General features: G+C 37.1%; 8 protein-coding genes across 8 annotated transcripts in view; 2 read left to right on the top strand and 6 right to left on the bottom strand.

Annotated features, from left to right (window-relative positions):
- LOC113239759 overlaps positions 1-10,340 on the bottom strand; it is a 32,827-nt gene extending 22,487 nt beyond the window's left edge. Inside the window, exons 1-8 of the mRNA XM_026476861.1 lie at positions 10,191-10,340; positions 9,534-9,729; positions 8,262-8,334; positions 5,358-5,485; positions 4,030-4,101; positions 2,716-2,799; positions 1,391-1,436; positions 1,072-1,241 (exon numbers count right to left, since the gene is read on the bottom strand). Of these exons, the coding sequence (XP_026332646.1) occupies positions 1,072-1,241; positions 1,391-1,436; positions 2,716-2,799; positions 4,030-4,101; positions 5,358-5,485; positions 8,262-8,334; positions 9,534-9,729; positions 10,191-10,340 (919 nt within the window). The remainder of the gene's footprint in view (positions 1-1,071; positions 1,242-1,390; positions 1,437-2,715; positions 2,800-4,029; positions 4,102-5,357; positions 5,486-8,261; positions 8,335-9,533; positions 9,730-10,190) is intronic.
- Positions 10,341-15,522: 5,182 nt separating this feature from the next.
- LOC113239801 (mitogen-activated protein kinase 15) lies at positions 15,523-25,132 on the bottom strand. The gene is made up of 8 exons (XM_026476939.1): positions 25,043-25,132; positions 21,935-22,141; positions 20,797-21,003; positions 19,867-20,007; positions 18,367-18,506; positions 17,945-18,146; positions 16,625-16,786; positions 15,523-16,541 (listed from the first exon to the last, which is right to left on the bottom strand). The coding sequence occupies exons 1-8, from the start codon at positions 25,072-25,074 to the stop codon at positions 16,046-16,048; spliced, it is 1,587 nt and encodes a 528-aa protein (XP_026332724.1). The 5' UTR covers positions 25,075-25,132; the 3' UTR covers positions 15,523-16,045.
- Positions 25,133-26,165: 1,033 nt separating this feature from the next.
- LOC113239839 (plasminogen receptor (KT)-like) lies at positions 26,166-29,776 on the bottom strand. The gene is made up of 4 exons (XM_026476982.1): positions 29,595-29,776; positions 29,368-29,498; positions 28,684-28,793; positions 26,166-27,260 (listed from the first exon to the last, which is right to left on the bottom strand). The coding sequence occupies exons 1-4, from the start codon at positions 29,673-29,675 to the stop codon at positions 27,127-27,129; spliced, it is 456 nt and encodes a 151-aa protein (XP_026332767.1). The 5' UTR covers positions 29,676-29,776; the 3' UTR covers positions 26,166-27,126.
- Positions 29,777-31,274: 1,498 nt separating this feature from the next.
- LOC113239869 (plasminogen receptor (KT)-like) lies at positions 31,275-34,190 on the bottom strand. Its single transcript, XM_026477029.1, has 4 exons — positions 34,081-34,190; positions 33,830-33,960; positions 33,148-33,257; positions 31,275-31,975 (listed from the first exon to the last, which is right to left on the bottom strand). Exons 1-4 carry the CDS (start codon positions 34,126-34,128, stop codon positions 31,842-31,844), a joined length of 423 nt encoding a protein of 140 aa, XP_026332814.1. The 5' UTR covers positions 34,129-34,190; the 3' UTR covers positions 31,275-31,841.
- Positions 34,191-34,455: 265 nt separating this feature from the next.
- Positions 34,456-62,109, top strand: LOC113239788 (flap endonuclease 1). Its single transcript, XM_026476919.1, has 8 exons — positions 34,456-34,653; positions 34,724-34,789; positions 38,345-38,548; positions 39,727-39,872; positions 42,398-42,565; positions 49,310-49,528; positions 60,595-60,744; positions 61,625-62,109. The coding sequence occupies exons 1-8, from the start codon at positions 34,572-34,574 to the stop codon at positions 61,727-61,729; spliced, it is 1,140 nt and encodes a 379-aa protein (XP_026332704.1). The 5' UTR covers positions 34,456-34,571; the 3' UTR covers positions 61,730-62,109.
- A 3,666-nt stretch (positions 62,110-65,775) lies between these two features.
- LOC113239805 (glucose-6-phosphate isomerase) lies at positions 65,776-93,568 on the bottom strand. Its single transcript, XM_026476942.1, has 12 exons — positions 93,397-93,568; positions 85,097-85,236; positions 84,491-84,659; positions 82,666-82,774; positions 78,985-79,149; positions 76,570-76,682; positions 75,273-75,399; positions 73,126-73,220; positions 72,338-72,496; positions 70,083-70,215; positions 69,105-69,246; positions 65,776-67,023 (listed from the first exon to the last, which is right to left on the bottom strand). The coding sequence occupies exons 1-12, from the start codon at positions 93,525-93,527 to the stop codon at positions 66,836-66,838; spliced, it is 1,671 nt and encodes a 556-aa protein (XP_026332727.1). The 5' UTR covers positions 93,528-93,568; the 3' UTR covers positions 65,776-66,835.
- Positions 93,569-94,798: 1,230 nt separating this feature from the next.
- On the top strand, positions 94,799-118,141 carry LOC113239818 (heparan-alpha-glucosaminide N-acetyltransferase-like). Its single transcript, XM_026476959.1, has 9 exons — positions 94,799-95,089; positions 102,890-103,109; positions 103,586-103,709; positions 105,193-105,369; positions 107,228-107,399; positions 109,015-109,222; positions 109,865-110,032; positions 111,304-111,527; positions 116,532-118,141. The coding sequence occupies exons 1-9, from the start codon at positions 94,831-94,833 to the stop codon at positions 116,708-116,710; spliced, it is 1,731 nt and encodes a 576-aa protein (XP_026332744.1). The 5' UTR covers positions 94,799-94,830; the 3' UTR covers positions 116,711-118,141.
- A 1,592-nt stretch (positions 118,142-119,733) lies between these two features.
- Positions 119,734-126,668, bottom strand: LOC113239816. The gene is made up of 4 exons (XM_026476957.1): positions 126,444-126,668; positions 125,265-125,384; positions 122,050-122,122; positions 119,734-121,043 (listed from the first exon to the last, which is right to left on the bottom strand). The coding sequence occupies exons 1-4, from the start codon at positions 126,581-126,583 to the stop codon at positions 120,816-120,818; spliced, it is 561 nt and encodes a 186-aa protein (XP_026332742.1). The 5' UTR covers positions 126,584-126,668; the 3' UTR covers positions 119,734-120,815.
- Positions 126,669-130,327: the final 3,659 nt, after the last annotated feature.

The following is a 130,327-nucleotide window of genomic DNA, read 5'->3' as shown; positions in this document are numbered from 1 at the left end:
GTTCTGCGCACTTGGATGACAAAGTAGTGATTCGTTTAGCTCGTGCAAGTTGTCTCTTTATAATAAATACATACATACATATTTCCTCCAATTCCTACTCTCCTGACAAACCTCCTTAGCCTCCTCCATCAATCTCTTCATACATGCCCGGTTATCCTTAGTCTTTTAACACGGTCATTTTTAAAGACGTCCCCAATCTGATTGAGGTATGTTCGCCGAGGTCTACCACTTCTCACGCTTGCATCCACATTCGTTCTAATAATTTGTGCTGTCAATCTTGAAATAAATATTGTAAATAATGTGTACAAATATAGAGAGCCGAGTGTTGGCTGTTAGAAGCAATATGTTAGCTCGCAAATTTGCATGATGTACAGCACCTGGTAAAGTGATACTTTTAAACCATTCTGCCAAACCTTCTAGACAGAAATAATTTAAGAAAATTAACGCCCTGCGCAATCAGCAACAACGCGTTTAGGGTGTTGCCGGGGTTGCCACGGTACTGCAGCAGGATGGCTTTCATGCTATTCTTAGAAAAAGAGTTGCCTCGCTGCTAAGTCGTATCCGTGACATCTCAAATGACATTATTCGCGTTGTGAGTGGTTGAGTTGACTGCCCGATCATGCTTCATTGCATTAGACAGCATTCGCCTTTAGTTTGAAGATTATGTTTTTATTCTTTGTTTTTCATATTGGCAGATCCTGGTGGGACTCCATACTTGGGTAACTAATAAGATTATGGACTCTGCCTCCGTAGCCGAACGGTTACCATGCCGGACTGTCACGCAGAGGTCCCAGGTTCGATTCCCGGGCCAGAAGAAATAGTTGTATGGCCTACAATTATTTCTCTCGTGAGCTTGCGTGTAATTTGTGGTTGTCTATGTATGTGTCCAAGGCACCCGCGACACAGGGTTTTCCTAGTGCGGGGCTATGTTGAGTGTGTGCGTTATTTATTTAATTACATATTCCCTATATCCATATCTAATTATTGACATCTACCCTTAAAATACCCAGACGTAATCATTTTTCGCACAAATGTAATATTTCATATGAGTGGGAAGTCTGAAATACTAACGCTGATAAGAACTACACCGTCCACAGCAATTGCATTGTTCCTTATCCGGCAAGAAGGCTCCAAGAGAGCACTGTCTCTCATTCACTAGCCCTCCGAAGCATTCGTAACCCCGACAGGATACGGGACATTCTCTGCCACCTGTTGTAGGCTCGTAGCGGAAACTGCGACGCCTTCGAAAAGAAGTTTCAGTCTATATGAAGTTAAGTTTTGTTCTACTAATCATCATTATTAAAAATATAGAATGAAAATAAACAAGAAACTCCTCTTTTTTTTCGAATTTAGGATGGATACATAACTTTTACAAGTACAACACACTTACACATGTAGAGTTTCATTTGGTAAAGGAGGAATAGTAACAGGAACGCCTAAAATAGAAAAAGAACAATATAGATTTTTTTTTTAAATAACAAAGAGAGCAGTATGCGCAGAAGCCGTGTTTTCGGAGGCGGCTTCGCAATTGAGAATGAGCTGTTAGCTCGTGACATCTCGGATAACACACCACGGCGAACTCGAGCTTATCGGCGCAAGGCGACAGAGCCACGATTAATACCTTTTTTAAATTACCTATTTTTAATTTTTAATAAAAAAAAAATAAAATAAAATAAAAAAAATAAAAAAAGTATTTATTTCAGACAACCGTGATCCATAAATTGTTAGTACAAACTTAGTGAGTATGTTAGTATTTTATTTCTAAAAGTGACCTCGTCCTTCTCAGCAAGTGGCCGATCAGTGGACAGTCCCCACTGTCAGCCATCTCCCTCAGCACGCTGTGGCTGCTGCCACGCACTCTGTATAATATTGATGCGCTTTTTTTGCGCATGATAGCTTCAAAGCTGTCTACGCCCGCCCACGCAAACATCGCAGAAGCGCTACAAAAGCGCGGCAGCCGCAACAGCGCCCTGAAGGCGTTATTATATTGGACACGCAGGGCACTGTAGGCCTTTTTGGTATAGTTGGTCCATAAGCTGCACGCGTAGAATGATGTACAGTTGCTTTAAAAAGTGTAATTTTAACTGTATCCGTGCAGCTACTAAACCTATGTGCCAACATATTCGCCCTAACCGACAGTGCCCTACGTTCCCTATCAATGTCTTCATCGTCCCTAAGGCTGTCAGTAACAATATGTCCAAGGTATTTAAATTTATAAACTCTTTCTAAAGGTTCGTTATAGAGACTTGTAGGGGGTACAATGTTAGGACATTTATTACCAGCCTTAAAGACCATGAACTGTGACTTATCGGTATTGTACAATAAGCCATGTGAGGCAGCGAAACTTTCACAGACTCCGAGAAGCGCTCTTAACGCACTGACCGAGGGTGCCAGTAGGACCATATCGTCCGCATAACTGATATTTTATGCCTTCACTTTTTTATATAGGTGTACGACTTGTTTGTACTGTCACAGTTGCAGTACCACTCAGAGGTTTACATCGCAAAGATCTTAAGGGTACTGCCATTGCGCTCGTCACCAAAAGACAAGTTGACAAGTCCATGTGCCTGTAATTTCACCAGTACCCTAACCCTCCCAAATCGGAACGCAGTAATGCTCACATTACTGCTTGGCGGCAGAAATAGGTAATTTTATATGTATAGGTTGCGCGAAAATTGTATAACCCCATAAATTATTTAAAAGTAAGGAACTAACATCTTCTTAAAACCTTATCACATCGGAGAGCACGGAATTCTTGCTCGGGATGTCCCCAGTAAGGATTACAGCCAGCTCTGAAATCTAACGATAACACAAGGGTAAAACCAATGAAACCTATCACCAGTTATGCAAAACTCATTGTCTGTATGACCATCATATAAAACGAAATTTATGTAATCTATAGCTTGATTTTTCTTGAGCGTACATACTTTTTGTTTTTAAGATGGAGGCGTATATACTTATATCTTTTACAGTTACAATTTTTAATTAAAAAAAACGAAATTATAAAATATAACTTTTGCAGCAAAAATTTAACTTTTCAGGTAATGAAATGTCATTTTCGACTCAAGGGCCCTGGCAACACTGGTCACTTAGATGATAAAGTCATCAACCATACTTATATGTAACATTAATATAAACTGTCCCATTTCGACCTATAACTTAGGAAAGTTATTAATTCAAACACCTTACTTTCATTTACCATCTAAATCAGCCGTGACTATATGGAAGCTGTAAAGTGCCCGAAACGTGTATTTGTTTGCAAAAACACATAAGCTGTTTATATCCGAAAAATTAGTTTCATTTCCATTGAAAGAAGATATTCAAATCAATCTTGTACCTACTTGAGCTGGATTTAATCATACATACATATCGCTGCTTTTCAACAGCAATATCTCAAAACAAAAGCAGTTAATCTTTAGAACACAACTGACATTTGAAATGTGTTAAATTTTGTGTATAGCGAGCTTTTTATTGGTTAAAATAATTTATTTGAAAATATTCGTCGGCTTTGGTCATTGACTTAAATTATATGGACGTCGGGTCCGCGCTAAAAAGTGTCCGAACTTACAGGGCGTTAAAATCGTATACAGAGCGTCATTCACGCTTTAGTCTTCGTTTGTTCGACTGACAGCGAAGCAAGCAAAATTAGACAGTACTGCGATGACATTACAATTCAACGTTTTAGCTTTTTCATATTCCTTTACATGTCACTACGTTTAAATAGGTTGACTTAGGACATTTTTTTCGTAGTTTTTGTATTAGACCCGTCTACCATTTATTTGTAAGTCAATGGCTTTGGTCGTTAAATATTTTTAATGTTGTTTTTAAACCATTGTTCTAAAAAGCTATCGTCAATATTGAACAAACTATAAACAATATTGTATTTTGCACGAGTAATGCTCATAACTAATGCAATAAAGTATATAGTAAGTGCCCATAATTTGCGTTGGCAGTAGATGCTGTGCCAACACACGTGATAATTAACTTATAAATATACCAAAGAGTCTAAAATATGTTATTCTAATTTACCAATCGAAGTAACAGGTAGGAACTCCTCAGCGTCAAAACTGTAGTCGTCCTGAACACAAGACTGGTCCAGTTCTGAAAGTCAAACGAATTCTAATGTGTCAAATCACACTCGTCATATACTGCCCTCAACATTATCGAGTATAGAAATAGAGACGAAATGTCATTTAATTTGTTTGAAAACTATTCAGCCAAATCATTACTCTGACAACTACGCTCCGATAGGCCCGCCCGAATTCGAAACAATTGACGGGTGTCGTCAATTGTTCCGAATTTTTATTTTTCTTGTTTTAGACCAGGCCGCGTAGTTTTTAAAAGAAAAATCATTCGTGGTGGGTGGTCGGAAGACTATGATCTAAAGAATTAGATGCGTAAAAAGTAGGACGCCACATACATAGATCGGCAAGTAAATAGTTAGCAGTAGTAGGTACGCGTTATGTCATTAAAAAGACGGGCAAAGGTGAAAATAAAGAGTCTGTCAGTTCATTGAAATATTTAGGTGAAAAAAAATTGATATCATCAGATGGGCTAAATAGGAAATCGAGCTCGTAAAGTACATTAAATATATGGAGACGAGGATGGATATCAACTTGTCATAAAAAACAATATCGCCCGCCCTTAGGTGCCTGTGAGATATAAATTAATTAGGATTATTTGTTCTTGAAGTTCCGTAACTGTTGTTTCATATACCTAGATTACATAAGTGAGGACTTTGTTAAGTCTAAAAAGTTGTTGTTTTCATTTGTTTCTACCAAAAATTTTCCTAAATAGAGGCTAGGTGATCCGCTGGATCATCTTGCCCATACCCTTAGGATCATCTTGGACACCCCTGTGGCCAAGACGATTCTTTATTAAGGTTTTAAAAATATTCAAATATAATAATGAAAGATCAAACAATAAAACGTTTTTAGTAAGACAACATGTAAATAGATAGATTTTCTATCATTCAACGCTTTTATATCTGCTTTAAGCTGAGTATCTTTTAAACTACCACCATAGGTCAGTTGTTGGCGCTCTATTTCAGTTTTCTAATTTGTGATTTCAGCGCAAACGAGAACAATAAATTCCCTTAAATCAATTTAATTTGGTTGCCACGACATGTACGCGGGTTTGATTTGGCCAGAAAATTACCAAAATGGAAAGTCATAATCAAATGCTAGTTAGTAGTTAGTAATGCGTAATTGCACTATCCCCGACAATAGTCCCACCCTGGGCCAATGCGGATTGGGGACCTGGTGACACGTTTTCGAGTGTGGTGAATTAAGGTTTCCTCACAAGTATCTAATTTCAAATCTACCAAAGGTTTACTACAATAGCAAGGAAGTGGTTACCTCTATAGAAAACACACTCGTCACAACATCGGCACTGCGAGTAGTCAGCGGGGATGAACATGGTGCGCCATTTACCATATTTACGGTCACAGTAAATGCGCTGTTCGTCTGGCGTTACTCTTTTTTCTCTGAAATGATACGTACGCTTGGTGTCATAAATCAGCGTCGTACTTTGCAATGAGACGACACCAAGCCGGGGGGATGTCGTTGTCGGATTCCGTAACAGCACAACTGGCACACTTAAAGCTTATCACTTGATTATTTTTATTGTTATAGTTATATAAAGGTATATATTCGCTTGTTTGTATATTTTTGTGTGTGCGTCATCTAATCGTTTTTTTTTTAAATTTCTTTTTCCTTTTTTTCGTGTTATAATTTCAAATACATAATTATGTCAATCCACAACGTCGGCTTCGCCAGAAAGACACGAATATAAATCAGCTTCCTCACATAAAAATTAATAATGCAATTCGCCATTTTTATCCAACTATTACAATGAAAAAGGACCGCTCTGAATCTTAGCTGGTTCAAACGTCCCCATAACACTGGCAGCATTACCGCGCTGAATGGCCAACGAAACTTGTTGCACCAAGTAAAAAGTAACATAAGGGAAATTCATGGGAAATTGAATCGAAAAATGAGCCCAAAGCTCCCCAGCAAAGAAGAGACTAAACATCACTACAAAATAGTTTGAAGATGACAGCGAAGAAGAAAATTTTCCGTGTAATCCTCAAGTTAACGAAGAGGAATGTCCTTGCATATATGCAATATACAGGGTGATTGGTAACGTATTGCAACGATCTTGTTTCTCGATATAAGCCCGGAAAAGACTGGTTACGATTGAAATTGTTCGCATTGGGCTCACGCTTCTTGTCCTGATGTTCCTAGAAGAACAAAGCGTTTTTTGTCAATAATTGAATAGTTTACACGTGTTTGTCATTTTGTTCATTGTATATGAACAAAATGGTGTAACCCCTTCATGGACAGTACTGAAATAATACCGCACACCAAAATTCACTACTTTTCTTTATGCCGTAGTTACCATATTAATTCAACATAATTATTACGCTTTATCACTGACGGCTGATCCCGTCAACATTCATAGCAGCACTGCAAACTGTTCTTGCAAATGTTTCTTGTGCTTAAGTAAGTACGGCTATGACAGTAGTAGTGATTTTATTTAATTTATTTCAGCAAAAAATATCTAAATCTATACTATAAAATAGCGTACACCATAAAATAGCGTAACCATTGTAGAATAAGAAGACAAATAAAAGTTATTATGTACTAACAATTTCAAAGGAAACAATTACTAATTAGATTATATTTAAGCAGTGATGAAGGTTAGATTGAGGGATTTTTTAGAGTCAGAAAGTTCCAGCGCGAAAACCAACTACATAATCACAAAAGGCAGTCGCTGGCGACGCACTGACATGTACGGTTTTACATCACCTCATAAAAACACGTCAGTATTCACCGTACTGTCTTGGTGTGCACATATTAAATATGTGCGTGTAACATCCACAAATGTATCTCAAATAATTCATTCAATGTTGTCAGTACATTGTTGATACTTCTCTATGGAGAAGCAGTAGGCAGCAACTACAAAGAAAGCACTTGGAATACGCACGGTAAAGCTCGTAGTAGTTTTTATAAGATCCATATATCGAAACGGGATAGCCCGTACTGTCCATATTCGAATTTTTCCTTTTACGTTTACCGTAAAAGGAAAAATTACTGTCCATGAAAGGGTTACTTGAACACAATTAAACTACGAATTATTTATTTTTTCTGTTGTTTTATTCCAAAGACTATTGGGAGTGTAGAATATGACTGTGCTATGTATTACCATTAAAGAATTATGACTAAAAAATAAAACCCTATGTCATTTTATACGTATTTCCCCTATGTAAAATTGAATTTCACGTTATGAGATATATTGCAACAAAATAAGTCTTACTCAAGGCCACGTTATGCCTGATATGCACTTAGCTGTACATATTGTGTCCCACATTGTTTCTGAGTCACTACCATATCGTAATATAGATAAAACCCATGCAGCGCGTGCGCCGTCTAGCGCGTGTTCTGATAATGAATATTTTCATGAAATATCGTAAATTACTATTGTGATGAAATTGTGTTAAGTATCAAACGTTTTTTATTAACAATTTATTTGGGTTACATCTATTACTTTGAAACATACTAACTGACAATAAATCCGGGCTGCTTACAAAATTTAATTAAGTATTCTTGGCAAAGCTAGGTAGGTAGTCTTCCGTCAAAAGTGCTTTTAACACATGAGTCACAAAAATAATACGAACCACACGAAATGAATTATGTGTTTTTTTGACATTTATTTACTCTCCTATATAAAGCACAAAAATTTTCATTCGTAGAACCTTTAAGCCTCTCACCGGAAAAGTAATCATTTTGCAGATATGGCCTTATCTTATTTTTATTTCAATTCAATACAGAAATACTCGAGTCGCGGAGCTAGTATTGATTATTTTTTAAGTCCACAACACGGAGCATCTAATTTGGACTTACGATGTCAGATGACTAATTAATAATTTTCTTGATGGATGTCAGATGATGTCACTCTTTTCCTTAGAGGATGAAAAAAAATAAATAGTCGCTCTTTCCCTATATAACATGACTAAATTGCAACCACAGGACACAATTGCAAAACAGAGAAATGAGAACGCAACAGGCGACCTTTGTCTGTGATGTAATTTATGTACCTATACTTCCTCCTACCAGGTAGGCCATGCTATGGGTATGGGTGATGAGTCTTTTCTAACAGAAGTGAACTAGGATTTAGTTTTCTAAGCTGGGAGTTGCGGATTTACGAACTTCACTTGTTTTCGTCCTTCCTAACTAAGAAAACAGGAATGAAAGGATAACCTGCAAGAATCCCTGAAGAGCTCGCACTCAGTGAAATTACTGAAATGAGCACACTGAGGACAGAGCTGGTAATCTGAAAATAAATAATATTAAGATGTGAGTTCTTAGTTTTCGCGATTGTTAGACATTGGAACTGAAACTAGGCCACGGATCTATAATGCAAAGATAGTCTGTGTTCGAGCTGTTATTGACGAACAGCATACTGTACTTTGTAATGACGTAATTATGAAACAATATAAAAATGTTAAAAACAAGTAAGTGCGCAGTGGTCCGTCCGGTTCCGGAGTACTGGCGTGCGAGGAGGTGTCCACTGCGCGTGTCTCACTCCTAAAGCCTCACCCCTTAGGAAGTGGTTCTATTGCAGCAGCGTTAACTCTCTGTATACCAAAAACAGCCAAAAACATTTTTTTATTCTCTTTGATTTGTTCAGATCACGATTTAACCTAGACTTATGAGGTTGTGCAAAATTTTATACAGATTGCGAATGAGCTCAAGTACCGCCACGTAAGATACTGTGCCGCCTTCATCAAACGGTTACCTGCAGACTTCATAAGGTTGTCGTTTTTAAATACCCCTCTACAAGTTTCTACCGTAGTTCCGTAGTAGGTTTCTGTTATAAAATTACAGAATACCGAAGACACGAAAACCTTAATAGATTGATTTTTTCTTTTTTTATGTAAAGCAGGAGGCAAACGAGCAGACGACAACAAATAACAAATTAACAATAAAGTACAATTGTTATCTATATTTTGTATTCCTTGATTATGTAAATCTTCTACGGCAATAAACATCTTTTCTTTCTTCTTTGCTTAGTGGTACATTTCCTCTTCTTAAAGCAAAGACAAGCGTGTTTATGTATGTAAGTTCTATTTTTAATTTTGTAAATCTGCTGTTGAAAGTCGTCACAGTCACATATTACATGATATCTGTGGATTTCTGTGTGCAAAAATCTTTATGAGGCTTTTTACAAAGTTGATACATATTTTTTAACATGTTAGCTACATGCTGTTGTTTTCGGAATAACACAATTTGGGTTATTTTATGAACCTAAGACAATTTTTTATCATTTTTATGATTCATGACTATCAACGGTTCCCACAGGGTTCAGGAATTGGGCCGACTTTGTTTCTTATCGTTGCGTTACATAACCTTGAAAGTACAAGTAATTAATGACATTTGCAACAAAGGTATTATTTAAAAACATCTATAAAATATTCTTTTATAATCCCTATATTACCTAATTAAGATTTTAAGATAGGGTAAGGAGCATACCAATTCGACTCTTGCAAATAGGTCTAACGGTGCGTCGCGAAGGGAACTTGACGATAGTGTTCATGGGCAATGTCTGTTCACAACGGTCATAGTCTATATCCAGTTCATTGTCTCTCACGAGGGAGAGGATCTCAGTCTCTCGCCAGTACTCGCTCGTGTCCTTGCTCTTGTCGATTAGCATTATGAATGGTAGGTACTAAAATCATGTAACGAAGTACATAAATGTTTCAAACGACATACTACTAATATTATTATTTCCTTTAGAGAAATAACAGAAACGAATATTTATAACTTTCTGACTTATTATGCAATTGTAGACAACGTATTACACAATGTGCTAAATTTTGTTGCGAATGAAACACCAGGTTTTCCATTAGTAAAAATAATCACATAACAACATTGGACTGCTATACATATGTACGATTCATAGGATTTGCGCGTCCGATACGCCATAGCTGTTTTAAATAATCTATCTGATGAATCTAGTGCTTTTGACAAGTGCTTCACACTGGCAGGTGGTCACAAAGAAGCACGAAAAAACAATTTGAAACACGTTTTTGAATAAGCACAACTGAACCAGCTCGTTACGGGAGCTTCAAATTTAGTCTTATTGCAGGCATTCTCAACTTAGACATACCTATGTATAAACGTACCTACCTGCAAATTCTCCGTCTGCGACTTATTACCAGGCGTCCTCTTTTTTAGATCCAGGGTGAGAACAGGCACCACGCTTTTTCCCATAATGTAGCTGATTCTACTCAGTACCACCAGGATCTCAAACACCAGTAGGATAGAGAATTGCCTCATGATTTTACAATTTTTTTATTTTAATTATGTTAAATTGTAAAGTGTATCGAAAAGCTATGACACATCTTTGACGAATTGATCGAAGTAAGTGTTTTAGAGTTGGTGGCCAGTATTTTATTTTAAAAAAGAAAAACTTTTTTGTACTTTGTTCTGGGGGGCAGAGATTTTTTTTCCTGAAATCATAATATTTTATCGTATGTTTCATAACATACTTACGAATAAGAGTATATGTAATGATCTTATACACATATAAGCCTTAAATACTGGCAATTTTCTCGCACACTGTGTATGTAAAAACCTGTCTATTGTTCCAAGCTGTTGTACTGAATTGCAAAGTTTATTGAAAAAAAATCCATCAGTGTAACGTAAGGCTCAATTCACATTGCGGCGGAACGAAATAGAAGCGAATTTTTGTAACGATAATTAACGTAGCATTGTGAACTTTAGGGTCAATTGTGCAACGTACAAACTAGATACGAGAACTTGTACACAATAGACTATAAAGGTCATTATGCTATGTACATTATCGTTACAAAAACTCGCTTCCATTCCGTTCCACCGTAATATGAACTGAGCCTAATATACATAGTATACTACAATACACAAAAGTAAAAAATAAAGACACAATTGAGTAAAATCGTTTATTCGACATTAAAATTCACCATACAAAAGTGTAAGTCTAACCGAAATTCACAAATTCATTTGATATGTTCTGTAAATTCATTGTTTTTTTTTGTTGATACACACGTTTTTGAACTCTATACTAGTACGATTACAATTTCATCACAGACAGGAAGAAACTTCCAACCCGACAAAATAATTTAAAAGTATATGTAACTGTTTAGTACAGGGTAAGGAGCTCGTCAAGTTTGACACTAAAGATTTAAAACTCTAGGCCGTCTACGATAAGAACGGTCCAAAGTACAAAGTGTCAAGCTTGACGTGCTCTTGACTGTACCTATTCATTTTTTAGCCTCTGTAATCATTACATTTTTAACCAACTTGAAAAAAAGGAGGTTCTCAATTCGAGTTTTTTTTCCCGGCGATTTATAAACCAATTTTGATGATATTATTTGCTGGAAAGAGGGTACCTCAGACGGTGTCCCATAAAATCTAAGGGTGGCAAACTTGGGGATGAATCCGGTCTTTCTGGTAACCAATTTCAATAAAACTTTGCAAATAGATATAATTCCACGCACTTTTAAGGTCGGTTTTTTTTTAGTTGACTTTAGCCTGTAGAAAAAATTACATTTTTATCAAAGTTCCCAAAAAAACTTAAGAGGTTCGACAAGTTCTGTTGAACTCTGATATGGCACCTATTCACTTTTTTTAGCCTTTAGAAGATATTAATTTACATTTAAAGCTAATGCAAATGTGTTGAACTATGCCACCCTACCTACCCACCTACCTTTGGCGTATTCCACTAGTCTATACCAGCGGTCCGCCCACCCGTCACTGGTTGGGATAAGTGGAAATTCATACGTGCACAGCCCTAGAATTTTTTTAAAACAATTCGATTAAGTTAGCTAGTTCATAGAACATTCATTCATCAACAGTTTATGTTTTTTAAAAATCATGGTGTGTCTTAAGAGATTCTCTCTTAAAAAGAAATTAAATCACTTGTCTGCGGAGTCATCACCAAACATCTCTGTTCAGCGCCGTAACTTTGAGTACTTGATACGACATATTATACACTATATAACCAAAACTAGAGACAAAATAAGGGCCATCCATCCCTGGCAACTCGTCAGGCAAATGGGCCTCACTCACTATCACTTTCACACAATCACTTTAAAATATCAACACTCGTGTGCGCTGAAATCACAAGTTAAAAAACTGAAATAGTACAGCGCCAACAGTTGACCTGGGTTCTCCGTATATTCCAAAAATATTATGTATTTATTGTAATAAAGATAATATCTCTAACAATGGGGGCTGTTCGCTCGTGTGGGACAAACAGCAAAACATCTAATTACAAAACAAATTGAATCACATTTCATCGGTAATTAAGTATTAAACATGTATTTTTAATTATCGTCCTTTAATAGCACAGCTCAAGTTAAACTGGTCTTATTAAAGTGAAAAAATTGACAACACCCGTCTATTGTTTCGAATTCGGGCTGGCCAATCAGAGCGCTTTTGTCACGGTAAAGATTTGGCAGAATAATTTTCAAACAAATTAAATGACATTTCGTCTCTATTTCTTGTTATAAACTCGATGACACTTCGTCTAGGTTTTGCCCTGTCTCTCTTTTTAACGAGCATTTTATAATACCCAAACAAATTTCCCCGTGGTGTGTATCAACCCTAAAATTCATTTTGATCCCACTCGACTTACGATTTATAAAGTGAATAAAAATCATTTTCATAAATGTACCTACGTACATGGTTATTATATAAAAGACCTCGTATGAGATGTTTTCAAGTGCTTGTAAAGAACAAAACATTAAAATTACGCCACATAAACTTTTCAGTGCACAGTAACAGTATAAACTGTTAACACTTCCGATGCCATTCAACTGTTATGGTACACAAAAATAAACGTACAATGCTTAAATTCTTCGATTGTAAAGACTAAAATATGGCAACTATGAGTTATATACACGGTATAATCATCAAATGTACCCAGGCGATTATTTCGTAAATATAAGAGCTAATAAAAACCTTTAAGCTGATAACGAAAGTACGTTACCTGATAAGTAAAACCACATCAATAATATTTTAAAAATAAAACTAGAATTGTCCAAACAATTAAATATTAAACGTTACCATATATTTAATATGACATTCGTAGAGAGGGTTTAGTTGACCTACTTTAAGATGTAAAAATATGTAAGTACAAAATTTTGTATTCAAAGCAATTGTTAGAAACTAAAACCACTCTACTATGAATGTCATAGTAATTGTATGAGAGCGTTTAATGATTTAAGAAATTTTGGATATTTCTAGTTTTATTTTTAAAAAGCTACAAATAAAGTAATAAAACTATCTTTTAATTAAATTATTTTTATACAAAATGAATAAAATTGAGGTTTTTTTTATTGCTGATAGACTCAGCTTCTTGTAAAAATTATTTTGTGGTATTGAACGAAAAAAATTGGGACAGCAGTAGTTGATTAAATTTAATAAAATGTTATTCATTTTGTACGAACAAAACTATTTATCAAATTTGACCAACACCTGCTATCCCATTTTTTTCGTCCAGTACTATGAAATTATCCTTACATGAATCTGAGTCGATTAGCACTAAAAAATTTGGTCAGTTTTAATCTTTTTTATGGACAAGTCACACTTGACCAAATAATTGACTATGCCACATATTTTTATGCAATTAAAAGTTTTATTACTTTATTTGTAGCTGTTTTGTTATCTGTAACTTATTGTTACCTCTTAAAGTAGGTCAACTAAAGCCTATCAACGAAAGTCATATTAAATGTACGGGAGCGTTAGTATTTATTTATTATTTAAAAAAGTTATTGATGTCGATTTACTCATTAGGTAACGTACTTTCCATATCGTGTAAAGCTTTTTGATATTTCTTATATTTATGGAATATTTTCCTGGGCACACTTAACGATTACACCCTGTATATGGAGCGGTTGATGTGTTGTGGCAAATAAAATTTAGAAAAATTGTTAAACTTTTGCACCAATGATAATACCATATTGCACGTAATTAATTGTATCGTAATGTGCACCAGTGCGGCGCATAATACGATGATGATGAAAAATGTTATATACAAATTATTAATTGCCATTTAAGTAGCAAAAGTATGAAAATAGGAAAATCATAAGATAACAATTATCATAAATGTGCCAAAAATTGATTTTCGAAATATCTCCGGTCTCCGTTCCATAATTTAAATTTTTTTTTCGGTTTTTTTTAAATTTATTTATCTACTCAGATATATTATAGTGGTTATATTGTAATAGACCCGTTTTGACTAGCTAAGAATGTAACTTTGAATGAAATCAACGATAATTATAGACCTCTTATGTTTTAAAAATAAAACATGTTTTTTATTGACTGGATACATTTCAAGTATTACTTTCGCGCCAATTCCAAAATATAATGCAATATTGGATTACTACGAAACGTCTCAAAAATAGTATATGATCAATATATTTTTTTTAATAGTGTTGTATCTGGAGCGTAAAACCAATGAACATAAAAATAATCTCAACGGTTGTAAACCTTTAAAATTTTAAATCGATATCTGGTGACAATCGGATAATCTGGTTAATGATTTGTTTCATTCCCATTCACAGACAGATGTCAAAACGGGCCTAATAACCATCTATTATATTGTGATAACTTACAAGTATTTAGAAGATTACTAACTTTATGGCAGTGATTATGTGGAACAGTTTATTAATTAGTAAAAATCAGACAAGTTAATTAGTTATCGTCTTCAAAATTGTGTGTATGACGCCAGTTTACTAAGTAGAACATGTTACTTATTTAAAATACTACAGTACTGCACTAACTGGCCCATTATTCTCGTCGTTGTGTTTTAAAGTGTATTCATCTATTTACTATATTTTTCTGTCATACCCATTTTTATACAGTAATAATAAAATTTGCAAAAACGTGTATAATACCTATTTATAATAATTTATAATAATTAGTCATTTACCTATAGTGATGTCGTACTTTAAATTTACTATGTTAAAAATATTGTCAACAAGGACGGGCTTTTAAAAAACATATTCAATTTTAAAAAGATAATCCGGAAATAAAAAACGTGATTTTTTAAACAATCAATAGAATTTTTCTAAGAATCTTAAAGTTTGTAAGTACAGCCGAAAGTTTTAAAACAAAACCTTTACGTCTACTAAAATTTATTATTTATTATTTATTAAGTTTTAATATTAAGAAAATCATCCCTAGCGCTAAACGCTTTAAAATTTTACAATTTTAAAATAAAATCCTTAAAAAATGATATCCTGTAAATACTTATAACGTTGTGTTATATTTCGATACCCCCTATGAACATTACGCCACTTACGTTACTTTATTCTTTGGTAATTTTCTATTATTTTTATAAACAGGAATATTTATTTACTAATATCATGTGCCCCGAATTTTGTGGAAAAAATTAAGAAACAAAATTGGAAAAAAATACAAAAAAACTAATTTTGTGAAAAATAAAAAAACAAAAAAAAATAATTCAGAACAGGTTCAAAAATTAAGTTGGCATAGTGTTCATTCGAGGTATCTGTTTTCAGCATTTACTCACATCATTACACCAGAAAATAAAACACACAATGGCAGATTCATTTCAAACTATACACAAAACCATTAATCAATCCTGAAATGAATTCCATTTTTCCATAATTCAAAATTTAATATTTCACACTAATCTGAAACCTTTGCATTTTTCCCATTAAACCGAGTTTTCACACATTGAAACAACAAAAGCCTCAATTTCGAATTCGAAACCAAAAACAAACATTTAATGGGATTACTTTAATATCATATTTACCAGTGTAACCGTATTTTGGGATCTAGGGACATTCGTCTAAGAATTTTTGTTATTTTTGTGACATTCGTGTAAGAATCCTAACATTTTTGTAAGTCCCAGCCCCCAAGAGTTTGTTACACCTTTGAAACTCTAGTCAAATAAACATAATAAACCTTTAAACTTCAAAATGCATATAAAAAACCTTATGGCGTACGAAAATTCGAGATTACAACTCCAAAATTCATCTCATACTCGTCCTGAGATCCATCAGGGCACTTGCTGTAATCACCCCATGTCTTTGACCAGACCTAGTCACCCCGATATAGTCAGCATCACCTCCTATGGTAATGGTAGAGAAAGAAGTAGAATTTCTTCGTTGCTGCAGAGTTTGCTTACCTCCAGACATGAAACTCACTCTAGAGGGACTCTGCCTGGTGACTGGTTGGAAATAATCACCGTGACAATTGGACCAATCGTGCCTATCAAAGTCCCTGGACTTCACGGGTTCATAGTCAAAAGCCTTCATTGGTTTCCCGAGAGAACCTGACCGATCTATTGTTTGTTCACTACGATACTCTTTAATCGGTCTTTCAACAGATTTCAGTTCTGAACGTTTAGGACGAGATTTCGGGTCAGCAGAGACGCTGATTTTAGGTTTTGTGTAGGTTTTAGCGTCAGGTTCGTGAAAACTCTTACTACTCTTGGTCATTGTTGATGGTAAGGGATGGGTTTTGCTACTGCAAAAGTCGGAAACACAAAAGATTATAATCTAATTAAGTTCTCAAACAAGTCCGTCCAAAAATAAATAACTCAAACTTACGTAGTGTGAATCTTCTTGGAATAAGCATTATGTCCCTGAGATCCTTTAGCCATGATACTATAAAGTTTGTTTCTGTAGTCATCTACAGACATTTGCTTGTCATCTCTTAATGGTAGTAACACATCTGACGGTAAAGCTGGCTCATCGCGTTCCTGGTGAAATCTGCAGGATAGTATGAGAATTTAATAATGAGATCACGGAAAGGTGCGATGGAATTACTCGATTTAATTCCGCCTTCCCCTTTCCATCATCCAGGGACTAGGAGTAGGCTTGGATTCCACCCCTATGTTGTGGATATTCCAAAGATTCGCACGAAGCGTTACGCTTCCACATTTATATGGCGAACGGCTATGGAGTGGAATTCCCTGCCTGCAGACTTGTTCCCTGAACGTTATAACTTGGACCTTTTCAAGGCGAGAGTGAATAGACATTATTTAGGTGTGCATGCTCCATCGGCGACCACATCGTCACTTTCCGTCAGGTGAGATGGAGGTCACTTGTACACTTACATTGAATGTAAAAAATGAGGTAAATATGTCAAAAAACCCTGTTGGAGACTAATGTTTGACCTACCCGTCTCTCAAGCAGAGGTCGTGGGTTCGAATTCGGGCTCACACCACCGAGTTTCTCGGAATTTATGTGCGAAATCTAATTTAAAATTTCCGATGAGAATTGAAACTATTTTTCCGGATTTAAATCGCGTATATTTGTTTTTTCAAACAAACCGACGTTTCGGGCCCTATACAGGTCCCATGGTCACGGTTGACTGAGGTGGTACAGTCTTCAACCAGTTAAGTTAAGACCTGTAAAGGGCCCGAAACGTCGGTTTGTTTAAAAAAACAAATATACGCGATTTAAATCCGGAAAAATAGTTTCATTCCCTATGTGTATCAATAGCGAAAACCTAAGAACTCGATATCCCATGAACTTTTCGGTAAAAGAAAACATAGTGAAGAAACCTGCACATTGATGTTTACAATCCTCTGAAAACGTGCGAAGTTCTCAGCGCGCATTGGGCCAGCGTGGCGGACTATGGCCTAAACCCTCGCCCGAGAGTGATAAACACAAATGGGTTGATGATGATAATGATGATATAATATATACCTTCGTTTCAAATGCAGATAACACGTTGCCAGAGAGAGAATGTTTCAAACTTTTACCATTCAGCAGTTGCAGCTAGCAGTAGTGCAATAGTGAATAACAGTTATCACTAAATTTGTGGGCATGATCTTCGTCCAAAGGTGCATAAATTTGGTACACCTACAAAATGAAGACCTAACAACTTATATCAATGTCAATAAAAACATTGACAACACTTACTTTCCTACATATTCATGATCCAAAGCTATTTCAGCAGACAGTCTCTTAGCAGGATTGAACACTAACAGTCTTTGTACCAAGTCAGCAGCATCTCTTGGAGCGCAAGACAGAAGAGACGTTAGAGTTGCCCCTCCACTCCCTCCTGTGTTTGCTTGTTCTCGGATCAGTGAGGAACCATAACCGCTGCACACTGCAGCTATATCTGGTTTATAAAATTTGGAGATGATAACGCTAATTATCTGGTTTCAAACTCAAAACTTTCTAGGGAAACGAAATCAAGATTCGAACAAATGGTCACATTTTAGTTTTCCCATTAATTACCGGTTTTAATACCAAAGAACCAATTTATTATAAGTAATTCGTGGTATGTTGCCGCTTTACCAAGTCCAGTAAAAAAACCATCGAAAATTAATCTAAATTACCTTCAGGCGAAGGTTTTGGTAGGGCACACATGATCCTCTCCACTTGGTTAACAGTTGATGTGCCGGGAAACAATGGTTTGCCTGTGAGCATTTCTCCAAGAATGCAACCCAATGACCACATGTCGATTCCCTTGGTGTAACTGTTAACAAATGTAATGTTTTAATTTTGCTGAATTTCGTGAATAAACATATAGACTTGAAAGAGTTGTAACCCAAAGGGGCCGTGACCAGGTTCACGGCAGTAAGACTGAAAATTTCCGGTCCACAAATTTATTTGAAGTCGGGTTAAGAAGGAATGATAACAAAGAAGTAGGGAGTAAGGTATACATAGAAAAACAGATACATTAATATAAAACACTCCCTAACTTGATGGATTCTAAGAGTTATTAAGTAGACACTTACCCCTAAAAGGGCTGAGTTATACTGAATTACAGATACGTATCCATAGGTACATGATAAGGCTGTAGACTGTTATACACTTATTAGAATTGAGACATGATTTAGATTATACTATAATGATTATAACTTAGTAAAAGAATCAAAATTAGACGCGATAGAATTTAAACAGCTACGTCCGCTGTCGCGGTCAAGCAGAGAGTGACGATGGAACGAAACAAAATCAGAATGTGAGGCACAAGGATGGAACAATTCAAAATTTGAATTTAAATACGAGTGGCCAGGAACCGGAGAAAGGCGATAAAAAGGTGTGATGATGATGCAAGTAGGTCACACCGTCACAGACTTAGCTATCTATGTTGCTTGTCTCAAGGGACTGCTACTTTTCCTTCAAGCCAGGTGATGACGCTACATAGTACATTTTTTATTTAAACTTCGATAGCTAGCTTTAGTTTTAATAGCAGTAGAGTTCCTTGTGAAAGAGTTCGTCCAAGGAAGTACTGCCACCTTATCTGTTTTTTCCGCCAAGCAGTAATGTGAGCATTACCGCGTTTCGGTTTTGAAGGGTAAGAGAGCTGGTGAAATTACAGGCACATGGGACTTGTCAACTTATCGTCTACATCTATAGGGTGACGGGCACAATAGCAGTGCCCTCAGATCTATGCGATTTAAAGCTCTGAGTGGCTCTGTAACTGTTACGGAGCGGCGCGTAGCTTACTATCAGACGCACGCCTTGTTCGTCCCGTCACTTGATATTATATAAAAAAAGTTCCAAGTTCGATGTTCACACTATTTCACATTTTACACAATTACTTGCTACTACAACTTGCGGCCATAACGTCACCACGATTTGCGGTTCACAGCTTAAATCCGAACGAAGGCGTGGATAGTTGAGAAAAATAAAAGCGAACACAACTTTTTTAGTTCAAACGTAACGTAATGTCACTATCTTTGCGTCAGGAATGGGATTTCTTATCAGGAAAAGGAATTGCAAGCTCAGTCATAAACAAACCCGATGAAGTGAAAACCACCAGCACCAAACGTACCTAGTAAAAATTTGACACAAATACAATGAGCTAAATTCTGCAAAAATATTCCACTTACTTCTTACTAGCGATGAGTATCTCAGGTGCCCTGTACCAGCGTGTAGCCACATAGTCAGTTAAACATGGATCTGCCCCTTCTTCACCTCCTGAGTAGATACTGGACACGGAGCGTGCAAGGCCAAAGTCTGCTAGCTTTACCCTATTCAAAATCATTTGACGAAATTTTTATTTAAAAACAGTGTTAAATAATTTTATCACCTAATTTAAAAGTCGATTGATTTAAGCTGGAAATTCTTAATTCATAATATGTTTTAGGCCCATTACCTACTTTTGGACAACTAAACGCCTTTAGGAAGACGTGTTGGTAAACAGTATAAATTATACATATATTATATACGTAATTATGTGTGTTTGGCAACAGTGAAAATTTAGTTTGTGGATTGATTTATCGGACTATACTTTTTTTTTAGCATTAGACAAAAAGAGATTTTAGATGTTTCATGTAGTACTCGCTTAATCTCAAATGAAAAGATTCTATTTATACTGTAAAAACTTGCAATATAAAAAAACTTAAAGTAACAGAGGTTACTCACATTAAACGGTATTTTTTTAGAAAAAAATAAAAATAATGACGCACACACCCCTAGTGCGGAGCTATCTCCGGAGCTATCCCGCACTAGGGGTGTGTGCGTGAAACCCTGTGTATCGCGCGTGCCATGGACACACACAGACAACCAGAAATTACACCCAAACTCACGATAGAAATAAATGTAGGCCATACATATATTTCTCCCGGCCCGGGAATCTAACCCATTAATACAAACATTTTATGATCACTGGTTCTTTGTTTGCTATTCTTCTAATTTTTTTTTAAAGTGTAGTGGTAAGCGAATTAATTGCTTTCGCGATTAGGTGTATTAACATTTGCCAATAGATGATATATTTTCTAAGGACTGTAAATATACATAAAGCCACAGAAACCACTTACCTACAAGCACTATCAATTAGTACATTACTAGGTTTCTGATCCCTATGTATAACGTTTCCCGAGTGTATATATTTTGTAGCTTTTAGCATTTGGTACATAATGTACCGCTTATGTATATCTTTCAGGATATTTCCACGCTTTATAACGTTGTGCAAGTCTGTTTCCATATATTCGAAACCGAGGTAGATGTCTCTATTATTTAGAGCTCTGAAAAGTAGTAGGTACATAATTAGTGATGACCAGAGTAACCTAAATTACAGGAAGTAATACACATAGAGTGAGATAAAATGGCCGAATTATTGTGTTGTATTTTAGTAGTAGTAGTAGTAATCATTTTACTACGGTAGCGTATTTAGTAGAAAACTTTTGTAATTGTAAGAAAAAAATATAATTCTTTTATTCAGTTTTTTCCTTTTATTTTTAATCATACCAGAATTTCAAAGGAAAGTATATCCAGTCTATATTTGTCAATTCCAGATTCTGAAATCTTTCAGTCGAAAACTTTAATGTTTCTGTTAACAGTTTCAGGCACACACTCTCACCGCATTTCACCTTCAAATTAGATGCCTGTTAATATTTAGTTTGACAAAAAGCTGTTAATTTTTAGTTTAATAATTACGATTGGAAAAGTGGTGCGCGAGTATCACGACAGTGTCACCGCAACTGCGCTTCTAAATATTGTACGAAAAGTAGTAGTGGCGCGGCTACAGCAATACAGTGGTGCCACTCCAGTGCTTACATAAGCGTCTAATTTGAAGGCGCCCTTATCGCCTAAAATGATATTTTCATGTAACAAAATTGTAAAAATAAAAAGAATATGAACATTTATAAATTGTTTTTTTTCTCCCTCGTCACGTAAAATTTGTAGTTTGGCATTTACGCCCTTTATTCCATGAAGTATCGATATGCAACTTCAAAAATAATTAGAAATGATCCGCCGCGCTTGGAAGGCACACTGTTCCTCCTGAATATATACGATGGTTCTACGACCTCTACGGAAAGGTCCTATTGGTAATTGGCAATTACACAACAAAATAGAGTCAGCATTAGTTGCAAATTTTTCGATCGATTCCATCCATGTAACTCACGATGTTAATCGCATAATTATGCGTAATTGGCAATGAAACTGTTAACTTACCTATGAATGCTATGTAGCTTCACAATGTTAGGATGGTTCCTAAAAGACTGCAGGAATATGATCTCACGAAACGTGCGTTGCGCATCAGTCTGGTTACGAAATGCGTCGAAGATTTTTTTGATAGCGACAACGTCTTTTGTCTTTTTATCGACAGCTTTCCAAACTATACCATATGCGCCTTTGCCAAGCCGTTTCTTCACATCAAATCTAAAAATCAGGCAATTAAAAACAAAGTTCCGTTAACATTTCATGTAAGTGCAGTACAACAGTTCTGTAAATGATTGCTATATTAGAAACATGTCCATCTCGCACGCTTCGTGACGAAAACTCGTACACGATTATAGTAAGCAATAATCGCCACAAGATTATCGTATCGTAATGTTTACATTCAGGCAAGAACTAAAATCTCGCTTACGATTATGTCAGACGGGATTCGCAAGCAACTTAAATCGCCTCCTCGACTGTTCACACAGAGAAATATGTAGTAACTAGATTCTTGCTTACGAGTTTTCGACTTGATTAAACACGATCTCGTATGACATTTTTTCAAGTTCATACGATTATCGTACAAATCGGTTCGAACCGTTTTGAGTGCGAGAATTGCCTTTCGAGTTCAGTGATTACTGCGGTATTGACTAATTGGCTATGAATATATCAGAATGACGCAAAAATCATTCAAATTTGAAACTGCTGATAATATTAAGGTCATTTTGCACTGTATAGAAATATAATTGTGTTTATAATTTTTGTAAAAAATTTATTACTACTGACACAAACAAAAACTGACAATTATGATAAATTTATAGGGCGAGTGAGTGCGTGAGTGAGTGGTGAGTGCGTGCGTGCGTGCGTGCGTGCGTGCGTGCGTGTGTGTGTGCTTGAGTGAGTGAGGTGAGCGAGTTAGTGGGGAATTAGTGGGGAGTTAATGGGGAGTGAGTGGGAAGTGAGTGAGGAGTGTGTATTGAAAAGTGCATTTACTTGAAAAATCGTGTCCGCCCTTGAATTTAGAAATAAATAAATGCTATATTCGTAATGAGCACCCCCAAATACCTCAAAAACGATACCCAAATTGCCATTATTTGAAAAGTCGTGCCCGCCATCTTGGATTTAGAAAGGAGTGCAATATTCGTTACGAGAGCTCTCCAAATACTATATTGCCCAAGCTATATTCGACCACAGAGGCACTCACTCCCCATTATTTGAAAAATTTTTTTCGCTCTCGTTCCATTAATTCTTGTCTTAGAAAAGCAGTGATAATCAAAACACCCTCGCGCACTGCACGCATGGCAGAAACGGCTGGCACAAAAACTCGAAATACGATTTTTGCTTTCAAGTTCTGTTTACACGGAGACGTTCAACATGCAAAGGCGAGGCGATTAAAGCTCACGTGGAAGGACGATAATCGCGAATGTTTAGACGAGGAAAGTTTCTTTATATTCTTTCGATAATCGCATCTTCGAGACGAGAAACTCTCTCCATAGAAATGGGACTTAAGATGACGGCGAATGGCGGCATTGTAGAAAAACCTTGAGCATATTATGTGCACACTAGGAATTAATATCAAAAAAATATTAGTTTCTTGACTTGCAATTGCACTACTACTAATAATAATAATAAATAATAATAATTTAGTAACAATAGAGCTCCATCCTTGTGAATGAGTTCGTCCAGAGAAGTACTGCCACCTTACCTATTTCTGCCTTGGCGGCATTACTGTGAGCATTACCGCGTTTCGGTTTTAAAAGGTAAGCTTAAAGAAATCAAAACATTCGTACACCAGTGTCACAATGCATTCATGAGAATATAGTTTATGTTAAGAATAGTAATTTTTTTTATGAATAACTTTTTTATAAAAAAGCGACCTCAAACAAGTTTTCAAAGTTTTCCAAGTTTTATTGAAATCGGTTACCCGAAACGGATTCATCCCCTAGTTTGCCACCCTGAGAGGTGGAATATTTCCTTCAAATTTAAGTGAAACCAATACTGAGGTACCCTCTTTTTAACAACAAGAGAAACTTCAAAACCGGTTTACAAATGCCGGAGTAATCGCGTAACATACATACAAAAAAAATACAGTCAAATTGACTAAACCTCTACCTTTTTTTTAAGTCGCTTTAAAATAGTTGTAAACATAATATTACATTACGAAGAATAAAAACAAACAGCTATTCTCAACAGTCGTCTTCACAAATAAATGTAAGAGGCAATATACATATACGCTTCTATATTAACATTGCAGTTGATATTAATTTTCCATTAACAGAAATTTAAAACTATAGCGCATAGGTTCCCAAATTTTTTGGCTCTCCGCTCACTTGATAAGATAAAAAAATCTCAACGCCCACCACCACAAAAAGCAAGTGAAAACACGTTATTAATTTAACACAAAAATTACAAGGAAAAGAATTCCATGTACAGGTATGTAGCGTAGTTAATATAATAATAATAACGCACACACTCATAGCCCCGCTCCAGGGAAACCCTGTATCGCGTGTGCCAAGGATACACACAACCACAAATTACACCCAAACTCACGAGATAAATAAATATAGGTTATACAAATATTTCTCCCGGCCCGGGAGTCGAACCTGGGACCTCTGCGTGGCAGTCCAACATGGTAACATTGGGAACCGTTCGGCCAAGGTGGCAGTTAAATAGAAAATTCAGGTTTTTTTTTGCAAATGCGATGGCACCCCCTGGACAGCATCAACGCCCCCTAATTGCTTCCGAGGCCCCTAGGACACTTCAGCCTCTATTGAAACTTAGGGACACTATGCTATAACGAAACAAAAACTTTACACGCAAGAGACGACAAAAATCCATGCTAGCGACCCGTTTTTATCACTTGCAGATTGTCTCGATGATATTTGAAGTTAATAATGTAAATATGTTTTGTGTTGACGAATAAAGTCTTTTTATTTTTTTTAATGATAAATATGTACGTAAATGTTTATTAACTTAGACTTTCTTACTCATTCTTCTTGGAGGAATTTGCCTTACGAATGAGTATAGATAGATAGAGTTTAATCAATATGACGATTTCTAGTGTAGTTCGCTCCCCTATGAAATAAATATTATTTGAATTTTGAGTTCAAACGTAAAAAATACCTTTTGAGAATATGCTCATCAATCTCCGACATATTCTTCTCTGGGCTTTTTTTCTGTGCCGGTGGTTTCTGGAGCTCCTTCTTTCTCTGATCATCTTTTCTGGCATTCTGCTGACTCGGATTCATTTCACACAGCAAGTAATTAACAATTGCCAATCACACTTCTACAACATGTCCTTTTTGTTATAACAGTAATTTTTTTTAAAGATTCGTAATATGGAACAATAGATGTTATTTGATTTACTTATTTTCTCACTATTAAAAAATACTAAAAAGTATTATTTAAATGTACTTTTCATATACAAATGTAATTTTTAGGCCACGCACTAGTGTTACGCGTAAAATCCTTAACGCCATATTGATCTTATGTAAATTTGTAAATAAATATATTATTTATTCACTTTCGTGCGATAAACTTGACGACCATCGTTTTTAAGTTACATTGATTTCAAACAACACACTAAGCAACCGGAAAAATCAATATAATTCAAGGAATCCTTATGTATGTCACAAGAATTAAACAGGTAATCGAGTAGCGTACTTTGGCTGTACCTCCATTAAAGTTATAAGATAAATAGAAATATACGTTACTTACTTAAAAAACAGCAAGAATATATCACAAATTCCATTATTTGTAACTTATTTCATAATTTAAACTGTTTTCATCAGATTATTGCGAAATGTTGACAGATTTGAAGACTGCCAGTCGAATTTCAATTGTTTACAGCGCCTAAACAAGACTCCGTTGCTATGGCAACCAATTTTCAACTCTAGTAATAAACTCATGTGTGTAATCGATAAATCGATAAACTTAAAATCCAATAAAAAGTGACGTAAGACTGATCGAAAAACAAAATGGCAACTCAAAACGACAAAAGAAACTTCTTTTGTCGTTTTGAGTTTCTTAATTTTTTATATCTTTTTAATCCAATACTAAAAAAAATTATAATAATAAAGTCACTTTTCTGCCATTTATATAATGGATTGAAATTTTTAGCCTTTAGTTCAATATTGTTCAATAAAACAAAAAAAATTGTTTAGGTCATTTATTGTAATATATTAAGGTACAATTAAATTTATACACATAAAACAATTATTTGTCAAGTAATACTTTATTTAATATGAATGCTACTAGTGAACACCATCTTTTTATTATAACATTTATTCTATTCAAATCACGCTACTTAAACCTTCTTTATTGAAAAATAACTTATAATATTATTATCATTACACAACAAACAAAGAGGTATCAAAAATAAATAATAATTTTATTCTGATAACATAAAATTCAGTCAGTAAAAAAAGTGAATTTCCTACAAACTTAATTAAATATCACTTCATTAAAAAAAGATATTTTTAATCAGTGGCGTCTTGTCGGCTGCCTAAAATATCACATCAATGTGCATTAATTATATACTAGCAGGTACATACGCGTTAAAATTTGAATGAAATACTACATTTCAGGCAAAACTTATTTTCTATGTATTATATTAAACGTTTAAGCGTTGTAAAATGTTTGATTGAATGTCACTATAAATTTTGTAACTAAATTTATAAATACCGCAATTTAACAATGATTACTCTAAAATTTTCACATTTACGAACGACACTATTGACCTACCAACAATGAAGGACACAAATGTATTACGAAGTAACAAATGTACACACGCCAGCACATCAATCTATACATTGACGTATCTTGTTCTGTTGCACTGGAGGCGATTTTCGAACAAAAACGTATAGTCTGATGTGTCGTTGTCCGTACATACTAGATTTAAAAAGACAACTGGAATGATTTAATTTTTTTTTGGAATTGGAAAAATCTGAATAATTTTATTTTGAAACACACAGATATTCCAATATTGGAATGAAATAATTCAATCATCTAACTTTACTAATCACTCGCCATTATATAAAATGACTTTTTGTGGCATATAATATTATTGTTCTATGCGCCATACGCAAGCCATGAATCCTAAAATATTAACAAGGATCTAGCCATTTATAAATATTTCTCCACTTATTGCTCAGCATTTTATACAATAGGCTAGTGAAGGCACAATCCTCATATGACATTTTTTAAACTTAAAGCATTGGTGGGTGAATTTTCTTCTTCTCTTCATCTTCTAAACGGCCAAGGTCAATGGACGATGGAGATGGTAAGCCGCATGGCCACTCTAGCATGTCAGCTTCGTGAGTCATAATGTGTTCTGCCTCCACTAAAAATATTAAAAAAAAAACCGAAAGATAAAAAACAGGATTTTCGCTTTTGTATATATTTGCATTTTGTATATTTTTATATATTTGCAATAGTCTGATCCACACATGAGAGAGAGCCTTGTTACTGTCGACAGTGGTCAAGCAGTAGAACTACTGCATTATGGGTGTCAAAAAAAACAACCAAATTGTTGATAGTAGTTACAACATTTAAAAATACATTACAACAACAACATTAGTTATAACCATGAAAAGTTATAAAGTGGTGAGAAATCTGTAAAGAGTCTGATGATGATAATCTTTGAGTTTGAGCTTTGAGTGAATAATCAGTCTTAAAATGTATAAAACAAATTGTTATTGTTGCTGCCACAAAAATGAGTGATATCTAAGTCACAAGTCCGAATTGTAACTATCCTTAATACTTCAACACACTACCCTACTTATTTAGAGAAGTGTCAACAAGATGAAGTCATTACCTAAAGAGACAATGTAATGGCCTTTATTTATGTGTTCATAGATAACAGCCAAATTTTAAGAGAAAAATTAACAATAATTAACTTTGCCTACAAATTGATTAGTGGTCAAGTAAACATATTCATCATTATGAAAGTAAATAAATGAAGTACCCAATGTGATCCAGCCCTTGTCCAGAGTTCAATGAAATCCTTTTAGTGAGATTGAACAAAACATTTCCATTGCAACCTTCACACAATGGGCAATATTGTTTTCAAAACATATTTTCAACAAATAATGACAGTAAAAAATATTAAAAATATTATAATAATATATTGCATTAAAGATTGATTACAATTAGCAAGTTAAAAAACAGGATTTTCATTTTCAATTTAATTTTTCATTTTCACCTACCTCCATGGTCGAACAGTTACCATGCCGGACTGCCACACAGAGGTGCCAGGTTCGATCCCGGGCCGGGAGAAATATTTGTATGGTCTACATTTATTTCTCTCGTGAGTTTGGGTGTAATTTGTGCTTATTTATGTGTGTGTCCATGGCATCCGCGACACGGAGTTTCCCTAGTGGGGGTCTATGTTGAGTGTGTGCATTATTGTTACTATTATTATAGTATACTACTCGTAAACCTGCCCAGAGTAATCATGTTCATTATTATTTACCAGCAGACTGTAAGTGATATGTGAGAAAGTTGGAAGCCAGGCAACTTTTTCGCTATTTGCTCGTATACTTATGTATTTGTTAGCTAGTACACAAGCCATGTGTCAATATAATTGCTAGTGTACTAATTGCAGTTATCTCAGTAGTTCTTGGTTTCAAACTCTTCAAATATTGATGGAGCTGGTAATAGATTCATAGCTACTTCGCTGCTACGCAAATATAACATTTTGAGTGTCATCATCTCTCAACATAAGCTTTTAGTGAGATTTATAAGCTACAAATAGGCCAACTTACTTCTAATTCGATGCATTTTGTTTCCATATGCAAGATCCCAAAAATAAAGGGTCACAAACGTTAGTGGAACTAATGGCATCAACAAATACTGTCTCTTTGTTCTTCTGAAACTTTAAAAAAACAATTTTATATGCACAAATGTCATGAGGTCCAGTCTATTTTTAATGCAAGTAAAATGAAGTAACACTAAGATATCCATTAAAAGCTTTTTTCTCTTGTTAGTGTTAGTAGGTGTTGCTATTTTAGTAACATGGGTACATTTTTTGACCAGTTTAACTGATCAAACAGTACATAATATTGTAAACAGTATATTTTAAAATTAAAGTAAATTATTTCATACAGTAGTACTGCCTACTGCTAACTAAAAAGTGACAAAATATTTGATGTGTCATAAAAAACCATAATCCTGTTTTAGAATATTGAAATTGTTTGATGATGATAGTTTAGCTATTCATCGTTAAGTTCCGATAAGTTCAACACGTTAACTAATTTTAACTGTTTGTGAAAGAGAATTTTGTGGTCCATCTTTTTCTATTTGAAACGGATATTTTAGTTAGTGGACGGCAGAGTATTACTTCTCACATAAACTATAGAGAATTTTGTTTTGTGAGCAATTTTTTTATTCAAAACTGTTTTTAGTCATTTTATACGACGTTTGTAAGATTATTTGGGTGGATTTATTACCCAGTGAACAGTGCAGTTGCGGTGGCAATGGAAAATGTAGTAAGCCATAAACATGTGTCTCTATTTTTAGCGATTTGCATCGCCACTTGTCTTTCCTGCATTTGATATTGAAGTTGAATTTGTCTTTCCATCTGCAAGTAATAAAACCAAGCTCGTTGATACAACAGCTTCGTACATTCGAAAGTAAATTTTTATTATTTATCAGTGAATTAGCTTAGCTTACCTACCTTTATTTTATTTATAGTTTGAATAAATTCCTGGTTTTTCTTGAAGTTTTCTTCCATATTTATTGTAAAGTAGTTGCCCATGCTGGCCAATATAATTTTAATTTACGAATTTACACTAAACAAGAAACGATCGAACACGACAACAAAGAAACTGAACTAGTTACGTTATTAATAATAAGCATAAGCAGCTGGCCGTTATGTCAATAGCCTGTTTACGTTCTAATAACGTGTTTTATTTTTATGTAGTCAATAAATTTTATAAAATTTATCTCAAAATAAATTTATTTATATTTTTTAGATAACGGTATTACATAAATATAAATTTCTGAATCTTGAACTTTTATAAATTTGCCATAACATAAGTTCTCGATTTAGTTGTATGAATGTCACAGCACTAAAAATAGTTATGTAAAAATGTCTTCAAAGAAAAATGGCGGGAATTTGAAGTGAAAGGACGCAATAGATTAATATAATTTTCAATTTATTATTATTATATACAACATTATGAAAAAGTTTCTGGAAGAAGGATCAAGATCTATTAGGCAAATGGTATGGAAGCATACAAGAAGAAATATAATAAATAGCAAGCGAATTAAGTGATTTAAGTGAAAGTGAAAACATGAATAGTGACTGCCGCGCATAAAAGACTATTTGAAAATCCAGTTCTTTTTGCCATTCTACAAGTACGTACATTAAAAATACAATAGAAAATATATAATGAGAATCCCGAAAACTAAATGAAGACCTGGCTCAAAGGATTTGTATCCAAGCTGAAAGTCGTAATAAAAAGTCTTTTGTCCTCGATTCAAACGCTAAAGCGACAAGCCAAAAAATTAAAAAATATTAAGAATTCCCATAGATTTTTTGTTTTTTTTCCATCCTGGATTTTTGGCACTTGCTGAAGACAAGGCAGTATGTTCATTGACCCTAGCCTGTTCATTTTGGAAGAAAAGAACAAAACAAAACATATTTTTGGCACGAAAACAAAATGCTATCTCTTGGAATCATGACGCGGTTGAAAAAATCTTATCTCAAGTGTGTGTGAGCTTAATGAAGTTTACGCGTCACTTTTAGATGTATAAAAAAAAACTCAATTTTTATAATACATAATAACAACCGACAATAATCAATTTTGCAGCCTGGCTTTGTTGCTAGATGGCGTAAGAATCGAAACAGAATGCTCTACCGGTTTATTTCGCGAAAACTTTAGTCCTCATCATTCATATTCAAATTTAGCGTTTGTACCGGATACTTGAGTGCTCTCGACTATATTCTATATTAGATAAGTGGAGCCTCTATGAGAGTAACTGGTATTGTAGTACGTTTTAGAGCGTCATATCATCGTCTACTGATTCCACTTGTGTGTAAGAATATATAGTTTATAGGTGTCCGTCAGGATGGCTGGACCAAACGAGTTATACAAATCAAACTGTCCTCATTATTTACTACCTATTTTCTATTATTCCGTACCTTTATTGACATATTTTCTACCTTTGCGCTTTGCTTTTCTGACGTCAGGTTCGGTGGACCACTTTACGTTCTTCATAGTTAGTTACTATCAGTATCTAGATTTAGATCAAAATAGATAATATCTAATAGATAATAAAACGGATTAGTATCAAAAAACCATTATATTATAATAGTTTTTGATACTAATCCGTATTTTTATTTATTTAGAAGTTTATCAATCTTTAAATAAGTATGATTACGCAAACTTACGGTAGTATCCAATATCCTTCCATAAACATATACTTCATAATCCTTATAATAATCCTTATAATAAACGATGTACTTCATTTGTTTAAACGTATATTTATAGTTTTTGGTGTATACTACAGTATACCTCTCCCATTTCACAATTTATTTTTATAATAAGTATATAAAATTTTCCATATATTACACTCGAAACATAAAACATTGATGTGCTCACGAAATACAGAACGCGCTCAATTTTTTCAAAATTGTAATGTATTTTTTAATAACGGAATTGTTGAACTTCATAATTTTTGACAAAGCTTGAGTGGTATGCCTCTGGTGGTATGTAACACTGTCAAGCATTTTGAACATCAAAATTAAATAATGAATTTATACATGCAGGAAAGTTATAATTTTGTAAACAGTTATTTTTACTTAGGTTATGCCTTTTATTGTCTTTATGGAGCTCGAGGATACCACCTACTCAATAATGAAAATAAAAATAAAACGTACTAGTAAAGCTGCATTCTCCAAATGTGTTGTTTCAAAAGTTTATTGTGATAGTGTATTATTTTTTTTCTTATCTTCGTCTTCAATACGGCCAAGGTCGACAGACGTCAGAGATGGTAAACCAAATGGCAACCCCAGTAATTCTACTTCGTTCGTCATTATGTGTTCTGCTTCCTCTGAAAATATTTAAAATTCCGCTTTATAAATTGCAGTAATAAAATTTAAAATATAAAGATGTTTCTATTAATAATGACGCCTACTCAGTATTTAAATTCGATTGCATTATATTGTATTATGTTGTGGACAATCTCTCCTCAGCTCAAGTTATCTCTATTATGTTAAGATATCGAATTTCGTTTTTGACGTAATCTTGTGCAATCTTGAGATACAATGACATGCGTTTTTTTTATTATTTCTTGACAAAAAATTTGATTAAATTTCAAAAATTTAGGAACCACATTAAATCTAGACCTAGACATACCATAAACACTTTTTTTATAATATTATAGTCACTAAAACTGTTATGTAGAAAATAAAATTAATACGTTAAACTCATGTTTCTAACAATACTATTAAGAGACATTGCCCATTGTTATTAATAATAATAAAATACACTATCAAGAGTGTTAGAAATATATTAGACAATGAGTTTTAATGTAATGTTTAATGAGCTGGTTTAACTAATGGCTCATTTAAATCGGGTCGTTGGCCGACCTTCGGCAGTTTAGTATGCCTGCCGAAGGCGACGCAGTCGATACGCCATTTACACGGAGTCGTCTGCCGCCTTCGGCAGACTACTTCGCCTTGCCGAAGGCGACTTAGGTACCCATTCGCTTCAGTCGACTTCAACTGCAAACTACGGTCGTCAGATGACTCGCTATTAGTACCGGATAGCTTGCCGCCTTTCGGCAGGCAAGCGAATGTCGCCAGAGTAACTCAAGATACGCAAATAAAAAATGACGTAACACGGTTTTTAAAATAGCTGCCTACTGCATCACTACTCTGTGATAACAATGACCTTGTACAGCTTGCAAATAGCCACTTTAGCCTCACAGAGTATTTTATATCAGCATCATGTTGCAAACTTAACCATGTTTATCGCTAAATATGGAGAAATAATTATAGTGGCAGTTTTTTAAATAGTCAACAACACTCGGGTATATTTTTTGAAGAAAAAAAACGTAAATAGCCTTTGTTAAGGGCAAAGGCATTTTATGACTTTTTAGTGATGAACAGGACACTACGTGGGAATTAGACAGAACTGTTATAGACTGTTATCAAAACTTAACCCAACGCGACTATGATCCACTATGAAGCTAAGTACAGATAATAATGATGGTCAACTTACTTCGAATTCTATGTATTTTATTCCCATAAGCAAAATCCCAATAATAAAGAGTCACAAATGTCAGCGGAAATAAGGGCACCAAAAGAGCCGGTTTCTTTGTCTTCCTGTAACTATAAAAAAAGAAATAGATTTGGTTTACTTGTGTTGCTTGTGTAACACTGACTATGTATATTTGTATATCTCGTTAGCAAACGGGAAAGTTGACGAACGCAGATAATATTTTTCATATCTATAGTTTAAGCTCTAACTCTATCTTACCGTTGTGTAACACAAAAAATACAAAGAATCAAAGTAACTAGGAAACAAAGAATCAACTAACTTTGGTAGGCACCTACTAAATTAATAATGTATCGAGTATAACATTTGTATGCTAGAGCAAGTCGAAGTTGTTACTCGATGTCATTACCTAAAGACTTTTAATAACGCTATAACGGCGACCTTGAAACGGCGTATGGCACTGATATGTATTTGTGTACTTTATTGATTAATATTGTTGCATAATCATTTTAAAATAGGTGTTATGCTCACAGGTAATTCTATAGAAAAGGGTTAAGGTTTATTGCGTCTTCACAAAAAAATCGCTTTAAAAATCCTTCCTTCCCCCTTCTTTATTTAAGCAAATAAATTTCAAAACCTTGAGTTACTAACTTTTAATGTTTATAAGCTCATTTAGATTAATTACCCATTTAACATTGCTGCTCCGGCAGTCACATAAAATGTTGTTAACCACAAACAGACATCTCTACTGCCAGCAATTGCCATCGCCACTTGCCTTTCCCGCATTTGATTTTGAAGTTGTTGTTGTTTTTCCATCTGCGAATAATATAACGAAACTCGCCGATAGAAAAATACTCCGACCATACAAAAAGAAGTCAATAATATTTTGACAGAGCACATTTTTTGCAATAAATAATCTATTAATACTAAGCTTACCATTAATTCCTGATTTTTTTTCATACTTCTATTAAAGTAATTGCCCATGATTGTAAAAATAACTTTAATTCACTAAATTTACTCAAAACAAGCGACGATCGAACACACCCTCGTAATCTTTTACGACCAATGTATTACATCAACAAGGTGTCGGCTTTACATTGCGCCGGCGCAACACATAGCGAGTGTTGATCCAAAAATAATCAAAAGCACGATAAAAAAAATGTAAAAAAAGTGTTTTTGCTAACTCAGATCAATTTTATTCTCGATTTAGTTTTACAACACTAAAAACGTCAAAATTCCCGCCAAATTGCGCAAAAACATTGCATGCAGCGCCTCAAGGAAACTGTCTGTTACGTACCTATAATCTGGCTGGGTGGCTGCTGTCATAGCACTTCTATGGGCAGAATTTGTAATATAGAAATCATTCTTTTCAAATAATCGGTTGAATGAATTAATTTTTTGAATTTTATAGTAAAACTTGAAAAAAAATGGGTATTTTAAACTTATCGAAGCTAATCGCAGATGTGGCTCCGCATGCTGTAAAAGAAATGGAGATCAAGAACTATTTTGGTAAACCGTAATTCCGTATATTAACGACAGTTAAATGAATGCGTATCCTTATGTTTTTGTTATTTTTCAGGGCGAAAAATCGCTGTTGATGCGTCTATGAGCTTGTACCAATTTTTGATAGCGGTTCGAAGCGAAGGTAAGTTGTAATATTTACCTAATCAAAAACTTAAGTCTTAAGTGCTACAACCGTTTGCCGGGTTCTATAGGTCCTACAGAACTTGTAGAAGCCTCTAAAATAACTTAGCGGAAGACTCGATATTGGCGGCACCGCCAATAAGCAAAAGAAGTAGACTTTTTTAGTCAAAAACTTGTCTCTGTGCATAATGAAAATCCTATCTAAACTTCAAATGAATATAATAAAAATTAAATATTTTATGTGACTCGGGGTACCGTCATGACGATATTATGTTTATTTTTTAAGTTGTGTATATTTAAGCGATAATTTTTTTGGAACTACTTGGGATGCGTCATATAGCAAGGTTCCCCAAAATGGTAAATTGTGATAAACAGCTCAAGCTAAGACTTCCCTTTTTATCTACATTTATGTGTATCTTTAGATGCTATTATTTCAGGCTAAATTATTGTTACTTTAACCCTCAATTCACTAGGTGAAATATACTTACGTAAATACCTTCTATGAGTCCCAGGGACTCACATATTTTGTAAGCGCGATTTTTTTCAAATAAAACAACTTTGGTTACAATTCAGTTTTATAATCTTCTTAGGTACTTAGCTAATAATAAAATAAAAATAACAAAATGGGAACAAACTCGTGAGATCCTCTTAAACAATAGAAAAGTACAAATATCAGTCTCAAAAAATAATCAAATATTTAAACTGTTTTAAGTCTTACAAATAATTAGAAAAATAAAAAAAAACTTAACACCTTTAAACCTCTTTAAGGGTACAACATAAAAATAAAAAACCTTAAATCTATGGCCCCATACAAAAAAAACGTGCAATAGGTTTACATGCACCGTCGGCATACCTTCTTTGAGCACGCCAAACAAATTGGCTTTATACATTTCGCGCATAAGTATGCAGTCTTTGTTCTCTTTTTGTAATGGCATAAATAACAGTACTTCCTCTCATGCCTAGCTAACTTGACATCAGTTTCAGGATGACACATATCTTCAGGAATGTCTTTTTGCAAGATAGATGAAATCGAACAGCGAACTTGACGTGGCAAACGTGTACTATGTAAACGTGTCATCAAATTACTTTCGTTTAGTTTTTCTGCAATACCTTTTAGGAATTCTAATCTTCTAATATTTGGTACCCCTCTTTGGCTTTCATAAATAACTTGAGCATTAGAACATGCCATGTCAATGATTCTAAAAAACACAGCCATAGGCCAACGGGAGGTTCGTCTACTACACGAGTAAACAGAGCACTTTTGGTCAACCACATCAACACCTGCCTTGGTGGAGTTATAATATAAAATTATTGCAGGTTTTCCAGTATTTACATCAATTTCGTCGTCATGGTGCATAGAAGAGTACAGTACCACAGATCGATTTTTCTTTGGAACATAGCTAACAAGAGTAGATTCTTTCGTAAATCCGAATAGAGAAGATTCCACGGGCCGGTCTTTGTGTGGGAGAAATTCTTTTGGTATAACTCTCTTGTTTTTTTTCAGTGTACCCACTGTTGTCAAGCCTCTTGCCTTCAACTCTTTTAGTAGCTCCATCGAAGAGTACCAGTTGTCCGTAGTCACATTGATGTTCGTATTGAAAATGGGCTTACACAAGCGGAGGGTAGCTTGCGTTGGTACTGATTTCTTTTTCTCCTCGTCAGTCAAACCGAATCCGTCAGAACCTTTGCCGGTATATAAGTAGATGTTAAAAATATAAAAGGTCTTAGAATCCACTAAACACTGCATCTTCAAACCATACTTTCCAGGCTTATTGGGCATGTACATTTTAAATCTGGATCGTCCTCTAAATTCTATGAGCATTTCGTCAACCGTAGCATTACTACCCATTGAATTATTATTTTGACTGTTTTCTATAAACATTTGTAATATTTCTGTAATGAGACAAGCAGGATCAACTTCTCTTCGAATATCACGGTCAGAAGCGTCATCAAACCGAAGAGCTAAGAGCAATGCCAAAAATCTGTTTTTCGACATTGATGCTCTGAATATTTCTCGTCCAGTTCCATCTGTTGCAAATAGTGATAAAACGCTTTCTCTATTTGACTTGAAAATAGCGGAATAAATCAGCAAAGATAGAAAACCTTTCAATTCGATAGGATTAGTCTGTCTGAAAGCAGAATCTTTTGGATATTTCGTTTGAAATTCCTCAAGTTTTTTGTTTGTCCAAGTCAAAATGATATTCAGCATTCTCTGATCGAACAATAACTGAAATGCATCAATTGGAGAAAGAGGTCCTTCAGCTAGAGGTCTAACTCTAGGAACTTGTACTATGTTATGTGCTGCAGTACGAACGTTTCGAGTTGGAGGTAATCGTGACCACTTCGTTCGATCTTTTCCATGGTAATAGTTTTGGTTTGTTTGTTCAGGTATAGATTGGTCATCATCACTCATATATGATGAATTATCTTGAGCTGGTGCATCATTCCGTGACCTGTGAGAAACTAGCTCTGACAGTGGTAAGTCACTCTCATTTGAAGACGATTCAGAGAAGCTTGAGTTAGTGTCGTGATCGCTGAGAAGGTACTCACCATCCTCAATATCTGAAGTTTGTAAATCTTCATTTACGTGTGAGCCACTGCTTGACGGGCCAGGAGCTTGTTGACTGTCCCTGTCATTATACTTATCATCCAAATCCTCTTGGAGCCAAGCTTCTAGAATGGAATCTGCTCCGTCTTCATTGACATTGATCCAATTACATTGTTGAGCCATTTTAAAATTCTACAACAAAAAAAAATAAAGCGTGCATAAATATAATCAATAAATATAGGTGAAAAATCAACAATTGTAATATTTAATAAATAAAAAAAAATATAACACAATTCACTAGTATGAGTCCCTGGGACTCACTCGACGTAATAACTCACCAAATACGAAGCGCGCGCGCACGTCCTCTCGGCACCGCGTCGCTCGCGTCACTGCATGAAGGTACTGAGGTAAGGGGAAAACCATCTGCTAAAACAATTAAACTAGGGCGGTTTGAAATTTCGTTGTGAGTCCGTGGGACTCAGGAAGTGAATTAAGGGTTAATGTAGATAAATAAAGCTCTTTATTTATTATCAAGATTCATAATAAGAGCACAGTATGTGCAGATTTTACCATGATGCAACTAATAAAATAAATTAATTATAGGAAATAAAACTATTGAAATCGCGCATATTTGTTTTTTCAAACAAACCGATGTTTTGGGCCCTTTACAGGTCCCATGGTCAAGGTTGACTGAGGTGGTTAATTAATTATGAAAAAAATGCGCATTTCACCTCCCGTCTCACCTGATGGAAAGTGACGTTGAGGTTAACGATTTAGCATGTACACCTAAATAATGCCTATTCACTCTCGCCTTGAAAAAGTCTCACTTTTATGCCTCCAATGCAATTAACAAGTGAAATGAAATCCTCTTTACCCGTCACACGTCCTATTGACATATGAGTGTCAGTAATCATTCATGTTTTACTTTTTAACATTAATTAAATTAAATTAAATACTGTGGTTGAAAATGAAACTTAATATATTTTATTCAATTTCAAAATATTTCAGGCCACCAACTGACCTCAGTTGATGGAGAAACAACCTCCCACCTCATGGGCACATTCTACCGTACCATCCGTCTGGTAGAGGCCGGTATTAAGCCAGTTTACGTGTTTGATGGGAAGCCACCTGACATGAAGTCTCATCAGCTGAATAAGAGAGCAGAGAGGAGAGAAGAGGCTGAAAAGGAGTTGCAAAAGGCTACTGAAGCAGGTATTAAATAAAAATAACTGCAAGGTATCATACAAATTCAGGCGAATGCACTGCGCGCACGCAATGTGCATTTCGCAAGTGTTTCAGAAACAGGTGCATTAGCAATATAAATTTTTTAATACATTAAATTAAGAAACGCCTTATAACAAATTATTTTCAACAGCACAGATTCATGTATCAGCACAGTCCCATATGTGCACTGTTAGTTACCTATCAGGTTTATTCTTTTGTGGAAGGATATACCTTGCATGCCAAATACATCACATAATAATATATAATAATAATAATAGCCTTTATTGCTGATACAAGTCAATTCAAATATTACATATTCTCATCTTTTTCTCTGCATTCCCTGTCTGCGTTTGCCTTCTCTTGGGTACCACTCTGTTACATCTGTGGTCCATTTTCCAGTCTCCATCATGATATGTCCAACCCAACATCATTTCATTTTCCTCATGTAGTTCTTAACATCCTGTACGATTGTTCTACATTTCTGTGTTTTTCCTTGTTAGTGACCAGGTTTGACAACCGTATGATAAACATGAAAGAATGCAACTGTCAAATATTTTCTTTTTTGCGCTAGTTGGAATATCTCTATTTTTTATAATCTCTTTTAGGGACCAGTATCTTTTCCATGAGTTGGTGAGTCTTTGATCTACCACTTTTATCATTTGGTTATCAGGTGATATGTTCTGCCCAAGGTACATTTATTGCTCTACATATTCAATAGGTTTACCATTTACTTTTATTATTGCTTGTTTCCATTCATCATGAGTTTTGTTTTTGCAACGTTCATTGCTAGACCCACTACCGCGCTCTCTTGTGCAAGTTGTTGTAGCATCAATCCCAATGTATCTAGATTGTCCGTAATCAAGATGAGGTCGTCGGCAAAACGGAGGTGATTCAATCTTGTACCATTGATATTTATATATAATAATAAATATCAAATACATCACATCCATAATGCTAAACATAAAAGGCCTAAGATAAGAAGATAAGAAAAAAGGACACTAGAAGGCACCAGAATAAAACTAATTTAGAAAGAGAACCATCTGTATAAGAAACAGTGAAAGCAAATTTCACACTCAACCCTGTAAAGTGGCAAGCTAGTAAATAGACAAATGATTCATAGATTGTGCATTAGATAGTGCATTCTCACACACTGTCATATTCCACAGGAGACCAATCCTCCATAGACAAGTTCAACCGTCGACTGGTCAAAGTGACGAAGCAGCACAATGAGGAAGCCAAAGATTTGCTGAAGCTGATGGGTATACCAGTCGTGGATGCCCCATGCGAAGCAGAGGCACAGTGTGCTGCTTTGGTGAGAATTTCAAAATGACGTTTTAGATGTATGTCTATCTTTAGGTACCACATATCAAACCGATATAGAGTATTGATCGCATCTCTGGTACAAAGCTCCAAAATCCGATACTTCTTATATTTATGAACAATTTTTCATTATGAATGGAAATCTTAAATCTGGTTTTCCTTGATCAAATTCTCTATTAGCATTAAAAATAGATATAAATTGTATTCAATCAAAAAGAGAATTAAAAATACTTAATATTTGTAAATAGAAGAATAGTCTCTTTTATTATGAAAACTGACGCGGTTATCACACATTATAATATAAAAGTAACGGGACTTACTCGCGTAGTATTTTAGTCGGAAGCGGTCCGACTAGTTTCGACCATAATCGATGGTCTTCTTCAGGTGTTGAGTGCAACGTTCGCGACCTCGTCACGTCAAACACTGCGCGCTGCGGCTCTTTGCGCGCGAGTCGATGACGCAGTCCGCAGTGGGGAATTCGGGGGGCTGATACGTTGCGTCAGCGCGTCCTGGAACTCTTCTTCGCTACTGCTGTCCGTAGGATTGTTGTCGGGAACAGTCCAGCACACAGAGCTCACCACGTCGTTACTACTAACATCTGCAGCTGCATATCGAGCGCCATGAAGACACGGCTTCCAGGTTGGTGGCAAGCTCCAACCTCCGTCTCTTTTAAAATTTGGTCGCCTACTTATTTCAATAGCCTCTCGGATTTTGCGGGGCACAATTTTCCACACGCAATGCTTCAACGAGGACTCAACCAGCATCGGTAGAGAGAGCGGCAGCATACTTACCTTATGTCAGGAAGGTGACGGATGTGATTGGAAACTTGTTACGCCGAAGGTACAGCATCAAGACAATATTCCGTCCTCTCACACAGCTGCGACAATAGCAATTGTGCAAAGCATCGCTCTCCAAAGGACAGAGACCCTCTGGGGGTCCCCAGTGTCTATATGGTTCCCTCTAACTGCGGCAAGTGTTACGTCGGCGAAACGAGACGGAACGTGGCTACTAGGCTAGCTGAGCATATCCGATCCATGAAGAACCAAGATGTCAATGGATCTGCGGTGGCAGACCACTTTCTGAGCTCCAGTACTGGTCACTACATTCGGTTTGATAAAGCTAAGGTTTTAGCGTGGGAGAAGTATTTTGTGCCCCGCAAATTCCAAGAGGCTATTGAAATAAGTACCCGGCGCGCACGCAGAGAGCCGCAGCGCGCAGTGCTAGACGTGTCGCGGTCGCGAACGTTGCACTCAACCCCTGAAGAAGACCATCGATTATGGTCGAAACTAGTCGGACCGCTTCCGACTAAAATACTGCGCCCGTAAGTCCCGTTACTTTTATATTATAAGAATAGCCTCATACTAACAAACTGGTTACCGCGTTATGTGTACCAACACAGAAGATAAGATTTAAGCTTAATCACATTTGGGATTCATCTAACTGAGCTGAATAGTTTTCCACATCAAGGCAACCCAACATTAGAAGGGTATGCTTGACATGCCGAAATATATAAAAAAATGAACTGAGGTCTTATATAAGACTTATTGCATGTTGGCAAAAAAAAGTAAATTATATTCAAGGATTCAAATGTCATGAGTTAAAAAGAAACAGCAATAGTGTTCTGTGACGTCACACTTTATGGTGGCACTTCACATGACTATTTGTGTGTTTGATATATTCGGCAAACAATCACCATGTGTAAATAGTATGTATGACAAAGTTTTTGCCTTTGTCTATTCGATAAATACAGTAAACACTGAACACGCTTTACTGCGCGCTTGTCCGTTTCTCGACGCATATCAAAGGGGTCAAATAAGCAAATTCGCAAGTATGCTGTCCACACTATTCTCATATTCATATTTTAATTCCTTATTTGGCATCATGTGTACACAATCATGTTTGTACCCAATAGCAAATACAAACAGCCATGTGAAGTGCCGACTTTAACGGAGCATACAAAGTACATTTTGAACTGGTGGCAGAACAGTTACCATGCTGGTCTGCCATGCAGAGGTCTCGGGTTCGATGCCTAAGCCAGGAGAAATAAATGTACGGCCTATATTTATTTCTCCCGTTAGTTTGAGTGTAATTTGTAGTTGTCTACGAATGCGTTGGTTTTTATTATTATGGGGAATTCTGATATGAATGATATGAATTCTGAAATGAAGATAGTGTGGACTGAGCTGGCAACACACTACCAATTAACTAACGAGCGTCTTGCGAGAAAGGGCATCTCTCCGCCAGTAATTTTAATCATTTACATCTCTGGTGTTCATTGTGATATCAAATTTCGTATACATTTTTAGCATGTTCATGTGAGTGGATGGAAGGAAGCCTTATTGCAATTTAAATCAAAAATCAAATCAAAAATCATTTACTTCAGAAATTAATCCATATCATTTGTTAGTTACAGGCACTTATCAACTATGTTAGTACAAGAATATTTAACAAATAGTAATAATTATAGATAAATATATATTATTTTATATATTTAAAATTTGTCTCCTGTATCTTTAGGTGAAAGCTGGCAAAGTGTTCGCAACGGCTACAGAAGATATGGATGCCTTAACATTTGGCGCTGACGTGCTTCTACGTCATCTGACCTTCTCAGAGGCAAGGAAGATGCCTGTCCTGGAGATCCATCTTGATAAGGTGTTGCAGGGGCTGGAACTTAAACATAAAGAGGTTAGCAACTAGATAGATAGATAAAAATCTTTATTCACCACCTTGACAAATACATACACAGACACATGATACAGACATTAACTTAGACGTAATACAGTAATATACTCTACTAGTATCTCTCTTGGAAGCCATGGCAATGAAAAGGCGCTGACTCAGCATAAATGACGCGGCTGCCCGCGAGACTGGTATTCTGCCAGGACCCTTTAGGGACAGGGACGCCACTCGTAAAAACCCAAAACAAAGCCAATTTAATTCAATTCAAATTCTAACCAATTCAATTTAACTCAATTCAATCCAATTTAATTTCATTCAATTTATTTATTTATTTATTTTTTTTTTTTCTCAAACACCTTAGTCACTCATATTTCCAATTTTTGCATATTTAAAAGATACTCTTGCAGCTTCTGCTTGAAAGTTGTTTTTGTGACGTTGTTACGGATAGGAGGAGGAATATTGTTCCAACAACGAGTGGCTAAGTATCGGAAACTCCCTCTAATTGCAGCGGTACTATACCAGGGGGTTATAAGCGAAAACACCCTTGTCGACCTTGCTCCAAAGCAAGAGTTTACCGTGGTTGACCAAGTGAGTTTCTCATACAAATAGTAAGGTACGTGAGACTGAACAACATCAACACAACAACAACAATCCAGCCAGTTTACGGCGCCCATCCATCGTAAGCATGTCAGACTTATTTAGAAAAGGTGTCATTTGAGTTCGAGGAGGTATTGAAAAACAGAAACATGCACATACATTTTGCACTCGTTGCAGTAGTCTCTGCGTTCTTGCCAAAAGACACTGACCAAAGGCAGTGATACAGTAATTAAGTTTGGAGAGTATAAGAGATTCGTGTACGTGAATGCGTAAGTCCAGACTCAAGAAGCTACGATTGTTATAAATGATCTTTAACCTAAAAAGACAGTTCTGCACTACTTTGGCTACGTGCTGCTCAAAGCGCAGTCGACTGTCCATAATGACACCCAAATTCTGAACCTTTACTTGGAGCAAATGTGATTCTATATCCTGAATCTGTTTCTTGGAAGCCATAATCATGAATTTGGACTTAGTGGGGTTCAATACAAGAGAGTTATTACCCGACCATGCAGTAATACGGTTTAAGTCATCATTGATCTTAGCGATGGCTTCAGCGGTATTCTTTGGAAAGAAAGATAGGTATAACTGTAGGTCAACAGCATAAAGATGGTACCGGCAATACCTAAAACAGCTCTCGATGTCGGAAGTATATAAAATGTATAAGAGAGAACCCAAAATAGATCCCTGGGGCACTCCTCTGTTCACCTGCATACAGGTCGACGTCATAAAGCTACCCTCTGGTCTATGTAACTTTACTTGCTGAGTGCGAGCGGAAATATAACTTTGGAATCAGTCCCGGGCCGTACTTTTAAAGCCATAGTAACTTAATTTTGACAGCTATAAATTGATATTGATTGAGTCAAATGCCCTAGAATAGTCAAGAAGAACCAGAAATGTACCTCTACCACAATCTTGAGCCACGAGTACTTCATTTATAACATCAAGAAGAGCTGTATTAGTGCCATTGTCCCTTTCTAAAACCAGATTGGTACTTAGGAAGTATATTGTTACACTCCAAGTAAACATATAATTGTAAACTAACCACCTTCTCCAATATTTTAGAAAGATATTGCAAAATGCTTATTGGCCTTAAGTCCTTTAAATCTTGTGGGTTATTGTTTTTTGGAAATTGGACATACCAAAGCAGATTTCCAGGCTGATGGAAACTTGGATATTCGTATGGAGGTATTTATAATATCTGTAATAATTTGAATTGTGTGAGGTAGAGTTAACAGAACCATGTCAGCAGTGATTTCATCACATCCCACAGTATGAGAATTGATCTCAAGCATAATTTTGGATATCGTGTCTTCATCAACAATAGTTAAGTCAAAATTAGACCGACAGAACCTGTGTGTGTCATAAAAAGTAAGAACCTCACCATTTACAGAGTTGTCACCAGGGATATTTAGAAAATGATCGTTAATTGCATCATGATTATCAAAATAAATAGGTAACTCCGAGTGCCCCTTGAAATCTGGAAGAACGTCGCGTTTAAGTAATTTTTTGAGTATTGTTAATATTTTGGACAAAATAGGCTTTTTCCTCGCAACTCAACGCAACTGTAACGAGGCTTTTTAACATCTTATACTGCTTTTATTTGCATCTTATTTTGCTTTGAAACTTTGAATTTACTGTATGCCGCGTTACGTAATTCTATCATGTATTTAACATTACTAGTCAACCAAGGTTTATTTCTATCTTTAATTGTGACTTGTCGCATAGGTGCATATATATCAAAAAGTGTAATCAAAAATAGATTGAACCACATCACCTTCATCTACAGACTCTAAATTCAATATGAAATTCCAATCCAATTTTAAAAGCGTTTCATACAATTGGGACTTGTCGATATCTTTCAAGGACCTACGAAAAAATGTTTTTGGTTTGCAAACCTTCTTTTTTATTTTTAATTCCCCAAAAACCAGAGCGTGACCACCGAGCTCCTTGACCTGATTAACCAGTCCTTGCAGGTGGAGTGTCCGAACAAATCAGAGAAGAACTATGGCTAGTAAAATGTGTAGGCATCGCCATATAGTTACTAATGTTCATGTTGTCGAGAAAAAATATTATTTGCCTAGTTTTATGGTCGTTAATATCCAAAAGATTCACATTAAAATCTCCAACCAGCACAAGCTGATTATACTGCGAGAAAGATGTAATAGTGTCAGTAAGTACGTCAAGAAACTCGTCAATATTACACCATGGAGGTCTATACGCAGTTCTAACAATTATGTGTAAGGAATTCAGAGTCAACCTGATCCATATTTGTTCAATGCGATCACTTGTTGGACATACGCAATTACGTATATTTAAGCTACGTCTGATATAGAAACCCACGCCACCGCCGCCCTTTTTTTTTTTTTTTTTTTTTTTTTTTTTTTTTTTTTTTTTTTTTTTGACGGGGGGGAAATCTTTATGGATACCCCTGAGCCCAGGGAGACTCAGGGGTTATGTGGGGACTCTCCCTCCACACTGGAAGGCCTACCCCACTAAAACCCCCCCGGGTTTCCCTCTCGCCGGTTGAGTCGGCGCCGTAGGATCAGTGAACATTCACCACGACGCCGCCCGGCCGCCCTAGCTTGCGCCAGGGCTCCCGCGCCAACGAAGGGACGAGTCGGTTGTCCTCCGACCCGCCCCCCAGACGAGTGAGGCCGTGCAATGTAGGCTCCGGAGTCCCTGTCCAGAGCCCGCTGGTCTCACTAGGCGAGCAGCGAACTGCCTTCGCCTTCTCCCCGTACGTCTGCGCCGGAGCGGGTGCGCGTCCGCCGCGTCCTCGCGCACCCGCTCCGCGGCCTCCTTTTGCGACATAACCTCTGTGCAAAAGGAGGCCATCGCCTCCCAGGACTCCTCGCTATCGAGCATGGCGGCAACCACGCTCGGCAGCGAGAGGTCCTGCCCTATAGTCCCCGTCAGAGTGCGGCGCTGCTCATCCCACCGGCTACACACCTCTAGGGTGTGCTGCGCGGTGTCATCCGCAGCGCCGCACTCGTGGCACGACGGGGACGGTTCCCTCCTCGCCACCTTGTGCAGGTAGTGACCGAAGCAACCGTGCCCGGTCAGCACCTGCACAAGGTGGTACGACAGTGGCCCGTGGGACCGGTTTACCCACTCTACGAGGACAGGGCGAATCGCCTCTATGGTACGAGCACCATAGGGGGGATCCGCCAAGCCCTCTTTCCACCGGTCCCGCATGCGCTGCGCCGCGAGGCGGCGCTCCCGCTCCAACGCCACCGCCGCCCTGCCGTTGACCAAGTTTGCGAGGAGAGTGCAGAAAACGAAAACCAGGCATCTTAGGAGCACAGCATTCTTGTCCACTCTTAAGTCAAGTCTCATTTATTGCGAGAATATCAGGGTCATGACGTTCAACTGATATGAGAAATTCATTGTGTTTTGTATTCAGGGAACCCGTATTAAAGAGACCAATTTTTAAATTCTTCGTTTTAACCATTTTAATAGATAAATATTTTGCTCTGGTATTTATACAAATGTAATTGTTGTAATAACTGATATTCCTCGCTACCAGTTGCCCACACATACATCCCGACATTGTCTGTCCATGACCCATTCAATGCAAATGACTTCCACAAGTGGAACACAGAATACTCTCTAAGTACACAAACAGAAAAAATAATTCCAGTACAACACAATAACTGTAATATTAAGTCAACAAAAACAAAAAGCAAAGCGTAATTGGAAACATAATACACACACATTAACACATAAACTAGGACTTGACGTGAATAACATATCAAAATCAATTTACAGGAAAAGCTTACATAAATGTTTAAATATTTAAATGTATTTATTATTCATCAAAACATGAAGCAGTACGTAACAATCAAATGACAAAAAAGTGTAACTAGAAATTCAACATCAAACTGAGTATGATGGGAATATGCAATTTTAGAAATAAAAATAAATAAAAGCTTTAAAATATAACAAAAACATATATTTTTATATGAACTATAACTACGAGATATTAAAGAAATAAAAATAAGTAAACGCTCAAAAATTCTTGCTTACATCGTCCTTTTAGATAGAGACGCCAACTTATGTGTTCCCAAAAATGTTGCTAAAATCTCTCTCAGATTGTATATGATGACGGTCTTTCCCTTGCTCTTGGCGCGCGTATACTCTGCCGCCGCGTGTCCACACATATCTCCAGTTCAGACGGCTGTTGGATCCACGAGTTGCACACCAAGCTTCTATAATAAGAACGGCGTGTACCGAGTTCTCATTTCCCACTTCAGGAAAGCCTGCTATCTCAACGTCATTTACGAGCATTTCCTGGTCTTTTACCTGTATGTCCATCCTTGTAAAATGGTGTCTTCTAAATCTGACACACTACACTTATGGGTCTCATTAAGTTTGCTTTCCAGGGTTTCAATTTTATTTTCTAGCTGTTCTATACGCGTACTCTGTGCTTTAATTGTGGTAGTGAGCCCCAACACCGTCTCACGAAACATTTCTAACCGAGCAGCTTTCATCTCGTCCTAGAACAACTTCAGTTCCGCCATGATGTCACTTGTGATAACTGTTTTGCCATCCAGTTCCTCTATCAGATTTAAATTAAAACCAAGGTTTTCCTCCTCTTTCTTAACATCAACACGCTGAGAGGACTTGGCTCGCTCAGTGACATTTTGGACGTTATATTAGTTCGGAGAGTCCTTTTCTGTATTCTGGTGTTCGAGATCATCCTGAAAAGTTAAGCGAACAGGCGTATTAGCATTTCCCATTTCGGGGCATTTCCAGCTGTCTCTACGTTGCTTGTCTAATGCATAAAAAGCAACTAATTGTATTATGTTTTTTTAGAGAGAAACCTATTTGGTTTTTCGCCAACTTCTCCACATAAGACTTCCAATATGGCTGTAGATTGAGTACTGTTATAATAAAATATGTTTAAAATTATAAAATCATTTATCGAAATTTTTGAGCTAAACAACAATCTAAAACGAATTGTAAAACAAGTATTAACAGGTTTTCAAGAAATGATCAAAAAAAAAATCTAAAGTTAAAACATGCATAAAATATTCACTTCTTAAGTTTTCGCGATTGTTACACATTCGGAAAAAAATTGTTGCTATGTTATATTATCAATACATAAAATATTACATTTTTATATAATTATAGAACACCTTTTAAAATATATAATTTTGTATATACAGAGTTATATTTCGTAAAATATTAACAACCTCGTAGGAATATAATTATTAACATCATAAACAACAACTGTTGTTCCATGACATTTTACAAAACATAATAACTTTACCTTTTTGTTTTTTTTTATTATATCAAGTGACGGCACGAACAAGTCGTGTGCCTGATAGTAAGCTACTCGCCTGTCCATAACGGTTGCAGTGCCACTCACGAGCTTAAATTAAAATTTTAAATCGCAAAGGTCTGAGGTACGCTAACACTGCGCCCGTCACTCCCATGTGCCTGTAATTTCACCAGCACCCTTACCCTTCAAAACCGGAACACAGTAATTCTGACATTACTACTTGGCGGCAGAAATACGTAAGGTGGCAGTCCTACCCTACTCAACCTCTTTCAGAAGGACCTCTACCGCTTCTTAATGTTGTCCTATGTGACACTTAAATCTGTATTTGGTAATACGGTAGTAAGTTCAAACGTGCAATCGTCCTCCCGATAACCCGCACACTCGCTCCTGCCTTTTGCACATAGTTACCACCTTTTAGAGCGATGATTTTACGAATCACCTGTATTTTAGATAGTGTTCTGATCGTGTTCTATTTGTATTCATGATAATAAATAATTTAAACAGAAAAAAAAATCACGAAAAATGTTTTGTAATTATAGTCAAAAGTATAAACCATGTATAACACCCAATAGGATAAACACACACTATGATCATGAAGAACCTCTTTAATGTGCACTTGCATCATTCATGTATGTTACATGAAATTTGAAATTTTAGTGAAACTACAGGCACATGGGACTTGTCAACTTACGTCTCAGGGTGACGGGCGCAGTGACATTGTTCCTAAGATCTTTACAATTTTAAGCTCTGAGTGACAATGCAACTATTATGGATAGGCGTGTTAATTACCACCAGGGGCACGACTTGTTCGTCCCGTCACATGATATTTAAAATACGTATTTATTTATACTGAAGTTTAATTTTTTCAGTTTGTGGACCTCTGCATTCTTCTTGGTTGTGACTACTGCGGCTCTATCCGCGGCATAGGTCCCAAAAGAGCCATAGAATTAATTAGGCAACATCGCTGCATCGAAGAAGTGCTCAAAAACATTGATGTAAGCAAGTATCCACCGCCTGAGAACTGGGAATATGAGAATGCTAGGCGGTTGTTCTTTGAACCTGAGGTTGCTGACGCTAAGGATATTGAGGTAAGACAACGTAATTATTTACATTGTATATACATATACAGGGTTGCTTGTAAAATACTAACAACCTTCCAGGACCATATTACTAACATCATAAATTTTGACTCCATGGCCAAACGGTTACCATACTGGTCTGTCACGCAGAGGTCCCGGGTTTGATTCCCGGGCCGGGTGAAATATTTGTATGGCCTACATTTATTTCTCATGTGAGTTTGGGTGCAAGTTGTTTATGTGTGTCCATGGCACCCGCGATACAGGGTCTTCCTAGTGCGTGGCTATGAGTGTGTGCGTTATTTATTTATAAATAAAAATAAAAAATGCATTTATTGGGGCTATTTGTATATAAAAATTACTTATATTGTTTTAAAAAACCCGCCGTTCTCAAATAAAAACTTGTTCAATTACTTATCGAGTTTTAGGTTTTCGCAATTGTTACACATACGAAATGAAACTATTTTTCTGGATTTAAATCGCGTATATTCGCGGTCAATCAACCGTTTCCATGCGACCTGTGTAAAGGGCCCGAAACGTTGGTTTGTTTGAAAAAACAAATATACGCGATTTAAATCCGGAAAAATTGTTTCATTTCCTATTGTTCTATTACTTTTTACATGACATAATAAATGTACCAAAAATTTATTTGCCAAGAATAAAGAATTAGTAGCAGTAGATCTCATCTTGAAAGAGTTCGTCCAGGGAAGTACTGCCACCTACCTATTTCTGCCGCCAAGCAGTAATGTCAGCATTACTGTGTTTCGGTTTTGAAGGGTAAGGGTACTGGTGAAATTACAGGCACATGGAACTTATTTATTTATTTATTAATAGACAAAATGTGTAACATAACAGTTTGCACCATGGCGTTACGACAATTTAGTTAATAACAATTTAAAAAGAAAAAGAAAACAAATACACAAAACAACAAGAAATAGAACAATAAAATAAACTTAAAATTATCTACTTACTAATTCATTCATACATCTCTCCAAAACTCTCTTCCATTCCGTCATCAGTCTCTCTATCCCAGTCACAAACACATCACACTGCGGCGATGCTGCGAGCATGGAGTTGAGGAGTGCAGTCGTACGTGGAATAGGCGAGTGTCGGTGCAGTTCAGTGCGAGAGGGCTCGATTGCCAGGAGGGGCACACCACGTCGCCTGTTGCAGTAATCATCAGGGACCCTGAACCTAAGGATCTTTACCACTAGGCTCACACTGTCAATATTATTTCTTAATACATTTATAATGAATCTAAGTGATGCGACATTTCTACGCAATTCCAAGGACTCATAGCCCAAGTGACCTTGTAGAAAGCGTGTTGGGTACAGGAATGGGTAGTAGTAAAATATTTTTTTATATAAATATCTCAAAAACTTCTTTTGGACTTGCTCCAACATGAGAATATATTTATTTTCATGTGGAGCCCAAACCACTGCATTCGATTCGAGTATACTTCGAACCAGAGCCGTGTACAGCGCTTTCGTTGCTGAAGGTGTTAGTGGAGCAGCGTTACGTAAGACGAACCCCAGTCTTTGATATGCACACTTTGTGACATTCCGAGCATGAGTCCGGAATGCGAGAGACGGGTCAAAGGTAACGCCGAGATCGCAGACTTCACTCACACGAACAATCACTTGACCAGCTAATCGATAGTCATAGCGGAGAGGCAACGGGGAGCGCGAAAAGGTCATAATTTCACATTTACCATTGTTGAATAGTAGCTTGTTGTCTACACTCCATTTGCTCACTGCGACGATGTCCTGTTGCAAAGCATAACAGTCCTGAGTCGACTTAATGGGCATGACAAGTTTCACATCGTCGGCGAATAATAAAACCGTGGCCTTGTTAACAGCTGTTGGAAGGTCATTTATAAAAATAAGAAAAAGGAATGGTCCCAAATTTGATCCCTGACTTATGCCAGAACGTGTATGGTATGGTTTTGACTGGTATGGTCCATATCTTACGAACTGTTTCCGGTCTTTCAGATAATCGGCAAACAGTTTTAATAGCCGGGGGACGAATCCCATTCTACTTAGCTTCTGCAGTAATATATCGTTGTCAACCCGGTCAAAAGCCTTTTGGAAATCAAGATACACAGTATCTACCTGATGTCGAGCATCCATCGCCCTCGAAATGACATCGACCAGCTCGACCAAATTAGTGGCTACGGATCTTTTGGGCAAAAAAGCGTGTTGGGAGCTAGTGATGTATGGCCGGCATTGAGGGAGGAGATACTCATGCATTACCATCTCGAATACCTTAGCCAGTGCAGATAATATTGCTATAGGCCGATAGTTCTCGATTCTAAGCTTAGATCCTTTTTTAAGTATTGGAGTTACGCGTGATATTTTCCATATAGTTGGGTATTCTCCAGTAGTCAATATAAGGTTATAAATAAATATTATCGGGGCAATCAAACTATCGATGCACCCTTTGATGACAAATGCCGGTATGCCATCCGGACCCACCGATGTGTTACCTTTGAGACGCTTAACCGCGCGGCGCACCGCATCTCCACTGATTGACCGGATGTCGACCAGCCGTTCACCATCCAAAGAGGAGACCATTGAAGCGGCCTGTTGTGGATCGAGAGTGGGCAAGACAGGCAGAAAAACCGATTCGAAGTGTTTCGCGAATGCAGCAGCGGCCTCGGCTCCTCGATACTCAGAATCGCCATAAGTGATCGCGGGTTCGATTCCTCCTCGGCAGCGTAAGGTACTAACGAATTGCCAAAATAGTGAGGGCTTGGTTGCGAGGTTACTAGAAACATTATGAACATAATTGTTATAGGCTGCCTTAATGTTATCCTTGATTGATGAGCGTAAAACTTTAAACTGTTTGTGAACATTGTCATTTTTAGTTTGTTTCCACACCCTATGCAAACGAGCTTTACAGGAAATGTCACGGATTATTGCTTTCGTGTAGTAGACAGGATATGAACGACTACACGTCGGCTTCCGTATTTTTTTGGGAATACAGTGATCGAAAATATTATACAATGCGTCATTAAATTTAGAAACGACGTCGTCTACTGTGCGACATTCATAAATGCCGCTCCAGTCGCAATCAATGATAAGAAAATATAATGAATAAAAGTCGGCCCTAGGGAAATTCCAGTCCCTTGACGATTCTACGTTAGAAGGGTCAGCTCGGGTTGCCCTAGTGGTAAAGTCATACGGAGCACGGACAACAAGCGGCGGGTGGTGCAAGTCTATATACACGAGTTCTTCTTCTGGCTTCGCGCAGCGTACACTTAGCGCACTCCTCATCTCGGAGCTAGCCAGCACCACATCCAGCATTCTACCATTCACGTTATTCACACAGTTGTAATCTAACAAATTGCACAAAGGTAAAAAACAGCTGTAAAGGTTAGAAATGTACGCACTTGCACTATATAAATTCAGATCACCTAAAATTAGCAGTTTAGAGTTAGGATGATTTTCGCAAAATAATTCAACACTATTAAACCATTCTATAAATATGTCATCATTTGATCTAGGTGGTATATAAACAACACAAACATAAAAACTGTGTCCATCGACTTTAAAACGTGCCCAGAGATCTTCACCACACGACGTCTCATACTGCGGAAAGTGCTCTAGGTAAACAGGAGATTGGGCTGCCAGTAAAACGCCGCCGCCCACGCGGCTTCCGCCGCGGTCGCGCCGATGTACCGACCAATTACCGCAGCATAATTCGGCATCAGACACGGAACCATCAAGATTCGTTTCCGTGGCGGCTACTAGAAAAAGGTCTTCGGAAAGCAGAAGGTTGGTCCTCCAATCGAGTAATTTTGATTTGAGCCACCTTACGTTTTGATAGTACAAATTGAGTACAAACTTTTTTGTTTTATTTCCGAGTTTGCTAGTTTTGCGTTGCGCTTTCGGGGTTTTTGGAACGAAATAACTGTCGCCAAGGTTTCAGTGCGATGTCCTTTGCCCAATTACTAGGGTCCATTACCTTTTCAGCATACCGCGACGGGACGGTTAGTTTAAAAGAAGCGTAGTTGCCTCTAGCCTTTAAGGTTTCTACCGTACAGACGTCCTCCCCACAGACTACCTCGAGATGGGCACGAACCCTGTCGTCCGTAGTGCCGATCTTGAGGTAATACGCATGGATGTATAGTGATCTCTCTGATGCTTCAAGTTGTGTTGTACCTGGCGTGGCAGTGCCACGCTTAATATTCAATAACTTACGCGGACGTTTGACTTCTGTCCAGCCCTCATCGTCAGGATTGGAACTGGCTGTTGCATTAGTAGCTCGTAAAAGCGGCCTAGGTAAGTCAGGCTCGGAGTGAGATGTTGTTTCCGCTTTGGAAGACCTACGCACAGAAGGCACTGGCTCCAACTGTACTGGCTTAGAAGGCCCAGGCATAGTCACCACTGGTATAGACGATCCTTTCATAGATGAAGCAGCTTTGCTTTTCTTTGTCTTATGGGGGTTGCCAGGAGGAGGGGCCATACTGTTTTGTATCATACACACATCAAAAAAAGTTTGCGATCACTTCGAAAAACTGAAATCTTTTTTGTTACTGTAGATTATATTATGATTTTTTCTTCTTTTTAGATTCTTTATTTAAAAATAAATTAGAACATAAAACAATGACCCCGTTCAATTGTTTTTTCATATAAAAAGGCTTTCAGTCCTAGCTTACGCTCATTCAGAAATCTGATTTAGTCAATTATAAGCGATTCAAGATATTTTTCGCGGAAAGTTGTGATTGAAAAAATGCCAAGAGGATTATCAGAGGTTTTACGAGCTAGAATAGTAACTTTGAGGGAAGAAGGATACACCACGAGAGTAATAGCACGCAGACTTGCTATATCCCAATCCTGTGTCGTGGCTACGTTGCAGAGGTATCACGGAATGGGGAATTTAGCTGACCGACCCCGCAGCGGTCGCCTAACTGTTTTGACAGCTGCCCAAAAGCGCTATATTAGATTGCTGGCAGCCCGTGATCCAACAATCAACGCCACTAAAATAAAAGCAGAAGTCAGGGCCGCCACTGGGCTTGAAGTTAGCACGCAGACCGTTCGCAATTGCTTGCACCAGGCTGGATTACGAGCACGGAGGTCTTGGCGAGCTCCGCTCAATTCCCGGCAACGTCAACACCGAAGATTGCAGTGGGCTAGACTTCGGCAAAATGAAGACGGTGAGGACGAAAACATTTGGCAAAACTGTCTCTTCGTTGACGAATCCCGAATGAGCACTCATCCAGATAACCGACGTGTCCGTGTCTGGAGAAGACCAGGCGACCGTGAAAGACAAAGAACTGCCACTGGAACAGTTCAGCAAGGCAGAAAATCGGTGTCCTTTTGGGGTGGCATTATGATTGGAGCTAGAACGCCTTTGATCCCGTATCGGGGCTTCATGACAGCAGACATGTACAAAGCAGTTGCTATTGATGATATCGTCAGACCATTCCGAGTAAACCATGGGCACCAATTTGTACTGGTCGATGATAATGCGCCCGCACATCGAGCTCAACGAGTCAATGCTGCTCTTCAAGAATACGATATCACACGATTAGACTGGCCTGCCGGCTCGCCCGACTTAAACCCAATAGAGCACGCGTGGGATGCTCTTAAACGAGCAGTATGGAACCGTGAGCCACGTCCCCAGACAGTTCCAGAGCTCAGGGAAGCCGCTATTGAAGAATGGGATAGGTTACCCCAGGAAATGCTGGATAACTTGATCCTCAGCATGCCCAGGAGGATCTTCGCATGTATTCGAGCCAGGGGAGGAGTTATTTTATATTGAATTCACACCTTTTAATAATAAATTGTTGTTTAAGTTTAATTAAACAGTATTTTTCTTTCTATGAAATTTCTATCACTATTACATTATGATTAATGGCTCAATTTTTTAAAATAAATAATAAAAAATAGTTTTATATTTTAATTTCAAACAGGGTATTCCTATTTAAAGAAAGCATACAACATAGATTTTTTCTTGATAAAGTTAAATTTAAAGAATTATAGGAGCTTATGCTATTGATCGCAAACTTTTTTTGATGTGTGTACATGTTGCATTCGCTACCAATTCTAACTTAGCCTCAAAGGTCGTTAGCCTTTTCTCAAGTTGAGTAAATTTGTTTGATATTGAAGCAAAGTGGTTTTCGACAGCTTTGCTAATTAAGTTAGACAGGCGCTCGCTCAGCGCTTGTTGCAGCTCCTCTCGAATTGTATTTCTTATACTAGTCATGCAGATGTTATCATCCTCAATGTTGCATGATAAGGCAATTGAGTTGCTCCTACTGGTTTGATGCCGACGGAGTGTAACATTATCACAGGCTGTTAATCCACACTGGTTCGAGCAGGCATCAAAGTTAGAATTATTAATTGAGTCATTTGCCGTCATATTATCGTTGCTCTCAGCCACCGTTCCACGCACGGGTGTGTTAGTGTTATCACCTTTCGGTTGCCTGCATACACATCTCTGGCATTTCCATGCACTTTTATGGTCCGATGTCATAGTATTATAAAACCTTTTTTCAGAGACGTTTGCGCACTGTAGATCATATGTATCTGTGCATACAAGACAACGTAAATACTGTCGGCTTTCAATAGAACTTAAACAGCCAGCACAAATAATCGAAGGCATTGCAAAGAACAGAGCAGATATTATAACTCACTCAGGTAACAATGACGGTAATGACGCCGCGCTGTCTCGTTGATCGCTGTGTTCGCTCGGGGTCGATGCACTCTGGTGACAAATGAGTCACGACAAGGCCGCAGCGATAGAACTGGTTGTTGAATAAGGCTAATCCAACGGTCGAGATTTGATTTTAGAAAAAATAAATGGTTGTAGCTTTACTAATTTTGCGCTTTTTGAAGATATTATTTTACAAAAACTTTAGATAGATTCCAAACTTTCGGATGATGTAAATATTATACGGGGCCGAAAATAAATTTCACGATTCAGAATTAAAAACAAGAGGAGCAAATTGACAGAGGTTTTGCCTTAACGACTAACGCACGACGAGTATCAACTTAAGTCTCAAAGTGGCGGGCGCAATGGCAGTGCGCCACAGATCTTTGCGATTTAAAGCTCTGAGTGGCACTGCAACTGTTATGGACAGGCGTGTAGCTTACCCTCAGGCTCACGACTTGTTCGTCCCGTCACTTGATATTATAAAAAAAATTATTTTGTACTGTCTGTCACTTCTTACATCTTTATTTGGTAATAAGGTACCACCACCCCTGCCACTACCACGTTCCTGCGTTTTGCGTCGGAGCAGTTATTTACGCCAACGCTTTCTTTTGTTACCGCATAGAGCTATAATAATACTGTTATATCGCACACCTAGATCTAAAGGGGGTTAATTCAAAAATCGCGATAATTGAGTTATGCTCACCATAGCATTTCATATTTTGAGATCTACCGACCGATAAAACAGATACAAAAATGGCTCGTCTATTCGCCGTAAGATGGTGCTGTATGCCACTTTTGTTTAAAGAACGAGCCGCTCCCGCCCCCACCAAAACAGGGACGTCGTTAGTTGCCACCGACATTAGGAGTGACACGCACGCGCTCGGTGTCAACAGATCAGAGTTATTTTGAATTGCCCCCCTTTTTATGACTTGTTAAGCAATTTTATTTTGAGTTCTTGCTATTTTGGTAGTTGTTGCTACGCTACTACTGTGTAATTTCTGTGAACATTTTGAATTAGGCCTGTATTGCTGGTAGGGTGAGTATCTTTTATTTATTTATTCAGAATTGCTACCTGTTTAGATGGAACATTTTTAGTTTTCTAATTGAGTCTCTTTTCTTGAATTATTTTTGTAACGCTCATATTTGTTTGAAAATCAAAAAACTTTAAACTTTTTTGCGATTGGCAATTAGAAGCTTGTAATTTTTAAGATAATTTTGCTATCATTTTAACATTTACAAAGTTAGATCAGAAAATATTGCCTTTTTTTTAAGTTAGCTCTCTTTAGATGGGTTACGCTAAATTTCACTTTAAATCGGCAATGAAATCGACGAAAATTGTGTTGAAAGCTTTTTTGTAACAGATATATTTTCTATTTCAGTTAAATAATGAAGCGTGGACGGTATTTAGTTAATATTATACAAGAAAAAGACAAAGAAATAAATGCCATGCCTAACATCCCTACGCCGTCTAAAACACAAGGAGACACGTTAGAGAAGTCATCTGTCGTCATTTCATCTGAAGATACTCAAGCTGCATTATCTGTAGTTGAAGAGCCCATTCCGTGCACGTCTAAGCAACGAATATCTGCCAATAACTATTACATCTCACCAATTCGAAGCGATGAAAGTGATATAGACGACTCCGACGATGATCCTAATTTTCAGCTAGTTCATAAAAGTAACATACCATCCAACGTTGTAGCACCTCATCGTTCTACTTCATCTTCGTCTACATCATCGAATTCGTCCAGTAGTAGCAGCTCATGTTCATCGACATCAAATAGTTCTTCAGATGCCGAGAATGACCCTCAAAATGTTATGGTTCCTGAAAATAATTCCACAGTCCCCGAAAAAAAAAAATTGTAAAAAAAGAACACGCAAACCTGAGAAATGGCGATCAAAAGTCGCTAAACTGTTAAGAAATTCTGGAAAAGCCTACCAGTCAATGGCTAAGTCAAAAAAACAAGTCCCAGAAAAAAAAGTCGGATTACCATGTGGAGACAATTGTCGGCTAAAATGTAAAAACAAAATAGATGAAACTTCAAGGCAACAGTTCTTTGATGTGTTTTGGGGACTCGGCAATCTGGAAAGGCAGAGAGAATTTATAGTGCGACACTCGCAACAAATAAAGCCTAAATATCGGTACTCAAGTACACAAAATTTTAGGGCTCTTAACACCGCATTTTATTAACCAAAACGAGAGTATGCAAGCCATTTTTCAAATCCACTCTTGATGTAAGCTATAAAGCTATTACAACAGCACTTTCTAAGAAAACGGAAATAGGAGTTATTCAAGCCGATTTGAGAGGAAAACACGACAATCATCCAACGATTGACCCACAAATAAGACAGAGCGTTATAGACTTTATTAATTCGATTCCAAGGATTGAATCTCACTACTTAAGGGCTCAAACTACTAGAGAATTCATTTCTAGTGAGAAATCGTTGGCTGATATCTACAGAGATTATAAAATTATGCCAGAAAGGGATGACTTACCTGTTGCCTCTTCCTCCACATTTAACAGAATTTTCAATACCGAATTCAACATTTCTTTTTTCATACCGAAAAAAGATTTATGTGATTTGTGCGAAAGATACAAGAACTCCGATGAAGAGCAAAAGCCCAATCTTAGTCAAGAGTATGAGCAGCACCTTAAAGAAAAAACACTGGCAAGAACTGAAAAAGAAAACGACAAGAATAAGACAGACGGCACCATCACCGCAGTTTATGACTTACAGGCCGTATTGCAGATTCCAAAAGGACAAATATCGTTATTCTTTTACAAATTCAGAATCAACTGCCTCAATTTTACTATTAGTGATTTAAAGGCAAAAGATGTTGTATGCTATTTTTGGGACGAGACGGAAGGAAAAAGAGGAGCTGTGGAAATTGGTAGTTGTATACTAGACTATATTCAATCTCAGATAGACTTAAATCCCAACAAAGAAATTGACTTAATTTTTTACTCGGACAATTGTGGGGGACAACAAAAAAATAAGTTTTTGTTATCTGCTTATGCCTACGCTGTCAACAAATTGACAGTTAAGTCTATAACTCACAAGTTTTTAATACGCGGCCATTCTCAAAATGAAGGCGACAATGTTCATAGTGTTATTGAGAAACAGATAAAAAGGTATTCGCAGTCTGGCCCAATCTACATACCTGAACAGTATAAAACTTTGATTGGCACTGCCAAAAAAACAGGTAAGCCTTACAAAGTCAAAGAAATGACCCATAACAAATTTTATGACGTCAAGGCACTACAAGAATCGTGGGGTACTAATTTCAATATAGATGAGGAGAAAAATCAAATCAAGTGGCAGGACATTAAGGTTCTCAGAGTGGAAAAAGAACACCCTGAAGCGTTCTTCTTCAAAACATCATTTTCTGATGAAACTTATAGGAAAGTTTGTGTGCAAAAAAGAGTTCTCCGAGCAAACAGAAAAGCCGCAGATCAATCATTTTTTTCAATTGGCTTATTACCAGCATACACTGAGAAAATCCCACTGTCAGCTGCAAAAAGACAACACATACAAGAATTGATTGATAAGAACAGTATTCCAAAATCATATTTTGATATTTATTATAAAGGCGTTTTGGGCGGTAATAATAATTAATAGATTTATATTAATAACAAGTAATATTAAACTTAAAAATTGACCAATGATCCTAAGTAAGTCAGTAGGTAATTGTAATTTTTGTAACATTGATCTCAAAGTGCCAATATCTACTACAAAGATTATGTAAGCTTGAATTTTCTTTGTTAATTGTATTACTTAGATATAAGTGAAATGTGATTTTAAAAGTGCATATAAAATTGTGTTTTACAAGCTTAATGTTATTTTGTGTTGTGTTAAGTTTGTATTACTTAGATATAAGTGACATGTGATTTTAAAAGTGCAGTTAAAATTGTTTTTTAGAAGTTTAATACGGTATACTTGTCGGTCTAGGATAGTGATATAGGCTTAGGCCCACTCTTTGGACCAGCGGTGGGAGTTATACGGCTGAAATGATGATGAACCCTTATTGGTGGTCAAAGGTCATCCGAGTATTTGGAACAATTATAATTAACACAAAAAGGGATCTAGCCTAGAATTAATTTTCCCTCTTTGAAAGAGAGTCAAATCAAAACTTGATTCATCAACGCAGGGTCAACTCAAAATAAAATAAAAAATATACACACATTGTGAAGCTATAGGGATCTAACTTAAAAAACCGAATTATCAGCTTATTAAAATTATTTAAACAAGTATCTCTCATAATACATACCCTTTAAATATAATGTTAAATTGAAACGTTTTTATAAACATTCTCTACCTTGCATACAGGCACAGTAACCAGTTTTTGTCATTTTCTGAAAAAAGCGTTTTTTTGAGTTAATGCCTGTTTAGATCTAGGTGTGCGATATATTCTACAGTTGAAATGGTCTGATCCCGACGAAGAAGGCTTAGTGAAATTCCTATGTGGAGATAAGCAGTTCAACGAGGAACGCGTGCGCAATGGAGCTAAAAAGCTACTGAAAGCTAGAAGTGGTACCACACAGGGTCGTCTTGATGGATTCTTCAAGGTATTTTACGCTTTTTTTATTACCAGTTAGGTAACAATATACCCCGTATAAATAATAACGTAGTTGTGTAATGACTCTCTGAAAGAGCTCGTCCAGGGAAGTACTGCCACCATGCCTATTTCTGCCACCTTCCGATTTTGAATGGTAACTAAAAAAAATCGATTTTCATAAAAATTTAATCGTATTGCATCCCTAGTAGTAAGTGAGAGTCAGGATTGTAAGGTGGGTGTTGTTTGGAGTTGCCTCTTTTTCGTCTAAAAAAATATTTTTTATATGTGTGGAATTATAATTGCGGGTCTAATTGCGTGTTGTCGTCCATATAAATCATCGACTATATAACCAGAAATAGAAACGAAATAAGTTCTAATTTTTATTAATTAATATTAACATTCCAAAAATATTCTGTATTTGTTGTAATAAAGATAATATCTCTAACAATGAGGTCATTCGATGGTGTAGAAAAAATAGCAAAACATCTAATTACAAAACGGAATCCATCCATTATAGCAAAGCTCAAGTTAAACTGGACAATATGAAGTGAAACAATTGACAACCCCTGTCAATTGTTTCGAATTCGGGCTGGTCAATCGGAGCGCACATGACATTTCGTCTCTATTTCTGGCTATAAACTCGATGATATACATAAATACACGGAATTAGACCCGACCTGCGCCTGATCCGCACCCGCTTTCGGTGTGTTTCACACTTAATGGTTTCCGCCTACGGTTTTGGCAGAAATGGGGTTAATACCGTTTCGTTTAAAAGCTCTTTATACGCGCAATATTTCTTTCGCTTTTACATGGACTTCATTATTTTTCTGACCGACTTAAGCCGATTCGGCATTAATAAGTCTGGTGACTCCTTTATTTTTTTTCTCCAGGTAACAACAACTCCTAATCCCAAACGAAAAGCTGAGGAAGAAAAAAACAAGGCAGCCAACAAAAAGGCAAAAACAGGTGGTGGCAGAGGCCGGAAACCAAAATAAAAACATAGTTTTTAAAATAATAAGTATTACTAATTTGGAGACATTTACAGTACAAGTAAAAATTCCAAAAATTTTTCCACAAGTAAATACACATAGGCTAGCTCCCTTTAATGGTGGCGTCTCCAATAAGGTATTTTTTAATATTTGTTAATTGCTTCTAAAAGAATAAGGTATTACTGTGTAACTCAGATATTATGTAAATGATAATGTAAGCGATGATTTCAAAGTTCTTTCCACATGCGAATTCATAGTTTCTTTTCATGTTAATGTGTTGAATGAGATCTTTATTTACTTCTCGCTTGTTCTGAACCAAACAAATGTTGCATTTTGTGCTCGAATTTAGTAATCTGATGATGGATCTGGTATCTAAGTTTTAGGTAAAATAATTTTATATATATATATATAATTCGGAGAAAGGCCAATTTTATTGACAGTTACTGATGTAGTTAGGGTTAATTTTTTCCAAAGTTTAATCAATCCATCTATTTATGCTTTGTTGTTCTATAAAACTTCCTTTTTACATAAACATAGGTATAAAAATTAATAAGATATACAGGGTCCGTCCCAAAAGTATCGAACATTTTTTTTGGGAGTGTTGCCGAACGGCGGGAAGCGCTCCGCTTGGCAACAGAAAGTGGTGGGGGGATCTAGCCGATACAGCGCGACCGGTCCCAGTTGGCTCCGAGCACCTGGAGCGGCAGGACGTGCGTTCGCGTAGAGCTCTAAATGACACCTCGTCGAAGTTTTTAAAAGTAGCGCGATGACGGATCCGTTAGAACAGAGGTACGCAGTGAAATTTTGTGTTCTACTCGGCAAAAATACTGTGGAAACCAACGAGATGATTAAACAGGCCTTCAAGGACAAAGCCTTGTCCGAATCCTCGGTCAGGAAGTGGCACAAGATGTTCCGTGACGGAAGGGAAGAGGTGACCGACGAAGCCCGCTGGTCCCGCAGCCTCCCTACAGTCCTGACGTCGCCCCGGCAGACTTCTTCTTGTTTCCCAGCATCAAGTCGAAGCTCAAAGGCAAGCATTGGGGCACAATTAAGGACATCCAAGAAGCTACGACGAGGGCGCTGAAGGACCTACCCGTTGACGTCTTCCAGGGGGCCTTCCGGGCATGGAAAACTCACCTACAAAAGTGCATCGATGCTGAAGGGTGTTATTTTGAAGAGTACTAATGTATGGTACCGATAAGTTCAATAAAAGTATTTTTCCTGAAAAATGTTCGATACTTTTGGGACGGACCAGATACTATACACTCGTTGTTTAAACATTGTAGTTTGACCTTTACTACGTTCACCCTTTCTTTTGTAAAGGATTTTCATTGACTTACAAATAAATGACAACGGGTCTAATACAAAAACCACGAAAAAAATGTCCCAAGTCAACCTATTTAAACGTAGTGACATGTAAAGGAATATGAAAAAGCTAAAACGTTGAATTTAAATTGTAATGTCATCGCAGTACTGTCTAATTTTGCTTGCTTCGCTGTCAGTCGAACAAACAAAGGCTAAAGCGTGAATGACGCTCTGTATACGATTTTAACACCCTATAAGTTCGGATACTTTTTAGCGCGGACCCGACGTCCATATAATTGTAAGTCAATGAGGATTTTAGTAAAACATTTTTTTTTTCGACTTAAAGATAAGACACTAAAATAATGTGTGTATCGTGCAGTCTAAAAAAGTTTATTTCGTAAGTAACTGGTTTGGCCAAAAAGTTCGTGCGATTTTGACCTCTATGTAAAAATACCTTTTTTTCGTTTGTAATTTTCAAAATAATATTTTAATATTTAATTTAAAAATAGTAGTAATCAACGTGGTAGCCAAATGGTTTGACCCACCGCCTCTCATATACTATATTTAGTTACCGCATGGAGTTTTTGATCAACCCAATACACCCGCATACTAGGCAACTGCAGCTGGACTGTTTGTTTGTAATTTAAAATTAGATTACATTGGTTACTATTATATATTAAGTTTGACCTCCTGTATGAATCCATTTAAAGGGCTGACAAGTTACAACTTAATCCTCGGTAGTATTTGTCAAACAATCAGACGCTTTGATCACCTGATCTAAAAGGGATTGACACAAAACGCACATGGAACTTGTCAACTTACTCGTATGTCTCAGAGTGACAGACGCAGTGCCCCTCAGATCTTTAAGGTTTAAAACTCTGAGTGGCACTGCGACTGCTATGGACGAGTGTATCGCTTAACACCAGGCTCACGACTTGTTCGTCCCGTCATGGTAACATAAATAAAAAACATTTCAGGGTCCAAAAGTAAATTGTCAGTCTTTTACATACGGTGGACCTTACTCCTGGAGATATATACCATAAACACCATAACCCCGTTTTCAGAATATTGAAATTGTTTAATGATATTTCAGCTTTGCATCGTTAGGGTAAGTTCCTATAAGTTGAACACGTTAACTAATTTTAACTGTTGTTAAAACAGAATTTTGTGCTCTATTTTTTGCTATTTGAAACGATTATTTGATCATTTCTCACTTAGCTGCGTTTTAGTTAGCGGACGACAGTGTACAGGACTGTCAAAATTGTCCCGTAGTTCATTCACATAGCGTTTAAGTACTTTATAAAAATTTATATAACTTGACTGGTACACTCGCAAGTGTTACGGAACCTGGAAGGTGCTAGGTAACTAATAGAAGGTACTATTATTAGCAGTGGTGGATTTGCCCATAAGGTCCAGTACAAACGGGCCTAGGGCGGTCAATAGTGGCAAAAAATTCACTGATGTGAACAAGGAATAACTCGAAAGTACCTAAATATTTTAAAGGCTCACGCTCATTATAGCGGGCCGCACTGCACCGCATCGTATAAAAATCTTTCTAAATAATTTTCGTACATTTTATGTATAAAATATAGATATGTTACATATCTATAATGTCTGTGTCTGATCGCGATAAACTCAAAAACTACTGAACGGACGCTGGTACTGACTACATGGACTGGGGCCTAGGGCGGCCAAGACTGCAAATCCGCCACTGGTTATTAACCCATAGTCTTCAATGGGTCAATGTGGACCTACCTCGAATTCATTTTAATCAATCTCAAAAGTTTCTTATATTTGTGTTCGAGAAATCCGTATACAAACTCAACATTGATATGAAAAAATTGGTTTACGAAATAAAAATAATTCATTTTCATACGGCGTTTTATTTTATTCATTCTAAAATATATCTATAAACAACAATTTACGTACAGTTGCCTAAACACATTTTATAGAATATAAATAATATTATAGATCTTATTTCATTTACAATAAATGTAAAAGTTGATCGTTGTACACTTAAATTAATAATTGTCTGATTGTATGTGTATCTTTTAATCACAATGTTCACTGAGTATATAATTATCTTCCCGTTAGATAGAGACAAATTATATACAAAGGACATACTTATATATTTTTTGTAAGTAACATATAGTCCGTGGAACTACATAACGACATCAAATATTTGCACACTGTATTATCTATATATTTGTAATACACATTTTACGCATAAAATCGAATAAATAAGACACACTTGATTGTCACATACATAAAGCTTTCTAAAGTTACAAGAAACTTATGATTATCTCAATACAATTTAACGTGTTACACCATTTAATAATATATTTATTTGTGTATATAAATAATTTACGCTTATACATAAATATGTTCACTTAATTGCTCGTATAGAAACTTTCTAATATTACAACAAACTTGTTAACGTATCCTTTTGCCACGATTACCTTAAAACAGTTTTATAGATGGGTTATGTGTATTCCTAACTTTTGTAAAGCCCGATTGATCGCTTTTTATGATATAAATTCTTTATAAAAATTTACTTTTTCTATCCTTAAGCGATTTTTGTAACCATAGCATAATGAAATTATAGTTACGTACAAACTATATCGACACTGGAAAGGCAAAACGTGATTTTGAAAATATTACAGGAAAGCGATTTAAAGTATTTTTTAAGAAAAAAATCGTAACTCTAATTTTATTTAGTGTCGCGCTCCTTCCGAAGAATTATCGTGCAGTCTCGGTAATTATCGCAGCTACTGTACCGTATCTAATTTGTACGTTACACAATCGACATAAAATTCATTATGCTATGTACAATTTATTACGAAAATTACCTGTCCCTTAACGACGTAATTTACAATTTTGGCGAAAATATATTATGCACATCACAACAATCTAACTACGTAACTGGGGTGCACGAAAAGAGCCTCCCCGCACGATGTACCATTCCTCTATTTTATGTTGTACGTATGTACCGTCCGCTGATTGGCTAATCCTTTCACCACGATGGCAAACATTTTACACACACATTCCACACAAGCACACACCCCCACACTCTTGGTGCCCTAATTAGAACAATTGAATATAATTGTTTGGACAATATTCTATTTTTTTTTTCTCAATTATATTCAATTGTTTGGACAATACTTATTTTTTTTAACTGTTATCATTGTAACATGTGGTTAATAATTAGTTTCACTCAATTGTATTTTCTGTATTGTGATTCTATATACAATTAGTGTACTGTTGTTAATCCGAAGACAATAAATAAATATGCCATCGATAAGTGTAGTGTTAATTTAAAACCAACCACTACTGGTTCAAGGTTGTACCTCGAATGAAACGGTAATACAATTTTGACAACCTCCGTATAATGGGCACACTGTATATTGAACCGACTATTTATAGGGCACACTATATATTAAAGAGGAAAACCATAACCTATATTTCCAACTGTATATTAAAACAAGGAATCGACTGTTTACAGGGCACACTATATATTAAAGAGGAAAACCATAACCTATATTTCCACAAACTTAAGAATTAAATGAGGATGGGAGCCAAACGGGTCAAACCAAAGGGATGATTTATTCGATAAAACCATGTAATGAACATTTTCCCGTTAAAATTGTAAGTTACGTCCATATATGCGCAAGAAGACAACATACCGAGTCTCAACTGGGCACGATTTTTTCCAAAAAGAGGTAAACGCTTATTTAAAAATAAATAAATTTTCAAAACCAATTCAAATTAAAAGTTTTGCATTTTATCAGATACAAATCACGGGCAATTTTAAAAGTTTTCTTTAAGGAAGTTAATGAGACCATTTGTAGACGCATCGTGTGAGTTAACGGGCTTGTTGTCCTGCAATTCAGGCTCGATGGCTTTGGCCAGTTGCTTGCCGAGTTCGACGCCCCATTGGTCGAACGAGTTGATGTCCCAGATAACTCCTTGCGTGAAGATCTTGTGCTCATACATTGCTGGGAAATAATGTCAAAGAAGTTTAATATTTATTTCAGAGACTGTTACGACCATTATCCTGTAAGAAGCCCAATTTGACAACTAAGGATAACGCTAGTATGTAACTTAATGTGAAATGTATAAAACATATTTCAAGTATTATTTTCGAACGAATTCCAAAACAAAATGCAGTTAGTCCGAAACATCATAAAAATAGTTACGTCCTCTATCTATTTTTTCTTAATAATAGTGTTGTAAGTAATTAAAAAATATTGACATTTTGATTTTGACAGGGATATTAACATTCTTAATGTACAAAAATATTTTTTTGTTTTGCTTTAGAATTTTGCTATTAAGTACAGTGAACTCCGTTATTGTAACTACACTACAACAACAGCTACAGATTGTCATTGTGATCATTTAAAATACGTAAATACTATTTATATTAAACTCTACATTGCTTAAATAAATGTTAATTGTTGTATCTAGAACTGAAAACCAATAACCCTAAAAATAAGACTCATAAAATTTCGAATCAATTTCTCGTGAGAATAGAATATGGTTACAGATAATAATATGTTTCGTTTACATCCCTATTTACGTTGCAATGACAAGTGTCAAAAGGTGCCTCTTATTTTGTAATTACTATACGCCGAATTGGCTTGAGCCGGTCACAAAATGCTGCGTCTCTTATTCCAGCGTGACCTTGGTCGATTTTTTTTAATTCGAATTTTTTTATGACTGTTCTCAGCCACGGCATATGCTGAGTGGTGCCCATTCAGTATCTTTAACTTTATTTCAAATTTATTTTTTATTTTCTAAGTACAATTTAAAATGAAATTTTAGTACTGAATAAAATTTTCTTTCTTTGTTTCTTAGATTCCATAAAGCACAACAATACTCATGATTACCTAGCCCTCTCTAACATATGGTAAATACCGGAAATGTAACGGGGACAGGGATATTTTAATATTGACATGGTGAATGAGGTGTTCCGATTAAAGGACTATTCACACACATCAGGGCCGTGCCCGGGACGTGGACGAGGCGTGCTAGTTTGTATGAACTGCGGGCCCGTCCCGGCGCCGGCCCGGACACGGACATGTGTCAACGAGTTCATAAAAAATACACGCAACGATATTTTTTGAGCCCATGACGGAGCACGGCCCGTCAACGTCCCGGGCACGGCTCGGATATGTGTGGATAGACCTTTAATAATCATTAGAGTCGTGCACCCGACCAAACGGCAGGGGCATTCGGTATCGGTAATCATTCGACTCGAGTCGAATGATTGTGCTTGGATTTGACTCATCTGGGTAATTTCCAAGTTAGTTTTCACTACCTAATTTCAGTGGCAATTTTTATTATTTAAGTATCGAGTATTTCAAGTTTCTACACTCAAATAATAAATAGTACGTCATGATATTATTCTTTATATTGAAATAATTGCCACCGAAATTAGGTACAGATAACTAATCTGAAAATGATTCGTCTCTCGTGCAGTTGTGTATTGTTGTCGAAAATAAATCAGGTTTCTAAGTACTGATGTGTTTTCCAGTCCTTTTCCCCGGAGTTGTGACACTATATTATCGGATACCTAGAATTTGGATTCGACTGGCGTGTCATGCGATGCTGTTAACTTCCTCCACTTTTTGTGGGTTCATGAGATTGAGGATACATTTTTAAAAGCTCTAATCAAAGCCTAAATAGAAATGAAACATAACTAAGTATTTTTGTAGGACCAAAACTATAATAGAAGCGCTTTGAAATTGTAAGCAGTAAAGCTCCTTGTGAAAGAGTTCATCCAGGTAAGTACTGCCACCTTACCTATTTCTGCCGCCAAGCAGTAATGTTACCATTACTGTGTTCCGGTTTTGAAGGGTAAGGGTGCTGGTGAAATTACAGGTACATGGGACTTGTCAACTTATGTCTAAGGTGACGGGCGCATTGGCAGTGCCCCTCAGATCTTTGCGTTTAAAGCTCTGAGTGGCACTGCAACTGTTATGGACAGGCGTGTAGCTTACCATCAGGCGCACGACTTGTTCGAACAACTTGATATTACAACAAAAAAGCAATCTGTAATAACTAGCCAATATCTTACCAATAAGGGCGCCAAGTACAAACGGAGAAACTTTCTTAACGACTATGGAGTTGGTAGGGCGGTTGCCTTTAAATACTTTGTGGGGTAAGATCTTTGCCACAGCCTCAGGTGCCATGCCAGATTTCTCTAGCTCCGCTTTGGCCTAAAACAAAAAATATATACAGGCTATTTTTGAAATACCAAAAACCTCCCAAGTCTATATTACTAACATCACAAACAACAACTTTTGTTCCATGAATTTTTACAAAATATAATACATTTACCGAAAATAAACTTTTAAGTTTTTTTTATACTGTCTGACACTGTTTAGGTCTGTATTTGGTAGTAAGGTAAGTTCAAACGTGCTTAGCGTCCTCCGCGACAACTCCCACCCCCGTCCTGCACAGAGTTATTACCGTTTCCGTTACCTTTATAAAAATGTTATTCATTTTGTATAATATATTTTTTTATTTATTAAATTTGATCAACTTCTACTGTACCAATATTTTTCTTCCCATACAATGTAGTCATCCGTATAAGAAACCGATTCTATTAGCAATAAAAAAAATAGTAAATTTTATTCATTTTGTATGAAAAAATATTTTATGAAATTTGTTATTTTATGAAACTTCTGCTGTCCCAATTTTTTTCGTCCCATGCAATGAAATGATCCCTTCATGAAACGGAGTCGACCAGCACTAAAAAAAATTGATCTATTTCATTCATTTTTATGGACAACTCACGCCTGACCAAAAAATTGACTATGCCAAATTGTTTCACAAAAAAGACTTAATGGTTCTTAAGACAGTTTTCTTGTAACTTCTATGGTTTCGGATTCCCCCATACTGTCCCATTAAAAAAAACACTCTGTATATCGGGTCATCATGATAATTATCAAAGAAAATAAATATCTCGATAATTTCCAACTCTGAATAAAATAAATTAAAAAATTAACTATTTTCTTTTGGGCCTTTTTTGAAAGGCAGCTTTTATACTAACCTCGGCGGAAGTCTTTCCCTTCATAAGTGCCTCGGTCTGCGCGAGGAAGTTCGCCAGCAGGATTTTGTGATGCAGCCCTTTGGAAATTGGGTTGTGAGTCTGCGCTGGTGCTATGAAGTCGCAGGGAATTAGTCTGTACAAGTAAAATTAAAAAAAAAAGTTTATTTGACAAGTAACATAATATAAAATTACAACTTTTTATAAAGAAAACCGACCTCAAAAGTTCGTGGGATTACATCTATTTGCCAAGTTTTATTGAAATTGGTCACCGTAAAATGCGCGAAATCGGATTTATACTCTAGTTTGCCACCCTTAGGCGTGGAATATTTTTTCAAATTTAAATGGCCCAATACTGAGGTCTTTCCATTGAAAAAAAGAATCATCAAAATCGGTTCACATCTGCCGGAGTAACAGCGTAACATACATACAAAAAAAAATACAGTCGAATTGGGAACCTCCTCTTTTTTTAAAGTCGGTTAAATAATAGAAACAAACTAAATGAATCTATGTCTCAGTTACAGAAGTAAATAAGTGATTCGTTTTGACAATTTCTAAATACACTTATGGTTTACAATTAAAATATCCTCCGAAAAATTTGTTCTGATCCCATAGCAACTCTATCGTGAGATTAAGGTATCATCAATTCGTATGACACACATGCATTATGTAACAATCACAAAAATTTCAGTTTTTATCGTATTAAACCTGCGGAAGCCATTTTACCACTAAGCAAACCACTGTAAGTGTGGTGGGTGTTTTTAAAACGTTAGCACAGAAATTTAATTTTATTAACCGACTTCAAAAAAGGTGGAGGTCCTCAATTCGACAGTATTTTTTTGTATGTATGAATTGTTACGCGATTACTTCGGCATTTGTGAACTGATTTAGATGATTCTTTTTTGTTGGAAAGAGCATACCTCAATATTGGCCCCATTTATAATGAAGAAAATATTCCACTTCAAATTGTGTCAAACTAAGGGATCAATCCGGTTTCTTGCACTTTCCGGTAACCGATTTCAATAAAACTTGGCAAATAGATGTAGTTCCACCAAATTCCACGAACTTTTGAGGTCGATTTTTTTTTATTAAAAAATTATTTAGAATTCTGTGGTCCTTAGCGTACCACCACAGATACGTTGCCTTATTCAATAATGAGCTATGTAGTGCCAGCTATATCTGTGTATCATTTATGGACTATAGAGCAGTAGAGCTCCTTGTGAAATAGTTCATCCAGGGTAGTACTGGCACCTTACCTACATATTTCTGCCGCAGAGCAGTAATATCAGCATTACTGAATTCCGGTTTTGAAGGGTAAGGGTGCTGGTGAAATTACAGGCACATGGGAATTGTCAACTTATGTCTGAGGGTGACGGGCGCGGTGGCAGTGCCCCTCAGATCTTTGCAATTTATGGCGTGTGACTATCCATAACAGTTGCAGTGTCACAAGCTACACAGCTTACCATTAGGCGCACGACTTGTTCATCCAGTCACTTAATATTATTAAAAAAAAACACGTCTCAGGACTTATAAACATACGATGAACGTAGTACTTATAAACTATGTTAGGTAAAAAAAAGAAAAGGTAACAGACTGCCATCAAATACAGCCGGGTTTAAATTTAAATACGGGTTTATATCTGCAGCATCTTTATATCTTAGTTAACAAATGACCTACAACAACATTGATAAACTGCATTAATAACTATATGAAAAACAAAATGAAAACAATATCCCCACCAGAAGATGTTTCTTATTCCTAATGATTATTCAATTTTACCCCATTATAATAATAACAATAATAATAGCGCGAAAACTCATAGCCCCACACTTAGGAAACTCTGTATCCAAGGTTTTATGGACATACATACATATAAACAACCACAAATTACACTTAAACACACGAGATAAATAAATGTAGGTCACACAAATATTTCTCCCGGCCCGGGATTCGAACCCGGGACCTCTGCGTAGCAGACCAGCACGGTAACTGTTCGACCTAAGAAGCAGACAAATAAGAGACCATATTTTTCCCCGTTGAATTAACATTCCAATTGCCTCGGTGGCCGAACGGTTTTCATGCTGAACTGCCACGCAGAGGTCCCAAGATCGATTCCCGGGTCGCGAGAAATATTTGTATGGACTAAATTTATTTGTCTCGTGAGTTTGAGTGTAATTTGTGGTTTTCTATGTGTGTGTCCATATAGAGTTTCCCCAGTGCGGGACTATGAGTGTGTGCATTATTATTTCTCCACTCACCTAGTGCCCTGATGAATGAGCTGGTAGAAAGCGTGTTGTCCATTCGTGCCAGGCTCGCCCCACACGATGGGACCCGTCGAGTAGTCAACTTGCTGTCCAGCACGGGTTACATATTTGCCATTGCTCTCCATGTCGCCTTGTTGGAAGTAGGCTGCGAATCTATTAGAATATCCAAATATTAAAAACATACAACAACACATATACGCTGTAATAAACTTTTTTTTTGTACAAAGTAAAAAGAGAGTATGAAAAAAAAATTAAAAAAATATATTTTTTTTCTTTCAAATTTCTTTTTTTTATTTCAGTAAAGTGAATTCAGCAACGTATAAATAATTTACAATTTACACATTAAATTACAATTTACAGAATACTTTATCAGGCTAGACCACACCTATTAAGCATTATACATTAAAAACTATATCACATTACGTCTCATTATATAGAATGTTAACTGTTGTAATAAAACACTTATTTCATAAAAAAATAATTAATTAAAATATATGGAAGTTTATGTATAAAATAACGTCTTATGTACGTATATTTAACATAAATAAAGTGCTTAATTATCAAAAATATATTTTAACTATTCTTTTTATCAGAAAATCTAGATAGTTTTTAAACTCATTTATCATCGAATTTTTAATTTGTTGCTTGTGCCTTTCTTTCTTCCGAGACCAGTATAGGTCAAGGTATGAAATGCAAAATCGAATATAGGTTGCCATGAAAAAAAAAACCTAATTATCAGATTAGGTACAGAATTTAGTCAGGTGACAGAGGAAAATATATACCTGTGCAAATACTGGTCGTATGGCAGTAAGGCGTGAGTCTCGGCGCCGTGGAAGTTGTGGTACCAGATACCGAGTAGCGCCAGAATTACAGGAGCCTTGAAAATTATTAAAACACTCTAATTGAAACGAAGTAAAAATTATTTACTGTTTATGTACAGACGGCAGCACATCAAAGTTTCACATTGACGGAAATTGTTCCGTTGCACTGAAGGCGACATTCGAACAAAAATAGAGTTGATATGCTGTTGACTGTGTAAACTCAATTATTTATTAAAAGTACTACTTGGTGTAACGGGCTGGTGTCCGCAACTCGACGTCAAGGCGCCTATTTTTTAAGTACTATTCATCTACATGAAAATAAATAAACATGAAATGAAGTAAAATAAAAATTATTTTTGTGACAAATTATTTAATAAAAAATAAACTATCAGCGCAAAAGTGGTGTAACCTACATACAATTTTTTTCTACAGTTTTACTTTAAATACTAAAGTACCTACATAATTATTTTATAATTAGATGCTATTTTAATGTATAAAAAAAATCATGGGTTCGTATCCAGTTGGATCGAAGGAATTTTTAATCTGTATTTGTTCCATCTGTGTATCAATAATAATAAAAATAAACTGATTAAAATCATTACGTAATATGCAGTAATCGGAATAGGTAGAGTTTATTTACGTAACTTCGATACACAGAGACAGAAAGTGAAGACTGCCTTTCGACTACATTTATTTATCCCGGATTTTTTCGAGATTAAGGAAATCACCCAATACCTAATACATACAAAATTGACGTTATTTGGGATAGGTAGGTAGAGTATATTTATCAAAATTTAGCCTATTTTTGTCAGAAATTTTCTAAAAATTAGTGGTTGCAGCAACTCGTCGCATAGTTTAGATAAATGTAGTTTACCTACTGCCTTCCCAATTAAGGTAATTTTTTAATCTACTAAAAAAGCGTTTATCCGAATGCCGAAAAAATCCGAGACAAAAAAATGTAGTCGCTAAGCAGTCTTCACTTTCTGTCCCTGTTCTTCGAAATTTAGGTAAATAAACTCTACCTCTTCCGATCACTGGTAATATATGTTACAAAACTGGCTTTCATCGTTTGTTAATCGCAGTCTTGGAAAGTATTCCACTAAATGAACTGAAATTGGGTATGGAAGTAGTGTGACCATGTAGCTAGCATGCAATGAGCCATTTTTATGTTCGTACTTAAAATACGCCGTTATTTTAGGCCTTTCATTTGTTCACTAAAATATTTTAACCTTGTGTTGAATAAGTTGAAGAATCACAAACAATTTTCTTCGGAAAAGAAGAAAACAATGTGGGCAGCATATACATATTATTAAGATAACTTTTGCGTCTCGACAATGTATAAAAAAATCCAGTCATATTTATAACCAAATTAATAAACTGCTACATATGTATTCGATAAGTGCGTATGAGCGTCGAACTAAGACAACTCGTACGTACCGGTTTGGAGGAGCGGTGGCTTGTGACACAAGTATTTTCACACTTAAAAGCAGTTCACCAACAATGATATATCGACCCGTCCTACGTAAAGTATCGTATGTCGAAATTGCCAAATTTGCGAGGGAGCGTTTTAAAGTTTTGAATTATCTGAAATGAGCAACACGTGTCTTTAGCATTTCTCAGTTTTATTTGGCACAGCTCATTACTCACATAGAGTATTATAAAATCGTAGATATCGGTTAGATAAACAACCACAATTTATTTTATAATTTTATCCTAAAAAAAAGTAAAGTGAGCCTGGGCGGGTCGGGTGGCAGTATAAAATTATAAAATAAATTGTGGTTGTTTATATAACCGATATCCGATAGCTTTGACGAATAAAACTGAGAAATGCGTGTGTTAAGTGTGTGTGTAAAGTCACGTGTTATGCTCATTTCAGATAATTCAAAACTTTAAGACGCTTCCTTGTAAACTTGGCAATTTCGACATACGATACTTTAAGTAGGAGGGGTCGATATGTAACCTAGATTAAGTTAAGTCAATGATTTTTTTATTATTATTATTTAACAATAGGAAAAATAAAAAATAAATAATAAAAAAGAGGAACGCGGGCTTGTTCAACAGTGGACATATTTCGACCTTAATGATGATGATAATTAAACAATTCTTACATTATTTTCAAGAGGAGCAGTGGTATAATGCTGGTCCATAAAATTGGCTCCCTCCAGCAATTTTTCGAAGTTCTCGAACCCGATGTAAAGAGAAATGGACAAACCGATCGCAGACCATAGAGAGTATCTGAATACAAAAATCATTATTTAAAAAAAATCAGAAAATGTGTTCATGTATTTATTGACATTTTTTGTGAAGTAACTCCACTAGTTTTGTTACGATTATAACACAGAAAAATTTTTTCGTCGATCTGGTGGGACCTGAACCCACGTCCATGCTGCATCGTAGTATTGCTCTAACCGTCTGAGCCACGGATCCAGTTACCAAAAACGAAATTCTCCTATGTATTTTTGTTATCTGTAACATCTTTCAATTTTTGTACTGACTTTTCGTTATTCAAAAATGTCTCACTAGCACTCCCGGGGGTCCCTGGTACGGATCCTGGTAGAACCAATTTGGGAATTTTTGTAGCAGTAGAACTCCTTGTGAAAGAGTTCTTTTTTATGACATCAAGAGTGACGGGACGAACAAACCATGCGCTTGGAGATAAACGACACGCCTATCCATAGCAATTGCAGTGCGACTCAGAGCTTTAAATGACAAAGATCTGAGGGGTCCTGCCACTACCCCCGTCACCCTGAGACATGATTTGACAAATCTTATGTGCCTGTAATTTGATCAGCACTTCGTCCAGGAAGTACTGCCTGCTTACCTGTTTCTGCCGCTAAGCAGTAATGTGAACATTACCGCGTTTCGGTTGGGACTTGTCAACTTATATCTCCGGGAGATGACACTGAGTGGCACTACGACTGCTATGGAGAGGCATGTCGCTTACCACCAGGCTTACGCATCGTACGTCCGGTCTCTTGATATCATAAAAAAAGAACTTTAAAACAAAAACACATAATAGAATTTCGATGACTCGGTAACTGAACTCAGATGGTTGGAGCAATGTTACGGTGCAGCACGGACGTGGGTTCAAGTCTCACCGGGTCGACGAAAATTTTTCTGCATGTCCGATCTTTGTATTCATAATCATAGCAGAACTAGTCGAGTTAATTCACAAGAAATCTCAATAAAGAACTATTTAAATTATCTCTGGCCAGACTGTTCTGGGTAGAACCCCGGAATTAATACTGTTGCTCTGGCACCATAGTACAGGGAATTCCCTACTTTGAGATCAGGTATTTGATGTCGTTGTCTAGGATTTTACTATAATTATTATATCCTATCTCCTATCTGTAAACAAAGGCAAGAGTGAGGGCATTAATGGTATCCTAAGTTGTTAGAACTTACCTGCCGCCAACCCAGTCCCAAAAACCAAACATGTTCTTGGAGTCAATGCCGAAGCCGGTCACCTTCTCGGCGTTCGTGGACAGAGCTACGAAGTGCTTCGCTACTGCCGAAGGCTGTAATAAACACATTAAGTGAATACTTGAATATTTAACAACTATAATTACGGAAATTAACTTCATTGACCAGAGTACACACAGTAGATTTTCTAGTCTGAGACCAGATAATTGGTGTGGTTGTCTAGCACTTTATTATTATTACGTTTTTAAATTTATTAAAGTAATGCTATCTTTACAGGGGAGCTTTTTAACTGACTTCAAAAAGAGGAAGTAGGTTCTCAATTTGACTATTTTGTGTGTTGTTATGCGATTACCCCGACGTTTGTAAACCGATTTCGTTGATTCTTCTTTTGATGGAAAGAGAATACCTCAGTAGTGGTCCCATTTAAATTTCAAGGAAATGTTCCACCTCTAAAGTGTGAAACACACAGAGAGCGGGTGCGGGTCTTGTCATTCATATAAATACACAGAATTAGACCCGACGCGATCCCGACCCGACATACACCCGACACGCGCCCGCTTCCGACCCGCATCCACTGTCTGTGCGTTTCACGGTTAAGGGTGGCGAATTAGAGTGTGAATGCGGTTCATTGGATTTCACTCACTTTCTGTTAACCGATTTAAGGTTAAGACATGAGCGCCGATAATAGACCAACCGGCGGCGGCGCGTCGAAAAAAAAGTGTCGGCGGAGGCGGCTTTTCGACGTCGCGAGCGCGACCCGTAAACGTATTTGTATATTGGTGTTTGTTTTTACAAAAACCGTTATACAAAAACTTTTTCAAAGGAAAAAATAAAATAACGTATTTTCCACAGTAATCAAATTCTTATCAGTTAGATCAGGCGCTCCGATCGTAAGCACGCGCACGCTTCCATATTATGTATGCGTAGTGAAAATGGCGACGCCAGAAATTGACAAATTATTTTTTTAAACACTAAAACACGCTGCACTATGGCGCCAATTCGCATACGCCAAAAAGAGGTACTTAGAATTCTGCTGAATCTAGACGTGAATAAAGCTATAGCTTGCCAAATGGAATTCCAGCACTAGTCCTACGTAACTGTGCGCCTGAGTTGTCTCCTGTTCTCACACGCCTACGCCTGTATCGCCTCTCACTTGAAACTGATGTAGTTCCCGGGTCGAGGTAGCATGCAAATGTGCAACCTGTGCCGAAAAAGGGAACCAGAGCTGACTCTGTCAACTATAGACCTAACTCAGTCACTTCCATACTCGGCAAGACTATGAAACGTGTACTCAACAACTGTTTCCTGTCGTACCTTGAAGACAACGACCTCCTCAGTGATCGCCAGTACGGATTCCGACGAGGGCGATCAACTGGGATCTTCTTGTGTATGCCTGTCACATATAGAGCGAGGCTATAGAAAAGTAAGGTGAAGCACTTGCAGTGTCTTTGGACATTTCTAAAACCTTTGACAGGGTCTGGCACGCAAACCTTTTAAGTAAGCTTCCCGTTTGTGGGCTTTATGAGAGATGGCTACTTTTCCGAACATACGGCGATAAATTCCACAGGGTTCCGTACTGTCTGCAACACTCTTTCTACTGCATATCAATGATATGTTAATTCCAGGTACCTTTGTGTGTGCTGATGACAACGCAGTTGTAGACAGGTGCTTGACCAATGTAAGGGTCAGTGGAGAGGAAATCCAGTCTTGTCGTGAGTCTATGGTTAGCCGTTTGGATTTGCACTCAAGGCAGTCTCCTATTGGGGCAATGCCAATCTTGTCAAATTTAACGCTACCAAACGCAGGGGTGTTTATTGTCCACAAAACGGAGTCCCTTTGAGCTGACTTCGACTTTTCGTGATATATCCATACTGGTAGCCGACAGTCTCCAGCTACTTGGAATTTTGGAATGGATCTGTCGTCCAATTTTCACAACACAAATTCCCTGCCTGCAGACTTGTTCCGTGAACGTTATAACTTGGGCCTTTTCATGGCGAAAGTGAATAGGCATTCATCCATTGTCGATCTCATCGTCACTTTCCATGAGGTGAGATGGAGGTCAAATGCGAACTTACATTTTATAAAAAAATTTACTATTTAACAATTAACATTTAGGAAATGAAACTATTTTTCCGGATTTAAATCGCGTATATTTGTTGGGACACCACCATGGGACCTGTAAAGGGCCAGAAACGTCGGTTTGTTTGTCGGTTTGATTGACTCCAACCGTGACAATGGGACCTGTAAAGGGCCCGAAACGTCGGTTTGTTTGAAAAAACAAATATACGCGATTTAAATCCGGAAAAATAGTTTCATTTCCTATGTGTAACAATCGCGAAAACCTAAGAACTCGATAATTAACATTTATTTTTTAACAAGTATTTATTCCCCACTTACATCTTTAGCCTGTTCCAAGAACCAGGTCTTAGCTGAAGTGGCGTTGGTAATGGTCTCCTGGGTGGTGAAGGTCTTGGATGCGATGATGAACAATGCTGTCTCAGGGTTTAGCTTCTTTAATACTTCTGCAAGGTGGGTACCGTCGATGTTTGATACGAAGTGTACCTGGGCAGATGAAAATTATTTATAATAAATATGTACAAAAGGGTATTTTACAAAAAGTTACATTATAGTTTTCTGAGATCATTGACCTACTAATAGATTATTTCGACGAGTAGAGTTTAAACTTATTAATTATGGAAAATGATAAATTGACAATATATTAAATGATAATTATATAAAATGAGCTTCATGTATTTTTTTTTATAAAACGTGAATGTATATCAAACGAGAATTACATGAAGTTAAATTATAGGAAGTGAAATTGGTCCAAATAAAAATTATATTAAATGAACGGCTACCTAAAAGTAATAATAATAAAACACACACTCAACATAGCCAACTAGGGAAACCCTGTGTCGCGGGTGCCATGGACACACACACACAACCACAAATTACACCCAAATTCACAAGAGAAATAAATGTATATTTCTCCCAGCCCGGGAATCGACCCTGGGACCTCCCGGCATGGTAACCGTTCGGCCATGGAGGCAGTAATTAAGCAAAGTAAGCAGAAAGATAATAGTTGAAAGTGCTTTTTTTGATGCAGACAGTATCCTGTAGGGCTACCACGACAGGCTGCGATTTGCGCGAGAGCCATATAAAGCGCAAGATACTGCTTCTCATAGAGATTTCGCGCTGCATGTCGCTCTCGCACAAGTCGCGCCCGGTCGTGCCAGCCCTACTGGATAGATACAACCGTAGTTCCATTTATTAGAGTTTTATTTACTTTTAAATTAGACCAAATGAAGTATTTCTTTTATTTAGTATTTGCTAAGGCGAGGTATGTCAACGCAAGCCTACCTCCCGCAATCCGCGCGCTATAAATTAATATGAAATAAGGACAAGCGTATAAAATTTGACACAGATCCGACGTCGACGAGTACCCGATGGCTACTGACGGGGCGCCGTGGCGTGTCGTTTAACGGGTGGGCAAATTGCAAAATTTGAATTATATGTCAATTTTATAACTAATAGGGCTTCAGTTGAAAACCAAAATAAAAATTATGTACAAAATTAGATATTTTTAAATAATTCGTCTTAGACCGTAATTTTAACCCATTTTTAACCTGTTTTCAGGATTTTATATGATAGAATAAAGTACATCCAATCGTGAAACACATTAGCACATTCTTTAGACTATATCCTTACGTAGATCGTATATTTTTCGAAAGGCCGTTATTTAATGTCAAATACTTGAACCATTTGATCTAGCAAAGCAGTTTTTCCATTTCTCTTCGAAACGGTCCACGGCCCGTGGGAAGCCGTCTTTAAGGACTATTCACACTAGACCATGCCGGGCGCGAGACGAGCCACATACGAGGCTCGGATTGGAAATGCTGCGTACATTTTATATGAAGTGATTCATATTACAACGTACCGCGTCCGTGTCACGAACGAGTGACGCCCGAGCTGCTTCCGAGCTCGTCGGAGCCTCAGATGCGGCCCGGTAGTCTCAGCTCGTTGTAATGTGAACACTCCAGTGCGTCGTACGCGCCCCGTCCGAGTGTGGGAGTTTAAAGAGAGTGACTACGTTCTTTTTTAAAAAATGGATGATGTAAAATTAATTGAGTGCGGAAGAACTGTACCCAGTACTTTATAATATGATAAACCGCGTCCTACTGACTGACTCACGTCTAATTTAAGATCGTGCGGCACGTACGAGGCTCGGATGCCCCGGACACGGCTCGCGCCCGGCACAGTCTAATGTGAATATGAATATGCAGCACGTCTGAGGCTCGGATGACTCGGACACGGCTTGCGCCCGACACGGTCTAATGTCAATCATCCTTTACTCTTCAAAACCGGAATGCAATTAACACAAACATTATTACTTGGCGGAGAAACATATGTATGGTCACAGTAGGGGAGATCGGATTCAGAATTAACAAAAAATATGTTTTCAGCTGTAGCTTCAAAACGCCATAACATTTTGACTTGATTTTTGTGTTAAATGATGCTTAAACTATTCACTTATCTTATCTTATCTTGGCATTAATTTGATAAAAAACGGTTACTAGTTTCAGAAAGTCATATTTAGTCAGAAAAGTCGGTTGTTAGTACTTACCCCGCGTTCGGGGTTAGAATTAACGCTTCCGAGGTAAGTATTAACAGACGGGGCAAGAATTAACATACTTGGCATAATCCGTCATTATTAAAACAAAACATTAATGTACAATAATCATATTTTTTATTAAGTCAAATAATTAACATCGGACTTAAAAAGTTGAAATTCTATATAACAATGTTTCAGCTTTATAAACGAAAAGAAACTAAAAACCAAACAAAACCTTTTTTATACAAGAACAAAAATTAACAAATCCTTAAATAACTTCTAATAATTAACAAATTTTACTGCTTGCATAAGATGTCTACACCCACCGGATGTATCTTCATTGTTTGGACGCCCCAAACAACACAGTAATATTCGTCTTCTGAACAGTTGCAGCTTTTTTCAATCTCCTTTTCTTTGCCTTTTCTACTCGTAATCTTCTCTATTTCCCTTTTTTAGTTGTTTTTCTTGTACTCTTTCCCATTCCTTTACCTTGTGTCTTTCCTGTTTTCTCTATTTTTTTCTATTTAAATTTCTATTTTTTCCTTCTTCTGTTGCTGGACTGTGGATTTACGATTCAATTGAATTTGTGGCTGAGATTTTGGCAGAGGTCTTACGATTTCGATTAGAAAACATTCTACCACTCACAGTCCAGCAACCGTTTCCCTAGGCATTTATTCTCTCACCTCAGATTCATTTATACTTAAAATTGGTATACAGTACTTATCTTTTTACATGCCTGAAGGTTCAGCTACTTCTACTGCGACTCCTGCTTTCTTTTTTGCACAAATTTGAACAGTGTGACGTAGCGGAGTTGAAATTCTGTAGCTAATTCCCTGTAGTTTCTTTTCTTCTCCATTATTTCAAGAGCAGCTGACTCGTAATCCTTGAAGGAAGCCAAGCCTTGAGTAGTTTTTCGTCCTCATGCTGTAACTTGTAACAAAAAAATATATACAAAAAATAAAAATCCAGACGGCCACTTAATACTAGCCCAACATCGGGGTGAGAATTAACTTGTTAATACTTGCCCTGTCTGTTTTGTTAATTTTAGCCCCATGGGTACTTTTTCAATCAAATAAATCATAGGTAAAAATAGTTTACAATGACATTAATAAAGCTATGTAGTTTTATTGAGAATAAAACCAGCATCTAGGAAATAAATAATAACACGGCAAAATCAATTATTCAACATGAAAATAAAAAATCGTAAGGTGAAAAAAATCTTTACCTGCCAAAAACAGACGCACTGCACATAATACGCTCCCATGACGTACTGATGGCAACTAGTGCGTCTCAACATGAGCAGCACTGTCGCGGGCACAAAATTGATCAATCGCTAGTGACGTGCACTTTATAGTTTTTTAGAAAATCACTTGTTAATACTTACCCCTGTTAATTAAAGCCCCGGTCTCCCCTACTTCTTAAATTTCTCACAAGGAGCTCTACTGCTACTAAAAATTAAAAGTTACCTTAAGATGGTTAGCATAAGGTTTGAGTGCCTCCGTAACCATGAGTGGGCCGAGGTCCGATCCACCGATACCAATATTGATCACGTCGGTAATTTGCTTGCCAGTATATCTGAAATCAAATTTTAAGATATTTATGTCGTATTATTTAAGGGCTAATGTAGTTTGTACAATGAAGGCGGTAATATAGAAATATTCAAACTTAAATAATGTGAAATATATGTGTAATTTTATTTATAAGTCAATGGTAGGGGTCAATGGTACCAATATATACAGTACAAATAATAGCTTGTAAAAATTACTGCAGTAAAGTGTGAAAACAGGATTTTGTATCATATTTTCACTAAACAAATATATTGTGTTATCATAGTTGTCATTTAAAAGTGTTATTTTGTACAATTTTATAGTACCTATTTAATTTATATATAACTGAATCGTAAATATAAATTACAAATGCACACGAAATAATGAAATAGCTAACTGTCCTTTTTTTACTCACTGCATGCGCAAAAGATGGAAAGAGACCCATTACGTCAGTTTCAAGAAGCTTATATAAACTTCTTAATAATTTTCAATTGTTCGAACCACAAGCGATTGAAATATTTAGAACAAAGAAACTGTAGAGTTGCTTTGATTTTAATCCTATTTTTAAAATGATTTTTTTATTAAACGTTAGCAATAACAAAATATTGTTGTACTCGTTTTACGGCATGGGATTACCTATCAGAAGTCAGAAAATACATTTGCCCGAAATAACATTATCTCGAATTTTCATAATGTGTTTTTACGAAGATTACAAAACAAAAATTTTGTCTATGTAAAAAGCATCAAAATTATTCGAAAGCGCAACGGTTTTGTTATAAATCGGAATTATGGATATTTGAGTTTACGTTTAGTTAGAATATCGGTACATTTCTTATAGTACACGCTTATTTCACATTTGTAGTACTAATTGTATGTATGTATCTGCCCAACTCTTTATTATACCTTTAAGGGAATTTGTACAAAATTCGACATAATAATATATATAAAAAAATTAATCAATATTTACGAGAAAGGCTATTCCATTACTCTTGTGTTCAGGTAATTTTCAGTCGAAGCTAAATATGGTGCATTTTGTTAAGTTTCCAGTAGAAGCTGAATATGGTGTTTTTGGGCCCTTAAATTGTTGTAAGCAAATTTAGGCAGTACTGCAATGAAGTTACAATTTAAATTAAATGTTTTAGTTTTTTATATATCGTTACATGTCACTACATTTGTATAGGTTAACCTCGGACATTTTTTTCGTGGTTTTTGTATTAGACCCGATATCCATTTGTTGAAAGGTCAATGGTAATAAGGCTTACATTTTCACTAACGGACATAGCTAATAATGTTGACGGAAAACGTTATTTACATTGTTTGATCCGGTTTGTTTCATGGTCTGTTGTAAAAACGTATTGTAAATAATTTTGTAAATTACGTTCTTTAATTTACGTTCGTGAAAACCGCTCCGTGAGCTCTTGGCCTTAGTGTTGTGTTGTAAGGCGATTATTACAATGCCCCGCACCACGCAGCGGAGTGCGCGGGACGACAAACCATGCGGCCCGCAGTCCCGCACGGAGACGTGGTGTCAGTGTGTTGTATGGCGCGTGTTTTCTATACAAACTAAGATACTTCAATACAACGTTAAGAAACGCAGCCCGGCGACGTTGCGTGGCGCGTGTGATAATCGCCTAAAGGCCGAGATGTTGATGGATCCTAGTTGCATCAAATGTTTGTTAAGCAACTATACGTAAATTTATACAGCAGTTGTGCCTCTTTTCGTTCTGAGGGAAGAGGTGCTTACCCTTTCCATTGTCCAGAGACGACTTGTTCAGTGAACTCCTTCATGTGCTGGAGCACTGCATTTACGTCAGGAGTTACGTCTTTCCCATTCACGAGGATCTGTCTGTTCTGGCGATTACGCAAGGCGACGTGAAGGACCGCACGGTCTTCGGTAAAATTTATTTTCTCACCTGGTAATGGAAAATTGGAGAGATTTTTAAGATTTCCTTTTTATTTCAACTATTATATTAAAATCTTACTATAATATACATTTACTATTGTGATTAACCTATACATTACTTATTGGACCTGCTTTTTAGTACACTCCTGTAAGATTTGTTGAAACAGCACACCTGGATGAAAATGTTGTGATCACGGCACTCAACACACAAGAAGACTATAGGATTTATCATTAAAAAATATGTAAGCAATTAAGCCGAGATCTGAAGTTGCTAATGCACGGAGAAATAAACATAAGATGGTATAAGTACGTTCATAATTACTGATCATACACATTTTCAGCATTCTGCCCAACTGTTTCGGATTATAGAAGACTATATACAATAAATACATTTGTTTTTTAATAGAGTTTCCTATTTATTTTCTACTTTAGTCGGCTCTATTTTACCTGAGAACATAGCATCTCTAGCTTTTTCAACGCCGCGATTCCTAGCAAGATTAAGAAGAAGCGCCATGGTGGCACCATCTACGCGGTTTTTGGAGTAGTCCAGTAAGATGTCTCCATCGTTGGGTGTTGGGATGCGGAGACTGGAAACCGTCAACAAAAAAAATTACAAGTGATGAAGGGATTACGAGATCTGAAGTTACAAGGGGTGAAGTTTTCAATTATAGTTGTTTATTATACTCATGTCTACAAACAATTTACACGTGCTTTTACTTATAAAATTTAAGTGCGCATCTGACCTCCATCTCACCTGATGGAAAGTGACGAGAGGTCGACGATGGAGCATGCACACCTAAATAATGCCTATTCATTCTCGCCTTGAAAAGGCTCAAGTTATAACGTTCAGGGAACAAGTCTGCACGCAAGGAATCCCATTCCATAGCCGTTCCCCATATAAATGTGGAAGCGTAACACTTCGTGCGAATCTTTGGAAAATCCACAATAAAGGGGTGGAACCCCAGCCTACGCCTAGTCCCCCGGTGATGCGTATTAAAAGCGGAAATGTATTAATATTTTTAAAATTATCAGGAAATTTGTTGCATTAATGCATAAAATGGAGCTAGAGAATCGTTTAGATATGAACAAATTAGATGCTTGGGGTCACTGAGCACATAACCACAGCGCTGGATTGGCGCAGCAGCCGCGTGTCTATATAGCATCAGTAACTTTTAGTTCACTAATTGTGACAGCAAAAGTGGCGCCCGCCTGTCATAACATTGGCGCTGCAACTGTGCTTCTAGCTTATTTTTTCCATCCTCTAAGGCTTCTAAATATTGTATGAAAATTAGTAGTGGCGCGACTGCAGAGGTACAGTGGCGCTTCTCAGGCGGCAGCTCAACTAGAGATGTGCGAGGTAGCTACGCGGTGTGAGGATGCGTAGCGAAGCTGTGAAAAATGTGTAGCTGAGCGCTGTGAAGATGAGTAGCGGACTTTTCAGCTGTGGGGGGTGGGGTGCGGTGCGGTGTGGTGGGGTGAGCGCAGACGACGGCCCAGTAGTTCTAGTTCCTTACACTGTTTTGCACAAATCCTTCGCTCGGGTTTCTTGCACCCATTCCTCGCTCGCGTTTCTTGCACACATTCCTCGCTCGCGTCTCTCGCACGCATTCCTCGCTCTCACACCTCGCACACATTCCTCACTCGTATCCCTCGCACACTTCTCCCGCCTTTTTAACCGACTTGAAAAAGAAGGAGGAGGTTCTCAATTCGACTGTATTTTTTTAACTCCGATTTGTGAACTTATTTTGATGATTCTTTATTGTTGGAAAGAGGGTACCTCAGTAATGGTACCATATAAATTTAAAGAAAATATTCCATTTTTAAACTAGGGGATGATTAAAATTTCGCACACTTTCCGGTAACCAATTTCAATGAAACTTGGGTTATAGATGTAATACCACAAACTTTTGGAGTTCGGTTTTTTTTATAAAAAGTTGCAATTATTGTATGTACAAATAGCGAGGCTAGAAAAATTAGGTAATCCTATTGGAGAATTTTGTCCTCACACACCACCTAGCTACCTTGCACATCTCTGGCGGAACCGCAGCTTAAGCCTCTAATTTTAATGCCCTTATAGTAATTCATAAGGGGTGTGTTAGTTGTTCCACCTCCACGCGTGCGAAGTTCTTGAACATTCTGCGATAACACGTTGTCACAAAACGCCCAAGGATGTAGCCGGTACACCCTGGGGCCAACACTGACAACTCTCGGCTTCAGTCTGAGTCTTGCCAGTGAGGGCGCGAAGCGATCAACACGGCCCGGCCATGCGTCTCTGGGGGTGGACCATGGCAAGTGGTGGGCGGTCTTAATTTACACCCTCCTGCGTTCATGCCTACGCAGTTGAGCGCCGTACGCAGGGATGAAGGGATCCTGGGGGGCTGAGCCCGAGCGGGGTGGAGACCCCGGCAAGCAATACGCCCTCTTTGGCCCTGATTTCATGCTAAACGGTAGCCCTGTGACTAGCCAACACAGGGAAACGGCAATGTGTCCCGTCAGAGGGCCACCGGCGAGGTGTGGGGGGGACGGACTCGGCCATGCTGACGGGGTGAGTATGTGCGGAGTACCTGGCGGACTTTGATCAAGTCAGCCAGCCGCACATTTCGAGCCCCCGATGTCGCGCAATGAGCTCCTAACTTCTGCACCTATACTCTCCTGATAATCCTGGTGTCCCGAATGGGACATCCCCAAAGGTGCGGGCTCCGTGGTGGGTGGGAAATCAGGAGAGCGAACAATGAACACTTTGCTATGGACAATAACGATCATTCCAAAACTTTAATTCACTCAAAACCGGTGGTACTGGAGGGGAAACCCAAAAGTGCCCCAACAACACATACACACACACAACAGCGCCCTACGGTGAGTGGTAGGCCAAAGGGGAAACCCCAAGGCCAGCCAAGCACCGATGCTGGTGCTAGTTCAGCAGTAGCGGTAGTGGCCCAAACCTCGGGTTCTGCGGCCCCCGCGAACACACCGGGTTCTGCATCGCAGAACCCCACGAACACAGCTCTTGAAGCAGGGTGGACCCTGGTGAGTCGCAAACCCAAACTCAAGGCCACAGCACCCGTCCGCAAGGAAGGGGTAAGCGGCCACGGTGAGCGACCACCTCCAGCCCCCAGTGGGAGCAGGGGACGCCCTGCCCGCAAGAATAAGAAAGGTCGTCTGAGGGAACGCGAGCGCCGTGAAAACCCCAACAACCAACAGCCGAAGGAGGGAGAGGCGAGGCCCCCAGTGGATGACGGAAGTGGCCCGAGGACTGCACCAGTGCGGTCTGCTGGGTCCGCCGCACATCCCTCTGGTAGGGCCCCCCTCCCTCATGGTAACAAACCGGTAAACGCGCCGAGGCCCTCGACCAATGCCAAACGTGCTCGACTCGACGAGACCATATCTCCGAGAGGCGAGCATAAACGGCAAAGGGTTGAGAGGCCCGCCCAACAACGAACGTACGCCGAGGCTACCAAGCCAGAACTGATGGCGGTGATCACCTCGGCAAAAACCGGCTACATACGGAGCCCCGATGCCGACAAGGTTCAGGAGGCCCTATGTGAGCGTCTCGCCCAGGGAGCGGAGGAGTGCGGCGAGGAGGACGTCGGCCCACAATTCAGGGGTAAACCTGTCTTTAGTGACGGGTCCCTGAAATTGTGGTGCCACGACACAGCCACATTCCAGTGGCTTGAAGATGCCATTAGCACCATCAGGCTGCCGTCCGGGGAGCCCCTCTCATTGAAAAATGGGGTGGAGGCTCCCCGGAGGGCAGTCTGCGGACTGTTGATTCCTGGCCACTGGGAGGATGCACGCCGAATCGGCCGCATCCTCAAGTGGCAAAATCCATGGGCGGAGGTTCACCGCTGGTTTGTCCACAAGCTGCAGAAGCAAAGTGGACATACCTTCGTGGTGGTGAGCCTCCCCGAAGAACTGGTCCCGGCTGTCCTGGGGCATGACCGGCGCTTCACTTTCCAGTTAGGCACGGTCTACCTCAGGTTCAGATCCAAAAGGGGCCTGTACACGGATACGCCGCCTGAGAAGGCGAACATCATTAAACCACCAATGGATGTCTCCCCGGAGCCCTCTACCTCCTCTGGCATCACCGGAGAAGGGAAGGAGCCCTCCCTGACCCCCGTCTCTGCGGACGAGTGCGTGTCGGGGATGGGAGACATCCGACTGAGCGAGGACCTGCTGTCCACTGATGGCGGTTACCCCCTCGCTCAGTAAATTACTAACCATCCAATGCAACCTCCACCACAGCCAGGCCGCAACGGTTCAACTCCGGAAATGGTTGGAGGCAAACAACACAGCCGTGGCACTGATCCAGGAACCGTGGATCAGCGCCCGCGGCCAAATAAATGGACTCTCACAAATGAGAGGTAAGCTGATATCAACTACCATCTCAGAAAAACCACGAACTTGCATATATTATTCTAATAATTTACATGTACAACCACTAACAGAATTCTGTTCCAGAGACCTGTGTGCCGTCAAGCTTTTAGCTGACACGGCCACGGGCCTGCCTGAAGTGGTGCTCGCCTCTGTCTATATGGCAGAGACTGATGTACCACCACCGCAGGAAATGGAACGGCTAATCAAATACTGCGAGCAGAGCGGCCAGCACATCGTCGTGGCCACTGACTCCAATGCCCACCATCCGTTGTGGGGCATGGAACTTGCTAATGACAGAGGTAAGAACCTAACAGAATACTTATTCACAACTAATCTTCAAATCCTTAACAAAGGTACAGTACCAACCTTCGTAAATAAAAGATGCAGGACGATTATAGACCTAACCCTAGCGTCCGAAGGAGCTGTAAATCTTGTCCAAGACTGGCACGTGTCCGAAGAAGCATCCTTCTCGGACCACAGATGGATAAGATTCAACTTAGAAACAACCATCAAAGAACAACAACCGAAACGGAATCCCCGAAAAACCGATCGTAAAATATACATTGACAAACTACACCAGAGCCTTGGGGACCCGGTAGCACCGGGAAGACTACTGGACACAGCACATATAGAAACACAGGTTACAGGACTGACATCAAACATATTGAGCAGCTATAACTCCGCATGCCCACTGAGTGAACCTGCCCCGCGGCAAGGCCAACACTGGTGGGGACCTGAGCTTGAGAGGCTACGAAGAAGGGTAAGGAGAAGCTTCAATAGAGCAATGAACACATGCGCGGATGAGGACTGGGAAAACTACAAGACGGCCAAATCCAAGCTAAAAAAGCGCATACGATTCAGGAGCACCGCGTCATGGCGAGGCTACTGCGGGAACATAACGTCTTGTGCACAAGCGAACAGAATAAGGAAAATCCTAGGCAACTCAAACTCAACTGAGCTAGGTTCAATACGCAAAATAGACAACACATACACAACTTCCCCTGCGGACACGGAGAGAACCCTACTGGAAGCACATTTCCCAGGATGTAGGTTCGTCCAAGACGTAAGGTGCGAAGAAATGAACTACAATACATCGACCCATAATTGGCGATATGCTGAACAAGTAGTAACATACGAAAAGACAAAATGGGCAGTAAACACCTTTGAACCGTACAAAGCTCCGGGCCAAGATGGAGTGTTCCCCGCTCTCCTACAATGGGGCGGGGGGACACTGGTCCAGCACCTGGTCAACATCTTTCAGGCCTGTCTAGCATTCAGCTATGTGCCCTACAGCTGGCGAGAGGTAAAAGTCATATTTATACCGAAACCAGGTAAAAACGACTACACTGACGCGAAGTCCTTCAGACCAATCAGCCTCACATCGTTCTTTTTGAAAACATTAGAAAGGTTATGTGACAGAGAACTGAGGGATGGAGCGCTTAAGAACATACCACTACACGGAAACCAACATGCATACAGTCAAGGCAAATCCACTGAATCAGCCCTACATGCCGTTGTGGGCAAGATAGAAGTGGCCCTCAAAGACAAAGCAATCTGCCTAGGCACCTTTATCGACATTGAAGGAGCCTTCGACAAAACCAACTTCTCCAGTCAGCACTGAGGAGGCACGAAGTGGATGAAGTGCTCATCAGCTGGATTAGCAACATGCTAAAATTAAGAACAATAAAAACGACAGCAAATATGACCCCATGGGCCATAGTAGCGAAGGGATGCCCTCAAGGAGGGGTACTGTCGCCTCTGCTGTGGAACATGGTCGTAAATGACCTCATCATTAAATTGAACAAAGAACATTTCTAGACAGTAGGATATGCTGATGACATAGCTATACTGGTAACAGGAAATTATGCCAATGTACTCTGCGACATTACACAAGCTGCACTCCGGATTGTGGAAAGATGGTGCAGGGCATATGAACTATCGGTAAACCCAACAAAGACGGAACTAGTAATGTTTACAAACAAAAGACTACTGGGTAACTACCTACTACCCAAACTCTTCAGTACAGAACTACAGATATCAACCGAAGTCAAGTACTTGGGAGTAATACTGGACAACAAGTTGAATTGGAACAAGCATATGGACAACAAAATTAAAAAAGCCACTATCACCTTCTGGCAGTGCCATAGAATGGTAGGTAAACAATGGGGACTCTCACCCAAAATAACACTATGGCTCTACACAGCAGTGATAAGACCCATGATCAGTTACGGCGCGATAGTATGGTGGCCACGAACCAAGCTGACGACCGCAACCGACAAACTGGAAAAATTCCAAAGACTAGCTTGCATGGCAACGACCGGCTGCATGAGGACAACTCCGACTGCGGCCCTCGAAGCGATGCTGGACTTGCGACCCCTCCCAATGTTCATTAGACAGGAAGCGGCGTCAACAGCAGTGCGTCTTAACAGAGCCGGCCTTTGGAAGCACATGAGGACCCCACATACAGAAATCCTTTATAAGACAGTCAATGAGGAACCGCTACTGGAGGCGGCTGTGGATAGGATCCCAAAACAATACATCTTCGACAAAAAATACAAGATACAACTGTTTGAAGATTCAAATGAAGGACTGAACCCCAAAGAGGTCCGCGTCTTCACCGATGGATCTAAAACAAATTCAGGAACAGGTACTGGGGTATTCTCAGAAGACCTCAATATCAGGATATCAACACTGCTTGGTGACCACAACACAGTATTCCAGGCTGAATGCATGGGCATCAAGTTAGCGGCAGACGCAATCATAGCGAGAAGAGTAAAGAACCACTCCATTCGAATACTCTCTGATAGTATGTCAGTACTTCAAGCACTGAACAGCTATGACATAAACTCAGGGCTCATTTATGAATGCCATCAAGCACTCATGGAGGTATGTATACAAAACCACTTAACTCTACAGTGGATTAAAGGACACAGCGGCTCACGGGGCAATGACGCAGCAGATGAACTAGCCAGAAAAGGGTCGGAGACGGACGCAGTAGGACCAGAACCCATAGTGTCCCTCCCCTACCAATGGTCCAGAACAACTATACACAAAGGTACAAAAACTTCACATAATAATACATGGACCACCCTTACGGTTTGTAGACAGGCGAGGGAAGCACTCCCAACGCTCAATGCCAGTCTATCACGAATATTAATTAAACTCAACAGGCAAGAGCTTCGCACTCTAACTGCCGCCCTAACAGGTCATGGTCCATACAATAAACACCTTTTCAATTTAGGTATCACAGACAGCCCTCTATGCAGAGCGTGCATGGAGGGGGAGGAAACGGCTGCGCACATCCTACTACAGTGCTCCGGCGTGGCCAACTACAGGGCAAAGTACCTTGGAGTGCCAAGGTCGCTCCCCGAAGTCTTCAGCAAACCGAGGAGGCTGCTGAGATTCCTGGAGGAGCTTGGGTGGCACGAGTAGGACCCTGCACCCACCACACGCAAAATAGGCGCCTTGTCGTCGAGTTGCGGACACCAGCCCGTTACACCAAGTACCAAGTAGTAATTCATAATAGACAAATGAAACTTTTTTTGTGACACATGATTACTGGGTGCAGTGACCATTTTTTTTAATAACATAATATATAAGCCTCTAATTGGGGCTAGGATAGAATATAAGGTAAGATGCAAGCTGAGAAGTGAAACCATGCCATGCAGAACTACAAAGCCAAAAAATATGTGGCGTGCCACAATCATATGAGTTTCAATCAATGACTGACTGATTGATTGAGATCACAAGGTCACTCAACTCTCAGAAGCATATATGAGAAAGTTTCTCTCAAAAGTAGAAAAGATATAAATTAAAATGTAAACCATAACTAGCAATTTTTTTTTCTTCCATATGTAGGTAGAATTACAATTTGTATGCGCTTAATGCTATCATTTTACTTTTCACATTATAATAATTTCATGCAGGACCTTCGGGCAGGGGTCAAAGTTGCATCATATTTAATAATAAAGTTGTAATATTATTATTATTACATTTGAAATTATTTAACTTTCAAAAATCGATTGTTCAAAAAACATGGTACTAAATATCACAGATTAAGACAAAACTTCTAGAAATTAAACTTCAAAGTTTCAATACAATTAATAATTTTAATTGAGACTATTTATTGTACAACGTATAAATATGTATAAACAAATGAAGTACGATCTTGCGACTCGCAAATCTCCGTGACCTCTAAAGGTACAACTCCGAAAACTTGCATGATATAACAGAATGACACGATAAAACTTTACGGGAAACTATAATTAAATTTAAAAAAATATTCACATAATTTATGGACAAAGAAATCTGCCATAAAATACTTAAAAAAGTGTAAATTAGTTTTAAATTTTGAAAAAACGAACATAATTTACCTGAACTTGTTAAAACGGTCAGGATCTTGTTGGAATAGTTGTTGAATATTGATTTTTTCGGCGCTTTCATCGTAGAAAGATTGAAGTTTCTGGTACGCAGGGTCTTGCTTCAGACTGACCTTCGGTTCCATGGTTGCAAGAGAAAGTAAGCGGGTTCCAGGTGTACGGCACTGCCGAAACTGCACTATCAATGATAAGAAATGTCGTTTTGACATTTCAAAGACATGTGAAGGTTATTTGCGTTTCGTTCGTGCTCAGATCTTTTTAAAGGAAATTAAATAGTGAGCACTAAATTCGATGATCGTTGATTCTTTTTTAAATTCATTATGACACCTATACTTAAAATTATTTTTTCTTACGTTATTATCATATTATGGCTTTAATACAATAAGAACAATGATAAAAAATCGCTATAATAAATGAAACACTCATATTACTTCAAAGTTATTCCTACTGTCATATTTTTTAAACCATTCGTTCACTTGTATTTTAAATAGTTTTTAGAAACTCTCGTTATTCGTTACACTTTACACGCAAGTTAAAGTTACTCGTTTCACGTTTAGGGACAAAGTATCGAATCAAAAGTATCGATACTGTACCCATTATAGTATCGCATAAAAAGTACTCATAAAAGTATCGATACCTGGAGGTATCGGTACTTTTGTCCTGCATATTTTCCCTACTTAAAAACAGAATAAAACACATGAATTTGTCTTTTTTTATTGATTTATGATTTTTAATTGAAACAAATAATATAAGAATTTGGTTAATTTAATCAATTGATCAATTCAATCAATGACAATTTCACATAAAATTTGTGTTACTTAAATTTCTAATTTCCCACTCCTCTGTACAGTAACTTGAAAACAAATATCTATTTGGTGATGGTCTGTTTTTTGTTTTTGATACTGTATTGCCTGCTTTTGAGAACAAACGTTCTGAAGAAGGGACAAACTTCATTTAAAGAGGCAAACAATATACAGCCAACTAATTTGCGATAAAGGTTCCCATTTTAAAATAATCACTAGGTGGCTTGCGTTATGAATGTTATGATATGAGGTGTGTCATATGTAGGAATTATTCGGAACGATATGATACTTGTCAAAAAGTATAGGGTCAAGAGCACGTTAAGCTTGACACTTTATGCCACTTACGATAAGAGCGGTCCAAAGTATTTACAAAGTATCAAGCTTGACGTGATCTTGACGTACTAATACCTGAAAAGTATCGAATGAATAGTATCGGTATCGGAGGGAAAAGTACTCGATACAAAAAGTATCGATGCTTTTTCCGTGTCACTGTTCACGTTTCCACTGATGGATGATTCATGTTGACGTTTTTCGGATTTGTTTTCGCGAAATTTGCTTTTATTGTTTGCATTGTTATAATTAAAAGTGACCCAAACAAACCTCATGTGTCTACTGTGACTTCAAGATGCCGCTGGGTCAATTTGAAAACGTTGGCGTTTTGATGAGAGATTGTGAAGGTGTATTATTGCAACACGACAGCGCCTGTTTGGAAGTGATCACTACTGAGAAAGTCACGTTCTGGAGCCAGTATGAAGAGTGCCAGGACTGTATGTTGCTGGCTAAAAAGAATATCAGTTCCAGTGGATCTTTAGTCTTTCGCACACTAAGCCCTGTGCATTATAGCGTGACGAAATACGAAGATGGCAAGGAACCTATTTGCAATGGTACGTACGCATTACGTGTTTTGTTACATTTGTTGTGTATTATTTCTTTGTTTCGCACGCATTTTAGCTTGTTTTTCGATATAATTTATTGTATTTAGCACGCTGTTAACAGTTTGGCCTAGTTAATTATTTTGTTTTAGTAATTTTTAAATTACTTGCAACGATTCTTTCCTTGTTTGAATTGTAAATTACGAAGTTATTTTTAAACATGCTAGGTACTTCGCGACATTTTTTTATGACACTGTAATACTTCAATATATATTTTTTTTATTTATCAATTATACTCGAATATCCGATAAATGAAATAGTATAAGGAAGGCAAATTAACACAATTTATTTTATCACTTTAACTTAGCTGTCTGGGAGGTCATGCAATACATAATTAAATTAAGTAAAGAGCTGTACATATTGACATTCAATTACGTACTTTAAAATAGATGTGTAGGAAACTATTCTAATCATTTGCACATATGCAAATGTATTGTAAATAAGAAGACTGAAAAATGAGGCTTGACAAGCAAACTATGAATGAATTATGATTAATGCTTTCAAGGACACTGAGTTTGATTAATCAGTCATACATTCACATACAATTGTTAAGAGACACATGGTTCCGTAATGATAGCCACACAGTGTCTCTAAAGCGCAGCTGTATTTTCATCCACCATATAAAAAAAATTCTGTAAATGAAAAAAAAATTCTTATCAAATTCATTACAGGCACAGGTATGACAGTAGGATGTATAATAGGTTCAGTACATGCTCAACCACCGTGACACTCAAGGTACAACACCAAAAATTTGCATGATATAGTTGAAAGACATGATAAAACTACACAGAAAACTATCAATATAATTGAACCTCTAGCTAAATGCGCAATTCCATCATTGAGGATGTGAGACATCAATCCTATGTGGTGACCCAAATTATTGTTACCCTCTAATGGGTATGAAAATCTGGGCTACCATATGTTCCAGCTAAAGACATTTGAAGTTAATTCTGTGGTGGACTAAATTTTTTCTGAGGTGGACCAAGGAAAACCTGGCTACTAAAGAAATGATAATACTATTAACCTTTATTACTAATAACTATTGTAGCATAAAAGGGTCAAGAGCTACACTGGACTGAGGCTGGGCCTCAAATCAGACATCAAGTTTTACATTTACTAAGAGAAAGTTTATGGTCAACTAAAATAAGAAAAGCAAAACATATACAGTACAATTTTGGTACATTTTTTTGGTACCAAATATGTCAGGATTCATTAAGTGCACACAGCACTCTGAAATCTCAACATATTTTGTCTTATTTCTCAGAAACTAACCAGCAGATCGAGCTGGAGTTTCCTTTACTTCAGAGTACTATTAAGGTACAAATTTTTGGAATAAGAAGTTTTTATAGTTATTAAATAAATACTGGTAATCCGAGGCACACCTGCCATATTGACAGTCAATACGGCAGGTGTACCTTTGGCTATAACTTCGTTCTGATGGAGGTACAAATTTTTTAAACAGAGGTACTAAATAGTACAAATTAGGTACATTTTTTTGATACCAAATTTGTCAGGATCCTGACAAATTTGGTATCAAAAAAATATACCTAATTTAAATGTAAAATGTAAAATGTACCTAATGTAAATTCAATAATTTGAACAAAACTCGATTTGAAACAAATATTTAAGTAATGGGTTTTAACCAAGCGCTGGGTTAAAACCCGGGCGCTTACCAATCTCTGCCCACGACAGACGATAGTTCGAAACTGTCAAATGGCGTTGTCATACATTCTTAGTTCCAGCACTGATCTCAACTCAAGTGGTCATCCATAGTGGGAAAATGCACGTAACTACAGATTTCGTGATTCGAGGGTAGGGCCTCTACAACGAGTATATAACCTGAAATAGAGATGAAATGTCATTTAATTTGTTTGAAAACTATTCTGCCAAATCGTTACGGTGACAACTACGCTGCGATTGGCCAGCCCGAATTCGAAACAATTGACGGGTAATAATAATAACGCACACACTCAACATACCTTGCAGAGGGTTTCTGTGTCTCAGGTGCCATGGACACACATATAAACTACCACAAATTACATCCAAAGTTACGAGAGAAATAAATGTAGGCCACACAAATATTTCTCCCGACCCGGGAATCGAACCTAGGACCTCTACGTGGCAGTCCGGCATGGTAACCGCTCGGCCACTGAGGCAGTGGCCGAGCGGTTACCATGCCTCTAGTGATATAAGACCCATTTGCCTGATGACTTATTATACCAAGGATGGATGGCCATATTTCGTCTTTTTTTCGGGTTATATACTCGATGGGCCTCTATTACTCTCTCTATAATAAGTTATTATTAATAACATAACAAGGCTATCAGTGTTCTAAATATCTCAAAATTTATTTATCTTTATTTAATACTAATTAATGTAAAATGTCAATGTATGCCTATTAAAAATAATTAATATGTTTAGTAACATAATAAAAAATAAAAAAGCAATAAAAATAAATAACGCTACTTATCATTTACCAATGCATTTATGTTTATTGTATATTCATGATTCTTCTTATATGTATAGTACCAGTTATTTCTTGATCAAGAAAGGACAGCTTCTGGTTTATTGATATTTGCTTTAGTTTCAACACCAGACTAATGTCCACTTGCACTAAACCTAGGTACGTCTTAAACCAATAATTGCAATGCAAAAGACACTCTTAATACATTGTGTTAAGAGTGTCTTATCAATTTAAGCATTGGTTTAAGACATACTTAAGTTTAGTGCAAGTGGACATTAGTATTACAGTAGTACTGGCACGCTATGATGGCCTCTTAGAGAGATTACAATAGTGAGGTCAAATCTCAATTCATTATCGAAAGAAATATAATCAAATGCTAGTCACATGTATAAGATTTTACATTTATAACTAGTATTATAAGGGGTAGCAGATTAAAAAGTTTTAATAAAACGAAAATAAAAATGTTTACTTATTATATAGTCAATTTGAAACTGCTTTGGATGTACAATTTTACGACACAACTCGGCATTGTTGTTCGAAATTCGAAATTTTTAAAATGCAATCTCATACCATCGTCACTTATGGGATCGCTGGCCAACACAACTTCTACGTCCGGCAAACTCGCGTCAAAGCTCAATGCAAAACAAAGCAGTGCTGCTTTTGCAGCGTCTCAGGTCGTTAAATAATTTTATTTAATGCGGACACCCTCATTACTTTGAACATTTGAAATTTCTTCATGATATGAACAAATAAATTTCTCTTGTCGTCGTGTCGTGCAGTGCGGCCACCAACATATGTTTATACTTAAAATAATAACACATAGAACCTAGCCCGCACACGCTAAGTGAGGCAAATTGAAGCGCTCCCAAAGGGCCTACACGAGCGGGCGGGCCTTCAGTGTTCAAGGTCAACTTGCACCGCGAACAGCTCCAGAATTTTAGCTAAAAATGACGAAAGGTGCAGTAAATGAGTGTAAAAATACGTCAGACAAACATAAAATAGATACTAACATCACTTTCCACAAGGAAGTAACGCGTTTCAACTTGTATTTTTATATAAATATTTACTAAAACCGAATATTAATCTACTACTAAAACTAGCCTACATGAATTTGATTTTTGCCTCACTTGTGACAGTTCGTTTGATATGAAACTATAATTCTATGCGTTATTATTCTAAGTGTTTATATGAGTTTGTTTTCACGAAATCGCCGTCACGTCGCACTCGCCTTAGTAGTGCGGCCGCGGCCTTAATATGACTTTCGTAGCGAGATTTTAGTTTCAAACAACTGCTTTACAAAATTTTGTTCTTACTTAAAAATAAACAGCTTTGTTTTTATTCAATTAAAAGACAGTGTTATTACTCTATTTATAGCACTTTTGTTTTCTGTAAACTTATTATTATCTCTTAAAGTAGGCCAACTAAAGTATTTCTACAAATGTCAAATAAATATTGAATGTATTGGAGCATTTAACTTTTTTTTTGATGTTTCTTGTTTTATTTTCAAATTGACATCGTTTTACTCATTAGATAAAGTCGATATCTGTTTAAAGTTTTTGATATATTTTTAATTTTTAATACATATTTACGGAATAATCACCTGGGCACTCTCAATGATTACACCCTGTGTAATTCGAGCCACCTTGCATTTTCATTATTAAATGCCCTGAGCTTAATGTTCCATTGTTCAAAAACTACTATGCAATTTTGAAAGTAGTACTAAACGTCATTTCCTTAAGTCCTTGCTGGAAATATGTATGAATTTGTAAAACCGGAAGAAACCTTTTCTGTGGTTAATAACAATATTTTTATATTCTAACCCTTTAAAAATAAAAATGCAAGGTAGCTCGAATTATGTGTCTGAGAGTGTAGATAAAATTTGTGAAAGGATATATTGCACCCCTCATTGACGAATGGCAAAAGTGGAGTTACGTCGAACATGTTTATTACTCCATTAGATACAGAAAAATACAACCCACATCTTCTCCAATTCTTGTAACTCTATCTACAATATTAGTCAACAGAGAAGAATTGGAGAGGATGTGGGTTATATTTTTCTGTATCAAATGGAGCAATAAATGTTTTTGAAGTAACTCCACTTATGCCATTCTTCCATGACGGGTTCGATATGTAGACACTAATCTACATATCGCATCCGTCATGTAAATAAAGTGGCGTACTATAGCTTTAGTCTGTCATTTTTGAGAGAGAATTGACAGCTTGAAGAAGATATGCAAGTGTCCTTTGGAGAAGATATACAACTGTGGGACATGGAGAAAAAGTCTTTAAATATTGTAGGCAGGAAAGTTTGCTTCATGAAAACTTTTTTTAGTTTTAACAGTGACTAAGACTGCATTCAGACTAATAAAAAGTTTGCATCATCTGAAAATAGAACCAACTACTTAAATGTGAAAAAAGAAATCTATATTTTTATGGCGCCGAACGAAAGAGTCTATTATAGGAATTAATTCCTTACAAGTAAATAAATAATAGACATCACATATGTTGTGTTATAGAAATCGAAACAACGACGGTACCACAAATACCCAGACCCGATAGGATAGGAGAGTTAGTTTTTCTACATTGACCCGATCGGAAATAGAACCCGGAAACAGAAACGGCGACACCATGAAAACCGATATGCAAGCCACTCAATCACGGAGGTCGTCAAAGGGTTTATTATAAATATTAATTCCTTATATTATAATTCATATTATATTGTTGTAATATATTATCGTAATAGATAGGTACAGTCGAAAGAAATAAGTATTTCTTCGTCTTCCGCATAGTAAGCGCTATTATATTAACATCATAGTTACACTCATGGTGCTTGCTTGTCCACAGACTAGCCAAAATCCCATACAGAGTGGAGGATATCTTTTAATTATTTAATTTGTGCCTGCCAATAATTAAGGTTTCGGGGTCACAGCCTCACGGCGCCCCCTTTACTTTCTACGGCGTACTGCATGGTGCTTTCACACTTTGGGAACCCCTGCCTTATAAGTAACATAGTGTCTGGTATATATTTTATGTGCTCATGCTACGCCTGCTAGAAGAATCAACTTACAATCAAAAACTGGAACATCAGAAAAATTGTGGATTTCTATGCAATATCCAGCTATTAAATATGTTTATACAATTCATGAACTAGGTGAAACAAATTTGTGCCATCTGACCTGCATGACTGATCATTATACTTCGAATTGTGAGTCATTGGCGCTGTTTCATGCGTGTCTGGTACATATTAACACAACTAAATAGTTACAGATATGGGTTAAATACAGTTACAAATATTATCATAATGCGGTTTACACTATCGTTGTCATAATGTAAGCCGCATTTTCGCTGTAGAATGAGTTTTCTATTCCGTGTTATATTTTTCACAAAAGAATACAAATTTATAAGAGAATTATAAGGTATCATAAAGTTTCAACAGAGAATGCTGTGGTATGACGTATTGACAGAATACTCATATTTTTTTTCATTCAAATTTGGTGTTCTAGTATAATAGGAAAAAACACAAAAACAAGGTCTTAATCAAGTATTGCATATCGATTGTCATGGTAACACTTGAATAGCAATTACATATAGAAATACAAACAGTCAAAGTGAGAAATTATTCATAACGTGGGCTGTTAATCTCTTTTTGAAAAATATAAATATTTTATAAATCTTTACTTATCTTCACTTATATATTTATATGGTCTTAATTACATCACAGTTATATTCACAGTTAGTAACTGTGATGTAATTTAAGCGTAGTTGTATGAACTACGCAAAATAAAATGTCCATAAAAAATATACCTACACAAAACTCAAAACTCAAACTCAAAAACACACGCAAACAGGCTGTACTAAGTCGATGTTAAAAGATGTTAATTTAATTGCTACTTTATATCTAATTCTTATTTATTTAAATATATAAGAATTAGGTATAAAGTAGCAATAAATAATAAATAAATATTACTGTTTTATATTCTCATTTTGTTTTTGTTCCGCTAAATATGTATAAATAACTAAAACTCCGGTGTGTGTGTTTTATTCGTATTTTACTCGTATATAAAAAAAGAACATTACTTCATCGACATCACAGAAGCAGTGGCGGAGTATATAAAACTACATTTCACTGCAAATCGCAAATAAAAACAAGTTTAAAAATTATTTAAAAAACAAAACCTTGACTACAAAAATATTTAGCTGGAACGATAAAAAATTTAACTATCCCTCTACTACTTATATTTATTTTATATTTAACTATCTCATTATTTTGATTATTTATTTTTTTATAACCTATGATAGACGAATCTAACGACACCTCATATGGGTCATGTCAAAATCCATCAAGCCATTTAAGCTGTATAGGGAAACATAGAAATAGACATACAGACATACACTCGAAAGACATAACCCTCCCGCAGTCGGGTAAAATAAATCAAGGACGACATTAATACTTACAAGTTTTTTTTCAGCCGGCTAACCTGTAAGCCATTTCAACTACCTAGTGGTAGTGGGTTGTCGTTCCAGTTCATTGTTGCAGTTTACAACACTGATTTTTCTCGTAATTACAGCTCGTGTTATGTGCTTTGTAAAAACATTGTATTGAATGGCAACGTTGAGCTGGAAAGAGTGAATAACTTACCATCTGGCTGTCTTTCACCTTACATTTTAGCCAATAACAGTAATTTAATAATGAACTAGGTGTCTAAAGCTATAATCCTAGCACACTCATGTTTGTTTCCTCCTTTTCTCCAGATCTTTCAAAACGCGCCAAACCTGGATATATTTAAGGTACTCTTACGAAGTCACCACTCTTATCGACTCGGAATCGCATTAACCCTGTCACAGAAAGCTATATGTCCCTGTAATAAGACTTTGGACCTGCCGTCCACATGCCAACCACATTTTTTTAAGTTGACATTTGACACGTTTGAATACGTCTTTGATACAAACACAAGGCAGCATTTTGTTGTTCTAATTAATATTATAAATATCAAAATTAGGTACACTTTAATCACAATAATTATCACGATAATTACTATTGATAATATAAGTATCGTGATAATTACCAATGATAAGTATCTTAATTAATTATCACTATAATTATATTATCATTTATAATAATCACGATAATTTGTCAGTGATAATTATCACGATAATTTGTCAATGATAATTGTCACAATAATTTATCAATGATAATTATCACTATTATTATCACTTCGAACTGTGCTCATGGTAGAGGCATTCACATTCCGCAAACATTATTAATTTTATTATTGTTTTGTCAACAGGCACGTACTGGTTTGGCGAATTCGGCCAATACAAGCTCAATGTCACGGAAGTTACAAATAATGAATGTTTGCCAAAGATGACGGCCGAGCCCGACGCGGCGTATTTGCCCATTTTGACCACTGTAGTCGTTCTCTTGGCCATGGCCACAATGTGGTACGTGGTCAAAGGGATTGGAAAGAGATTGGCTGCGGGTAGATTTATTGCAAATTATTTTGCCAGGTAAATATACAAGACAGTTAATAAGGTGCTGACCATATCTAGAAACAAGTCTATTAGCAGTAAAAAATACTAAATTTTATTCATTTTGCATGAAAAATATTTTATGAAATTTGACCAACTTCGGCTGTCCCGATTTTTCGTCCCATGTAATGAAATGATCCCTTCATGAAACTGAATCGATTAGTACAAAAAAATTTTGATCAATTTTATTCATTTTTATGGACGACAACGCTTGACCAAAACAGTGACTATATTAAAATTATTTTAATATAGATTTTACATTAAAATGACTTAATGGTTCCTAAGAGAGTTTCCTTGTATCTTCTATGGTTTCTGATTTCCCCATACTGTCCCATTTAAAAAAAGAACACTCTGAGGTATACATATGATTTTATGTCAACGATATGTGTATGGCTTTAAGGAGCCTGCAAAAAAATTTATATAATTTTTACCAAAAACAAAGTGTTTTATTATAGAGAAGACAACGAGCTGGGTTCAGAAACACGAGTGCTTACGACAGAAGTTAGCGTACCACGTCCCCCTACTCGCTCGCGGCTGCGTTCACTTGACATATTCAGAGGGTTCTGTATTGCGCTCATGGTACGTATTTGCAATTTCCCCATTGTTGAGATCATCATCATCAACACGTTTACATGGCCCACTGCTGGGTGTCTCAGGCGAGGTTGGTGATTTCATACGTTTCCGATTGTTGTGAACCTTCGACGTGCAGGTTTCATCCGTTTTCAGTTTTCCTTTACCGAAAAGCTCACGGTAAATTTCAAATTAAGGCGACCTATTTCAACGCGAGCTTACATTTTAGAAAAAATCATTTTATTAAATTTGACCGACTTCTGCTGTCACGATTTATTTCTTCCGATACAATGAAATCATACTTATAAGAAACTGATTGTATTTGAATTAAAAGAAAATACGCCTAAAAAGTCATTGAAAAACCAAATACAAAGACACGACGCAAGCACATAGAAAAATTCGTGAGGTCCGTTGGTTCGTTCCGTGGCTTAGTTGGTATAGCGTCTGACACGGTATGCAAGAAGACGTCGGTTCGAATCCGACCGGATCGAAGGAATTTTTTCTGAGTGTTCGATCTTTGTATTAATAATTATAACAAACTAGTGGAGTAATTTCACAAAAAATTATTGAATATCAATTTAATAAAAATTTAATTAAAAGAAAATAGTCAATTTTATTAATTTTGTACGAAAAACATTTTATGATATTTGACCAACTTTGACTGTCCCCATTTTTTTGATACCGTTATGAAACTGAGTCGATCAGCATAAAAGAAATTGATTAATTTTATTAGTTTTTAGGTACCACTCACGCTTGACCAAAAAATTGACTTTACCAAATTGTTTTTACAAAAAAAGACTTAATAAGTCATAAGACAGTTTCCTTGTATCACACACACACTCCGTATAAAAGTGTAGCAACTCAGTATGAGTTATATATTTTTTTAAACATCTAATGACGAGATAACAAAGTTGTGGTACTTGGTACTTGGTGCAACGGGCTGGTATCCGCAACTCGACGTCAAGGCGCCTATTTTGCGTGTGGTAAGTTGTGGTAAGCCACATAACGATTGCGGTGCCACGCAGAGCTGTAAATCAGAGGAGCCCTGCCACTACAGCAGTGACGTAAAATTATGTGCCTGTTGTCTTTCTCAAGGAGTTCTAATGCTAGTGAAAATATAGGACGATATCCTAGATAACCCTTTAAGTACAATTATAGTTTCCCAAAATAGTTTCCCTAGCGCCCAATGGGCGCAGAAGTTCTAGGTGGTAGTGGCCTCGGAAGCATTTCGGGGGCGTTGACGCTGTCCAGGGTTTGCTACCGCATTTGAAAAAAGCTGAATTATCTATATAACTGCACTACATTATATGTATTTTTTTTTTCTTGTGGTTTTTTTGTGTTAAGCTAAAATGAAATATATATTTTTCATATTAGCTTTATATATATATGTGTATATATATTATATACATATATATAAATTTTATTTCAATTACTTTTTGTGGTGGTGTGACAAAAAACTTGGGGACCTACGCTATAAATAATTGTTTTATAGATTTTTGTAAACGCCGGCGGCGGCGGCTACGACATATTCTCGCACTCAACGTGGAACGGCATCACCGTGGCCGACGTCGTGTTCCCTTGGTTCGCATTCGCGATGGGCGAGGCGCTAGTGCTGTCCCTAAACGCCAGACTTCGCACTTCACTACCACGATGCACTGCATTTTATCAGGTACTGTAACTTTACAAATTTTAACCAAATCCCCGCAACGAAATTGTCAATTTTCTAAAGAATTATTTATTTGTTCAACATATGAGATGAAGTTTTTCGTATTTTAATAAATGAAATATTCTTTATTTCATTTCTATATTTTAATGTGCACATTAAAATTACAATGACAACACAACACAGTAATGAAGCAGCAGAGTAAGTCAATGTACAACAGGCGGCCTTATTGCCAAGTAGCAATTTTTTCTAGGCAACTCATTGACCTACAAACAAATGGACATCGGGTCTAAAACAAAAACCACTAAAAAATGTCCGAAGTTAACCTACACAAACGTAGTGACATGTAAGGAAATATAAAAACTAAATCCTTTAATTTAAATTGTAACGTCATTGCAGTACTACCTAATTTTGTATGCAACAATTCAAGGGCTCAAAAGCACCATATTCAGCTTCTACTGGAAACTTAACAAAATGCACCATAGTTAGCTTCGACTGAATAACACTTGAACATAAGAGTAATGGAATAGCCTTTCTCGTAAATATTAATTAATTTATATATATATTATTATGTCGAATTTTGTACAAATTCAATTAAAGAAATAAAGAGTTGTGCAGATACATACATACAATTATTACTAAAAATATTACTACAAAATATATGAAAATAAGCCTATATATATAATAAGATATAAGAATATATATAATAAGAAATGTACCGATATTACAACTAAACGTAAACTCAAATATCCGTAATTCCGAAAACCGATTTATAATAAAACCGTTACGCTTTCAAGTAATTTTGATGCAACAAAACAAAAGCTAATTTTGGCTTTGTGAGAACATAAAGCCAAAATTAGCTTTTGTTTAGCTAAAAAAATACATTTGACATTATTAAAAATTAAACATTACATTGACATTATTAAATATAAAATTCGAGCTAACGTTATTTCGGGCAAATGTATTTTCTGACTTCTGATAGGTAATCGCAAGCAGTAAGACGAGTACAACAATATTTTGTTAGTTATTGCTAACGTTTAATAAAAAGTCATTTTAAAAATAAGGTTAAAATCAACTCAACTCTATAGTTTCTTTGTTCCAAATATTTCAATCGCTTATAGTTCGATCAATTGAAAATGACGAATAAGTGTATTTAGGCTTCTTGAAATTGATGTAATGGGTCTCTTTCCATCCTTTGCGCATGCAATGTGTAGAAAAAGGACAGTTAGCTATTTGATTATTTTGTTTGCTTTTCCAGTTTATATTTAAAATTAATTTATATGTAAATTAAATACTTTAAAACTGTACCAAATAACACTTTTAAATGAAAATTATGATAACACGATATATTTGTTTAGTGAAAATATGATACAAAATCCTGTTTTTACACTTTACTGCAGTAATTTTTACAAGTTATTATTATATAGTACTACATGATTGACAACCGCGCTGTCAGTCGAACAAACGAAGACTGTTGCGCGATTGACGCTTTGTATGCGATTTTAACGCCCTATAGGTGCGGACACTTTTTAGCGCGAACCCGACGTCCATTTGTTAGTAGGTCAATGAGGCAACCTTAAATTTTGATTACCGAATTTCTAAAATGACATTTCGTATGACACATCCCGAAATGTTTTAGGTATGTTTACATATTCCATGGCCACGGCTGACGAGGCATGCTTAAAAATAATTTTAATCGTGTGTATTTATATGAGATTGCTTAAAATTTATTCATTATGAAGTTTTTCAGTTCAGTAGCGAGTACGATAGACAATTTCTAAAAAAACCGCTTTTCTGACAGAAAGTATAGAGGTAGAAAAAATTATTTAATAAATTCTTATACATTAATTTTTTGGTTATCCAGGTGGCCCGCCGTGCCCTATTCATGGCTCTGATAGGCATAATTCTGGGCGCAGTGCAAGTCTCCTGGACGAACGTACGTCTACCCGGAGTGCTCCAGCGCTTGGCCGCCATGTACTTCATCGTGGGGGCTGTGGAGTGCTTCTTCATGAGGACAAGCCAGAATATAACACCAGGTACACTCCATGCTAATGAAAATTCGCAAAATAACAAATCTATTTCCCAGACATACTTAACAATGAAATTTATACGCAAAATCGCAAACACGTCATGCATTCCTTTATTTTCCCATAGACTATAGTTCAATATATTTTTTCCATAGTCCAGTCCAATCCAAAATGGAGGAGCGGGGTTGACGATCGTTGGGATGACCCTTTCACATTTAAAACTTACTACCTTACTAGTAAACATAGACATGCTTTTATTCACATAATTCAACCACACAAAAACAGTTAAAGTACAAAAACTTATTTGACATATAATTACAATTAGAATTAAAGTAAACATACAAAGTAGATAGTCTGGTATGGTCTGTGTTGCAGCGTCATGCCAACACGGGACTTAACTCAGCATGTGCTGCTGTAACGTAACGTACCACAGCGCAGGTTTTCAGTAAGCCCGTAGAGCTCGACGCCAGCAATAAACGCAAAATAAAAATATATAAATACTGCTACATATTACATTGACTGTTACTATAAATTATAATTAATACGTAAATAGACATATATAAAAGCAAAGTCAGATCTAAACAGTGTCAGAAAGTACAATAAAAACTTGAAAGTTTATTTTTGGTAAATTTACTGTGTTTTGTAAAGTCATGGAACAGAAGTTGTTGTTTATGATGTTAGTAATATAGTCCTGAGAGGTTGTTACTATTTTATGTTATAAGTTACTAATTTTACTAATTTGTTTCAATTTGATTCCATTAATTTGTTTGAGATCTAACTAATCTAAGCCTTCTTCCTAATCTAAGCTTCATACCAGATTTTCCGAAAAGAAAATATTTTTAAATCTATTTACATGTTTCATTATTGTAGGTACACATTGTATACTCGTATACGAAAACAGAAGATCGATTATTATTTCAAGACAATTCAAATCGATTGTGATCGCGATCCTTTCATTTGGTCGTCTGGCAATAACAAGTAGTACTTAAAATTTAACAAAGTTTGCAAGAGTATATAGTGAAAAACTGTCCCCTGAAGCTGATCTATGAAAATAAATAGAATCGACTTTTACTACTTAATGCAAAAAAACTGGTCGTCATCCACCATAATTTGCCTTTATTGAAATTTGAATACTAAATTTACTTTAATATTAAATTAACTTTACAAGTTAGATAACGTTATCTGTAACGTTACAAGTAATTAACAGATTGTCAATGATCCTGTAGTTGTTGTTGATCCTATTACTAATATAATTTTAGCCTCGTTAATCAATAAATAAATTTATTTGGCATATTGATTATGAATTTTTTTCAGTCTTAAACATTCGGTATCGGGCCGGATATTATTCTACTATCCGGTATCCGGCCGGATAGTAATAGGCCGGAAACCGGATAGTTACCGGATATCCGTTTCATCTCTAGTAAATACCACTGTGACAGCCACAAAAGCTGTTTCAGGAGTACCTATGGCTACTCTTTGTCTACATACTTGCTGCTCAATTAACTAGAAACCAGTACTGCCCAACCAGAAACAGAGCCTTTTTGAAAATCTTGTTACATGGTGATTATCGAAAATATCGAATCAAATCTTGACTTCTAACCATACCGTCAATTATCTTCTACAGGTCGTTCTCTCTTCCGTGACATAGCAGCCGGATGGCAACAGTGGGTGGTGACTATCGCCCTGGTAGCCGTCCAGGTTTGCGTAAGCCTACTGGTGCCCGCTCCGGGCTGTCCCCGCGGCTATCTTGGTCCCGGGGGGCTCCACCGTTCTGCCCTTGGCGATCATACCGTCGCAAACTGCACTGGAGGCATTGCTAGTTACATTGATAGGTAAATATAAGTACTCTGACCTAGAAGTCTTTTTTTGTAAACAAAGAAATATCATGACGTCACTGTCAAAGTGAGAGGTCAGGGATACAAAACAAGTTTTCACTAAGGATAAATAAAGTAGTAATGGCGCGAGGTTTTATTTGTGCTGTAGGTACCTAAATATTAATTTAAGTGCTGATTTCGATGACCAAACTTTGTCACTCAAAAAAGATACAAACACAACAACAAGGTTGAGAACTTAACAAAAACTTATAACAATAACAGACAGGACAATTATCAAATTCTCTATTAATAAAAATAATACCAACAAATTATTAAACAGTTTTATTTTGATTACTTAATGAGCGATTAAGTGAAGTCGACCCTTTGTGACAACACGATTATTATAATATTTCGACTGAAGGACTTGAATCCAAGGTCGAGAAACAAATTGGTGAAATTACAGGCACATGGGACTTGTCAACTTAATTATATCTCAGGGTGTCGGGCGCAGTGGCAGTGGCCCACAGATCTTTGCGATTTAAAGCTCTGAGTGGCACTGCAACTGTTATGAACAGGCGTATAGCTTAAATCAGGCGCACGACTTGTTCGTCCCGTCACATGATATTGTAAAAAATAAAAAAAATATATTGTTATTTCCAGAGTGGTCCTAGGCGCTTCGCACCTGTACAAAAACGGCACCTTCCACAAGCTGTACGACACCACGGTGCCCCACGACCCTGAGGGTCTGCTGGGCATACTGTCAGGTGTACTGGTCGTGCAAGTCGGAGCTCATGCCACAAGGATCATGTTGGCCTATAACCACGCACGGTAAGTATTCTAAACATTCATTAGCACCCTGTTCACCTGATAAATGGAGGCTATATGTATATATATATACATTGGCTTTGTTGTCGAGTGGCTTGCACACAGGTTTTCATGGTGTTCCATCTCTGAGGCCCCGGGTACGGTCCTCTGTCCGGTCAATGTAGAAAATAAAAACTAACTTTTGTATACTGTCGCGGGGTCTGGGAGTTTGTGGTACCACCGTTGTTTCCGACTTTCTATAACAGAAGTGATTTAGTTACTTTTTAGCTAATACTGTGCGGAAGCTCCATAGATGTGGGTAGGGCGTTTGTAGTACAAAAGAAATGCATTCGCGCAATTTGCGGTGCTAAACCAGATGACACATGCAAATCCTTGTTAAAAAAACTCAATATACTTCCTCTTGCCAGCATGTATGTTACAGACGTCTGTGTATTTGTCAAGACTCACTCTCAACATTTCAGAATACGTGGCGAAATAATTCAACGATCAACTAGAGCTAAAATTATGAACCAGTACCAAACTCGCTGCCACAAAATAATTTATGTGTATAAGATTTTTAATAATTTACCAAATAACATTAAATTACTATTGGGACGTACTTTTAAACTACAATTGACAAGTTGGCTTTATACACATTGCTTCTATAGTAATAAAGAATATTTCTAATTTACAAATACTCATTAACATTATATTAAAATGCAATTAACTGTACACAAGAAACAATAAATTCCATTACATTTGCACACCTGCTTGCAGGTTGAATACATTGTACCTAAATTAATTTAAGATCTGTATATTTACTGTATTCTTTCAAATAAACGTATTCTACTCCTGTGGGATCAGAGCAACGCTAACGCCGTTAGTTGAAAGGGCGTATGTGACGCAATACCGTGATGAGTAAAAAAAAGCCGATCTATTACTATTTTTTATTCTATCCTAGGTGGATAAGCTATGAAGTTACCGCAATAGAAAAGCGGGTATTTTTTAAATTTCATTTCTTTCAATATTATTTTCGCGGTTTTGAGTGTTGTCACTTGCGCCGTTTCAACTAACGGCGGCAGAACGTATGTAATGTTGTCTAATATTTATTTATATTTAAGGTTTCTTTATTTTGAATTTGATATAAATTACCTGAATAACTTGGCATCGCAAAATCGACAAAATTCGAGTTAGCATCTGTTTTTTTATCCTAACAATTAGAGGAAACCTGTGCCCATCAGTTGGACGTACAGTGTATCGTGACTACAATAATAATGGTGTTGTTTTTTTTTCAGAGCCCGCATCATGCGATGGGTTTTCTGGTCTATAATATTGGGCGTTACCGGTGGCGCCCTCTGCATGTTTTCTAAGAACGGCGGTCCGATCCCGATCAACAAGAACCTCTGGTCCCTCTCTTTTTGCCTCGTGACGTCCTCTATGGCGCTCTTCATACAAGCCGTGTTGTACTTCGTCGTTGATCTCAAGAATAAATGGGGTGGACGACCTTTATACTATGCTGGTATGTTTTTTTTTTTATAATATCAAGTGACGGGATAAACAAGTCGTGCGCCCAGAGATGGGCAAGTGCGCCGTCGTTTAATATTAGAAGGATACTCCTACGTATACGTTACGTATAAAAATGTACCATTTCGTACGTTAAAACCATCGAGTATATAACCAGAAATAGAGACGAAATAAGGGTCAAACACTCCTGGTAACTCATCGGTGACATCACTTATAAATATCAACTCTCGTTTGGACTGAAATATAGGCAGCCGGCAACAACTGACCTGTGTGTACGTCTCCGGTATATTCCAAGAATATTCTGTATTTATTGTAATAAATATAATATCTCTAACAATGGCGTGCTGTTCCGTTCGCTGGTGTGGAGAAAAACTGCAAAACATATAATTACAAAACAAACGGAATCAAATTTCATCGGTAATTAAATATTAAATATGTAATTTTGCAATTTTCGTCCATTATAGCAAAGCTCAAGTTAAACTGTTTGATTGAAGTGATTCGAAAGAGAAATTCGAAACAATTGACGGGTGTCGTCAATTGTTTCGAATTCGGGCTGGCCAATCGGAGCGCAGTTGTCACAGTAATGATATGGCAGAATAGTTTTCAAACAAATTAAATGACATTCGAGGTCACGGTTGAAAGATGTGAAGGTTAACACACGTGTGCGGACTGAATTTCGCTTTTCGACTTTCATTTCTCACTGAGAGTGTAAAATTGTGTCGTATTTTGTGTTGGTGGCGGTAAAAAAATAACATAGAGGTAAGTTCCCTTATGTTCTGTGATCCCAGTGACGAGGCGGAGCCCCCTGATAGGGGGCCTCGTTCTCTGTCTGTATCCCCGCCCGTTAGCTCAATGGAGATCAACATCAGTGGTCAAAAGAGCAAGCGCCCTGCTTGTGCGGACATTGATAGCTCCGCTAAAAAGACAAGACTCCCGCCGTCTGCGTCAGTACAACATACATATACCTTGGAGGGATACGAAAGTAACTCTGACTTGAAATATTCAAACAACGATGCTGGACCCTTTCTGGTCCATGTTTCTCGCACAGAAAGTGACTCCTCTGTAATGGCTCCTCCTGCACCGTTCCAGATGATGCTGTGTCTTGCCTTCTCTGTTCTGCCTCCCATAAAGCTACAGATTCAAACACTCAGTCAAAAGCTAATCTTCAGTGTTCCTGGCTATGCGTGCCTTCAGGATGACAGGAGTGATGGGTGGGCTGAACATCATATATACACAACTCTCCATCTCCACACACTCCACAGGCCTTCATGTTGTCGCTATTAGAGCGCAAAACAAATCATTCGTTCCTGTCTACATTCCCCATCCTAGCCTTGACCTCATCACAGAACTATCCGTGATCCTCTCATCCCTCCCTTCCCCCCTAATTGTTTTAGGAGATTTCAATATACGCCACTCGCTGTGGGGATCTCACATTTGCGACTCTTTATCCTCTGCTTTTCTCGATCTTCTGGACAGCACAAATTTATGTATAGTTAATGATGGCGCTACACGCAGAACTTCCGCCCTTCAAAATGCCAGCGCCCCTGACTTAACCTTAGTCTCTCCTAGTTTAGCCCCTTCTACCTCCTGGCTTGTTCTGATAAATTCCTTTGGAAGCGATCACCTAACTATATTAATTTCAGTAGGAGACTAACCTAACCTAGCCTCACACCAGACCCCCCTCCCTTACTTAAATACAGGCTTAGGCTGGCAGACTGGGACATTTACTCCTTGATCCTGAACAGCAAAATTGTAAACATGCAACCAGTTCAAGTAACCCCCTCAACCGTTTTGTCTATATATTCAGAGTTCATCTCGTGTTTGCTGTCAGCCGCAGATGAAACTATCCCTTTGAAAAACTCTGCAAATAGCAAAATTTCCTCTCCCCCGTGGTGGGATTCCGAATGTTCTTCGTCAGTCAAGGAACGAAATCGGGCAGAACTTGAATTCGCATGTGACTTATCCTTTGAGAATTATTTAACTTTCCAAAAGATTTCCGCTCACACGAGAAGATTTCTGAGCAAAAAGAAATTTCAGGGATGGCGTGCATTCTGCGAATCTCTGGAACCCCGCACCCACCCGTCTATAGTCTGGAAGAGAATAAAATCCTTTCGCAGATCTCAGACTGATCATAACAACATCTCGTCTAACGACCCGACACCCTGACTTGTAGATTTTATTACAAAATTATCCTCCCCTTTTGTTCCTTCAGAAGCAGCTGCCGCCATAAACCCCTCCTTGTCAACTTCTGACAACTAAGCTGTGCTTTGGACCATTTAAGGGATTCGGCGCCGGGTGCGGACGGCATTCCCTATTCGTTTATTACCAGGTCCACAACCCCCTCCCATATGGTCTGGAATGGCTTGCCTCAAGGTTCCGTTCTTAACCCTCTCCTTTACAGCTTGTACACGTCTGACCTCGACACTTCAGTCCATTGCTTCTGCATAGTGCAAAATCTTGCAATATGCAGACGATATCGCCCTGTACGCTTGTTCCAAATCTTTTTCAGATACTGAAAGACGCCTCAACTCTGCCCTTTTTTACCTAGACTCTTGGCTTACCGATCACGGCCTCTCGCATTCAGCTACCAAAAGCACAGTTGTCGTTTTTCCCCGCAAGAGACGCCTTCCTGAAACTGAAATACATGTTAATGGGGAAAACATAGAACTGAGGGAAAAAGTAACATTTTTAGGCATTATTTTGGACTCAAAATTATCTGGCATCCATCACCTCAACTATATTTGTCAAAAAGCTGAAAAAAGCATCAATGTCCTACGTGCACTTTCTGGTGTTCGTTGGGGATCACATCCGTATAACCAAAAGCTCCTGTACAAAGCAATCATCAGAAGTCATTTTGATTATGGCAGCTTCCTTCTGGAACCATGCAACAAGATAGCCTTGGCTAAGATGTCTAATAATCACAGCCATGAAATCCTCACCAACAAACGCTCTTCAAGTCAAATGTCTGGAGCCACCTCTACATCTACGTAGACAATTCCTTGCTAATAGATTCCTTTTCAAGATCTTTCAATTTTCTTCTCACCCTTTGATTCCCGTATTGCAATCCTTGTCGGAGATTATCCCTTCCTCCAATTATTGGTCATACGAGAAACCTCCCCTCCTTCTTATCAACAGTGTTAACAAAATTTCCAATCTCCCCTTCCCTATTTCCCAAAATTATATGAACCCGTTGTTTGAAACTGATTTTAAATGTTTAACGTTCCGCCCAACAGTCTATCTTAGTTTTGGCATCATGAAAGATACCCCTGGAGCAAACCAAGCCTTCAACGATATAGTTGAGAGAGAATGGCATGACTGGACTACTGTTTTTACCGACGCTTCAAATTTACACGAACATGGCGACTTGAGAGCTGCGGTTTGGTTCCCCAAGTTCAATGTCGTACTCAGTTTTAAATCCCCCTATCTGAATTCGGTCTTTTCTGGAGAGGCTATCGCAATACTTGAAGCCATTTTATATATTGAGTCCCATAAAATTAATAAATGTTTGGTTTTCTCAGACTCACTAAGCTGCCTTCAAGACATTATTAAGCTACCGTTTCATTCCAAAGACAATTTCTCTATCACCCTCCAAATTAATGAAGCTCTGTACCGATTTCACTGTGCGGGAATTGAGGTAACTCTGGCCTGGATTCCCGGTCACAGTGGGATCAGTGGCAACGAAGCAGTAGACGCTTTTGCAAAGGATGCGACAAGAATTGGCGTATGCAAATATCATAAGTGCTTTCCCAGAGATCTGCTCGCCATGACCAAACCCCAAATGCTAGCCTCCTGGTCGGACCTATGGCAGGAATCACGACAAACTGTTGGTAGACACTATGGTAACCTCCAACCAAATCTACCCACTAAACCCTGGTTTTTTAAACGTGATTTGCCTAAAAACATCACTTCCACCATTATACGTTTGCGCTTAGGCCATGTTTGCACCCCTGTATTTTTGAGTAAAATCAGAGTCCGAGACCACTCTAAGTGCGAGTGCGGCCTAGAAGACGGTACCTTGGAACACATTTTTTTCAATTGTCCTAATATTGCTGTTCCACTTTGTAACTTACTTTCTCCAAAATTCCCCCGCCCCATTAACATAAATAACCTCTTAACTTTAGTGTTCTCCCCCATATTGTTACTCTGTGTAAATTTATCCACTTAAATAACATATATTTATATATACATGTTTGTGCTGTCTTTTGTTTTAGGGTCGTATTCTAGAACTCTACTCAATGCTCAAGTCAGGATTTGAGCAGACTAGAGTATGATTTCAAGCACTGATGATTTCTAGTGCTTTGAATCATACTCAAGTCCTGACAGCATTGAGTAGAGTTCTAGAATACGACCCTACGATTCTCAACTGAGTACTCCCCGTGGACCAACTCATCAATACCGGTTAATGTCCTATTAGAGCTCAGCGTAGTTTTTTTTTGTTTTGTTTTGTTTCTTTCAACCGTGACATTGGCAAAATCATCATTTCTCATAATGATGGAGCCATATAAATAAAAAGTGAAGTGATGTAATGACACTTCGTCTCTATTTCTGGTTATATACCCGATGGTTAAAGCCAATACGTCACTAAGCAAAAAAGTCAACTACAGTTCATTTTTTATGTTGCATTTGTACTATTTTTAATTACACTCACAATTAAATTACCAAAGAAATAGTAAATTTGTTATAATATATCAAAAACAAACAATATTTGTTTCAATTGTAAATTTAAGTAATTATAATTGCAGCATATAAAGTAGCAATAGCAACTGAAAAAGATTTAAAAAAATTACAACTAGTTGATGCGTAAAACGGAATATTTACCCATAGACATTTACACCCTAGAATCGATGAATCGAATCTGTTCGAAACGTTGGTTACGTTTCGAACCTTTTACTGGATCTCATTTAGGAAGATTTAGATTCAAAAATATATATTAATTTCCAATGTATAGGAATCGGGAAAGTCTAAGAATTCAATTATAAATATATTCTTTTTATTCCAGGCCAAAACGCCCTATTCCTCTACATAGGCAGTGAGCTCCTGAAAAAACACTTTCCCCTCCACTACTGCTTCTCGGCACCGACACACGCGCAGCTGCTCGCCGCAAACGCCGCCGCCATGCTCATGTGGCTCGCCGTCGGCATCGCGCTATACAAACGACGCGTGTTTATCACCCTGTAGTGATTTCTGATCGCCTTGCACTTGGTCCTAGTGTTGTACGTTAATTAATAGAAACTATCGATAGTCTATTAATAATGAAGTCGAAATCTAATTACAATACCAGTGGTGCTATATAAAGTGTCAGTACTGCATCGAGTAATACTATGAATGATGAGCGATATTATTCGTGATATTTCATTATGTTGCAAACAATAGTACCGCCAATTTTCATAGGAAGTATCCTAATGCTAATAAGCGTTGTCGATAGTAACAGCACTATTAGTAGTAGTAATAGTATAAACACTAATAGAACAACAATGCGATCGATATCGATAAGTGCGTTCGAGTACGGACACTGTTAGTGATAAGTGTTAGGATACTATTGTAGTATGTTGATTTTGTTCCTATATAAATTTACTAAAAGTCTATCGATAGTGAATTTGTAAATAATTGTACAACACTACTTGGACTTTGGAGACTTGTACGGTATGTATGGTAACGTTTCGGCTGTAGCGCGATCTGGCACAGAATACCTAACTGTATTAGCACTTGAAGACCAAATCATAGAACGCTGAAAAATGATTACAATAATCTCAGTACAGAGTACTAAAACAACCGACTTCCAAAGTCATTCATCCCCTAGTTTGCCACCCTTGAATATTTTCTTCCAATTTAAACTTTTTCCAACAAAAAAAGAATCGTCAAAATCGATTATCGCGTAAAACATTAGAAAACAGTCAAATTGAGAACCTCCTCCTTTTTGAAGTCGGTTAAAAATGTCCCAACATAGTGAAATTTCATTAAAAAAAAGAAAAATTAAATCAATAGAGTCAACACAATCACACAGTAATATTATGCAAAGTACTCTTAGGTTTTCTTCTAGGGTTAGGGTTTCTTTGTTAGGTTTGGCACTGACAATAATTTCTCATACATCCGACGAATGAGCGCATAATTTCCCAACAGTATAGGCAATACCGTCTGCCGCTGTAGGTATTTGTAGCGCGCGTAAGGAGTGCGCAAGATCCATTATTGGCCCTATGCGCTATAAAGCCGTCAGGTTTCGACCGCGGATTGCAATTGCGTATGTATTGGCAATTCGGTAAAAACAACGTTGAAGCACTAAGCAACCACGAATTGTGAGCACTTGAAGTGCTTTCATTTGACGCGATATGCAGCGGAGCACTTCAGCAGACGACGAACAATCGACTGCGGGACTCAGTGTATTAATTAATATGATATAACAAACGTTGGTATGAAACGACCACGTTATGGTAATTACGGGTCGGCCTGTCTTCAGAGGACAGACTGACCACAGTGTGGGATACGTCCTCCTTTTTTGCCAAAAGGGAAAAAATGTATTGTCTACTATAGTCGTCAAGAGCAAAACTATGTTTCCAAAATCTTTTCAAAGTAAAACTTCTCCCAATATAAGTATTTATAAAAAAAATTATCAAAAAAAAAATATAACCAAATGCTCTCATAACTCAAAAACGATGGAAGTAAAAAAAAAATTATGAATGAATCTTTTTGCAGATAATGAGATTACTTTTATTTATACATAATAATTCTCTATAAACGAGAAAGATCCACTTATAAACCAGAATACAATAATAAAACAAGTAGTTCAAATCGTGTTTTCTGTATTCCATCATTTTTTAGTTACAACCAGTGTTTGGTTTCATGTGTGACATTCACTATAATAATATGAATGTTCATTTTGTAAATAAATATTTTTGCTCTTGACTGTACGATTGCACGGAGTCAATATGTGTTAATCTACACGTAAAGGTACCTTCCGTCGATATTCAAATATATGTGTATCAACAACATAGTTCATAAATATGTAACTCAGCGACAATAAGGTATCTTTAACTGCGAACTGATAGTAGATATAGGTATATAATATATATCCTACTGTAACTTAAATAAGCCTAGTCCAAAAGAAGGCTTATCAAATTAATCAGTCATGAAAATGTGATTAGATATTTATGCCAAATTACGATTAATATAACTTATTACAATTTTGAACGACTGATTTGTTATTGGTTACCATATTAACTTGGGCAGTTTTTTCTTTAAATACAGGATGATATTTTAGTAAATAAATTATGAAGAATCTCTATAAGAAGTAACAAACAAAAGAAAAATCCGTTCTTGTGTAAAGGGACCATTTCCACATTGACTTGCACTAAATAGCCTTAGATGCTTCTTATGGGAAGCTCTTCCTTACATCTTAGGCACCAATAGTGACATAGATGTTTAAATAAATGATCGGAAAATGAAATGCTGCTTTAATGTCACCCTTTAATTTCTTTAAACTCATTTAAAAAAATAAAAACATAAATGAACGACCATTCAATAAATATATTTATTTTGTTTGAAAAAATCTTGAACTCGAAATTTTTTTTCATAAAATTGTGTGTGGTAAACATTGACTTACAAATAAATGGACGACGGGTCTAATACAAAAACCACGTAAAAAATGTCCCAAGTCAATCTATTTAAACGTAGTGACATGTAAAGGAATATGAAAAAGCTAAAACGTTAAATTTAAATTGTAATGTCATCGCAGTACTGTCTAATTTTGCTTGCTTCGCTCTGTATACGATTTTAACGCCCTATAAGTTCGGACACTTTTTAGCGCGGACCCGACGTCCATATAATTGTAAGTCAATGATGGTAAAGGTTATTTTTATAGATCTTGCATTTAGAATAATTTATACCAATATTGTATGCGAAAAAATATTGAACAATACCAGGCGGCCAGGAGGTGACAGTCTTTTTTTAAATTATGAGATTGCTATCGAAATAAACACAATGTAACATAGACAAATAATACTTATGAAATTAAAGCAGAATATACAAATGAGAAGAGGGAAGCAGCTCAATAAAGCGTTTCAAAAATTATCCTCTGATGGCAGCCTACAGGTTCCTCAACCCACAATCTGTCATTTATATTAATCAAATTTGGAATAGAACAATTGACAGTGTGATGTTTAGAAGTTTAGTAATTTTTATGTCTAAATATAACTTTAAAGGTTTACTTTACTTCATTTATTGCTAGAGGTTCGTATTTTTTTTTGTTTTTAGAATTATATTCAATACTTACTAGAATAGAACATAATTATTTTCAGTATCTTTCATACAATTTAAAAATATACGGTGAAATATAAATTAAAAAAATTCGCTGCTGATAAACTTCTAAAAAAATAACATATCTATAGCTTAACGTTAAATAAAATTTAATATTTCACTTGTAACAGGTAGGTATAAACTTAAAATATGGTTTATTCATAATCATTAAGTTTATTGTTTAAAAGCGATACTTAGTGTGGCATTTTTTGACGAAAAGTGTATTAATAATAGTCGCAATATGGTTACTTCGGCAAAATGTGTAAAGGCAAAATTGACAGAAAAATTTAAAAAAAGACAACTTTTATTTGGTACCTTTTTGCAGCTAATGCCACAGAAACACATTATGTATTCTCATGTGATTATACAATAAAAAAAAGTTAAGTTTTATTATCGTTTTATTTAAGAATAATATTTTAATAACCCAATAGATTTTTTCAAACGATGTATTAAGTAGGTAAGCCACATTCCCTGCACTCCCTAAAGTCTTACAGAGGCGCTGCAGCGGTGCGTCTGAGGCGCTGCAGCCGCGCCACTACCAATTTTCATACATTATTTAGAAGCGCCACAAACGCGCGACTGCAAGTTTCTAATTTCAAAGCGTCCTTAACTTTCGTCTTATCTCCGTTCTTTCATATTATTACTGCCTGGCAGAAATAGAATATGGTGGCAATACTTCCTTTGACGAATTTTTGCAAGGAACTCTACTGCTACTATACTAATATATAATTTTAAGAATAATAATGTAAAGTAAATAAAACATCCATTTAATGTAACACTGGAAATATTACGGCTCATTCCTTGGCTGTGAATGTATTTATGATTGCCATTCTCTAAGATTTATAGTTACACAATGCACCTACATTCACAGTCGTACATTGCACGGCGGACCATAGACAACTAAAAAAAAATTATATCATGACAATGGATTCAAGTCCCTGAATTGTTACTAGTACAAATTAGTTCTTAAAAATTCCGCATCATGCCGTCTAAATTAAACATGGATGCTGAACAAAGTAGGTAACAAATGTAAAAGTGCATTATAAAACTGCATTTCAACGGTTTTCGGTACTTTAACATAGACTGTAGGTCCTTCCTTGATAATATTTGTATGTTCTTGGTAAAACCAGGCCGGGAACGGCGATGGAGGTGGAATGAAGTAGTGCCATTGGTGTAGGCCGTGTTTTAACGCTAGGCTCGTGTATGGTCCTTTGAAATAGAGCTACAACAAAGAAATATAACCACATGAAGGCCGGCAAATAAGATTAAGTATCTAATTTCCTATTACGTCGAACCTTAAGGGTATATTTATGACCTAGGTAGGCCTTCGGGAAAAAAGATTGCTACAATAACCGGTCTTGCGCTGCTCGCATCCTCTGGATCCCCACAACTTCAATCGGTCTACCTAATAATACAGTTAAATAATAATGTTAAATTCCTTTTTTTTATTTGTTGCAGTTATAATACCTCACATGTAACTAATTACCACATACCTACTATATTATAACTGACTTCTTCATCATCAACCCATTTATATATTCCACTGCTGGGCACGGATCTCTTTCAGAAGAGGGTTTAGGCCATAGTCCGCCACGCCGGCCCAATGTGGGTTGGGGACTTCACACGTTTTCCGAGGATTGTGAACCTTCTTCAACGTGCAGGTTTCATCACGATGTTTTCCTTCACCGAAAAGCTCATGATAAATTTCAAATTAAATTTCGCACATAAATTCCGCGAAACTCAGAGGTGCGAGTCCGGATTCGAACCTACGACCTTCTGCTTGAGAGGCAGTAAGGTCAAACCATTAGGCTACTACGGCTTATAAAAAGGTAAGCAATGCGTTCATAATTTTTTCTTATGAACGCATTACTTTTTATAATTTATAATAGCATATCGTCGCTTAGCAAACAACACCACTCAAGTAATTCGGAGTAATTTTAAAGGAGAATAAAAAACTGCACTACATGCAAGATTTTCTTATCTATTACTGGTAATAAATGCTCTATTTTTGGTTAACACATAATTGTACATGAGGTGGTTGTAAAATTCGTATCGATATTCACGTTTTATTTGGAGTAAAGTTCAAAAGTAAAAATCGCCAATTTTCCACTTGAGCGATATTGTCTGCTAAGCGACGATATGTTATAGTAATATAAATAAAAAAATCGCAGATAAATTACCATTATTTAAAGTACTATGCTTAACTGTCTAAGTATGCTTGTACTTACTGTCACGGTTGGAATTTTATGGAAAACATCAAACTTCGATATTTTGGGATTTGGATCGATAGGTTTAGCCAAACTGTAATAAAAGGACATATTTGTAAATATACGATAAGGTACTAACTAATTAAAATGATCATAATTCGCACCCCTCGTGGAAAAATAGCATAAGTGGAGTTACGTCAAACATGTTTTTGCTCCATTACATACACAAAAATATAACCCACATCCTCTCAATCCACACAAATTTGATTCAAAGTGTATTCCATGGCATTTAAGTTTATTTGAAAAGAGCAATCCCTAGAGTTTCTTGCTCGTTCTTCTCAGGGAGGTCAGCGTAGTGAACGAGCAGTAGCTTAAATGTGACGTTTTCAAGTGTAAATTTATTTTACCTATGGAATAAATAATCTTTGACTTTGACTTTGACTTTGACTCCAATTCTTGTAACACTATCTACAATATTAGTCGATAGAGTTACAAGAATTGTAGAGGATGTGGGTTATACTATTTTCTTGAATTTTTTTGACACAGGCAGTTGACCACTGTTACCCTCTATGCCATTCCTTCGAGCACCTCCTACCTATCTCTAATAGTTTCCGTTATAGAAGACCTTGAAATTTGTATGGCTGCCATCTTATTTATTTGAATTTCGAACATTTTTTATTTCCGGCGGAAATTGCTCGGGGTGTACCTCATAAAAGTGCACAAACATTCCCTCCATATATTATAGTTTTTGCAGACCGTTCATCACTCGTTTATATTTTCCACATTCAGGTCATCTCGTATTTTTCCCTTTGCTTTGGAACCTATCCGCGTACAACGGTATAAATACCTCTTTTCACCATGTCGGGAAGTATGCGTTCTATTTCAATCAGTGAATCGGAAAGAGTAATATTTCCAAATATAACTAAATTCAGAATATTCGATCAAAGATTCAGAATAGTATATCGTATGGCGGCCATCTTAAATTCGTCATATCAGAACACTTTCGGTTCTGGTAGAACCTGACCACGATCCTTGACAACTTTTATTTGAGAGCCATGTGCCCATCTCCGATAGGTACTTGGACGAGCAGCCTCTGTCCCACCTGATGCGGAGCACTATTACAAGATACCCGGATTTTCTCGTACTCACTGAACTCTTCCGGCCACAATTCCTGTAAATTATTTTAAACGATCTCTGTTCCTTCTGGGACAACTATTACCTAAATGTCAGTGGTAATCGAGGTACTTACATATAGTATGTTGCGCGTTAATTATTTTTATTCTTCCATGAGGGGTGCGAATTCTAAGAAACCCCTGGGATAAGCTGGAGTTTATACACAATTTTATTTAAGTTGCGTGGTAATTAGGTAAAATATCTTTTCGGGTTTAATTTGCGTATAACTAACACGTGTAGCGCACTATAAGTTTCCGGAATGAATAAGAAAAAATTCTATAAATGGTCAGAAATTAATTGATTGTTTCTCAAAATATTCTCCGTTAGCGTTAATGCATTTTTCATACGAATGAACCAATTTTGAAAACATTTATGCCACTCCTCCGTAAAAATCTCTGGAACATATTTTTCATACTCTTCGACAGCTTCTTCAGGTGATGAAAATCGTTGACCGCGTAACCGGTTATTAATTTTTGGAAATAAATAAAAGTCACAAGGTGCCAGGTCGGGACTGTACGCGGGATGGCTCATAAGGTCAACGTTGTTCACCTATAAAAATTTAGTTGTATGTCTGGCCGTGTGAGAACTGGTATTATCGTGGTACAAGATGATACGGTGTCTACGGTTATTTTTACGCAGTTTTACAATAACTTCCGGCAAACAAATGGTCGTGTACCGATCACTATTCACGGTACAACGATTCTCCAAAGCAACAGGAGCCACGTGTCCAGTTTTATTAAAAAAAGCAGCAATCATCCGCTTAGAGGCACTTTGCACGCGCGCTACTTTGATTGATTTCGGCTCATTTCGAAAGACCCATACGCTCGATTGCTGCTTTGTTTTGGGATCGTAAATATAAATCCATGTTTCGTCACCTATTACTATGTCCCACACGAAATTTGTTCGCAACCTTCGTTGAATCTGGTAAGCATGGCATTGCACCAAGTGACGCGATCCGTTATTCGAGTCTCAGTCATATTGTTTGGGATCCACCGGGACAGCTTTTTCACACCCAAATGTTTGTGTAGTATAGATTGTATTTGACTCATGCCTATGCCTAAAGGTGCCCGAATCTCATGGCATTTCACATGCCTGTCTGTTTTGATCATACGGCGCAAAACTACGATGTTTTTGTTGTTCACAGCAGTGGACGGGCGGCCGTCACGAAATTCGTCACTGAGATTCACACGACCGCGTTTGAATTCTGCAAACCAGCTATAAATATTCGTCTTGCATGGAGCTTCATCGCCAAAAGCAGTTTGAAGCCGAGCTAAGCTCCGCTGAGCTGTTAAGTTACACTTAAAGTCGTAGAAAATCATACTACGAAAATTTGCACGTGTTAAATCCATGGTGATGTAGACAACCATTTTCTAAAATGCCGCCACAATGTAAAAACAAGTGACAGTTAGATGAAACACTGTATTCTACAGCCAAAGAGTTCCGAATTACTTTTTAAATATTGTTTATATAAGTGGCCCGTTCCGGAAACTTATAGTGCGCCCTAAATAAAAATGTTTATCTAATATACACGTTTTATTATTTATAATACAGATATTTAGATCCGAAAAATGCATTTCTAATTCTTATTTATCAATCGTGAAAGCCTACTATGAAATTCATAACTAGACGATATTAGTAATTCACAGAAGATAGACACTCATCCATACTCTCACAAAACCACAAATTAGAACGATGTAGCACAAAACCTCAAACATTCATCACAAATAGTCCATCAACTTGCAGAAACATCGCAGTCTGGTGCAGATACGAAAAACGCATTAAGACGGTGCAGCGTGAAAAAGCAATAATTTACATCACTAATGACATTATTCGAAATAATAACTGCGTAAGAATAATAGTTTTGTGAAAACTTTTTTACGAAAAATAGTTAATCTTGTTTAACATTTTTGGAGTAATATACTTGATTTGATACTTTTTGGTAATTTGTTTTCACACTACGCATAGCCCAATCGCGCGAAATCAACAAAAACAACAACTTTTACTTTTTAAAGGTCTTAAAATAATAAATTATATATCAAAATAAGTATTCATTTGTAACTTACAGAAATTTATTAACCATTCTCAAGACTTCCACCTTCAACTTGAACTCATCCTCGATTTTGTGTTGGATTTTGTAAGGCGCTTGTTTTTTGGTTTTTGGTTTCCCGTGACGCCTTACGTAACTAAAACAAAAACTATAATTATATAGACAATGAAACATGTTTCGTACCCTTGGTATAATAAAACCACATATGATCGTATGTTAAAAGTGTTTTCGTCACATGAAAATCATAGCTACATGTAATAAATTATGTATGTGTGAAATTTAATCTGTCTTATTTAGCATAAAAGATATGAGTAATTTCGTTTCTAGAACCTATACCTCTCTTCTGCAAAATCGTCATTTAGCAGATGCGGCCTTATTACACCAGAGCATTTTTGTGTCCGGCTCGAAGGACCAAAAAAGATGTACGGCGTATTCGTAATCTTATAAAATGATAGTTTGATAATTGATAAGTAGATTTATGTGTTGATTGCTCATAATAATAATAATAATAAATTTATTTAAGAACTCGTAATAATAAAAGGTACAATACAGTTCAGGCCAATATCAGAAAGGGGAGAAACAAAATCTGCTCGATTTCGTTGGCTAGGACATGTGGAAAGAATGGGAGAGGATCGAGTTGCCAAAAGAGCGTACTTCGGTCAACCTACCTGGGGTAATCGTCCAGTGGGCCGTACAAGATATCATTGGAAGGATGAAGTCGCCAAAGACCTAAAGGAACTAAATGTGTCCGAATGGTCCGAATTGGCATAAGACTGATGGCGTACTTTGATGTCGGAGGTGAAGATCCACTTGCCAAGATCCATCAGCCATATTTATTTACTAATATTACGCTCCCCGAATTTTCCCAAAAAAAGAATAAAAAAGAAATTTCGAAAAAAACAAGATAAGGAATTTTGTGAGAAAAAGAAACAAAAAACAAAATAAATACAGACCAGGGTCAATAAATTAAGTTGGCGCAGTCTTCTGTGCCTGTGATTGCGAGTTCTTTACCCAGTATAACTTATCGTACAATAAGTACCTACTAAACGCCGTAATGTGTACAGCAGAAATATTATGTTACCTCCATTCTTAGGCTTATGTAAATGACGACGACGGCACAATGTGCGAAAACCTATAGGTTTACATGCACCTTTTTTATGTAATGAAGTTATAAATTTAAATTAAAATAACTTACCGATTGATAGTCGGTTGAATTTTTTCATTAAAATCCTCAACCTCATTGCGAGTTCCCCTTCTCAGTTTAATATCACAAATGCCTAGAGTTTCAAAATTAACGACCCATATTTTATCTAAAACATCACGGTTACGTTTCATTTCATAACGAATTTTTTCTATATATTCATTTGGTATATCGTAATTAGTACTTTCCAAAGAAATGAAATCTGGAGCTGTACTTAGTTTGGCGTTACTAATTCCTATAAAGGAAACAATTAGAATAATTTTCAACATGTCTGCTTATTTTTTGAGCTAATCGTTAAATGAAGAATTAAGCGATTGGTTTTATTAGTAGAACTAAATAACCAGTGTAATATGAACTATGATACTTTTTAGATTATTGAATCAATCCACATACCTACTTTCTATTGTTGAACAAATCATCTTTAAATGCACATAATATGCTTGGTGTTCAGGCCGGTTAACACGTAAGCTTCGAAGTAATTAACTAAATTTTATCTTAAATTTATGAGTGGAAACAATCACTTAACAGCTGTTAAGTAATCATCGATGGATAAGTAGGTAAGTAGATTAAAATCAAGTCTGTTTTCCCCGGTAGGCGTAGCTAGAAGTTTGCAGGTTTTGGTGCATTAATAATTTGTTTGCAAAATGTCAAAGTAGTTACCTGCTTCACTATTTTGAAAATATAGTCATTATGATACCGACTCGTGCTAGGTATTTAAAAATAAGTTAAAAAGATCTTATGTACTTAAAAACTTAATTACTTTCTGACTTCACACGTGTATGAAATTCCACTCAACCAGTGATGGTGTGGTAGGGTTGAGTGGAAAAAAAATCCACTTGTCTCCACCAGGCGAACAGCTGGTAGGGACTAGTGGAAAAGGCGTGTAAACCCTACCTAAGGTCATAAACGATGAAGTCAAAAAACTTATTAGAGGTGTAGATTACCGCAGGGTGATTTTCATCTATCAGTGCACTTCCAAAAATTATCAGGGTTCACAACTAAGTGGTCGATTGCTGAACATTTGTACAAATAAAAATACAATATTATATACCCGAACAATAGTGTACCTGCGCGTCATATATGTATTATGTAGCTGTACAAAAATATTTGTTTTCTCATAAAATTGCGCAGTTAACATGAGCACTCACTTTTTAAACGCAAATTTGATCCAAGTGCTATTTTGCGACGCAATCGGAAATGCAAAATTATGTATTATTTATATTATATTATGTATAATTTGATTACGCAATAACTATTCTGTGGGTATTTAGTTTACATTGACAAAATAAATAAACATATTTTTAGGAAAATAAAGTATTTTTCCGGATTTAAATCGCGTATATTTGTTTTTTTCAAACAAACCATTTCAGTCCGGAAAAATAGTTTCATTTCCTATGTGTAACAATCGCAAAAACCTAAGAACTCGATAAACATTTTTTTTTTATAAAAAATAAGTGTGCATTTGACCTCCATCTCACCTTATGGAAGTGAGGTCGACGATGTAGCATGCACGCCTAAATAATGCCTATTCACTCTCGCCTTGAAAAGGTCCAAGTTATAACGCTCGGGGAACAAGTCCGCAGGTAAGCAATTCCACTCATGTGGCAGCGAAACGCTTCGTGTGAATCCTAGGACCTAGATGTGAACCCTATATAGGGGTGAATCTCCAATCCCCAACTCAAGTCCCCCGATGATGGAAAGGGGAAGGCTCAATCAAATTATGTAATTGCATCGCACAATCTCCGTGATATATTCTGTAGAATAATAACGCAAACACTCAACACAGACCCGCACTAGGGAAACCCTGTGTCACGGTTGCCATGGACATACACATAGACAACCATAAATTACACCCAAACTCTAAATAATAATATATAGGCCATACAAATATTTCTCCCGGCCCGGGAATCGACTCTGGGACTCTGCAGCTTCGCCTCTACTAATATCGTCCCTTGCAACACGTACGTAACTTAAAATGGTTACTGTAACGAATTCGCATCTTTGGTCTAATAAGGCTACATGGCTACAGGCTACTACATCACATGTGTATGGCTTTATACATAAATCATAACAAGGGTTTCATTTATACTCGTACAAGAATATCATAGGTAGGCGCAACCTGAGAGAGCTAACTGGATCAATGAAATGCGCAGAAGTCGAATAATAAATAACCTTTTTTTAGCGGCTTCGTAAATCAGAAGATTTTAATATACACATAAGTATAAAAAATCGACCTCAAAAGTTCATGGAATTACATCTGTTTGCCAAGTTTAATTGAAATTGGTTACAAAAGTTGGTGGAAAAGTGCGCGAAACCGGATTCATCCCCTAGTTTGCCACCCTTAGAGGTGGAATATTTTCTTCAAATTTAAATGGGTTCTATGATACCCTACGCTCTTTCCAAAAAAAAAAAAAATAATAATCAAAAACCAAAGGCCGGAGTAATTGTATGCAACATACTTACACAAAAAAATACAGTCGAATTGAAAACCTCCTCCTTTTCTGAAGTCGGTTAAAATACAAACAATAAATTATTTTTATTACAGCTATTATAAATGTTATTACTTCAGAGTTCAATCTGCAGCCCCTTACTTGAGGCGGAAAATGGGACCAATAGGAACCCTCTACACTACAATACTATCCTCTTTCCAATAAAAAAAGAATCGTGAAAATCGATTCACAAATTGTCGCGTAACATACGTACAATAAAATACAGTCGAATTTAGAACTGCCTCCTTTTTTATAAAGTCGGTTAACGAAAATAATATTTTAGATGCTTACATAGTGTACGTTGCTTCTTAATTTGTGACATTGTGAAGACGATTGCCAAGAATAGCCAGTTTATAAAAGGAATGATATGGCCGTCTCCGGTTTCCACTTCCTTTATTTTTCTTCCATCCTCTAGGTCTCCACTAGCTCTTCACACATTTAACGAACAGGCAGACAAACATTTAATGTCTAGAAATTAATTCATTTTATATACACTCGTTGATAAGTACGAAATACTTTAATACGCCCATCACAGCTGCAAACACGCATCGCCGCGCGTTTAGAATTTTAAGCACTGACAGTGTACCTGTTCAGAAGACCGCGCGTCATCGTTTACTGCAAGTAGGTACGCCTACGCGCGTAGACGCGCGACAGGTGTGCGTAGATCTGAACCTAGCCTTATTGTTTAATAAAACACAGAATCACATTTACAAAATAGTTTTATTGGCAAAAATATACTTTTTAAAGTTAATTTACTTAGCTTTTAATAATGATTGAAATGAGATGAGTAGAATTTCGGTGTAGAGATAGGTCGAGTCACACTTTATATGAGAAATAAAAAATAAAATATTTGTTGAGCATTGGGTATAGAACCATCAGTTTACAAAGGTAACAAATAATTAAGAAACTCGTATAAACTTAGACTAAATTAATTCGTACAAAAACTGTAAAAGTCAATCCATTTTCCATATTTCAGTTTGTTTATTTTTTCAGAAATAGAATCTTTTAGAAGTTTTTTTTTACATTTAAGGTTGATTTTTTCCAGACTAAGGGAGTCATCACGAAAGTCGATACGAAATTGCAATAAGCCGTTCAGAAAAACTGTGTGCGTAAAAAAAATCCTTGATGCTGGTATAAAAATATCAAGTAAGTACTGCATTTGACAAAGATTATTTCAATATAGCAGGAGAATACTGTGATGAAAAACTTATTTTTTAATATATATATTTAATATATATATATTTTTATGGTGTCAAGTGACGGGACGAATAAGTCGTGAGCCTGGTGGAAAGCGACACGCTTCTCCATAACACAACATAACGGTTAGAGTGCTTACACGGAGATTTTTATCAGCTACATTTGCGTTCGTATCGATGCAAACACGCGACT

Source organism: Hyposmocoma kahamanoa, unplaced genomic scaffold (genome assembly GCF_003589595.1).
Source record: "Hyposmocoma kahamanoa isolate Upper Pololo Valley unplaced genomic scaffold, ASM358959v1 116, whole genome shotgun sequence".
In the NCBI taxonomy this organism is placed as follows: Eukaryota; Metazoa; Arthropoda; class Insecta; order Lepidoptera; family Cosmopterigidae; genus Hyposmocoma; species Hyposmocoma kahamanoa.
The sequence above is the reverse complement of the archived record's forward strand: the minus strand, read 5'-3'. Positions and strand labels throughout refer to the sequence as shown.

Coding starts and splice junctions, on each gene's coding strand:
- LOC113239869 (XM_026477029.1), bottom strand. CDS start 34,128: ATGGGCAATTACTTTAATAGAAGTATGAAAAAAAATCAGGAATTAATG. Junction 33,258..33,829: donor GGAGCAGCAATGTTAAATGG/GTAATTAATCTA, acceptor CTTTTTTTATAG/TTACAGGAAGACAAAGAAAC. Junction 31,976..33,147: donor TAAAATACATAGAATTCGAA/GTAAGTTGACCA, acceptor AAATATTTTCAG/AGGAAGCAGAACACATAATG.
- LOC113239801 (XM_026476939.1), bottom strand. CDS start 25,074: ATGTCGGAGATTGATGAGCATATTCTCAAAAG. Junction 20,008..20,796: donor CTAATTGATAGTGCTTGTAG/GTAAGTGGTTTC, acceptor GATTTTGAATAG/GGTAAAGCTAGCAGACTTTG. Junction 16,542..16,624: donor TCCAAGAAGATTCACACTAC/GTAAGTTTGAGT, acceptor CGACTTTTGCAG/TAGCAAAACCCATCCCTTAC.
- LOC113239788 (XM_026476919.1), top strand. CDS start 34,572: ATGGGTATTTTAAACTTATCGAAGCTAATCGCAGATGTGGCTCCGCAT. Junction 34,790..38,344: donor GATAGCGGTTCGAAGCGAAG/GTAAGTTGTAAT, acceptor AAAATATTTCAG/GCCACCAACTGACCTCAGTT. Junction 60,745..61,624: donor GTCTTGATGGATTCTTCAAG/GTATTTTACGCT, acceptor TTTTTTCTCCAG/GTAACAACAACTCCTAATCC.
- LOC113239818 (XM_026476959.1), top strand. CDS start 94,831: ATGCCGCTGGGTCAATTTGAAAACGTTGGCGTTTTGATGAGAGATTGT. Junction 105,370..107,227: donor GATGCACTGCATTTTATCAG/GTACTGTAACTT, acceptor TTGGTTATCCAG/GTGGCCCGCCGTGCCCTATT. Junction 109,223..109,864: donor ATTGCTAGTTACATTGATAG/GTAAATATAAGT, acceptor TGTTATTTCCAG/AGTGGTCCTAGGCGCTTCGC.
- LOC113239839 (XM_026476982.1), bottom strand. CDS start 29,675: ATGGGCAACTACTTTACAATAAATATGGAAGAAAACTTCAAGAAAAAC. Junction 29,499..29,594: donor AAACTATAAATAAAATAAAG/GTAGGTAAGCTA, acceptor TATTACTTGCAG/ATGGAAAGACAAATTCAACT. Junction 27,261..28,683: donor CAAAATGCATCGAATTAGAA/GTAAGTTGGCCT, acceptor TAATATTTTTAG/TGGAGGCAGAACACATTATG.
- LOC113239816 (XM_026476957.1), bottom strand. CDS start 126,583: ATGAAACGTAACCGTGATGTTTTAGATAAAATATGGGTCGTTAATTTT. Junction 125,385..126,443: donor ATTCAACCGACTATCAATCG/GTAAGTTATTTT, acceptor TTTTTGTTTTAG/TTACGTAAGGCGTCACGGGA. Junction 122,123..125,264: donor AGAATGGTTAATAAATTTCT/GTAAGTTACAAA, acceptor CTTTTATTACAG/TTTGGCTAAACCTATCGATC.
- LOC113239805 (XM_026476942.1), bottom strand. CDS start 93,527: ATGGAACCGAAGGTCAGTCTGAAGCAAGACCCTGCGTACCAGAAACTT. Junction 84,660..85,096: donor TAGAGATGCTATGTTCTCAG/GTAAAATAGAGC, acceptor TTCCATTACCAG/GTGAGAAAATAAATTTTACC. Junction 76,683..78,984: donor TCTTGGAACAGGCTAAAGAT/GTAAGTGGGGAA, acceptor TGTTTATTACAG/CCTTCGGCAGTAGCGAAGCA.